The sequence below is a fragment of the Sarcophilus harrisii genome, chromosome 5, assembly GCF_902635505.1.
Source record: "Sarcophilus harrisii chromosome 5, mSarHar1.11, whole genome shotgun sequence".
NCBI lineage: Eukaryota > Metazoa > Chordata > Mammalia > Dasyuromorphia > Dasyuridae > Sarcophilus > Sarcophilus harrisii.
Window position 1 is genome coordinate 70,003,069 of NC_045430.1, and position 109,803 is coordinate 70,112,871.

The 109,803-nt window shown below is 35.9% G+C and overlaps 1 protein-coding gene across 3 annotated transcripts; it reads left to right on the forward strand.

Annotated features, from left to right (window-relative positions):
- The first annotated feature begins 31,310 nt into the window (after window positions 1-31,310).
- On the forward strand, window positions 31,311-104,467 carry CPM (carboxypeptidase M). 3 transcript variants are annotated; one of them, XM_031940723.1, is made up of 9 exons: window positions 31,311-31,379; window positions 31,771-31,950; window positions 65,959-66,056; window positions 77,606-77,778; window positions 86,641-86,825; window positions 88,099-88,269; window positions 90,740-90,892; window positions 98,537-98,685; window positions 101,338-104,467. In XM_031940723.1, exons 2-9 carry the CDS (start codon window positions 31,788-31,790, stop codon window positions 101,578-101,580), a joined length of 1,335 nt encoding a protein of 444 aa, XP_031796583.1. In that variant the 5' UTR covers window positions 31,311-31,379; window positions 31,771-31,787; the 3' UTR covers window positions 101,581-104,467. The 3 variants fall into 3 exon arrangements, with proteins under 3 accessions (XP_031796583.1, XP_031796581.1, XP_031796582.1); XM_031940721.1 differs by having other exon boundaries at window positions 31,325-31,420; XM_031940722.1 differs by having other exon boundaries at window positions 31,337-31,633.
- The last annotated feature ends 5,336 nt before the right edge of the window (window positions 104,468-109,803 follow it).

Consider the following 109,803-nt stretch of genomic DNA (forward strand, 5'->3'; position numbering starts at 1 on the left):
CTGAACAGAGAGAATAAGAAGATCTGGTAGAGATTCTTACCTCTGCAAAGTATTAGCAGTGTAACCATTGGAATTCACTTAATTTCCCTGAGCTTCTGGTTTTTTAACTATAAAATGAAAATAATATTTATATTACCTTCTGCCATAGGGTGATTGTGAGATTCAACCAAGACAATACATATAAAACATTTTATAATTGTAAAAACCTTTTGTAAATGTGAAGTAGTATAATTTAAAGAGTATGATTTCCCTTTTCCCTATACATGGGGAAGGCATATTTTCCCATCTCTTTTCTCCTTGTCTTCCAAAAGAAGTCATCAGATTTGAAATCCTATCAGATCTTAATTGATCTGAGACCCACTTCATGTAATTACATAGATGTGGAGCCAGAAGACCTGAGTTTGAATGACAACTTTGTAATTTGCCATGTCTTTTAGGGAAATCACTTAATCTCTTTTTGAGTTGAAAAATGGGTGAAATAATATTAATACCTAGCATTTATAGTCTGCTTTAAAGTTTGCAAAATGCTTTATAAATATCATCTCATTTGAGTCTCAAAAAAAAAATTAGTTCTGTAAAGTAGAAGCAGTTATAATCCCCATTTTGCAGATGAGGAGAGACTGAAAGGTTAAATGATTTGCCTGCAGCTTGCATCTATGGTGCAATTTGAATTGAAATCATCCTGATTCCAGGTCTAGAACTCTCTCCACTGAGCTACCTGGATGCCTACTCCACTTTACCCATTTTACATAATTCATAATTATACAAGAGCTTGTCCATGATCCTGCAGCATAATAAGCTAACTTGTGTAACCTCTCTCAGTCTCAGTTTGCTCATTTAGAAAATGAAGATAACAATAGCTCCTACCTTGTGGGCTTGTTGTAAGGATCAAATGAGGCAACATTAGTCAAATAATCTTGGGATGATGGAAGAGAATCAAATCAATACAATATTAAGCCTCTTTTGGGTGTATAGCTAATTTCTGGAGGAAATACAAAAGGTTAGATTAAATAATAGATAAAAAATCTGGAGTATATCTGGAGTGTATCCCTCCAGATACCTTTCCACACAAAGGTAGGCCCTCTATAGGAAAGATAGTGCTAGGAATCTGGAGGACTGTACAGGTTCCCTGTAGGGAATTCACTAGAGATTCTCTTGAGAGGAAAGAAAATGGTATCATCTTTTTATGGGTTACTTTGAGTCCTTTGCATTTTCTACATTTTGTATTTGGGAGGAAATAAAGTTTGTTCCATAACACAGACACACACACAAACACACACACACACACCAGTTTCTAACAGAATGAGATATTGAAAGAAGGATTCTGTCTTGGGGATAAAAGGATAATCCATATATGTGACGATTAAATGTCAGCCATGATGTCCAATCATAACTGCAAAGAACAGTTACTGTATAAGTCGTCAGATAAAGACAAAAATATATGGATTATTAAGTACAATTAATACTTTGTGAGAATTTTATTTAATTGTTTAGCTAAAAGGTCTCAATGTGAAGGATAAATGTTATAGGTGCATATTTATATATGTTATATACACACATACAATACTATATGTGATGTACATTTATACACATATATGTATACATATTCTATCCTGGGGGTGGGGAATCTTTTTTTTCTGCTAAGGGTCATTTGGATATTTATAACATCATTTGTGGGCCATACAAAATTATCAGTTTATAGATTTCAAGTAGTGGTACATGGTTGAACTTAGCTTTCAGCTCATCTGAATTTGAAGGCCTTAAATAACCTATGGGCCAGATATTCCCCATCCCTGCTCTATACAAATACATATGTGTGTATGTATATAAAAAACATGCACACAAATGCATGTATATCCAAACATTTGTGCATCTTTGTATAGATATATATACATAAACATGTATATTTGAGTCCTTGTAGCATCTGCATGTATAGGAAGTTTAATTGATTATGATAACAAAATAGGTTGTTAAATGGCAAATTTTTCTTGCCCTCTACTTCCTTTTGGTAGAGAATGGCACATATTGGCCATACCACTTTTAGAATATAAGTCCCTTGCACAACTCTACGTACTGTCCTCCCTACCCAGGGAAGGGTAAGTAGAAGTTGTGCTCACATTAAAAGAATCACATACTCCTCTTCTAAGAATTAGAGCAGTGAATACAGCCTATGGTGATTTGCCAAAAGTCAGAATTTGTAAAGGATAGAAACAGCATTTGAACTCAGGTCTTCTTATTTCAAACCTGCTGTAATTTCTACTATACCAGGGTTCAGAATATAGACTTGTCCATATAGACATAAAGAAAGTGGTTAGAAGAGAATAAGAAAAGAAAAAGCCATAAATGTTTGTCATCTGCAACAAAATATGTGATTATTAAAAACTAAAATTAAATATTGTAAATTAGGGTTATTATATAAAAGGGAATATACTAGACAACAAGCCAATAGGTAGAAACTAATAAGTTTGTTTGAGCTTAATTTAATTGAACTGAGCAAACATTTATTAGGCATTTACTGTTTACAAAGCATTGAACTAGATGATGGGGATAAAAAGATGACATGAAATGATCTTTGTCCAGAAAGATTATTCCATGATTTGTGTTCTTTGTTGTAGAAGCAATATCTATTCCAACCAGGATAACTGTTTTGTTGTTTGTTTTTTGTTTTTTCTTAAAAGTATTGAATTCACCTTTTAGACTTAATTAGTGCAGGGAATTAAGTTTCAAACCACTGATTTGACATCTTGGTTACCCAAGTACAAAAAGCTTAAGGACAAGGAAGTAAGAGTTTCTTCCTCAGGATTGATATATGTCTCTGACCGAATACAAGTGATCCATAACTAATGGACTGGGAAGCTCTACCCAAATGAATCATTGTCATATCCTTATTGAATGACTTTTCCATGTAATCATTACATAAATCTCCTTTTGTTAACTTCCATAGTTTACAGATTTCTTAGATGATTCAGATCTTAAACCTGGGCCATCAGAGTAGCTCGAGTCACTCTAAAACCTGGCCTAAAACACTCTCTGACCCAGCAATCTTACTATTTGAACTGTATCTCAGGGAGTTTTAGATATCAGAAAATGACCAAATGTAAAAAAAGTCTATATCAATGCTATTTGTGACACCCCCCCAAAAAAGCTAAAAATATTATATGTGTGTATGCGTATATATACATATATATTTATATATATTAAAAATTATATATATAAGTTTTATATGCATATAAACAATAGAGGCCTTTAGAATGCTATCTCAGTTAAAAACAAAAGGTAAAGGGCGTATATGTAAAAAAATATTTATAGAAACTCTTTTCTGGAGGCAAAGAATTATTAATCAAGAGGATACTCATCAATTGGGGAATGGCTGAATTAACTGTGGTATGTGATTGTGATGGAATAATATTGTACTATAAGAAATGATGAGCAGGATACTTTTAAAAGAACCTGGAAAGATTTCCACGAACTGATGCAAAATGAAATGTTCTTCTATGTATAAAATAACAACAGTATTATAAGATGATCAGCTGTGAAAGACATAACCATTCTCAGCAATACAATGATCTAAAACAGCTCTCAATGAGTTATATAAAAATTGTTATCCATACCTGAGAAAGAGCTGATGGTGTCAAAAAAAGACTGAAGGATACTTTTTAAAAATTTCCTTTATTCTTCTTGAGGGTTTGTTGTTGTTGTTAGGTTTTTTTTTTTTTTTTGGTCCGTTTTCTTTTGCAATATGACTATTAAGGAAATATTTTGCATCACTATACATGTATAATGTATATTGAATTGCTTGCATTCTCAATGAGGGATGAATTGGGAGAAAGGGAGAAAACCTGGAACTCAAGGTTTTAAAAATGAATGTTAAAAATTGTTTTTATATATAACTAGGGAAAAGTAAAATAATAAGAAAAAAAAATACAATGCTATCTCAGGTTTAAGACATTGTATAGGTCAGCATTCATTTAAAACCATAGCCCACAAGTCCTCACCAATATATTGTCTTTTTTTAGAACAACTTACATATATATGTATGTATATGTGTGTGTTCAATTACATAAGATGGTATCACAAATAAAAGAAAGATCCCTCTATATTTACAGGATTATATTGACTCATATCATAAATATTGGAGGGAATATATTCAGGTGTATACACTTTGAGGGAGGAACAAGACACAAACTCAAAAGAAGCAAGTAAAGTAAAGCAGACTGGACATAAGCCCAACAAAAATCTACTATGATGAGAGGGAAGATCAAGACACAAACTCAAAAGAAGCAAGTAAAGCATTAAAGAAAAATGCAAATTAGACATAAGCCCAACAAAAATTCCTGGAAGAACTAAAGAATGAAGGGGAGGGAAGGAAAGGGAAAGCCAAAAAAAATTTTTAATCAAATATTACTGGCAGAGAAGAATTAGGAAAAGAAATGAAAAGTGATACAAGAAAATTATGAAAAGGCAACTTGGTAAAAGACACATACTTACATATACAGAGAGAAAATACTAAAGAAAATAACACTTTACAAAACAGAATTGGCTAAATGGTAAAAAGATTTCCAGATTGCAATAGGTGAGTGGGTGCAAGGGAGTAAGGGATTTGCCTTTTCTCTCCTCTGGAACAAAAATGACAACTTTCAGAGAGGTTCACAGAGAGTATGACCTGTGCTTTCCTAGAGAAGGCTTAGAGAAGAGTTCCCAAGTACCATCTCTAAGTAAAAGGCAAATATTTTCTGAGCACAACAAAGACTAGTGATCATGACAATGGATATTTTCATCAGCCATGAGTATGACTTGAGTTTGAGGGGTCTCTAGTTCTAAAGTTCTCAAGAGTTCCTGAGTTTGAGAATCAGGGACAGTCAGACAGAAAAGATGTCCTTGAGAGGACAGTTCTTATTTGTAGGGAAAGGACTGTCCTAGCTTGGAAGGGATAAAGTAATATGATGGGGGCCAGGAGGCCTGCATCTGGCCAGTCCTTCCCATTACTGCCATAAATTGCCCACACCATGCAGACAGAAGGCAGGATTTGTTAAATACCTCCCAATTGTTTTTGCCATCTTGGGGTTGAAATATTTGAGTGTCTTAAGTTTCTCTATTTGTGCAGGATTCCAGCACTAGCCTTTAGTGTACACTGTGTACACTGAGATCAGTGCAGTTGTAAGAGCCTTGTAGGAGTACAAGACTTGTTATTCATATTTGGGGAAACTTAGACATGAGTCCCATCTAAGCTTTATTCATATTTTGGAGCAACAAGCTAAAGTCAGGCCATCAGGATCAAACCCAAGTCCAGGTAACCCCAGAGTATTTGCAGGAGTCATGAGTCACAAAAACAATTTAAAAAAAAAAAGACTAGGACATGACTATGGAATTATGTTAATAGAAGATAAATTCATCCCCAACCTACCAGTTTCCACCCATCTTGAAATATGACCCATCTGATAAAGCTTCAACTTCCCTATCCACTCAGGCTCAACTGAAGTAGAAAGCAGGAGCCTCGGGTTGGATGTGCTCTGACTGTACTCAGATAATCTGGTGACATTTATGAGCATTCCTTGTCTGAGCTTGACCTTCATAGCTGTCTAGTGATATGCAACAGAGAAAATGAAGAAAATTCAGTTGGGCTTGACATTTAAGAAAGCAGAAGCAAAAGCAAAACAAAACAAAACAAAAACAAAAACTATTTCCTTCCTTTCCTCCTGAGTTTCTCTTGGACTGTGGTCACTAAATACTTTAAATTTTTTTTTTAATTTTGCGCTTCACACACACACACACACACACACACACACACACACACACACACATTTCCATATACAAAAACCAGAAATGTAATTATAGATAAAATTACAAATCTCTATTAAATATAAACTTTATATATATATGTAGTGAATTCATGTTGCTATTTTCAAAGATTTCCTCCTTGTCTATATTTTCTTTTGAACTTCCTTCTGTTCCCTTCTGTACATTATCTTTTAAATACTCAGCTAGATAGATCAGTGTCAAAAAAAAAAAAAAATCTGAGTATAAAGCCTTCCTTGTACATTGTGTGTATGTGTCATTGCTCTGTTTCTCACTTTCCCTGGGATTATAATAGCCCCTAACCTCATGAAGTCATTGTGAGGAACAAATGAGATATCTTTAGTAAATGTCTTTACTTACATATCTTTAAGATAATATAGGGCAGCTAGATGTATGGTAGATCGATTCAGAAAGACTTCTCTTCATGAGTTTAAATCAGGTCTCAATCATACTAGCTATATGATCCTTTGTAAGTCATTTAACTCCATTTGACTCAGTTGCCTCATCTGTAAAATGAATTGAAGAAAGAAATGACAAACTATTCCATATATCAAGAAAATATCAAATGAGATCACAAAATGTCATACACAACTGAACAATAAGAAGATAATATAAAGTGTTTTGCAGAGTGTTTTATAAATGCCAGCTAAAATTATTTTCTTTGAAGGGGATGAAAGTCGGGAAGGGAGGACAACACTGGATCCATGCTCCTCTCCCCTACCCTCTCTCCCATTGAAAAAAAAAAAGATATACAAAATATTATACAGCATAAACATAGTAAAGTAAAATAAATATACTCATTCCCCATGTCTGAAAATGTATATTTCAGACCTTGAGTACATCACTTTCAAGAATCCATTCATTTTCTAACTGACACACTCAGAATGGACATCTAGACTGAGTTTAGGGAGCTCTCCTCTTCTTAATGATAGTTTGGGAATATATGTGAATCATCTTTTCTAGTAACTCACTACCACCCCCCTCCACTCCACCCATCTCAGGGTGCACCACACCTTATATAAGGAAACAGAGAAGAATGTTGCTTTCATCTGTTTTTCTACCTAGGCACTGAATGGTGAGAGAATAGGCTGTTAAAATATTTGTATGAGCTAGCAAACATTTGGGAGTTGTTCTTCAGGACATACTAAAGTTCTGAACACTAGCAATGGAAATCAAAACGATGAGATTGTTCACACCAAGAACATTCCAATCACATTACTGACCTACAGAAATTGTCTTAAATTGTTTGTTGTTTTTACTAATGTTCTTAAAACCAGAATATTATAGTTTTTGTGCTTTTATAAATTGGATGTCTTAAGCTGAGTGCAGTTTAGGGATCCTTTCTAATTCCAGGAAGGTACTGTTTTCTCAACACTGTGAACTGATCTGTGACAAATCTGCACTATACACTCTGCAAATGGCTAACAAATCAGTCTCCAACAAACTGAATATCTTAGTTTTGGTGCCAAAAATTTCTTCAGAAGAGTCATCATGATTTAAAAGTTTGTTGCTTTAAAAATTTTTTTTCTACATCATGTCAAGCAAAACTAAGCTGAAACACTAATGAATGTTCAATTTTCATGCTTTAGGTGTTCCTCCTTTTTAGATTTTATTTTTTACTTTGTTCTCTGCTATTTTTATCATACTGTGTCATTTAAATTTTCTACATGTTAACTTTTCATTTGTGCAATTAAAATGAAATTGCAATATTTTAAATAAATAAATAAATTTTTTTCTTGATGAGATGTGAGCAGCTATAAAAAGCTCATTTCCCATCTCAGCTTCTCTAAAATCCAATCTCTACTCTTTACTCACAGGGACAACACTAACTCATCATTTCTCCACAGAACCACTGGAATAGCCTCTCAATTGGCCAATTGGTCTAACCATCTCCCCTCTCCAATTCAATCTCCACACAGCAGTCAAGGTAATTTTCCTAAATCCATGTCATTCACTTGTTTCAGAATTTCCTTATTACTTCTAGATTAAAATGCAGACTACTTAGTCTGACATTTACTAATAACAGTTAACATTTATAGAGCTCCTACTAAGTGTCAGATATTATTACAGATATTATTTCTTTTGATCCTCACAACAATCCTTGGAGGCTATGATTATTCCCATTTATTGTTAAGGAAACTAAAAATACCTTAATTAGAGGTTAAGTGATTAGACTGGAGTCACACAGTCAGTATCTAAGGTCTGATGAACTCAGAGCTTCCTAATGTCAGATCCAGGATTCCATCCACATGCCATTTATTAACCAAATTGCTTTTACATAGTCTTATTTCGAAACTTTTCTTGTTGCTCTTATAATCCTAGCTATGAAATCCATTGGTATGGGTCTCTCTCCTCACTGATGATGAATGTCCTGCCCTTTATGAGTGACAAAACAGAATTGGCCAAAGTAGGATAGAGTAGAGCTTTTCCTAACTTCCTTCTAGTTACCATCCGAGTCCCTTCAAGGCATTCATCTATACCAATGAGAAGAATCTTTAAAATTGGATTTACACACACTATTGGATGGTTAGTTTGTTCCTATGCCTGACATTTCATTCTTTGTGCATTTACTCAAGTCTCCCATACTGTGAATACATCATTTCAGCTCTGTCTTTTGCAATCATGGTCTTCTTTAAAAGTTCAACTCAGCAATTTGGAACTATGTTCAAAAAGTTATCAAACTGTGCATACCCTTTGATTCAGCAGTCTTATTACTGGGCTTATACTCCAAAGAGATACTAAAGAAGGGAAAAGGACCTGTATGTGCCAAAATGTTTGTGGCAGCCCTGTTTGTAGTGGCCAGAAGCTGGAAAATGAATGGATGCCCATCAATTGGAGAATGGTTGAGTAAATTGTGGTATATGAATGTTATGGAATATTATTGTTCTGTAAGAAACGACCAACAGGATGAATACAGAGAGGCCTGGCGAGACTTACATGAACTGATGCTGAGTGAAATGAGCAGAACCAGGAGATCATTATATACCTCAACAACGATACTGTATGAGGATGTATTCTGATGGAAGTGGATTCCTTCCACAAAGAGAAGATCTAGCTCAGTTTCAATTGATCAAGGATGGACAGAAGCAGCTACACCCAAAGAAAGAACACTAGGAAATGAATGTAAACTGCTTGCATTTTTGTTCTTCTTCCCGGGTTATTTATACCTTCTAAATCCAATTCTCCCTGAGCAACAAGAGAACTGTTCAGTTCTGCACACATATATTGTATCTAAGATCTACTGTAACCTATTTAACATGTATAGGACTGCTTGCCATCTGGGGGAGGGGGTGAAGGGAAGGAGGGGAAAAATCGGAACAGAAGTGAGTGCAAGGAATAATGTTGTAAAAAATTACCCTGGCATGGGTTCTGTCAATAAAAAGTTATTAAAAAAAAAAGTTCAACTCAGATACAAGCTCTTCCTTATTTTTCCTCCTCTCCAATCCCAATTATCACCATTCTCTCCCTCTTCAAAGTACCCTGTATTTACTCATTTGAATAATGCTATATACACCCTAAAGAATGTCCAGAACAAGAATGGATATATTTTGTCACCATTATCTAGCATACTGGGAAGAGGGAGGATAGAAGGGGAAAAGGGTCATCCATCGATCTCCATTAGTGTGGGGAATGATTTTATTTTTATGGAGAGCTCCTAGAGTAGACACTCCTTCCATATGTGCAGATCGTAAGTCTGTAGCTTATGATTATCTGGGAGCATGGAGAGATTAAATGGCTTTCCCATAGTCAAAAAGCTAATAAGGTCCTGGTGAAAAATTCCTCTCAAACTCTATATAATGGGAATAAGTATATTAACTTCATTTTGTTTCAAGTTTCCATTTTGTGATTAAGTGGTTGTCATACAAGTTATTTTTTCTTTAATAAGTATTTACGTGGAGTTAGGTTATGATGCATGTATGTCACCCAAATCCAGTAAATAATTAAAAAGCACTTGCTAACAATATGTGGGCATCTCCCAAATCTGATAAACACTCATAAATTCACCAATACTTGTTAAATGAATTGGGAAGCTAAAGTTGTGATGGGTATTTTCCTTTCATTAAAAGCTTAAATAATTCATCAACAATCAGATGCTGCTTGTAAATATCATTAGCCAGAACCATAAAAACTCACCAAAAGCCTCTACTTCTGGGTTGTCATCAGAATTGACTCTTATGTTCTTGCCCTCAGAGATGTGTTAGATGGAGAGCAGAATAATCTATGGTGACTTTTCACCTTAGAGCCACAGCCTCCAACAAAGCAGAAAGGGAACCATATGATTTATGCTACCTTAAGGAATCTGGTTAGTAATTTGTTACTAGAGGGGCTAGTGTTTGTATTCTTGAATAGAAAATTACAGCTTTCAATTAATAAAGAATGAATTCACACATTGAGAATGTAAGTCTGATTTAATGTTTGCAATGCAGTAGGCAGCATATCTAACAGAAAATTAGTTTAGCCAGTGTACATATCTTGTTTATCTTTGTGTTTCCCTTGAAGTCTAACAGTGTACTACATAGTTGGCACTTAATAAGTATTTGTGGAATGAATGAATGTTATTATGATAATGAAACATGATAATTGTATAACTCCAAAATCATTTACATTTAACTTTGAAATACATTAGATTCACTCACCTTCCTTTGGGACCTTTGCTTTCTTTATTGTATTTTATTTAAGCTCATATTAAAAGTTATTTGTATTCTCTTTATCTTTGGTTAAGCTATGAAGTTTAAGTTTAAGATAAGGAGTAGGACTAAATATTGGTTGGATGTCTAACTATAAATAAATTAAAATCAGAAGGCATCATGAGTTCCTCCAGAATATCTTGGTCTAGTCTCCTGGCACTTTTAGGAACACATAATCAGAGAATCTGAGAACTTCAAAGGCCTTTAAAGGCCATTTGATCCAATTTATATCTGAATAAAAATTTCCTCCATAACATATGTGGCAAGGGATCATCTAGATCTTCAGTCACTCTGAACCCATTAACTCCCAAAGCAGCTTATTTTACTTTTGGATAGCTCTAATTATGAGAAAAATCTTCCTTTTATGCAGCCTAAATTTATTTGTTTTCAATTTCTACTCACTGCTCCAAGTTCTCCTGTCCTCTGAGTCTAAGAGAAATTCTTCCGGCACAGAACAGCTTTTCAAATACATGAAGATAGTTATTATACCTTCTTGTCTTCTCTTCTCCAAGACCCTTGTACCTGGAGGAAGGGATACATGTATTACTTGCCTCGGCCCGCGAGGCAGAGTGTGTGGACCCTGGAAGAGATAAGGGCAAGAAAGGGGGGACACGCAGAAGGAGACAAGACAAAACAATCTGATCAAGCCTCGTTTAATTAATGCAATAGTACAGGTATATATAGCAATAGGAAACTGTGCAAACACAGTACAGGGGGCCTAGACAAAGGATAGGTTTCCTGCCCAAGGATGAGCTGATCTGGTGTCTTTGGTAGTAGGAAGCTCCAGGATGTGATTAGGAGATGCCTATTCAAGGTTAGGGTAGTCTTTTGGAATGTGGCCTTATCACCTTATGGCCTGTAGATGAGTGCCGGCTCCCCACATATACTTGAAGCAAGTGGCACTAAATATATTTTCAAATCAAATTTTAAAACAAATTTCCATGGGGAAGTAGAGCAGAGACCTTGGGTATTCCATAAGAATTCGCCTAAAGAGTAATGTTACAGAAGAAAAGAAACTAAACATTTATTAGTTTACTATTTGTAGGTAATTGTTCTTTCTGTGTAGGTAGCTAAGCTTAACTCAATTGTTTTTGCTTTCTTGAAAAACTCAAGTCAGCCACTGCCCAAAATTTTGGTGGTCATGAGAAAAAGCCCCTCTCATACCATACTAGTTACAATTCTAAACACTAGGCCCTTCACCATTCTAGTTAACTGGACATTCACCAATCAACATTGGCTTCCCCCCTGTTTTCCAAACAAGACACTGTTTCTCAATTTCAGACCTATTCACTGGTTGTCCCCCATGCCTGGAATGCTCTCCCACCTTATTCTATTGCCTTCCTTCAAATCTCAGCTAAAATCCTACCATCTACAGGAAGCCTTTCCCAATCTACCTTAATTTTAGTGCCTCTCTGCATTATCTTCTATTTATCCTGCATGGTTTATTTCTACATAGTTGTTTGTATATTGTCTCTCAGTAGCCTGGGAGTTTCTTGGGAGTAGATTGTCTTTCAGCTTTCTGTGTATGCCCCATACTTAGCACAATGCCTGACACATAATAAGTACTTAATAAACATTTATTAACAAACTGACTCTGAATATTCTTTCTAAAATGTGACTCCCAGACTGAACTAAATACTCTAGAGGTTGCCTAAAGAGCATAGTAGATGCCATCTCCCTAATTCTAGACTTTTTGCCCTTCTAAAGCAATAGAAAGAAATGTTAGAGCATAAAACAGTGAATGAATGAAAATTATAATCTATCATTCAAAGTTTGACATCACTGTTCTATAAAATACTTCCTACTATCAGGAACCATATAATTCTAGCCATAATTATAGTCTAAGTTCCAGAGGAGTTCCCCAAAGAGATGGATACAACTTTCTCATAAATATTTACAAGTTTCAAATTGTTGAACATGAGGTCTATTAATCATGGTTTTCCCTTATGAATGAAACCCATCCACTTTCTACATCCCATTGAGAAAAATCTGTGATGCTAATGCAAAATGAAGAGCCAAGACAGCCAGAAATAAAAGTTTCCATTCCAGTCAGAAGAATGAATCACTTGTGCATTTATACATTAAAGAAAATATGGCTCTTTTCTTCCAGTTTTTCAAGACCTGCAGCTATTATTGGAACTACTCATTTCTGAATTTTCTAACTCAGACAGAGTCTTCTGTACTTTAAAGTTATTTTTTTAAAAAGAGTAATGGTGAACAAGATGTTCATTTCAGTGAACAAGAAATGTATCTATATTTTTCTCTAGAATTATCACTAGTTGCCATTCCAAATCTACAGAACAGTATTGGCTTCTAATTCTGTGATGTGAAAAATGTTCTTAAAATGGATTTTATGAATGGGAGAAATCACATTTTGGCTGGGAAAATAGTAATGATGAATGGTCAGGGAAAGAAATAGTAAAGCTCTATTTATCATTTTTTTGTTCCTGAAATTGGCTATAGATTCATCCTCAGAAAGTGGTGAAGGTAAGACTCTATCTTAGGATTCTTATGTAATACTGAAAAAACTTAACAATAAGAGTATGTGGTAGATGTTCCATAAATAATTTATTTTAATTGAACTCAGGCTAATTCTCAATCAGGCTCTACTGGTATCCAATAAACAGGATCCTATATATATACATATGGAGACTTATCCTAAGAAAAACTGTGAAGTAGCAAAAATTGTAAATTGGCAAACCCATGCACATGGTACCTCACACCCATTCCAGATCAGGACCCTACCCAAGGATGCTCTTTTTGTAATTATTCCCCAAGCTTCAAACTTTTTCTGTTTCTCTTTCTAGCACCTCCACCAAAATTTGCCTATCTTTGATATGTCTCCTCAATGCTCTGATTTCTATTTTCCAAGGTAACAAGTAAAAAATATTACAAGCTGGTATGCTGGACAGAGCATGATTTAACATCAAAAGCTCTAGGTAGAGATTTTCAAAATCAGGTTCACTGACTTTGTCCAAGGGGGCTATGGTCTGATCCCAATAGAAGGTCTACCTTCAATACATTCACATTTTTCCCTATTATTCTTTCACTATGGCACCTCCCTTCCTTCATAATCTCCTAACTTCATTTCAAGGCTCAGTGTCAGCCCCCAGGACAATTGTAATCTGACTGCTCCCATGCCCCAATAGTAGCAGTCCTACAGGTACCATTGGCAAATTGTTGCCTACCCTCCCCCAATACTCTCTCTCCTCCCCTTGCTCTTCAGATCACTTTGGTTGAAGAAGGTCTCTAAAGTAGGGACAAAGGTGAGCAGCCTTCAATTTTCCTAGGTAGAAAAGAATATATATTCCTTTCTCTCCTCTGATATTGTTACCTTCCTGCTGTATCATTATCTCAGTTCCTCATGCCTGAATTATTGCAATAGCCTGCTAAGGGAATATCTATCTGGCTTAAATCTCTTCTCCACTCCACTCCATCCTCAACTCAGCTGTCAAAATAATCTTCCTAAAGTGCAGGTCTAACTTGTCACCTTTGTATTCAAGAAACTTCAGTGGCTATCTGTCACCTTCAGGATCAAATGCTCTGTTTATTATTAAAATTCTTTTGGGATCTGCTTCCTCACATCACTATATCTTTCCAGTCTTCTTACACTTAATCTCATAAAATACAACATTGACCTCTTAGATGTTCCAAATAGAAAAAAATCTATTTGCCAAATTTGGACTTTTCACTGATTGTCCCCCAAGTCTAGAATTCTTTCTGTACTCATCTCCATCTCGTAACTGTCCTGGCTTCCTTCAAGTCCCAGCACAAATTGTATTTTCTGCAAGAAATCCCCCTTAATTCTACTGTATTCCTTCAGTTGATTATTTCACTTATTCTGTATATATCTTATTTGCATATAGCTGATTGGTATGTTATCTCCCCATCTTACTATGAGCTCCCTGAGAAAAGGGTTGCTTTTTGTTTTTTTCTTTATCTATAGCACTTAGCATAGTGCCTGGGATATAGCACTTAATGAATATTTATTGACCAATTGAATGAATGACTCTCACTAAACTATTTCATTAGTGTCAGGTCTCTCCTTTCTACAACTTATCTTCCAAAGAACTGCCAAAGTAATTTCCTCAACGTACCCAATATATAGCAATGGTCTCCTTTGACTCTAGGATCAAATATAATTTCATCTTTTCAAAAAATGTCTATTTTAATATATGTTTTATAATGTACATGAGTATTATTATGGTATATGGTACTAAATGATATGATTATTAGAACATAATATTACCATACTTAATGTTAGTTATAATTAAATAAATATGCTCATACAGAGAAGATATCCTCCAAATTTTTTGTTAATAAGATATAAGATCAAAATATTATGGAGACCACTGGATTAGGGTTACCACTCTAATGGTGATCTGACTATCCGTTTGCTGCTGTGAAATACCCTTAGTTTAGAAGGCCTTATCACCAAGTTGGCTATAGGAAAACAAATTATTTAGCTATAGAAATTCATAAAGACCACTCCCTAAGGTATATAGTGAATATATAATCAGTGTCAGCAGAGAAAACAACCACAGAAACAGTCACAAATCCTTGAAGTGTTAATGTGTATGAAAGTGTTCAATCTTCCTTCTAAAGTAAATACAACTTATAAACAGTGTCCTTATAGACATAATACCCAGAGGAGAGACTCTAAGGCTTGGCAGAGGAACATACTATGAAGGTTCATGAAGGAAATATTGTCATAATGAATACTTCAAAAAATGAATGAATTACTATCAATCAACATTTATTAAACCCTTATTAAGTACCAGAAACTGTGCTAAGTACTGAGGATACAGAAACTGTGTTAAGTAGTAGGGTTACAAAGAAAGATACAAAATAGTTCCTGCCCTGAAGGAGTTTACAATCTAATGGAGGAAACAACAGGCAGAGATATACAAATAAGGTATAGATGAACAAATAGGAAGTAGTCAACAGAGGAAGACACTAGAATCAAGAGGGATTGGGAAAGGCTTTCTGTAGAAGGTGGGATTTTAGCTAGGACTTGGAGGAAGCTAGGAGTTGGAGATGAGAAGGGAGAGCATCTAGATATGAAGAATAGCCAGTAAAAATGTCTAGAGCTGAGAGATGGGTACTGTCTTATACCAAGAACTACAAAGAAACTGGTGTGACTTGATCAAAAGGTACATGGGTTGGGGTATGCTGGGAATATGAGAAGCCTGGAAATGTAAAGGAAGGATCCAAATTATGAAAGACTTTGAATGTCAAACAGCTCTCAAATCCAATTATATATACAACTACCAATGTATAACTCAGAACTATAATTAAAGATCCTGGTGCCTATGGAATATTTGTCCCATATTAAAGAGAAGAGAATATTTGAAACAGGAGAATAAATAGCCCATTTCTCAGAGTATCTGTCCCCTATAATTATGGTAAAAAAAAAAATTAATGCCAGCGGTGGGGGATGATGAGCTCAAGAAAAGGGAAAACAGGCTATTCAGGATAGCAAGCAAACTAGACCTAATGGAGGGTCACAAAGAGTAAGGACAGTTGAATGAAGGATTGTTTGAAGAAGATAAATTCCTCAAATGTAAAGGTGGTACTGTAACCAAAGTTCCAGTCACCCCACTTTAAATATAACTAGAGGGAAAAGAGACTATCAAATAATTCATAGTGCTATATCACACACACACACACACACACACACACACACACACACACATATACACAGAGATTGAGAGAGAAAGAGAGAGAAAGCGAGAGAGAGAAAACCAGATGCATATAACCATTACAACACAATTTTTCCTAAGCTATACAGGATACAGAAAAGTCATGGAGAAAAATGCAATTTACAATGCTCATAAATGTAAAAATGATAGTGAAAATTCCTTAAACCAGCAGTCTTAATATTTTACAGGGCAACACACCAAAGCAGTACAAAAGGAAAACTAATAAAAAGATCTGGAAATAGTTTTACAGGTGAAGAAAACTGGGTTTGGGAGGAACTGTCAACTCCTATGAAATCACAATGAAGCTTCCATAAATGCATGAAATAGTGTCTAAGAATAATGAGTCTATAAGATGTCATATTGCACTTTTAGCAAGGCACTGTTTAAAAATGAGAAGGACCTTTGATTTCACTTGTCAATGGGCAGAAATTCTGTCTAGACATTTGTCTTACTACAAGACTTGTAAATATGGAAGAAGGTCTTTGGTTCAAATATTATTTGCTGCTCTTATCACAGACCAATGACTTAGCCAAATCTAACGTACCTTTCTCTGCCTTTGTCCTTCTTTACTTTTCTTAATATACAATAATTTTGATGATTCTTTCCTCCTGGATAATTTTTCCTCTATGGATTTTCACAGCTCTGCTGTCTTGGTTCCCCTACCTGTATGCTAGTTCTTTTTTTTTTTTTTTTTTTTTTTAATAGCCTTTTATTTACAGGATTTATACATGGGTAACTTTACAGCACCAACAATTGCCAAACCTCTTGTTCCAATTTTTCACCTCTTACCCCCCCCCCACCCCCTCCCCCAGATGGCAGGATGACCAGCAGATGTTAAATATATTAAAATATAACTTAGATACACAATAAGTATACATGACCAAAACATCATTTTGCTGTACAAAAAGAATCAGACTCTGAATTATTGTACAATTAGCTTGTGAAGGAAATCAAAAATGCATGTGTGCATAAATATAGGGATTGGGAATTTAATGTAATGGTTTTTAGTCATCTCCCAGAGTTATTTTTCTGGGCATATGTATGCTAGTTCTTTCTTAGTTTTCTTTGCTAGATTTCCATCCATATATGTACTAAATTAAGGTGTCCCTTAGTGCTTTGTCCTCAACTCTCTTCTCTTTATTCTTTACACTCCCTCACTTAGTGATCTAATCAGTTCCACTGAGTTCAATCATCATCTCTTTGCAGATATTTCCAGATCGATGCATCCCTATTCTTTCTCTTGAGGTGAAACCTATATGATCAATTGCTTGTTGGTTATTTCATACTGGATATCTTGCAGGCATCTTTATCTCAACATGTCTCCAAAAATATTCATTATCTTTCCCCTTAAACCCATCACTCTGCAATCCACCCATACTAGCCTACCAGTTGTTCTTCATATACCAGATGTTCCATGTTATTGGTAGTATCCTTATCCCCCAAATGTGGATGCTCTTCCTCTCTACTGCTACCTTGTATAATCCCTGGCTTCCATCAAGGGTCAGCTCAAATGTCATCTTCAGACAACTTTTCCCAGTGTCTCTCCCTCTGAGATTATCATCTAGCTACTCTATATGTACCTTATTTGCATCTTTTTATAGAGAGACTGTTGCAGACATAGGAGTAACATAGGAGATGTTACAAAAGAAAGGTGATGGGAGATATAATGATGAGTTCAAGAAACATCAAGTTCAGTTTGATTGGAACAAAGAGTGTATGGGGTAGTAAGAAATGTTTCAAAATGGACTAGAGCCAGTGAAGGACTTCAAAAAGATGGTGAGTCTATAGTAAATTCCAGAAATAACAAAGAGCCACTGAAGGCCTTTTGACAGATTTTTTTTTTTTGCCTGTAACTCTTGGTTGGTTAGTTTATTCATTCAAGAAACATTTAATGATTGACCAATTCTGTAGGGCACTGAGAGAGAGTCAACACTAAATATAAAAATTATATTGTAATTTGTCACTAGCTAAATGTTTTATGATTTCTTTGTGGGTAAAATGATGAAATGCAGAATGAGTAAATGCATACTTGGGTAGATTCAAAATGACCCAAACTATGTCAATTAATTATCAGCTTCATGGTTTCTTGAACATAAGTATTTATTGAATTTAATTGAAGAAACTGTGGGAGGAAAGGACAGAAAGGAAGAACTATAATGTAGTTAGAAGTTAAGTTTCATCAGATCCTTCCCCAATACTATAGATTTTTAAAAGTTGGAAAAAACCTAGAAGATGATATAGTCAACAATCAATAAACATTTATTAAGGACCTACTATGTGTACACTGTCCTAAGCACTGGAGATATAAGTAAGAAAAAGAGTCCTTGCCCTAGAGAGTTTACAATCTAAGGGAGGAAAAAAATTATACAAAAGGAAGCTGAAAAAGAGAGGAGGGGGTGGCTTCCAAAGGGTACCCTGCTCAAAGTGTACATGGAGTTAAAAACAACCAGAGCTGCTAATGGAAAATGAAGAATCTGACCATACATCAAAAAAAAAAAAAAAAAAAAAATCCCTAATAGGAGTTTCTGGCAAGTGGTCATCCAACCTCTATTTGCAAACTTCCAAGGAAGGGAAGTCTATTACCTCTTGATGTAATCCATTTTTTTTTTTTTTTTTTTGCTGAGACAATTGGGCTTAAGTGACTTGCCCAGGGTCACACAGCTAGGAAGTGTTACGTGTCTGAGACAAGATTTGAACTCAGGTCCTCCTGACTTCAGGATTGATAGAGATTCACTGCACCACCTAGCTACCCCTATCCATTCTACTTTTAATCAACTTTGGTTGTCAGGAAATTTTTCCCAACATCAAATCTAAATTGGCCATGTAATATGGTCTTTTATCATTCTCTAACTGTTGATATACTATTGCTTTCCAGATTACCGGTGTCCTTAAATCATACTGCCCAGAACTGAACATATTCTTCTCCCAATGCAGCCCACAACTGTATTAGCTTTTTTTCCATTCTCAGTATCTTAATATAAATCTTCCTTTATTTCAAGTTTAACAGTCCAGGGCATGATATTACACTCTATATTCTTTATATGTGAAATATTTTGTAGTATAATAATATTTCATTCCATCTATATACCACAGTATAAAAGCATTGCCTTGCAACAGTGAGGGCCCAGTTGAGGTTATAAATTTGTAATGGATCCAGTCAATATAATATCATGATTTTCTCTAGCTTCATTCAACAGCGCATGTGTAAGAAGAGCAAAGGTTATTACCAGATGGTAAGAATATCAAGACTGAAGCCTGGCAGGACAATATCTTTCATAGATAAAGGAGGGAAGGCAGAGGGAGGTAGAATGACAACAAGTTGTACTGAGATAAGGGAATTTCAGAGTTAGTGGAACTCTGAATATGGAAGTGGTGTCTTTGCAGGTGATGGCAAGATGAAGGGTATGACCATTTTCATGTATGGCTGAGGTGGGGTAGAGAAGTGGTTCATGGGAAAGATTAAGTATTTGAGGGCTTGATGCTATCAGTACAATATTGTATATAAACAGTAGATCCTAGAGGATCTTGTCACTTATACTAAATCCCTATTTCCCTAGGATAATAGTGAACATCTTTGGTAACAATAAATTTATCTCAATTTTTTATTCTTCTCTTTATATAAATAACCTGGGAGCCATAGATCATGCTAAAGGAGGGTTCTACCAGATCAAAGAGATTTTTTTGGTTTTTGTTTGTTTTTCTTTTTTGTAATTAGAGGAAGACTGAGGATTCCCCCTGGCTAAAATTTGGCAACAAACCAAAGTTTGCTGCCAAAAGATATGCATTATAGAGACAGAAATAAGTATAAGTCGGTAGAGTACACTGACCTAAAATCCTTAGTTTGCCTTTTGTTCTGGCTCAAATTCTTTTGAGAGCTAAACCAGAGATAATCTTGGCAGTTCTTTTACCCTAGATAGCTATCTCTAATAGGGGACTTTGATCTCCACTCTGACACAGGACTTGAAAAGGAAAGACCTAATCCTAGCCTGGGGTCACTCAGTCTGGCTTTGGTTAATTGGGTGTGGTAACTATGACTAAAAAATAAATTAATGAAAAAATATTTATTAAGCACTTACTATGTGTAAGCACTGTGGTAAGTACTTGGGATACAAATAGTTCACAGTCTCTGCTCTCAAGGAACTCTCATTCTAAAGGGGGAAATAACTCATAAAGGAGATTCAAATGGAAATTCTTAAGGTACAGAGGCAAAACACATGATAATACATCTTTAATGTCATTTTCACTAATTAAACTATAAACATTTCTGAAGTTAAACTATTTGACAAAGTCAAGGACGGTAATGTCATGAACTTTCTTTTCTGAATCTTCAGAAGCTTTGCTACTGGGGAGGCAAGAGTTACAGCACTAGAAAATTGTCAGGTCACATCCTACAGTGATTGTTTAAGTTGACATGGCTGCTGTGGGAGTTGGGATTGGAAGCAGGGTTGATATCTTGGAGGAAGCAGATAGAAGAATAATTATAAGGTTCCTGGACCTGCCATGCTGCCCTCATCACATTCTACCCTATTATCTTATTTTCCCTATCTATCACTCCCTGCAGACTAAAACTAAGATGGCTTCTGTGGCTCTAAAGAGCTGAGTCCAGAAGACAGTAGCAGGGAAGTAGTAGCAGATAGTAGCCTTGCTGATAACCAATACAACACTCAGTTAAGACCAGCAAAGCAATATACCCAATGGAAACACCCATCAGGAGAACAACACACTCAAAGAGCATCATAAATTGAATAGTGAACCAGTAAAGGCTTTCAGCATAGCAGTTATCATGTGACCAGTAAAGACTATCCACCTCAATAGGAAACTAGCACAGGAAAAAATATCAACTGTGGATTTTTTCGTTCTTTTGTTATCTTCTCTGTGTGGGTCAGACAGCATTTAATTAAAAAAAAAAAAAAAAAAAAAGCTGGAGAGATATCTAGAAGCAAAGTTTATTATAAGATCCTGCGAGAATCGGGCTTCCCACCCATGGAGCAGACAATCGAAGGGAGGAAGCACCGGAGGGGGCAGGATCAACACTTTTTACCCCTAGCGTAAATACCCCCTCCCACCACTGACCCTCATTCTTATTGGCTGAGGATCTTACATTCTAAACTCGGGAACTACCCAAGAAATTGAACTTGACCAATAAGTATATAGTTGCCCATATTTGACTTAAACAGAAAGACACTGATGTCATAGGAGGATAACAAGGGGATTTAAGTATGTCTTTAGGGGATAGCAGGGAGGGGACTTAAGTATGCCCTTGACTTGATGCCTAAAGTCCATATATATGTATGTATATATGTATATGTAACTATAGTCTAGCATTTATATATTAAATATAATTATATATCATTTAGCACTTATATAACACTTAGGGTTTACAAATGATTTGTCAACTTAGTTGATCTTTACAACAACTCCAAGAGATAGGTTCCATTGTTATCCCTATTTTATAGATGAGGAAAGTGAGACATAGAAAGCTTAAGCGTTTAAGTACCTTGTCCCATTACTTACTACACAGTTATTGTCATGCATGCAAATCCTTATCAGATAAAATTTCTAAAACTAGTGTAATGTGAAGATTTTTAATGATTACTGCTTCATTGACTACTCTCCCTTCAGATAAATATGAATAGATAGATGATATATGCACATACACATACACACACACACCATCTCTGTCTCTCTCTGTCTCTCTGTCTCTATTTCCTCTCTCTCTCTCTCTCTCTCTCTCTCTCTCTCTCTCTCTATATATATATATATATATATATACACATACATATTTTTATATATTCATATATATATATACAGAGAGATTATATAATTTTTTAATAATCTAATCCCCTCCAAAATCCAGGAAAGGAAGCCAGTCAATAAATCAGCAAGCAAAGCATCTCCTATGTGCCAGGCATTATGCTAAATCCTGAGGATACAAAAAAAAAAGCCAAAAAAAAAAAAGGCTTCCAAAAAGCTTACAGTCTAATGAGGAGATAACATGAAAAACAACTATATAAAAATAAGATATAAACAGGATAAATTAGAGATAATACAGGGAAGGCATTAGCATCGAGGAGAATCAAGAAAGGTTTCTTATAGAAGACAGGATTTTAGCTGAGACTTGAAGGAATCCAGGAAGTAAAGATGGGCAGGGGAAGCCTTCCAGGTATGGAGACAGTCAATGAAAAGATGGAGGGTCCAGTGATGGCAGTATTGTGTGACCAGCACAGCAAGAAGACCAGTGTTACTAGATCACAGAGTAAAAGTAGGTGAGTGATGATGAAAGAGGGTTAGTAAAGTATAAGACAGGAAAGGTAGAAGAGGTCCTGGCTATGAATTCAGAGGATTTTATATTTGATTTTAGAGATGATAGGAAGCTGCTGGAGTTTACTGAATAAAAAGGTGACATGGTCAGACTTGCAATTTTAGCAAAATTACTTTGAAATCTGAACAGAGAGTGGACAGGAATGGGGAGAAACTTGAAGCAGAGAAGCCTACTAGCAGACTACTTGAGGTAATTAGGACCTGCTTCCAGATAGTGGAAGTGTCGCTGGAGCAAAGTAAAGCATATACAAAGAGATATTATAAAAGTAAAATCAACAGGTCTTGGCAGTAGATTGGTTCTTCGGGGAGGGCATGGGAGAAAGAGAAAGAAATCAAGGACGATACCTAAGTTTCAAGGATCACTGGATCATGGTATCCTTAACAGCAGTAGGAAAATTTGGAAGGGAAGAAAGTTTGGGGGAAAAATGATGCATTCAATTTTGAACATGGTGAATTAAAGATACCTATGAGATATTCAGCTGGGGATACTTAGGAAAGTAATTCAGACTGGATAAGTAGACCTGAATGAGAATCATCAATATGGAGATAATAATTCAAAATATGCAAGCTAAAGAGATCACCAAATAGTATAGAGGGAAAAGAGAAGAAAGAGCCCTTGAAAACAGTCACTTTTAAGTGAGTGTGACCTGGAAGAAAATCCAGCAAAGGACCCTACAACTTTCTCAAGGTGTTTAGCCACAAAAGTGCAGAGATATGTGGTGTTGGAAGGAAAATTCTTCATTTGGACTTTTCACCTTGATTGAAGAGGCAAAACTCAGCATAAAGAAAAAAAAATTTATTATAGCTTTTTATTTACAAGTTATATGCATAGATAATTTTACAGCATTGACAACTGCCAAATCTTTTGTTCCAATTTTTCCCCTCCTTCCCCTCACTCCTCTCCCAGATGACAGGTTGACCAATACATGTTAAATATGTTAAAGTATAAATTAAATACAATATTAATATACATGTCCAAACAGTTATTTTGCTGCAGCACAAAGAAAATTATAAGAAATGTATTATAAATACATCAAGGTATGTTAATTGGTCACATGTTCTTACTTTAATGTAGCAAACTTTTAATTCTCTTTTTTTCTGAGTTATTCCTGATTAATCAGGGTGAAAAGCCCAAATGATGAAATTTCCTTTCAACAATATCATGTTAGCTAGTGGGAATGGACAGATCAACTGAAGTTTTTTTGAAGATAGAGGAGACAAGGGCATGTTTATAGACATCAGGGAAGCAGCCAGAAAACAAGGGAACCCAGTTAGCACAATTTCGTGATTTTTCTCTAGCTTCAAGCAGCATGTAAGAGTCATAGTCAGCTAATCAAAATGATCCTCCTAAAGCTTGGATCTGATGGTGCCATCCTGCCACTCAATAAACTCCAAACTCTCCTTATTATCTCTGGGATCAAATAAAAATCCTTCATTGGATAGGATCCAATACCATTTAACTGCTTAACATCAATTAGCTTTTCTAAAAGTATATTTACTTTCAAGAGATAGCAACAAAGTACATTTCCCCCAATACCACAATGACATAATCTCCCCAAGGCTCGTAAGGGGAGGGAGCAAAAGTGGGGAGCAAATAGACTCAAATTTAGCATACTTGTCCATTAGCGTTGGTCTCAACCAAATTGGTCCAAAAATAGAAATGCTGGGGGATATTTCTCAGCTTTTACTGAGCTGGGTTCCCAAAGTTATGACTTTTTCTTTGGGACATTGCTGTAGCTGACTATAAATCTGCAATCTAGAACATTAAATTCTACTTTCCTGACGTTTGGAATTTCACAGGATAAAAGACTCCCTTTCCTTTACTCAGCACACAAATGAACAAGCATAGAAGCAACGGACTCTGGTCCATTTCTTGGGACTATAAAACTGGATGCCTCCAAACTTTTCCCCATAGCATTTTCATTCACCAGGAAAGAAGGAATCTCACTGAAGGCAGGGTGCATGGTCAAAGTCAGCAGGCTAAGGCTAATTCAGGCCTTTTTGAAGACATTCTCCATTCCAGTTTTACAGACAGTTGAAAAAAGTTTTTCCCAATTATGGGTTTAGTTGATTAGAACCTTACACACTTAACACCATATACCAAGATAAGATCAAAATGGGTCCATGATTTAGACACAAAGAACAAGATTATAAATAAATTGGAGGAACATAGGATAGTTTATCTCTCAGACTTGTGGAGGAGGAAAAAATTTGTGACCAAAGATGAACTAGAGATCATTATTGATCACAAAATAGAAAGTTTTGGTTACATCAAATTAAAACGCTTCTGTACAAACAAAACTAATGCAAACAAGATTAGAAGGGAAGCAACAAACTGGAAAAACATCTTCACAGTTAAAGGTTCTGATAAAGGCCTCATTTCCAAAATATATAGAGAACTGACTCTAATTTATAAGAAACCAAGCCATTCTCCAATTGATAAATGGTCAAAGGATATGAACAGACAATTTTCAGATGATGAAATTGAAACTATTACCACTCATATGAATGAGTGTTCCAAATCATTATTAATCAGAGAAATGCAAATTAAGACAACTCTGAGATACCACTTACACACCTGTCAGATTGGCTAAGATGACAGGAAAAAATAATGATTGTTGGAGGGGATGCGGGAAAACTGGGACACTGATGCATTGTTGGTGGAGTTGTGAACGAATCCAAACATTCTGGAATTATGCCCAAAAAGTTATCAAACTGTGCATACCCTTTGACCCAGCAGTGTTTCTACTGGGCTTATACCCCAAGGAGATACTAAAGAAGGGAAAGGGACCTGTATGTGCCAAAATGTTTGTGGCAGCCCTGTTTGTAGTGGCTAAAAACTGGAAAATGAATGGATGCCCATCGATTGGAGAATGGCTGAATAAGTTGTGGTATATGAATGTTATGGAATATTATTGTTCTGTAAGAAACAATCAGCAGGATGAATACAGAGAGGCTTGGAGAGACTTACATGAACTGATGCTAAGTGAAATGAGTAGAATCAAGAGATCATCATGTCAACAACGATACTGTATGAAGATGTATTTTGATGGAAGTGGATTTCTTTGACAAAGAGACCTAATTCAGTTTCAATTGATCAATGATGGACAGAAGCAGCTACACCCAAAGAAAAAAACACTGGGAAATGAATGTAAACTGTTTGCATTTTTGTTTTTCTTCCCCTCCATCCCCCCCCCCCCGGGGTTATTTTTACCTTCTGAATCCAATTCTCCCTGTACAACAAGAAAACTGTTTGTTTCTGCACACATATATTGTATCTAGGCTATACTATGACATATTCAACATATATAGGACTGCTTGCCATCTAGGGAGGGGGGGGAGGGTGGGAGGGAAAAATCGGAACAGAAGTGAGTGCAAGGGATAATGTTGTAAAAAAAATTACCCTGGCATGGGTTCTGTCAATAAAAAGTTATTATAATAAAAACAAATAAACAACCAACAAAAAAACCCCCAAAATATCCATGGATGCTCCAAAGTGTCTGAGACATTTCCATTTCATATTATTGTGACTCTTTAGAAAGTAAACTTTATCATAGTATCTGGCATATAGTAAGTGCATACAAAATACTGATTAGTTGATTGATCACTGATAAAGAAAAAGGGATGGGGGGAAAATGAAGGGGGAGGGAGGAAGAAAGGGAGAGAGAAGATTATTCTGGGGCAACCCGCAAAGATTCCATCAAGAAAGGCCTGGGATGATTTATATGAACTGATGCTGAGGGAAACAAGCAGAACAAGGAATAAATTGTACACCATAACAGCAAGAATGTGTGATGATCAACTATGAAAGATTTGGTTCTTCTCAATGATTCAGTGATCTAAGGCAATCCCAAAAGACTTTGAACAAAAAATTCCATCTGCATCCAGAAAAAGAACTATGAAGATTGAATGTAAATCAACATATGCTAGGTTCACTTCTTTTTTCTCTCACATGATTTCTCCTTTTTGTTCTGATTTTTCTCTCCCAACATGATTCATAAAGCAATGTGCATTAAAAATAAATTAATTAAATAAATAAAGAACAATAACAAAAAACTCTATGTTTGAATTTGGGATTATAAAACTATGGTCACCTGGCCTATAAATCTAATGACTCTGCCACACACTAGCAAAACTCACCAGTATCACAGTACTTACACACAAGCATTGGCTGATGTGAATTTAATTCAGTTTACTCTTGAACCAGTATCTCAAAAATACTTGAAATTCAGCTTGTACTGTATTAATTCTTCACAATGATTTTCTTCTTTCCTAACTATTTCCCTGAAGGAAGAGGAATAGAGAGGAGAATAATCTGAAGAACTAAACCTATGGGATACTCTTTAATCTCAGGTCCATCTACCTTCAAAGTCCATTCACCTCCTCTCAGCTCTCCCACCCTTCATTCCTGATAGTCAGAGCTATGTTATCAGGCCAATTACACTTATAAACCTTAATATGATCAATAGGAAAAGCTACTCCAGCCATATGGTGAAACAGAAAAAAATGTCTGTATGTGACCAAAGAGATAGAAATAGCTTGCTTGAAATTTTAGAAACCAGGAGTTTCCATTGCTATCTTGATGGATGTCATACTTCCATCAAATAATGGGATATGTACATGGTCACCAAAATGATGGGGAAAAGGAATTTGGACTCAAAAAGCATATTAGGATTTTGGGGCAGTGTTATGAGGTTTCTCAAAAGAATTTGTAGGTTGAAACCATCACTAAATCAAGAGGAAACAACTTTGTTATTATGCTGCCAAAAGTGCACTAATTTCTAAAAGGAAAAGATTAAAATTCCCTAGTGGAACTCAAAATTAACCAGGAGGAAGATGCCATTAAGGGAGAAGATACCATAAGGCTGGCAGAAGTTATACTTGTTTTTGGAGAATATCAGATAAGATATGCCTGGGAAAAGGGGAAAAGTCCATTTGTTCTAATGAGGGGGAAAGAGAGAGACAGAGAGAAAAAGAGAGGGGGGGAGGGGGCAGAGAGAGAGAAGAGAGACAGAGAAAGAAAGGAGAGAGAAACAGAGACAGAAAGAGAGGAGGAGAGGAGAGAGACACACAGAGAGAGATAGAGAGAATAGAGACAGAGAAAGAGAAAAGAGAGACAGGGAGACAGAGAGAGAGAAAGAGAGAGAGAGAGAGAGAAAGAGAGAAAGAGAGAGGAGAGAGGGGGGCAGAGGCACAGAGAGAGAGCGGAGGAGAGGAGGGAGGAGAGAGACAGACACAGAAAGACAGAGAGAGAGAGGAAAGAGACAGGCAGACAAAGACAGAGAGAGAGGAGAGAGGAGGGGGGAGAGAGACACACAGAGCAATAGAGAGAAGAGAGACAGAGACACACAGAGCGAAGGGAAAGACAGGTAGATAGAGACAGACAGAGACAGAGAGAGAGAGAGGAGGAGAGGAGGGGGAAGAGAGAGAGAGGAGGAGAGGAGGGGGAAGAGAGAGATAGTGAAAGAGACAGAAAGAGAAAGACAGAGAGACAGAGAGAGAAGAGAGAGAGAGAGAGAGAGAGAGAGAGAGAGAGAGAGAGAGAGAGAGAGAGAGAAGTTTATTACAGCCAAAAGTGGAGCAGTTCTTGATGAATCTGCAAAGAATTGGGTGATTACACCAGTGGGCTAATCTAAAAAGAATTCATAGGGGATTGAGATACAGGTAGGTTCTTTTATAGGGAGTTAATATCATAACTTAGCCTTTTGATTAGATATGGTCTAGGAATTGAACAAGGAATTTAATCAAGGCCTACTTAGATTAACAAAAGCCTTAGTCAAAATCAAAAGATCCACTTAAAGATATAGTCACATCAATGCTTCCTTCTCCCCCCCACACCACCCCAATCCTTGGCTCAGGGGATAGTTTCCACATGGTTTATTCAGGTTCTCTCTGTCAATACCCACTTACCTACCAAGGATCCCATCACTCTTATGTATTGCCTGTGTGAGAAATGTATGGGAACACCAAAGAATAATCATGGGTTGAAGATTTTAGATTTGAACAGAAGCCCTCAGAACCTTGTCTCCATAAGAATGTAAGCACCTTGGGGGGTTAGGAACTGGCCATGTAATGAAAGGTGAAGATTCACACTATAATTTCTATAATACCCAATTAATGGAGAATTGGGGAGGGACTTGCTCTTCAGGATAGGAAAAAAATACTACTTTTGGGATTATTGTGTCTTACTAACCTAGGCACCCATTCTTACAAGAATGTAAAATAAATTTGTGTGGGACAGTAGTGAGCACAAAAACAATCAGAGACTCTCAAAGTAAGAAAAAGCAAAAAAGGAGGTTTATTACAAGCTTGTGAGAAAGAACATCCCATATGACAGGAGTGCAAAACATAAACTGCAAAACACAAGTTTAAATAAAACAGAAGCCCCTCCTTAACCTTTTCTTCCATTGTTTGGGAGAATCCAGGCTAAACCCGGAAATCTATTCCAGAAATAAAAGAATACAAGTCAATAATAATAAACTCAATTTAAATTTCCCTAGAGAAGTGTTATATAAGCAGATATCTTCAGAAGAGAGAATTCAAAGTCATCATCATCTTTAAAAGAAACACTTAGGGGCAGCTAGGTGGCATAAAGGATAGAACACCAGCCTTGAAGCCAGGAGGACCTGAGTTCAAATTTGACCTCTAACACTCAACTCTTCCCAACCGTTTGACCCTGGGCAAGCCACTTAATCCCAATTGCTTTAGGAAAAAAAAGTACATAAATGCTAATTAAGAGGTGATGGAAAACAAGAGGGGAATGTTCTTTGAACACTTGCAGCTTTTTAGCTATAGCTCAACTTCTTATTATAAAGTCTGAAGTAATAATTAGGACATATTTCCATAAGAGGGTCTTCACTCAGTTAATCCCACACAATTCCTCCTCTTTATTATCATTTGAAGACCTCTCGCACTATTCTTGATACATTTCCTCAGTCATTTTGTTCTAAATCTCTAATCCTTCTGAACCTGACATCCTTTTTCTCTACTGGGGTCCATCCTTGTTTAACTGGACTTCTGTCTCCAGGTTGCACAATCTTTCTTCCTGTGGAAATTCCAGTAATGTCCCTGACTAAAATTTCCCTATAAAACCTATTTGTGGGCCATGCTATGGTGTGGTCTCATTGCCTGATGATCTATGACTCTTAAATTTCAAGGGATAAGGACTCTCCAGGTACTTATAAGAAGGATGGAGAGTAACCTGCCTGCTGGGCAAGGAAGCCAGAATGAAACATGTCTGTTGCACTCTCATCTATTCAAGTCTCATCTCTTCTGCGTCCTTCTAACCACCTCCCCAACTCCAGTCCCTTCCCTTTGCCTCCACCTTACACTGATCCTCCCCTTAAATAAATGATTGGGATCTTATTAAAGCAATTGACACTAAATTGTGAGGGATCAAGTGGGCTGTCTACCCAAACCGGGAGAATCTCTAATTAGTGCACTCTGGTCCAGATATACAATTTTGGGCTTTCTGATCGGTCACTTTAGGTAGTATCTTTCCTCACTTCCAAACTACTCCAGGCCCAGGTGCAAAATGGGGGTGGAGTGTGGAACCAACATATTTTCGCAACCTCACACCCCAACCCTCCCTCTTCTTCGGTGTGTCATTGCACCCCACGGGGCTCAATAAAAGTGAAGAGTCTGTGTGTGGTGGGGGCGGGGGAGGGGGAGGTATGGATTGGCGCAATTCAAATTCAAATGGAGAATCCCGGAATGCTGAGAATGCATACCAGATCCGCATTTCAACTCCATACACTCTCCAGGTAATTCCCAAAGCTGCAAACGAACTGAATCAGCTTCTCCGATTCACCGTCTAAAGCTTCCTCAATGATTACTGTTCCTTTGGCGTTCGCTACCAACAAAAAAACTTTCCAAATAAATGTGCAAAGCATTTTGTGTATAGATTATAGAAAAAATTAAGGGGCGAAAAAACCCTCACGTTTTGCAGTTTTGGAAGATGAGTTCTTAGTTTGTTATTCCCTACACGCAAAATTTTATAATGCTGGACTGCGCAACAATATCCAACTGAGGAGGGCGAGGAGATGATGAGAGGAAGACTTTTGTTTCGGTTAGATTTTTAAAAAAATTTCCAAGAAACTTGAGAAACCTGAACAGGGATCTTGGATTGAACTAATTTGCTAGCATGGGTTTTGTCCTACAGAGGTGGTCAGCATGCTTCCTCTAGGAGACAAAAAGAGACAGATACAAAGAAATTCTAGGACGCATACAGCAATTGCGTCCGTCCACTTTTAAAGTAAGTCAGGAACATGCACTAATGTTTCTTGGAAATTGGAGCAGAGTTTTTCCTAGTGAGGAAGCTGGTTGAGTTCATGGAGCCCCCGGCCCAAATTCGGTGTCCCTCCCTCCCCCGGCTCCTGTCCCCCACCAGTCCCACAGTAACAAGAAGCAGAGAGGATGATCATAGTGGGGTTTGCGAGGACCACACATCCGTGCTGGCTTTTTTTTCCTGCAGCAAAAGCACGCACTTTTAGGAAACCCGCAGAAGTCACCTATCTCCCCGGTGCGTCCGGGACAGCAAGCGGAGGGGCTGGGGCCAAGCAGCTTGTGCATGACAGCACGGAGCCTTCGGCTGCCTTTTCCTCCTCCTCCCCCGGCTCCTGCAGAAACTTGCACAGGTGAGCCAGCCGGCGCCCACGAGCCCTAGGAAGCGAGAAAGGAGGGATTCTGGAGAGGTGTGTAGGGAGGAAAGGGGGGAGGAGTAGGGTCTGGCGGCGGAGCTCCTGACTGGACAATGGAGACGTCGCTCAGAGCCAGCGGGGCGGGGCCAGCCGGCCGACTAGCCCAGTCTCAGGGCTACAAGAGGTGTCCGGGAGCAGCTGCTGCTTACGGGGCGGCGAGCGCCTGAGCCAGGGTGAGGGCGCAGCTGCTGCAGCTGTCGGGGCACTGCGGGAGGTAGGAGAGGTCCGGGAGGACTAGGCTGCTGGGAGGGACAGTGTCTGCAAGCTCCCCTCGCTCACTCGCCAAGTGAAGCGGGCGGAGGATGTTCTTGAACTAAACTTGTAAGGAAGGTCGCGGCTACAAATGCTTATTGAACTGAATTGAATTTGGGTGGATGAGTCTGAACTGACCTCAATTGAACTGAATTGATCCCATCTGAATTGAACGGTACTGAACGGAACTGAATTGAATTGCTGAATGATGCTCCCGGCGTAACCCAGGATCTTTGCAAAGGGCTAGTAACTTTTTCCCTCTTCCCCAGTTTCTTCTAGACTGACTTTTTTTTTTTTTTAAATTCATTGTAGCAATTTCATCCTAAAACATGGATCTTCTCTTGTACCTGTGCCTGGGATTCTGGGTACCTGTGGTGGCCGCGTTGGACTTCAAATATCATCACCAAGATGCAATGGAAGCTTTTTTGAAGGAAGTTGCCCAAACCCACGATTCTATAACTTATTTACACAGTATTGGGAAATCAGTGTCAGGTAGGGATTCATCATTCTCATCCTTCTCTCTCGTTCTTTTAAACTCTCTCCATTCCAAACTCTGCCCATCCCTTGTCTCAAAAAAAAAAAAAAGGGGGGGGGGGGAATTGGTCTTGTTCAATACAAGAATGAATATGTAAATGAAAATATTGGTTTGTATTAAATTGTAATTGTTTCTTGTTACTTGTCTTGGGGAAAGATGTTGGTAGCTCAGTTATTGTCAGTATCTTTTACCGCTCCCATTCTAATCAGAATGTCGTGAGTTCTTTTGCTGAAGTTCTCGGAGTAGAATTTAAAATTTCTTTTCTGTTTCCGTTGGCTTATTTTAATAGAACCCTTGATGTCAACTTACGATGAAAAGGAACTCAGAGGTTTCAGTTCTTGTTTAAATTTAGAATATTAGATTAATTAATGTCAGCAATCTTCCTGTTTCAAGTATTGCTTAATTAGCCTCATGTCCTAAAAATTATTCAAGGAAGCTGGATGGGAAATTATAGCGATAATGTGCTCCACAAATTCTGTTTTTAAAATAGCCTATTTATAAAGGCAAGGGCCACATAATGATCTGTACCTTGCGTATATAGAGTTTGGGTAGTTTTGCTTTTTACTTTCTATTAGGATTACTGACTTAAAGGCGGAAGGGAATTTAAGCTATCTTTCCAATTCCCTCATTTTATAAATAAGAAAACCCAAACTTAATGAAGGTTAACTCACTTGCTTAAAATCCCATAGTGGAAAAGTCAAGTTCTCTAACTCCAAAATGGTGCTCTTTCCACAGAACTATTTTGAAACAGACTTACTAAGTTAATATCCTTAATTCTATGGGATCAATGTAAGGGAAATTTGATCATCACAAAGATTATTACCAAAGACTGACCAAGGTTTTGAAGTGAAAATCAACATTGAACTAGAGTTGGAAAGAATCCAGAGGCCATCTAGTAGTTCATCTTTTTTTTTTTTTTTTTTTTAAAGACAATCAGGGTTAAGTGACTTGCCCAGGGTCACACAGATAGATCTGAACTCTGGTCTCCCTTACCCCAAAGCCGTATTCTATCCAGTATGCCACCTAGTTACTGAGGCCCAAAGAGATTAAGGGATTGATTTGCCTTAATCATATGGATAATACATATCTGATGCAGGATTTGAATCCAGGTCTTTCAACTCCAGAGGGAGCATATATGTGACTATAATCGAGAACCCAAGATTGTTCTACTCCCAGTTTAAGAAATTTTCTATGACTACAAATCAGAAAATTGTATTAAGTAATAATAGGCTTTAACCCAACTGATGGTCTTAATTACCCTAAAAATAAAAGATAGCCATAGTTTAATGTTAAAACCAAATTTCTTATTAGAATTTTTTTTCATGGGTTCTTCACATAAACCTTAGATTTAGAATCAGAAAACCTGGGTTTAAATTCTGCTTTTTCTTATTGTGGCATCTGACTCCTTATACCATAGGAGGGGTTTTCTTGGCAGTTATATACTGGAGTGGTTTTCCGTTTCCTATTCCAGTTCATTTTACAAAGGCAAATTGGATTTAATGAACTTTCTCAGGGTCATAGCTAGTAAGCCAGAGACTGAATTTGAACTCGGATTCTCTTGACACCAGGACCTGCACTATATCAACTGCGCCATTTAGCTGCTGGGTTTGCTTCTATTACTTGCTTTCTGTGTGTTGGACTTCAGTTCTTCATCTGTAAAATGAGAGACTTGGAGTTAAGGTCGCTGCTAGCTTTAAACTCCAAATGCCTAAAATTTGGATTTGGATTTTTTGCATTTGAGATTCTTATAATTTTTATAATTTCTACAAACATTTAAAAAGATAAACTTGTTTATCCTGTTAAACATATTGCTTATTGTTAGCCGTTTGTTTCAGTAGCATTGTTATCAAATAATTTGTGTTGGGATTATTCTCTAGCATAGTATGAAATTGTAATAGTTGCATTCCTAAGAAACCATTTCTTGATTGTGATTAAACCTTTTCCCTCTCCCCCAACTCCAGAGCTTAAATAACCATAAAAATACTCCAAACTTGACAACAAAAGAGGAAGTTAGCAAGGATTAACCAGCGCTATTCGCCTCATCTACAAGTTGTTTTGTTTTTGAAGTAATGAAAAAATTTGGGGTTTTTGTTTTGTTTTCAATAGAAAAGTGCTGGTGTGAGTGTGAGATAAAAGCTGGGGATTCGTTTCCTTTAGTAAACTGGCACTTCTGATAACTGGCTTGACATCAAACCACATTCACAGTGAAAAGAGGCTCGGACACTTTTTTTGGCTTGTATATATCCTTGTGGTTGGTCACAGGACAAGGTTATCATGTAAAAGGGAAAAACAACTGACACTTTCAAATGTGGTTAAAGAAAGAAAATCCAGATCCTCAATCCTTTTCTCAAGTCATTTTGTTGTGGAAAAATAAATATTAGTAACGATAGCAATGATGATAGAATTGCCAAGTTGTCTCTGAGTATTCACATGAGTGTGTCCCTTCATGTTAATACTTTACACTAGGTTAAGTGTTTTTTATTGGCATTCTATGTAGGTTAAGAATGCATAGCAATGTACATTCAAGTGGATAGCAAATTGGGATACTATTATTATTTAATGCAATTATCTAATTTGTAATCAAAAGAAGTCTCCTAAACTGGGAGTAAAATAACCATGGATTCTCATCCAGTAGATTATGACATGTGCTTACTCTGTAGTTGAGGGATCTAAATACCTCAGATGTGTATTATGGACGTGATCTTGGGAAGTAACTCCCTTATTCTCCCTGAATCTCAGTTTCTTCATCCTTGGGGCAGCTAAGTGGCATAAGGGATAGAGGACATCCTTAGAGTCAGGAGGACATGAGTCACAAATATGTCCTCAGAGACTTGCTAACCTTGGACAAGTCACTTAACCCTGATTTCCTTCCTCCTCCTCCCCCCCAAATAAAGTAAAATTAGTGAACAGAATGGGTTCAAATCCTGCCTTTAACATGCTGGGCAAATCAATGAACTTATCAGTGGTCCCAGGCAATTTACTATAATAAGTAAATACTTTACTATACTAAAAATGATGCCATTTGACAGGAAGGTATGTATGGAGCTTCACTGGACTTGGAATCAGGAGACACAGAGTTCAAATCCCTCCACAGATACCTTGCTAGCTATGTAGATCATAAAGAAGTCAATTGATTCAGTTCCCTTAATTGGGAAAATAGGTATAATATCATGTTGCCTATCAAATAAAGTGGTTGTACTTTGTAATTTGAAGTTCTGTTAGCTTTTTACCTAAAAAAGAAAGTCGAGGCAAATCTATGAATAGAATCTCATTAAATGATGAGCCAGGAGTTGGGGAAAGGCACTAAATTCACAACATTTCATAGGTGTGTGTGTCTGTGTGTGTGTGTGATTAGATTTTGTGGGTTGCCTCCTCCCTCCCTGTTCCCCTTGATCTGAAACTCCACATAAAATTTGTTGGCTTTCCCTTAATACTAGAGACAAAGTCTGAACTTTTCCTTTTTTCTTTTATGGGGTTTTTACAGTACCTTTTTGTAAAATTTGGGTTATATATTTATTTGGTCATAGGCTCTATGTCATTAGCTGGCCTTCACATGTTATCTGTAGCTTCTGCAAAACTCCCCACAAAATTCCCATATTTAGTCACTTCATTTTGCACTATCAAAGCTACAATGAGAAAAGGATAACTGTTTATACATAGGTATATGTTATGTATACATATGTTATATATGTGTGTGTGGCATGTGTATGCATGTTATACATATGTATGAGTCATGTATAATTTATAGCTAAATATAGAACCACATTTGTATATTTTCTATTTTCTGTAGTGTATTGTACTTAAGAGCTACTATTTTAAAAATATTTGTTGAACGAAAAGCCACTCTGTTATGTCATTTACAATCTTATTTTCCTTATTTTCATTTTTAAAAAATTCAAGTATTAAGTCTGCAGTCTCAGATGTTTCCCCTCATAGCTTTTAAGTTCTAAAGTCAGAATCCCACATCCTAGAGTTCACTGAATGTCAAAGTTGGAAAGGATCTTCAAAGCTCCAGAATGGGAAGCTGACAACCAAGGGCACACAATAAAAATAACCTGCCTTTCCTTGTACTCAATTTAATAAATAAAAATGTTTAATGTGGCCACCCTAAACTTCTCTAAGTAGGGAAGGTGAGAAAACCATATCCCAGAAGCCAAGGAAAAGATTTTATTGGCTCTAGAGAATCAAAAATAGATGTTGTGGGGCAAGCATTAGTTTCCCAACTTTTTCCCATTCACTATTTGGATACATTATATGGTGTGTTTTTTTATTAAAGCTTTTTTTTAAATTTTCAAAACATATACATAGATAAGTTTTAACATTTACCCTTGCAAAATTCTGTGTTCCAAATTTTTCTCCCTCCTCACCTCCCTCTCCCCTAGACAGCAAGTAATCGAAGATATTTTAAATATATGCAATTCTTATATACACATTTCCACAATTATGCCGCACAAGAAAAATCAGATCAAAAAAGGAAAAAAATGAGAAAGAAAACAAAAAGCAAGCAAACAACAAGAAAGGTGAAAATACTATATTGTGATCTATACTCAATCCCCATAGTCCTCTCTCTGGGTGCATTTAATTATATATTAATTTGTATTATATCGACTTGTGTGCATATCCTTTTATTCCCTAGAATATAAGCTTCTTGAAGGCTGTGGACACTATTTTCTTTGTGCCCCCAGGACCTTATATTGTCCCTGGAAAGCTCTAAGGGAACACATTTTTCATTTTCAAGTTACAAACCTAGGACTATTTCTTGTATGTAAGATGCATGTGGCATATTTGTTGTATTAAATCAATAGAACAATTTATCAAATTAAATAATTCTTAAAATGAATATACCAACATAAAATCAATGTGGGAATTAGCATTTAAGTTATTGAAAGAACTTGCTCATGGCTTAGATAAGATATAAAAGAAATTTCTTCTTTCTAGTCCTTATCTCCCCTTAAATTCCTTTTTTAAAAAAATATGGCTTTTTATGATTAGCAGAATGATCTGGGGAGACTTACATAAACTGATGCTAAGTGAAATGAGCAGAACCAGGAGATCATTGTACATGGCAACAAGAAGATTATACATTGATCCATTTTATCCATCAATCATGATGGACATGGCTCTTTCCAACAATGAGATGATCACAATCTTGTGATGAAAAGAGCCATTGACACCCAGAGAGAGGACTATGGGAGACTGAGTGTGGACCACAACATAGTATTTTCACTCTTTCTGTTGTTGTTTGCTTGCATTTTGTTTTCATTCTCAGTATTTTTTTTTCTTGTGCAGCAAGATAACTGTATAGATATATTTTGGATTTAACATATATTTTAACATATTTAACATTACCTACCATCTAGGGAAGGGGGTGAAGAGGGAAGGAGGGGAAAATTTGGAACACAAGATTTTGCAAGGGTTAACCTTGAAAAGTTACCCATGCGTATATTTTGTAAGTAAAAAGCTTTAATAAAAATTTTTTAAAATAATTATAGAAAATATGTGTGTGTATATATATATATATATATATATCTTTTTATTTTTTCAAATACATGCAAAAATAGTTCAACATTCACTTTTGTAAAAACCTTGTGCTCCAAATTTTTCTCCCTCTAATCTCTCCCCTCTCTCCTAGGCAGCAAGCACTCTGAAATATTCTTTATTTGTACTGCTGCACAAGAAAAATCAGATTAAAAAGGAAAGAAAAAAACATGAGGAGAAAAAAAAACCAAGCAAACAAATAATAGCAATCACCTTACATTCTTGCTATCATTGAGTATATTCAAAGTAAGAAAGTTCTGTAAAATTATTTGAGATCCTTAGAAATCTCCCCAAAACCCAGATAAGGAAAAAATATAAAATTCTAGCCCTTAAAAATCTCAAAAGACTATTCTATGTATGCATACAGATCTTATATTGTCTAAGTGAACCATAATCTAGGGAAAATGTCCTTGGAAAGATATCCCTGTGCAACATTGACCTAAATCTTTTTTTTTCAAACATATCACACCCCTTACTACATCTTTACTTTTCATTTACCTTACATATCCCAGCTTGGGAGTAACCTGTACAATTATCTCTTTCATATCACAGGGGTTGTGGTGAGGTGCCCTGAGCATCTATAAAATTCATGTAAAAAATTTTGGGGCCTCCAAGAAAAGGAAACCTGAATTTTATCTTTATATACCATATATAATGTACCTTTCTGTAAAGTTAAATATTTGGTCATAACCATCATGTATAATCCAATGTACAATATATGTGTGAAGAATAATGCCAACAACATGACTGCTAATAATATTTACAGTGTTTTAAAGACATTTATTAAGTTCAGTGCCTGACACATAGTAGAAACTTAATAAACTTACTAAACTCATTTGATCTGTGAGGCAAGTTCTATAGCCGTTTTATCCCATTTAATAAATGGGGAAACTAAGGCTCCAGAGGTTAAGTGAACCTAGTTCTTTTTGACTCTTTAGTTAATTATACCATATTAGTTAGAATCTGGCTTTAGATGAATCTTTTAGCACTGGAATTTATGAGAAAATCGCTGATAATGTGGTGATGTGAAATTTTATATATTTAAACATTCCTCTCTAATCGTGTACTTCACATTCATGATAATCCCTTAATATTAGGTGTTTTATAACAATTCAAACTGTCTAAAAATCTTTGAGACAACTTAAATACTCTTGAATAAACCAACACCTCAAGATTTAAACTTTCTGAATTATTTCCTTTTCTCTGGAGCCCAAGGACTTCTATCAGACTTGTAAGTAGGCCTTTGTGATAGTACTGATGGGGCTCAGGTGTTTAAGCAAATTCACTACCACAAAATCTCCTACAAGAAGAAACTTTTAAAGAGATTCTGCAATTCCAAGAGAGTCAGTTATTTCCCCTCACCCCAAACTTTCTTGCTCAAACTAGGATCCTATACTTGACTCTGAAAAGGGAAGGGAACAAATATTTTATTAAATACCGTCCATGTGCCAGATATTGTGCTAAATGCTTTTTACAAATATTATCTCATTTGATCCTCAAAATAAACCTGGGAACTGGGTACTATTATTATCCCCATTTTATAATTAAAGAAACTAAGGCAAACAGGTTAAGTGATAACTTTTATTTCTTTTTAATAGTCTAATAATAATTTTTCCAAATACATTCAAAGATGGTTTTTAGCATTCACCTTTGCAAAATCTGGTGTTCCAAATTTTTTCCCCTCTCTCCTTCCCTCTCCTCCCCCAAATGGCAAGCAGTCTAATATAGATTAAAATATGTGCAGTTCTTCTAAATATATTTTCATATTCATTATGCTGTGCATGAAAAATCAAATTAAAAAAAAACTTGAAAGGAAAAAAAAAAAGCAAACAACAAAAATGGTGAAAAACTATGTTTTGATCCACATTCAGTCTCCATAGTTCTCTCTCTGAAATGCGGATGGCATATTCCATCACAAGTCTGTTGGAATTACATCACCAACAAAATCCAACAGCAAGAGATACAAAGAGAAATTCCATTCAGAATAACTGTCGACAGCATAAAATATTTGAGAATCTATCTACCAAAGGAAAGTCAGGAATTATATGAGCTAAATTACAAAAAACTTTCCACACAAATAAAGTCAGACTTAAACAATTGGAAAAATATCAAGTGCTCCTGGATAGGTCAAGCGAATATAATAAAGATGACAATACTCCCTAAACTAATCTATTTATTTAGTGCTATACCAATCAGACTTCCAAGAAAATATTTTAATGATCTAGAAAAAATAAGAACAAAATTCATATGGAATAATAAAAGGTCAAGAATCTCAAAAGAATTAATGAAAAAAAATCAAATGAAGGTGGCCTAGCTGTACCTGATCTAAAACTATATTATAAAGCAGCAGTCACCAAAACCATTTGGTATTGGCTAAGAAATAGATTAGTTGATCAGTGGAACAGGTTAGGTTCACAAGACAGAATAGTCAACTATAGCAATTTAGTGTTTGACAAACCCAAAGATCCTCACTTTTGGGATAAGAATTCATTATTTGACAAAAACTGCTGGGATAACTGGAAATTAGTATGGCAGAAATTAGGCATGGACCCACACTTAACACCATATACCAAGATAAGATCAAAATGGGTCCATGATTTAGACATAAAGAACGAGATTATAAACAAATTGGAGGAACATAGGATAGTTTATCTCTCAGACTTGTGGAAGAGGAAGAAATTTGTGACTAAAGATGAACTAGAGACCATTATTGATCACAAAATAGAAAATTTTGATTACATCAAATTAAAAAGCTTCTGTACAAACAAAACTAATGTAAACAAGATTAGAAGGGAAGCAACAAACTGGGAAAACATCTTCACAGTTAAAGGTTCTGATAAAGGCCTCATTTCCAAAATATATAGAGAACTGACTCTAATTTATAAGAAACCAAGCCATTCTCCAATTGATAAATGGTCAAAGGATATGAACAGACAATTTTCAGATGATGAAATTGAAACTATTACCACTCATATGAAAGTGTTCCAAATCATTATTAATCAGAGAAATGCAAATTAAGACAACTCTGAGATACCACTACACACCTGTCAGATTGGCTAAGATGACAGGAAAAAATAATGATGATTGTTGGAGGGGATGCGGGAAAACTGGGACACTGATACATTGTTGGTGGAGCTGTGAACGAATCCAACCATTCTGGAGAGCAATCTGGAATTATGCCCAAAAAGTTATCAAACTGTGCATACCCTTTGATCCAGCAGTGTTTCTACTGGGCCTATACCCCCAAGGAGATACTACAGAAGGGAAAGGGACCAATATGTGCCAAAATGTTTGTGGCAGCCCTGTTTGTAGTGGCTAGAAGCTGGAAACTGAGTGGATGTCCATCAATTGAGAATGGTTGGTAAATTGTGGTATATGAATGTTATGGAATATTATTGTTCTGTAAGAAATGACCAGCAAGATGAATACAGAGAAGCTTGGAGAGAATTACGTGAACTGATGCTAAGTGAAATGAGCAGAACCAAGAGATCATTATATACGTCAACAACAATACTGTATGAAGATGTAATCTGATGGAAGTGGATTTCTTTGACAAAGAGACCTAATTCAGTTTCAATTGATCAATGATGGACAGAAGCAGCTACACCCAAAAAAAAAAAACCACTGGGAAATGAATGTAAACTGTTTGCATTTTTGTTTTTCTTCCTGGGTTATTTTTACCTTCTGAATCCAATTCTCCCTGTGCAATAAGAAAACTGTTTGGATCTGCACACATACATTGTATCTAGGATATACTAGGACATATTCAACATATATAGGACTGCTTGCCATCTAGGGGAGGGGGTGGAGGGTGGGAGGGGAAAATCGGAACAGAAGTGAGTGCAAGGGATAATGTTGTAAAAAAAATTACCCCGGCATGGATTCTGTCAATAAAAAGTTACTATAATAATAATAATAATAATAATAATAATAATAATAAAGTCTATTGAAATTGCCACATTATTGAAAAGAGCCAAGTCCATAATAATTGACTGAGACATTCTTGCTGTTACTGTGCATGATGTTCTCTTGAATCTGTTCATGTAAGTCTTTTCAGGCTTTTCTGAAATCATCTGGATAGCTAACTTTTATGTAGCAGTTACTTTGTGCCAGGCATTGTGTTGAGGTATTATAAAATTATTATTCATTTGATGCTCGCAGCAATCCTGGGAAAGTACTATTTTTCTTGAGTAAGTTCTTCAGTGATGTCCAATTCTTTGTGACCTCATTTGGGTTTGGTTTGAGTTTTTTTTTTTTGTTTGTTTGTTTTTTTTTTTGTTTGTTTTTTTTGGCAAAGCTACTGGAATGATTTTCTGTTTCCTTTTCTAGCTCATTTACAGATGAGAAAACTGAGGCAAACAGTAAAGTCACTTTCCTAGTCACACAGCTAACGAGTGTCTGAGGCTTGATTTGAACTCAGATCTTCTTACTTCAGGCACAGTGCCCTAACTAGTAAGCCACCTGCTATCTCCAACAGGTTGCGCAAAAATCTTACCTAGGAAAGTACTTTTTCTTCATTCTTCACAATAATTAGTATATGGAGCTAGTTCCAAAATTCTCAATGTCAAGACTACCAAGGCAGGAGGGCAATGCAAGGGGCTCAGAGTTTTTATAGCTTTTATAGAATACTTATCTGTATCTTCTCTTTCCTCAAACTTCTGGAATCATAAACTATTAGAACTAAAAAGGAGACTTTGATTATCTGGTTCAAAGTCCTCACTTTATGGAAAATGGAAGACATTTAACAAATCCAGCCAACATCTAATGAGTACCTACTATATACTTAACTCTGAGAGGAAAAGCAAGCTAAGTAAAATGAGCTTTGCTTGAAACAAATAGGGTAATTAAAATGCATGCAAAGAGAACATATTTCTAACCTATTTTTCCTAACCATTTTTATTTTAAATAATAATTCATATTAACATAAAAATATAATATAATAATTATTAAATATATTAATATACTAAATAATGTTAATCAATTATTAATTAATATAATTAACATTTATAATTATTATGAATGTAAATAATATAAATAGGGAGATTAGAAAAGTTGCAAAGAGAACATATTTCTGACCTATTATTTAATATATGTATTTATATAATTCATTCATAATTAAAAGCAAGAAAAATAAAGTTTAAAAAAATGTTTCAATCTGCCTCTTAGGTCATCAATTCTCTCTCTGAAGTTGGGTAGCATTTTTTTCACGTGAGTTCTTTGGATTTTGTCTTGGATCACTGCATTTGATTAGCTAAGTCTTTTATAGTTGTTCATCAATACAGTATTGCTGTTTCTGTGACCAATGATCTATTCTTCTCACTTTACTCTTTATCAGGTTATATACGTCTTCCCAGGTTTTTTTCCAGTTCATTCCCACTAATTATTAGTATTTCCCAAGGGTCTGTCTTTGGACCTCTGTAGAGACTCAGTACGTCCATGAACAGTAGAAGTCTAATCCAGGTATTACCTGAGACCTACTCTACCTTAGGACAAACTATTCAAACCATATTGACTCACCATCTCCCTAAAACTTGTAAAGACATACTTGGTAAATTCAGGATAAATTTTTTATCTTGTTTACATTGTATTTGTTTTTTTGTTTTTATGTTTTTTTTATTGTAACTTTTTATTGACAGAACATATGCCTGGATAATTTTTTACAACATTATCCCTTGCACTCACTCACTTCTGTTCCAACTTTTCCCTTCCTTCCCTCCACTCCCTCTCCTAGATGGCAAACAGTCTTATTCATGTTAAATATGAACCAAACAGTTCACTTGTTGCCCAGGAAGAAAGAATTGGATTCAGAAGGTAAAAATAACCTGGGAAGAAAAACAAAAATGCAGTTTACACTCATTTCCCAGTGTTCTTTCTTTGGATGTAGCTGCTTCTGAAATCCATCATTGATCAACAGACACAATTCAGGATAATCTTGATAAGGAATGCATGCATGTGACAGGAACAAGGCATTTTAACTATACAATGAATCAAAGACATACTTGGTAAATTCAGAATAATCTTGATGGAGAATGCATGTGACAGGAATAAGGCATTTTAACTACAATGAATCAAAGACATATTTGGTAAATTCAGAATAATCTTGAAGGAGAATGCATGTGACAGGAACAAGGCATTTTAACTATATAATGAATCAAAGACATACTTGGTAAATTCAGAATAATCTTGAAGGAGAATGCATGTGACAGGAACAAGGCATTTTAACTATATAATGAATCAAAGACATACTTGGTAAATTCAGAATAATCTTGAAGGAGAATGCATGTGACAGGAACAAGGCATTTTAACTATATAATGAATCAAAGACATACTTGGTAAATTCAGAATAATCTTGAAGGAGAATGCATGTGACAGGAATAAGGCATTTTAACTATATAATGAATCAAAGACATACTTGGTAAATTCAGAATAATCTTGAAGGAGAATGCATGTGACAGGAACAAGGCATTTTAACTATATAATGAATCAAAGACATACTTGGTAAATTCAGAATAATCTTGAAGGAGAATGCATGTGACAGGAACAAGGCATTTTAACTATATAATGAATCAAAGACATACTTGGTAAATTCAGAATAATCTTGAAGGAGAATGCATGTGACAGGAATAAGGCATTTTAGCTATATAATGAATCAAAGACATACTTGGTAAATTCAGAATAATCTTGATGGAGAATGCATGTGACAGGAATAAGGCATTTTAACTATATAATGAATCAAAGACATACTTGATAAATTCAGAATAATCTTGAAGGAGAATGCATGTGACAGGAATAAGGCATTTTAACTATATAATGAATCAAAGACATACTTGGTAAATTCAGAATAATCTTGATGGAGAATGCATGTGACAGGAATAAGGCATTTTAACTATATAATGAATCAAAGACATACTTGGTAAATTCAGAATAATCTTGAAGGAGAATGCATGTGACAGGAACAAGGCATTTTAGCTATACAATGAATCAAAGACATACTTGAGGTAAATACATTAGTATGATAATTTCTGCTTTGTACTAATAAATATTACAATTATTTACAATTATGCTCATGAGCATCATAACTATGCTATTTATAATTCTGTGTTGATAAGCTTCTTGGTTAAGGAAATGTCCTGGAAAGAATTGTAAGGAAGGTAGCTAGTAATTTTGTAACACTAATCTAAAAGGTATATAAATTCTGGCCCTCAAATTAATAAATGAAGACTGCAAAGCCTATCTTCCACCTGGCCTTGGATACTCATTCACATTCTCAGTTATTTGCTGGAACTGGACTCCAACAGACCTTTTCTCTTCTTTCTCTGACTGGTTGATCAGATTCCCTGTGTTCAATTATAATTTCTATTTATTCAACTTTAACTTCTTTCCTAATCTGTCTCAATTCTCCAACTTATTAGACTTCTCAAACATGTCTCAAAAATAACATGTCCAAAAGAGAATATTACCTTTTCCCCAAAACCCTGCCTTCTGCCAAAATTTCCCAATGGCTGTTGAGCATACCGCCATCCTCCCAGTTATTTAGGCTTACAAACTCTTGATCATTCTCTACTCTCCCCTTATCTCCTACATTCAATCTATTGCCAAGTTCTGTCATTACTACCTTTCCAGTATATGCTCCTTTCTCTCCTCTCACTACATTGCATCCTAATAATGCAGGACTTCATCACCTTATACTTGTCATTTTAATAATCTTTTGGTTGGTTCTCTACCTTGTCTTACAGTGCCAGAGAAACTTAGGCAAGATAGAGGTTAGAGAGTTATAATAACTTAATTTATTGAAGAGTAAATCCTTTGACTGGATCGGACTCTCATCTCCAAGAATCCAGGCTCCAATGTGGGGTATAGAGATTCTTTATAGGGAGACAGAAACAATGACTTAATGGGGAGCTGATGGAGATGACATAATGGAAAGGCACCAGACATGGGAAGGTTATCTGATATTCTAATAGATTGGGATGGGGAGCAGCATCTGATATTCTAAAATATAGGCTCTTTTATCCTTATCAATCAGGAGGGAAGGGTGGTATGATAGACTGAGGTTTGGGGCAGAATGACTGAGGTAGGCAGTTCAAGGAGACTGTGGCATTACAGTCTCTCCTTACATTTAAAAAAAAATAATAACTTTATTTTCAAAACACATGCAAAGATATTCCCAACATCCACCCCTGCAAAATCCTGTTACAAATTTCTCTCCTTCCCTTCCCCCTAACCCCCCTCCCCTAAACAGCAAGCAATCCAATATAGGTTAAATTTGTGCAATTCTTTTACACACTCCCACATTTATCACCTTGCACAAGAAAAATCGGATCAAAAAGAAAAAAAAGAGTCAACAAAAAGCAAACAAAAACAAAAAAGGTAAAAATACTATGTTGTAATCCATATTCAGTATTCTTAATCTTCTCTCTGGGTGCAGATGACTCTCTCCATCACAAGTCTATTGGAATTGGCCCAAATCTCCTCACTGTTGAAAAGAGCCAGGTCCATCTGAAATGATTATCATGCAATCTTGTTGTTTCTGTGTATGTTTTCTTGGCTCTACTTCTCTTAGCATCAATGCAGGTAAGACCCTCCAAGCCTTTCTATTCTATAATCATCCTGCTGGTCATTTCTTATAGAACAATAATATTCCATAACATTCATATACCATAATTTATTCAACCATTCCCCAACTGATGGACATCCCTTGGTTTCCAGTTCCTTACAAAAAGGGCTGATAGAAACATTTTTGCACATGTGGGTCCTTTTCCCTTTTTTATATTCTTTGGGATACAGGGCTAACAGAGACACTGCTGGATCAAAGAATATGCACAGCTCCTTACATTTCATTCTCCATTCAGCTAATAATGATCTGAATAGTTGTGTGTGTGTGTGTGTGTGTGTGTGTGTGTGTGTGTGTGTAGCTCTCTCTGTCCCATCTAAAATTATTAACCCTCCCCCATCCTCCCGCTGCCAGGGCTTTCCTTTGAAATTAATTGTCTGTACATAATTTTGAGTCCAAAGCATGTTGTCTCCTCTTGTTAGAATTAGAATGGGACCTGATATCAAATTCTGCTTCAGACACTTATTGGCTATGTGACTCTTAATATTTGCCTCAGTTTCACCAGATCTGTAAAATGGGAATCATTTTACATCTACCTTGCAGGTTGGTTACTATGGGGAGGGAGAGGAATATAATATTATACATACACACACACACACACACACACATTTTTCCGCAGTTACATGTAAAACAATTTTACATTTGTTTTTAAATTTTTGAGTTCCAGATTCTTCTTCTTCCTCCCCACACACCCCCACTGAAAATTCCATGTGAGGTTATACAAAACACTTAAATAATATTGAATAAAACCCTTTGCAAATCTTAAACAGAAAAGAATTAGCTGTTATTATTAGTATTTAAACTTCAATTTCTTCATCTTTAAAACAGGCATAATTATACTTGTCCTGAAGAATCGATATGAAATTCAGTGTGTTAATTAATGTGAACTACCAAAGCAATAACAAGATCATTTTATTAATAAGGGAAATTGTGACCAGCTTAATATAGAAATAAACAACAACAACAAAAAAAAACTTGATTGTATTTTGGAGTTCTGAGTACCTTAGTTTTTATCAAGGGCTTGGATTCAAATGTCAGCTTTGCCCCTTAGTCTTTGTGATTTTAGTTGAATCATTTAATTCTTTCAGCTTCAGTTTCCTCCACAGTAGGAGGATGTTGGGTGAAATAATTCTAAGGTCCCTTCCAGCTTCTAAATCTTTGATCCTATATTTTGGTCACTGGGTCCTTATTTTCACATATCTACCTTCATCCATGATTATAAAACATTACTGACAATCATAATACTTTCACATAACACATTGTAGTTGCAAAATATTTTATATGCACCTCTATCCCCAACCCCCATTTAGAGAGACTAAAAGAACTGCTTAAGGAAGTATGGTCAAGAATTGCATAGTAAAAGGTGGTGTGGTGTGGTTTCAGTTTGTGTTAATGAAATAAAATAATTTGATTTTGGAGGGAGGAGAGATGAATTTTAAAAATCGATTTAAAAAAATCAGGCTGTGAATTATGATAATTTGTTTGTGGGATGTGGTGAGAACAATAGATTAACACTGGATAGAATGTGCTATCCACACATTTTTGTTTCTATGAATCTTTTCTGTGAACAATACATTATTTCTACTTCATTTGTCTGTTTCAGTGAATAAGTGGGCCTAAAACATTTCATTCAACTCTTTTGCAAAATTCTGAAAGTACATATACAGGAAATGAAGGCAGAGGAGTAACCCGTGTTATGAAGTCCAAGTGTTCTTTACTTTTCACTTGACCTTTGAAAGGTCATTTTAGAAGGACTATTATTGGACTTTCTGTTTGACCTCTTAAAGTTTTTCAAGTTGAAGAGTAGTCACTTGGAAAAAATGTGATGAGACACAAATTTATTTTATATCTTTTGTTTGACCTTGTTTCTATTAATTGAACAATGTCATCTGTTTTTTAATAAGTATCTTATTTGTATAGCATTTTCCCCTATCAAGAGAACTCGGACCTCTAAAGCAGGGTCTCTTAAACTGGTTTTTTTGATCTCAAAAATCTATTTTGTGCGTTTAAAAATTTTACTCTGAACACAGTCTGTAGGTTTCATATACAACTAACAGAGTCCATGACACAAAAAGATAAAAGAACCCCTCCTGTCTAAATTAAATATATCTTCCAGAGTGGTGGTGTTACAATTAGTTTTACTTCATTGTATCTAATCTAAAATAGAGTATGTTAATGTATATATTCATTCATTTTCTCTATAACCTAACAGTAGTAGTAATAGTAGTAGAAATAATATCACTAGTAGCACAGTACCAGAAACTAGTGCTACTACTAGTATTAATACTAGTACTAATGCTAATAATATAAACTAGCACTATTAATAGTAGGGTTTTTTCAAACTACTAATAGTAATAATACCACTAATAATGATAACCATTATTGCAGCTACTAGTAATAGTACTAATACTAGTGCTACTACAGTTATCCCACGTACATGGTGGGGATTAGGAGTGTAGTGCCCACTGAATTTGGAAAATTTGTGTAAAAATTTTTGGCCTTCTCTTCATACCAGAGAAAAAGTGTAATTTTTTTCTTTTTATGCAATGTTTTCAGTACCTTATTGTAAAATTTGAGTTAAGTATTTGGTCATAGGCTATATGTAAGTCAAAGTTAAATAAAAGTACTTTTTTTTTCTTGTCATCTTCAACTTCCAAAAAACTCCCCCAAAATTCCCACTTAATTTCTTATGCTGATATGTGGAAATCACAAATGTGAAAAGAATAACGGTATTATTATTACTACTATTAGTAATAGTTTGAAATAAAACTACTATTAAAATTAGTACTAATGCTAGTAGTAATGGCATCAATAGTTAGTAGCAATAGTTTCTAGTATTAGAAGCTATAGTATTATTACTAGTAATAGTGGTAGTAGTTGCTATTTAAGATTTTCAAAGCATTTCAAATATGTTATCTTATTTGATACTCAAAATAGTTCCATTAGATAGGTACTATTGTGTGTTCTCCATATTTTACAGAAGAGAAAACTGAGGCTGACAGAGATTAAGTACCTTGCCTAGGATTATTCCATTATGAAATGGTCACGGCAAGATCTGAAATCAGGTCTTCCTTGATTCCAAGTCTAAAGTTCTATCTACTATGTCATCTATAACCTAAGTTTGATCCTAGAAATCTTAGTGATTTTTAAAACTATGAATCCCTAAACTTAATTCTATGGCACACAAAATTCATAGAGCATAAAGTCTGTCTCTTCATTCTGTCGCTGTCTCTTTCCCTGTCTCTCTCTTTCCTTTGATCTTCATCCCTTTTCTTCTTGTACCATCTTGCCAAAAGTACATAAGGGATTAGAATGCCTGTTAATAAAGAATCCACATAGTACTCTGAAGTTAATTTTAAATCTAAAGTACCTGCTTCTAGACAGCTCTTACATACTTGTTGGCTTTAGGATTCTGGGTGCTTAGTGACTCATGTGTGAGCTTGACATTCACAGTAACCTTCTGAAAGTGTCTGAAAAAATCTACTTCACTGTATCACTGTTGTGAGGACAGTATGAATCTTGTGGTGATTACAAAGTAAGGAAAAACATTTCATAGAATGTGCTCATACAACTTTATGCTTCTGTCATTAATTTAAGTAATTGGCCTCCCAAAACTATGAATAAGAATTGAATAGCTATCTAATAGCTTTTCTCATTTCATACACCACTTTTAAAATTCTGATGATTTGTTCTCATCTTGATGAGTTTGTATTTTATTACTGTTTCTGTTTCTGTCAAATTTTCTTTGGGGGGGAAATGGCTGTATTAAAATAAAAAATAAGTGATAAGAGATTAACCAACTTTTTTTTTTTTTTTTTTTTTTTGGCCAAAAAATATAATTCTTCTAATCCATAAAAGATACAGAGATACAATTCCCATTCTTTTTCTCACTGGGTATATGACCTTGGAACAACTGGTTTTGGTTTCCTTATCTACAAAATGAAGGATGAGAGAAATGATTTGTCCTTTTCAGTTCTACCATGAACAATATTTCATTTTGAACTGTGAATTGTACTATTTGTGCTGGTCTTAGAGGCAAAATTTTGTAACTTCTTTCAACAACTTGTTTATTGCTACTTTCTTTTATTTATTTTTTAGATAATAGCATTTTATTTTCAAAATATATGTGCAAAGATGGTTTTCAACATTTACCCTTGCTAGTGCCAAACACACATGTTGAACGCTTGGCGTATGTGACAATCTACCAGGAGAAATCAAGTGGAAGAAAAATGCAATTTGTCCAGATGTTGGATATCCCAAAGAGCTAGTTCAGCAGTACATACATTTTGAATAAACACTGCACATGGACAGTGAACCCAGAATTAACTAGGCAAAATAGAATAGGTTCATTTGCATTTGGAAAATGTAATTTTTTTCAGTGATCCCAAGCTTCTCTCTGAAACAAAGTTTTTAACTCTAGCATTCTTTAATAAAGCTATATTGCTATGAATCGTGAAATACCATAGCCTCTAAAATATCAAAATTGAGGTCCCCACAAAGAACAGAAAAGATGAAATGTGTATCCAAAAAAACGCCAGAAAGGATATTCTCAATGGAGTCTGCCCATATTAGGAAATAAGTCAATCCTATAAAGATGATGGGTAGCACTAATGCTTCATTGGGCTTCTGCCTGATATCCAAAAACTACCTCGGAGGGTAGCTGCCTCTTTAGCCTATCAGATGAAATATGGATAGATAATGATTTGAACCACTGAAAGGAATGCCTGTTTAAATGAGATTCAGATTCCTTTAAAGATTTTCAATGACTTTTAAGAGAAATTTCCAGAGCAACTAGATGGCACAGTAGATAGAGCACTGTCTCTAAAGTCAGGGGAACCTCTGGAGTCAAATCTGACGTGAGATACTTACTAATTGTGTGAGCCTGGACAAGTCACTTAATCCCAATTGTCCCTAAAACCTGAATGAGAGAGAACTTTCACCATGTTTTTTTTTTTTCAAAAACAATATAATAATCTGGGATTATGAGAATTTGGAAAACATGCTGTCTACTTCCTCCATTTTTGTATTTTCATCCTGGGTAAATTTAGAAGCATCTACTTTTGACATTTCAAATCAAATCAGAGTTTCACTAACATTTAAAAGATAATTTCTATAGTCCCTTGATAGTTGTGTCTTTCTTACAACCATCTGTGAATCACTTTTTCCTATCTTAATTTCTGTGTGACATATCTTTGGGGTGATGCTTCTCAGAAAAAAACATAGTTGTTAATAATCAAGTTTTTTTAAATTAATAACTTGAAAAATGCAAAGCTATGAAACTAGACAAAGGTTGCTTAACAAATGCATATTTGATAAGGATTAAGAAACTTCTTAATGGACTGCCATCAATTTGGGAAGGGAACATTGGAAGACTCGCACAGTAACCAGATAAGTCCCCAGGGTTTAAATTATTATCTCTATGCAAATGACTTGGTGGTGACTGAAGCTTGGGAAAGAAACTAGGTATATAGATATATATCTCTTAAATTGTTGCCACTTTCACTTCATATTTATAAGGGATGTCATTTAGGTCATACTTATACAGTCTGTATAATACTTCTGTATTTTGCAATAAGAAGCTCATGATCTGAGGCATTGTCACCCCCAGGCTTATTTTAACTGACTACATGGAGTTTCTCCACCTTTGGCTGCAAAGCATATAATTAGTCAAATTTTGATGTTGACCATCTGGTGTAAAATGTAGAGTCACCTTTTGGGTTGTTGAAAAAGAATGTTAAGACTAGCAAGTTATCTTAACAACACTTTTAGTCTCAGACATACTTCATTTTTTGGTATTATTTCTAGAACAATCTGTAGTGCAGCATCTGTAGTTAGAGCATAGATTCATATTACTGTGATTTGTCTTTGATTCAAACATATTATTTGGTCATTTTTGAGATTATACCCCAGTACTTCTTTTCTCACCCTTTTATTGAATATGAGGGCTGCTCCATTTCTTCTCAGGGATTTTTGCCCTCTTTTTAGTGTATGTAATGGTCACCTGAATTAAATCCACTCATTCCCAACTATTTAAGTTCACTGACACCTAAGGTGTCACTGTTTAATCTTTCCATCTCCTGTTTGACCACATCCAGCTTACATAGGTACAATTTTTTTAAATGTTGATTTTCTAAAAGTATATCATCTTGCTTCTCCAGCTCTCTTAATTTTGAATCTTGGCAAATGCATTTTACATTCATTAAGTCATTGAAATATAAGGGAGCTCAAAACAGATCAGCCACATTCCCCAGATTAGAATGTTCATGCATTTCACCCTCTTTCCCCAAAAGAAGCTTGGTCCAAAAGAATGAATATGACTACTGCCAGCTCCCTCTCATCACTCTTGGTTCTTCCACTGTTGACTCCTTCCAGAATTGTGTCAAAATTATGTCAACTGTCTATTTTAAGAGACACTAGGAGGAGGTGATCTTTGATGGTTTGTTTAATTGTTTGTTCCCTTTTGGCATTTCCTTTTAAGGACCAACATATCCCTTCCTAGTCCCCCCTCCTCCAGAAGTGACTCTTTAAGGGTAACAAAGTGCTCTGCCAGGTTCACCACATACAAGGAGTGTTAATTCCACTGCTGAGTTGCCACTAGGTCATGCTTCCCCCCCATCTCCAGGCAGGTAGTTGGTTGCTCATATGATTTAGATAAATTCTAATGCTTCTGATGAGATGGGGGTCCATCTTATGTACCTGTCACTCCTAATGTTCTCTTGGCCTTAATCATCTGCCCTGTACTCTGTGCACTTTCCATATTCTGTTATCTGTTTTGGGGATAACCCAGGAGACCCTCACCTTTCTATTTGCTCTGCAGTTGAAATTGTCTTTTTATGTGTTTTCTCCTCCTCTTTGGGAGTATTAATCCTCTCAATTGGGGTAGGGAGGGATATCTTGGTACATTGCACTTAGCACATTTCTTGTCATATAAAAGGGATTTAAGAAATGTTTTTTTTTTTTATCCATTCATTTATTAAATTTCCATTATGTGCAAGGGATTGTGCTGCATGCTGGAGATTCAAAGATGACTTAATCTAAGAACTTCCTTCAGAGTTCATAATCTAGTAAGGGAAATAATCACCCTATAACTAGGCTAATGTGGAGACCTAGGATAATGTAACCTAAATTTGGCTGAAATTTCTAGTAGCTATAAAAAAGTTATTTGAAAAAAAATTATAGGACTCTGGCTTATCTCAAATGCAAATATGAACTTCAATGTACTTTTGCTATCTAATGATAAAAAGTACTGATTGCAAATGTCCCTTGATTTGGCAGAAATAGAAGAAAATTAACTTGGATTGTTTTAGGACTTCAACTGATCAAGTTCTTTTTTACTTTCCTACTCCCTCTCTCCAATTAGTCTGAAATTGTCCAGTTTTACTATAAACCAATTAATTCCCTTCATAGTTATATAAACTTTTTATATGTTAAAAAAAAGTAATGATTTTCAGGATATCTAGATGGCACAGTAGACAGAGCACAAGCTCTGGGGTCAGCAAAACCCAAGTTCAAAAACAGCCTCAGATACTTAACAATAGCTGTATATAATCCATTCATTTAACCCCATTACCTTATCTCCCCCCCCAAAAAAAAAAACCCCAACAAACTAATGATTTGAATTTTGTAGTGCTGACAGAATTGCAATGTGACTTTTTTTCTTAATATCAATGTGGTGTTTTTTGTTCAGTTACTTGTTTTTCAGTTATGTATGATTCTTCAGAAGCCTATTTGGGATTTTCTCAGCAGAGATATTGGAGTAGTTTGCTATTTCTGTCTTCATCTCATTTTATAGTTGAAGAAACTGAGGCAAACAGAGTCACATAGCTAATAAGTGTCTAAAGCCACATTTGAATTCTGAATTGAGTCTTCCTGACTCCAGGTCCAGTACTCAGTCTATTGTGCTACTTAGTTAACTTACATAAGGGATCTCAAAACAGATCAGCCACATTCCCCAGATTAAAATGTTCATATATTTCACTGATATCGTGTGTGGATAGAATATCAGACTTAGAATCAAAAAGTTCTGCCTCAGACATTTGCTATCTCTTTGACTCTGAACAATTTACTTAACCTTTCAGTTATCTGTAAAATGACAGGATTTCTGAATTCCCTAATAGCTCTAAATTTATGATTCTATCAACTGTTCACAAAAATGTAAAGCTGAGGGCTCTTAAAAATTTTTAAAAACGTTTTTATTTAAGTTTTGAGTTTTACATTCTATTCCTCTTCTTCATACTCTTTCTCTGAGAGAGTAAATAATCAGGTACAGGTTACATATATGTAATTTTGTATTGTCATTTTGTATAAGAAGACTTTGATAAAAGAGAAAATGAAAAATAACGGTTCTTTCTCTGGAATGTGGATTATATGTTTCGTCATTAGTTCTTTAGGGTTGTCTTAAATTGTTGCATTTCTGAGAACGACTAAATCATTTACAATTCTTTACTAACAGTTTTGCTGTAACTATGTATAATGTTCTCTTGATTATGCTCATTTTACTTTGTATCAGTTCATGTAAGTCTTTACTGGTTTTTCCTGAAATCTTCCTGCTTGTCATTTTTTATGGCACAATAATATTCCATTACAATCATAAACCACAACTTGTTTAGCCATTCCCCAATTGATGGACATACATTCAATTTCCAATTCTTGGCCACCACAATATTTTTGTATAGATAGGTATTTTTTTCAGGGAGGGCTCTTCTGCCTCTCATTCCCATTGTGGGTGGGGAAGAGGGAAGGACAGAGGGAGAGGGACCCTTAGAAGTTGGTATTTGAGCTGGGCCTAAAAGGAGAACAAAAATTTCAAAAAGTAGAAATAGGAGCAAAAGAAACTCTTCCAGACTTGGGAGAATGTGTAATAAAGAGGGACAGAGACTAGGTTTTAGACAGAGAGATGGGTGGTTGGATTTTACAGTAAGAGCCTCCTCTCTAAGGAACTTAGTTTAGGGATCCTGAAGTCCACAGGCAAAACTCGGCCATCAGGGATATCCTCTGTTTTAGTGGGAAAACTGCTGCTGCTACTGCTACTGCACAGCCCTGGGACACCAAAGCTGTGTCTGCGGTACTAAGAATATGATTATGGGCCAAACTCAGAGGTTGTATGTGTGCCAGATTGGGGGAAGAAGAAGGCAAAGAGAGCCGAGTCCGTATTTGGACTATAGAGGTAGTTGTTTTGAATTTCAGGGCTATTTTTGAATAAACAAACATTGAATTAATTACTGTGCATACTCCCATAAATCCTAGCTGCCAGGGGCTATTAAAAGCAGGCTGCTAACACTTTAGATTCAAGAAAGAGTACCAAAAAGAGGAATAACGGTGTGACTCTGGATTTATAACACCATAAATTAAGAACTAGAAAGGAACTGAAACTATCTAGGGGTCCTTTCTCTTTATTTTAGAGGTGTAGAAACAGCAGCCCAGAGGAAAAGTGACTTACCGGTCAGTAAGCTTCCCAATTCAGATTTGACTTCAGGTTTTCTGACTACAGAGTCTATGTTCTTTCCATCATAGTAATAGCTAACATTTAAATAGTCCTCTGAGGTGCTTGACATGTGCCATCTCATTTAATCCTCAGGAAGGACTCCATGAGGGATAGGTGTTATTACCATTTTCATTGTTCAATGATGTCCAACTCTCCATGTCAAATGAGAAAAGATATGAGTGATACATAAATGTCAGCAGTCATGATTATTCATGTTGTAAAAGGTTAGAGGGTAGAGCGATCCCTTTGGGCTGAGATAGTCAGACAGGAATGGGATAGCAACAGTTTCATACTCTTTTTTTAGAATTGGATTCACAAAAACCCGAGTTTGTTGTCCTCATTTTATCTGAGCCTAAGGTTTTTTATTCTTAAAAGGGAGGCCATTATTAAAACTACTTACCTTTGCAGGGTAGCATGAAGGTCAAATGAACTAATGTTAAACATAAATTTTGTGCTGATGCATAGTGAAATAAAAAATATGTATGGGGGGAGATTGTTGTTGTTTAGTCTTTTGGTGACCCCTTTGGGATTTTCTTGGCAAAAACAATGGTTTGCCATTTTCTTCAAATCATTTTACAGATGAGGAAATGGACGCAAGCAAAGTGAAGGGGCTTGTCCAGGTTCATATAGCTAGGAAGTGACTGAGCTTAGATTTGAACTCGGGTCTGTTCACCGTGCTTCCTGGCTACCCTGATGTTGGGAGTGGGGGGTGGGAGTGGAGGATGAATTGTGCTAAAAATATCATACCAACCAAATACTCTTTTTTTTTTTTTTTTTTTTAAACCATGGATTTATTGTCACCATTGGCATGAATTTGTTGGCAGGGATAAAGTTTTCTGCTGGGGATCTGAACTTTCCTTAGTCTCAAACAAATTGGCTTTACAGGAATTAAACTTTAGATGTTATCCTTTGATAATATACTTTAACCAACTATGGTAATAATACCACTTCAATTTATTAGTAGTAGGGCAGCACTTTATTCATGTCAGAGATGATTAGCCCTAGGACAGATAGGTAAAGTAGATTATTTCTCCTCTGTTTCCTCTTCCTTTCTGAATCATTTCCCCCTGCTTCAATCCCCGCCCTCCCTCCCCCCCAAGTCATTGCTATCCTAGTCCACATTAAGATGTAAGACTACTGTTACCCCTCCTAACTATATATAACTAATCTGAGTGTATGTGTGTATAATTATACATACTCATAATATGTGTGTATGTATATATATTTGATATTTCTTGATTATTTCTGACTCATGATGACCTGATTTGGAGTTTTCCTGGCAAATATCCTGGAAGTAGTTTTCGATTGCTTTCTCTAGTTCATTTAACTGATGAGGAAACTGAGGCAAACAGAGTGAAGGCCTAAGATCACACAGACTATTCAGTGCCAGATCTGGTGCTCACCTGGCTGCTACTCTATATGTGTAGTATCTCCCCTCTCTCTCCTCTTGGTTGGTACCCTTAAGGACGGGAGGCTACCTATTATCGCCATGAGGGTTCTAGGGCTAACCCTGAGGGTCACCGGGATTTTCTAATATTGTCCCTTAAAAATATCCTTCATTTTTCCTTTGTTCTTTTCATGAATTCCCAGCTACTTAATATCAAAGGCATGATTTGAACTCAAGTCCATTGTCTTATGCATACCATTCTGTGGCTGAGTCCCTTTGAGTAGACTGTAGTATTCTGCAACTTAATGCCATCATTATAGTGAAAGAACTTCCATCGGAGCAAACAGGAACATCTAGACCATCTTTTGGGAATCCCTCTTCAATTCTGACATGGACATTGTTGTTGTTCAGTTGTTTTCAATCATGTCCAACTCTTCCTGACCCCTTGGCAAAGCTATTGGAGTGATTTGCCTTTCATTCCCTAACTCATTTTACAGAAGAGAAAACTGAGGCAAATATGGTGAAGGGCCCAAGGTCACACAGCTAGTAAGTGTCTGAAAGCAGATTTGAGCTCAGGTGCTCCTAACTCTAGGCTGGTGCTCTGGTTCATTTAGTCGCCCTAAGTGCCTTTCCTCATCAATGATGATGTCCTTGAGATTAATAAGCAAATATCCCAAGAAGCTTCTTTGTAGTGGAAGTAAGTCTACCAAAACAAAAAGGCAAAGGGAAAAAAAAATCATTGTGACCCATCATTCACTGAATGTGCTCCTATACTCTTACTGACTCACCATCCCCTAATAAGCCCCAGCTGATTGCTTAGAAATTGGTATCATCCAGCTACATTTCATTTCAACTCATAAAATACTGGAAGGGCTGCCTTAATATTATTTGGTATTAAATTATTAAATATTAAATTATAATAAAAATATTTAGACTTTATTGTTATCTGAAGATTTATTATGTGTTTATGGCAGCCCTCTTTGTAGTGGCTAGAAACTGGAAACTGAGTGGATGCCCCATCAATTGGAGAATGGCTGAATAAATTATGGTATATGAATATTATGGAATATTATTGTTCTGTAAGAAATGACCAACAGGATGATTTCAGAAAGGCCTGGAGAGACTTACACAAACTGATGCTGAGTGAAATGAGCAGGACCAGGAGATCATTATATACTTCAACAACAATACCATATGATGACCAGTTCTGATGGACCTGGCCATCCTCAGCAACGAGATCAACCAAATCATTTCCAATGGAGCAGGAATGAACTGAACCAGCTATGCCCAGAGAAAGAACTCTGGGAGATGACTAAAAACCATTACATTGAATTCCCAATCCCTATATTTATGCCCACCTGCATTTTTGATTTCCTTCACAAGCTAATTGTACAAGATTTCTAAAGTCTAAATATTTTTTGTACAGCAAAATAACGTTTTGGTCATGTATACTTATTGTGTATCTAATTTATATTTTAATGTATTTAACATCTACTGGTCATCCTGCCATCTAGGGGAGGGGGTGGGGGGGGTAAGAGGTGAAAAATAGGAACAAGAGGTTTGGCAATTGTTAACGTTGTAAAGTTACCCATACATATAACCTGTAAATAAAAGGCTATTAAATTAAAAAAATATATTATGTAAATTATCAATTATTACATTCAAGAGGGAAAAAAAGTTACTGCCGAGGCTTGCCAAAAACATATTCACATGTTGATCTATAATAATTAACTAAACACATGACTTAAATCACACATTGAGACTCAAACTTGGGCCTCTTTACAGCTGTGTCATCTGTTATCTGATTGTCCATATTTTCACAGATAGACATTCATCACTGACCCCCTCATGCAGGCGGGCCTTAGGGAACTGTAAATGATTTGTAGGAGTGATGTCTGCTTGTCTCTGAGTTCTTTGAGAAAGAACGACTTGATGAGAATTTATTTTCTTCCTTTTACCTTGAGTTGTATCCAGGCAAGGACAAAAATGAATTTTGAATGGTTTTTGTTCAGTCAGTCAGTCACATCTTACTCTGCTTGTTTCCTTAGGGGTTTTCCTGGCAAAGATATTGGAGTAGTTTGTCATTTCCTTCTGCAGATTTTAGGCAGAGATAAAGTGACTTGCCTGGAGTCACATAATTAATAAGTGAGGCTAAATTTGAACTCCATTCCTTATTTTCAGCTTGTTTTCTCCTATCTCCCTGCTTTTACTCATTCCTTGCTTTCCCTCTTCTCCCTTCCATGCTTATAAGAGACTTGCTCTCCTACTTCTGTCTCCTGAGACCCTTCTCTTCAAGATTCATTCCTCAAAGCCTTGACCTCTATTTTCTACTTATCACATAGACCCTTAGTTATTTGTGAGTAATTTTCCCCTCCTTCCACCACTTCCCATTACCTACACACCCTTTGTCCCACTTCCTTGAGAACACAGTCCATGTCCTATGGTATATGTTTGCATATTGTGGATACCTATTAACTCTTATTTGAACATTGAAGAGTTGAGATATTTTTGAGCTCCAAACTCTGATCCATATTTGGGCAGCGTTATATTCACTATGTCGTCAGGGTTACTCTCTGCCTTGGATGGCAGAGAATATGAGACCATCTGACTAATCCAGTTATTTATTCCCCAACTTTTGATGGTTTAAAAGCAATTGTATCATTAATGAAGATAGACAGGAATTTCCTTCCCTAGCCTTACTTAAAATGGATACACCTAGAGCCTATTTCTAGTCCTAAGCTTTTACTCTTTTAAAGGCTGTAGCTGACACAGCCAATCTTATTTCTCAGACACCAGTGTTTGATCTAAAGAATGGTTTTGTAAGAGGTTTTAGTAAGGATTTTGCTCTTCTCTTTCCCTTGCCAGAATAAAGGCTAGACAACTAGGGTTTTGCCTCAGAGCATTGAATTTAGCCAAGTTTATATTCATGCAACAAGCTTTCAGATACCTTCAAGAATCTTAAAAAAAAAAAAAAAAAATCACCAAATTAGCAAGAATAATTAGTTATTATAAGTTACTGGTAGCTTCCTCTCCGTGATTGCCATACCCAAACTTAGATCTCGGGCATGTGGGACAAGTGACCCTTTCTTTCCTAATTTAAAACCAGAGACTATCAAAATAAAAAATGTGTGTGTGTGTGTGTGTGTGTGTGTGTGTGTGTGTGTATACACATAGAGAGAGAGAGAGAGAGTGCAAAAAAGGGATCTCATGAGAAAGGGCAACTCTCAACAGACAAGGTGTCAGAGGAATGCAAAGCACAAACTGCAAAACACAAGATTAAATAGATTTTAAAATGCAGAAGCCCTCACCCCATCCCACCCTTGATCTTTTCTCCCATTGTTTGGGAGAATCCAAGTTTACATGCTAAAGATGGAAATCTATTCCAGAAACAAAAGAATATAAATAAATAACAAACTCTTAAGGTAAATTTCCCTAGAGAACTGCCATACAAGCAGATATTTTTGGATGAGAAAATTCTGTTACCTGATTTCCCAAAGCTATTACTGTTTTTTTTTTTTTTAAAGAGATACTTAAATCCTAATTAAGGGGGGGGGGGGAAATTGAAGGGGAAATGTTCATCCAACACAATCAAACACCTGCAGCATTTTAGCTATAGCTCAACTTGTTATTTCAAAGTCTCAAGGCCACATTCCCATGAGAGGTCTTCACTCAGTTTATCCCATTCACAGACATCCCTCTCCCCAACTGAATTTCTCCCTAAAAGTTGATTTGAGGATACATTTTCTTTTAATTGACTCTGTTGTAGTTTGTGAAATTTTGTCCGAAAAAAATAATGACTCCTGTAATCTCTCCATGTCAACTACCTCTCTGGTGATTAATGTTGGTCACCAAATTCCATTGAGTATTTGTCATGCCTACTGTCTTTTAAGTCCCCATTGTTTTTATTCCCATTGTTTCTATTCTCATTCAAGCCCTCATTATCTTACCCCTTTCTTCCTCTTCTATTCAGATCCCTTCTGAATAAAATCCTACTACCATGATCATCATTGTCATGCTTCAATCCTGAAAATCCTTCAGTGGCTTCCCTCTGCCTTCAGGTTAAAAGCCAAATCCCTTACCTTGGCATTCAAGGCTCTATGCCCTCTGGCTTCAACCAATATTAAATCTCAGATACTGGTATCTGATTTCACATGTGCCTTTCCCCTCATCTAGAATGCTGTTTTCTTTTGTTGAGTTGTTTTTCACGCTTAACCAATTCTTGGTGACTCCATTTGAGGTTCTGGAAAAGATGTTGGAGTGATTTGCCATTTCCTTCAACTCATTTTTACAGATTTGGAAACTGAGGCAAATAAGGCTAACTGAGTTGTTCAGGTTCATACAACTTGAAAGTGTCTGAAGCCAGATTTGAACTCTTGAAAGTTGAGCATTTCTGACTTGGCACTCAATCCAACATGGCACCTAGATGCTCAACACTGTCTTCTCTCTTTTTGGCCTTTTACCAGGATCCTGTAAGGCTTCAATCATATCTCACCTCCATAATGAAATCTTTCCTGATTATCCTACTTGTTCTCAATTTGTTCTTCCTTTGAACTCCTAACACCTACTCTGGTGGTATAAACCCTTATCCTGTCTTGAATAGTACCTCTTAAAAGTAGCTAAATGGCCCAATGAAGAGCCAAAAATCAGGAAGAGTTGAGTTCAAATATGGTCTCAGATATACTTACTGTGTAACCATAGGCAAGTCACTTAATGTTTGCCTTAATTTCCTGAAGAAGGAAATGGCAAACCACTCTAGTATCTTTGCCAAGAAAATCCCATATGGAGTCTTGGAAGAGTCACAACTGAACTTCAGTAATTCTTAGTAATGTGTTGCATCAACACATTATTGCATAAGGCCAGAAGGCCATTTGTTCAATCATTAAACATTTCTTGTTAAGAACCTACCTTGGAATGCACTGGGCTAGGTACCAAACATATATAAAGATAAAATCCTAAATTTCTAAGCCAGAGGTAATAGCATTTTATATGGCATTTTACACAGATTTCATTTGAAACTTAACAGCAACCATGGGAGTGAGGCACTGTAATTACTACTAGAAGTAATAATAATAGCATTTATATATAATTTCCATATATCATATTATTTGGTCTTCACAATAACCTATCATATAGATGCTGTTATTATACCCATTTTACAGATGGGGATACAGGCTAAGAGAAATTATATAATTTGTTGACAGTCATCTAGCTAGTCAATGTCTACATCAGGATTTGAACTCAAGTATTCTAAGCTTTAAGTGTAGCTCTGTATCCACTATGGCACCCCAATCATCCCTGTTTTTGTAGATGAGGAATTTGAAGTTTAGTGATCACTGAGTTCATGAGCATCAGACTCCCAAGTCTCATACTCTTTCCATTAAAATAATAGGACTAATAGAATATATTCAGTCCATTATATTCTGCTATTACTGTTAGATTGCCTCACATATATAAATATTTGTTGACTACATGAATTAATATTCTCAGGGTTTCCAGGGTGCTTTTGTCATTCTCAACTGTCCCAATCAATATGCATTGTTTTGAATTTAGTCACTCACTGCTCATGGAAAAACCCCTGAGAGAGTAATTGGATCTGAACAGAACCGAGTTAATGAGAGAGAGTATTCAAAGTTTAGCTTATTTTGTAGAGAGAAGAGAGCAAAAGTCCTTGAGAACTTTTCGGCACACCTGTTATCAGCAAGACCTTTTGAGAGAAAGAAGTGCCTTCCAACATTGCTTTCTTTCATATTTGAAGTCCCCACCCTGCTAACCTGCTCTTGACCTTTGAAAATATGTTGAATGGGCCAAGAATGGCCTGGTTCTCAGAAGGACAGAGGAAAAGTGAGGGGGAGGGGCATCCTTAAAGTAGTTTCTCTTACCAAGAAGGGTTGCTTGTCGGGTTTATACACTTATCTCTTTTATTGGATTTTTTTCCCCCAGCCTTCGGCTTGCTGCCACTGGGGTTATGCAAAATAAAATTCTCATCTTGCAATTCATTTAGGGCCAGTGATGATAAAATTGGCGCCTGCTGTCTTGTCCCTGAAGTTCTATCGATTTCAATTTAGTTCAACAAATGTTTATTAATCCCTCGGCACTTTGGGGGTGGAGAATTTGGTGCAAAATATGAGAAAAATTCAACTGTCCTCTTAGATTATAGGGTCATGGGAGGTCATAGCCAGAAAATATCTTAACCATCATTTACCAACTCCCCTGACTTTTCACATGAGGAAAAGGGAGTTCTAAAAAAGTGAAAAGTTTTCAGTTAGTAACTACTCGGTTTTTAATGACCTCCGAGAAAGGAGATTATATGAAAGCAAATGTTAATGTTTAACATCTGCCACGGAAATAGTGAATATGCTGCCCTTTAACTACAGTATCCTCTGTTATGTTGTATGGATAAGGGAAGACAGTATTTTTGGTTAACTAAAGAGTTACATAACCCAACCCCATTCCCATGTCACTAACTAGAGCTACAAGTTATACAGTTTGTTTATATACATTATAATTTGAGCCTTATAACAAATATTTGAGCCAGCATTACAAGCATCGGCAATAAAATTCTTTTTTCTTTCTTTCTTTCTTTTTCTTTTTCTTTTTTTTTTTTTTTTTTTTTTTTTTTGACTAAGGCAATTGGGATTAAGTGACTTGTTCAGGATCACACAGCTAGCAAGTGTAACGCATCTGAGGTCACATTTGAACTTGGGTCCTCCTGAATTCAGGACTGGTGCTCTATCTACTGCGCCATCTAGCTGCCCCCGTGTTGTTATACTTTTAAAAATATTCTTTTAAAAGATGATATAACAGGTTCAGAAAAATTGTCATTTGCTCAGAGGTAGGATTCAAGTCCAGTTCTCTCTTCATGTCAAGTTTAACAATCTTTTCATTATACACAGGGCTCCTTTTAGGGAGAATTTTGGTCGCTGAGTCACTGAGATAGGCCTTGGGTAGCTATTCGTTCCCTCCAGTGACCAATATTTAATAAATAGATAAATTAATAAATAAGTAAATTATCTCCTGCAGGTAAAAGTTTTTCAGACTCTTTAAGTAATTTCCCATGGCAAACGAAAAACAAACTAGGGATCAAATGCTAAACAAGATTAATAACCATTCTCTAGTTCTTAAATGGCAATTTAAAGGTACATCCCACCCTGGAGTTCAGCAATTAGAAGCATGAGATCCCCAATTCTATACAAACTGACTCAGCAAGCTATCAGACTCTCCTCCCTGAGACTATAACATTCTATACAATTTAATAAGCATTTATTAAATTAAATTCCTACTTCCTTGAGCATAGGGCTAAGTGCTACTAACCACGAACAGAGCACGTAATTTCTCCATGGGCTACATTGCAGTCAGGAGTGCTTCCCAGTGAGACAGAATCAAATGGAAATGGCATCGGAAATTATTGAACAATACAAATAAAAATGCAATAAAACAGAAATACTAACATGTGGTTGTTCACAGGGATGCTTATGTATGAGACTTGGACTGCACAAAATGTGCTAGCCTGCATTAGGGTGGAAGAAGTTTCTTTACCCTGGAGTTGTCTGTCACTGAAATTCCAAATCTAGTTCTTAACCTCCAATTTAAAAAAAAATGACACTTTGGACTACCTGCCATCTAGGGGGAGGGGGTGGAAGGAAGGAAGGGAAAAGTTGGAACAGAAGTTTTTGCAAGGGTCAGTGTTGAAAAATTACCGATGCATATGTTTTCTCAATTAAAAAGCTATAATAAGAAGAAAAAATATTTTTTTCCAAAAAAAAAAAAAAATGACACTTTGGAATTAGGACATTAGAATATATTGGTAACTATTTCCTAATACTGATCCCAAATTGCTCAATGATGTTTGTTTTAGGGGAGAGGAGTAGTGTTTTATAATGGAAAGAACATTAACAAGGAGTCATTTTGTTGTCATTCAGTCATGTCCATTTTTTTCATGACCCTATTTGGGGTTTTCTTGGTAAAGATACTGGAGTGATTTTGCTGTTTCCTTCTCCAACCCATTTTAGAAATGAGAAAACTGAGGCAAACAAGGTTAAGTGACTTGCCCAAGGACACAAGCTAATTAGTGTCTCAGGCCCAGTGCTCTATTCACTGACACCATTTAGCTGCTGAATTCAAGTGTCACTATGTATCTGCATGACTTTGGACAAATCCTAACCTTTCTCAGCCTCCTTGGACTACCCACCTTCTAGGGCCGTGATGAGGATCAAATGAGATGCATGTCAGCTTCTGACTCTTTATAATTCTATAAAAACTATGTGGTCAAGATCAGGCAAAGATGGAGTCTTATAAACATTTGAATAGGATTTTGGATGGTTTACTTGGAGGAAAAAATCGTCTCCTGGAATCGATATTATTGATGTTGTCTTTTCACATTCTTTCTGTTGAGAATTTCTGACTAAAGTTGTTTATAGCCTCTCCAACAGCCATCTGTCTTCTACAACCAACCAATGGTTTTGAGAAAAGCATTTGACCTTTCTACAAACTATATAAAGGAATATTATTTGTATAATTTATGAGACCTGGCTTAAGACTATAAAATGTCTAAATATTTCTGAAAATTAACCATGAGTCCCCATAATTCTTACCTTTTTAAAACATTTATCCTGAAAAACTAAAAAATTGTGTTTAAAAATGAAAGGCTTTTGCTTTGGATATGTAGTGTAAACATTAAGGTGTTAGTTTTTAGTAGAATAGTAGAATAATAGTAGAATAGTAGAAAAAAATAGAATATATTCTAGTGAGACAGAGTTGTTTCCCCCTCTATTTCCTGTTCCTAGTGCTACATTTTCATTATATATATATATATATATATATATCATTATATATATTCAATATATATCTCATTATATTTTCATTTTATATATATATATATAAAACAAACATCACTGTTTCTTTAAAGATCACTTAATCTTAATTTCTTTTTTTCCCCTATAAAGGCAGAAATCTATGGGTTCTTGTTGTGGGAAGATCTCCAAAGGAACACAAGATTGGGATTCCAGAGTTTAAGTACATCGGTAACATGCATGGTGATGAGGTATGTATGAGATCTCAATTTCCATTACACCTCTAAGAGAATCATTTTGTGTGCATTGCTATAACTGGCTTATATTTGGGATTGCTAAGGTCCTAAATCACAAAGAAGTCAAATCTCAAAGAAGAAGCAGGGAGAGTGAACATTCTGATATGTCATCACTGGCCAACTACTCTTTACCTCAGGGCTTGCATTTTTAATTCATTTCCCTAATCTACTGATCATTATGGAGATGCTGATATAGTCCTGGCTCAACATGGCCCCTTCCATGGTCTTCCTCTACAACCATGATCTTCCTCTACATTGAACACTCAAATTATATTCTTTGAGATCCTTCAATACATATTTGTATTGAATCCAAGATTCTGTTAGCTCTTATCACCAGAGTATTTCTTCTCCTTCCTTAATGAGTTTAGTTTCTGGTTCTGAGGCTCTCTTTTCTGACTTCTCTCATATTAGGGAACTTCAACATACATATTAATATATTCTCAATCTCCCTAACTATTCAACTTAACTCACTTCCCATGACCTATCCTTCTACCCCACTCATATAAATATGTTATACCTCTGATCTTGCTATCACCCACAAGAAGTCTACTTCCACATTCATCAACTCTGATGTGATCATAATCTTTTATTCATCTTTTAGCTATTCTTCATACATTACCATAATTTCAATGCTCTTACCGATTAGCTTTTTCCAGGACATCACCCCTCCACTTAGCAGTGTCCAGCACACACAGTAGGTGCTTTATAAGTGTTTATTGGTTGATTTCCATTCCAATTATACTTTAATCCCTTCCTCTTCTATAGCACTTGATAAACCAATTCAACTTTACAGTATCCTTTTCTTTCAAATTCCTTGTACTCTTATCTTGTCATTGATCTTGCCCAAAAAGCCTTTCCCAGTTCCTTTTAATGTTAGTGCCTTGCCTCAAAGATTACTTTTTATATATCCAATATATATCTTGTGTGTGTGTGTATATATATATATGTAGTTCTGTTTTGTAAGTTATAAGTTCTCATGAGCAGGGATTAATTTTGCTTTTCTTTGTTTTCTTAGCACATGTTATAGTGCTCAAAAATGCTTATTGACTAGTAGAAAGAGACAGAACAGTTGCCTGTATGTCTTCCATTATTCTGAAGGGTTAGGTCAAAGTCATTCCTCAAGCAACCTAAAATCTACTGATGCAACTTTTAATACTTTTGGGAGGAAAGGATTCATGGTTTCCATACACCAAGCCCTAGGAATCTGCCCAGTGGTTCATGGGAATTTTCCAAATCTGCCAAATGGAGTTATATTATAATTATCTTATGTTTGAAATCAAGAGTCTTAGGAGCAAAATAGTCAAATGGATGCCTTCAGGAAGCAAAATTCTCTAACCCAACAGGGAATATTTTCTATGTCCTTTAAATAAAAGATGCTTAATGCTTCCATGGGCTTATAGTCCAAAGTATCTGCCATCTTTTCTGGTTGGCAATAGGATCTATTACAAAACAGTCATCATTTCATCATTCTTTATCTTTCCCAACTGAATCTTTTGCAATGGATTGAAGGTGCCTCCCTATAGTTCCTTTGCAATATTTTAAGTATGTGGCAGCTTGCATGTTTTCTGTTTATCAGACTGAAGTGGGTGGATTTATATTGCTAACATCAGTCATCCACAGGCAGGGAAAAGGTAGTTCCCACTAACAAATATAAACAGGAAAAAACTATTCTCCAACATAATACCCTACAAAATATACTGATTGTCAAGAAATGTTAAGTTGCAGACATATTCCAACACCTGACTTTGCAGTAGAGTTGAGTTGCTTTGATATTGTTTCCCGTTTTGGGCTTAATTCTTCCTTTCCCCTCCCCCCTAAAAAAGCCAAGGCTCTATTATATAAACAGACCCATCTCTCATGACATAACCTACCTCTCTTTCTTAAGCATGCAGCTCAACATGGTTCTCTTTTTTGGTTCAGATACCTATTTCTCCAACTATAGCAGGATAGATTCCCTATTAAGGAAAGCTGGAAGTTGCAATCCACAGTGGAAATTTTGCCAAATTTGCCACACTGTTCCTTATGAGCAGACATCATTGGTCTGGGTAAGAGAATAGCATTTTAGTCAAAATGACTATCTTTTTGCTGTCCATTAAAACAATTTATTATATAAGGTTTTTTTTAAGTAAATAATATGAAAGGGTGATCCATGATATCATATGTAATCCCCTTTTATGTTTGATGTATATGTGTGTGTTCTTTAATTGGTATTTAAGTTCAAAATAAAAATATATACTTAAAGAAAAAAATTACCATCTCTAACCTCCTCCCCTCCAAAAAAAAAAAAAAGATTGTTTCAGCAAAGCTGTTGGAATGATCATAAACATCACAGATTGCAAACAAACTTTCCTTTTTACTATCTAACCTTGGGTAACATGGACCTCCTGAATCTCTGTTAAAGAGAAGACATATGTTTTTCCACTTAACCCAGAATTCCCACTGGTTCAGAGGTATCAGCCTGCTACTGAGAAGTTAACCCTCTGAACTCAAAATTTGAAAGCAAAAAAAGTTAGATTATCTTTTCCTTTCCCTCCCCCTGCTCTCACACAAACATCTTCCACCTTTCAGCAGCTTGTGACTATTCTCTGATGTTTTTTATGCCACTTTAGATCAGCACTTCTAAGGAAATCCTGTCTGAGTCTGAGGAACTCCCCAGTTTATCTTTAGGTGGGATTTTGAAACCAGACAACAAACATTTGCTTGTCTTTCCTAGTTAGTAGCAGTCTATTAGAATAAACAGAACTTGTGTAAAAATCCTATGTACCTTATTCTGGAGGTTTCCAGGAGCTGTGTACCAGTAATAGGAGCCAAGGAAGAATATAACATTCTCTCAAACAGGGCCAGCAGTATTGGAAGGCAAAGCAGCATACACATTATTGGAGATGCCTTCTTTTGGACATTGAAGTATTCTCCGTAATCCCCAGTAAAATCCTGCCATCTTTCCTTAATTCACTGCCCAAGCTGTCACTAGTTGCCCCAGGTAAAATCTTACATCTTGTCTAATCACTTAGAACAGGCGTTCCATAATTGGGATCTGTGGCTAGATTTTGAGAAAGCCCATGATTTGTTTGGAGAGAAAAAAAAAAATACATCTTTATTTTTACTAATCTTCAACTGAAATTTAGCATTTCCTTCCCTTACCAAGGTAAACAATGAAGCACAGTTGTATTAGGTTTCGCCACACTGCCAAAAAGAATCCATGATCCCAAATAAAGGTGAAGTATGCTGACTTAGAGCCTGAAGGTCCATATAAACAGAAGAGTCAGCATTGGGATCCCTATGCTCTGGCTGCAATTCATTGTTCTTTGACTAGAACATAGTTTGGGGCTGGGATTTCAGCTTCGGAGCATATAAAAATGAAATTCTTTTAAAAGTCCTAACACAATTTTCATTGTTGTCCCACATATTCTGAACATGCCATAGGTATTTATTTACATTATATCTGTTGATGGTGCCCCTGGAGTCTCATGAATAGTCTTTGGTTATGTCTATAATTTTTATAGCAATTTACTTGATTTACTTGAGGCAACAGCTAATGCGGTGGATACAGTTCTTGGCCATGAGTTGGGAAGACTTCATTTAAAATTCCTCTCTCAGATACCCCTGTTCTAAACTCAAGTCCTTTGACTACATATCACACAATATTGCAAAAAAATAGAAATAAACTCATGTGTATATATATTTTTTACTTTTTCTCAACACAGTGAGAGAACAAATTTGAAGCTAGAAGCTCTGGCCACTTCCTCTTTGTTGTGTGATGGTTCTCTCACTCTTTTTTTTTTTTTTTTTTCAATAGTATTTTATTATTCTAAGTACATGTAAAGATCATTTTCAGCATTCATTTTTGTAAGATTTTATATTCTAAATTTTTTCTGTCTCCCTTATTTCTCTCCTCAAGACAGCAAGCAAATATGTTATACATGTATAATTCTTTTACAGATATTTCCATATTTGTCATGTGCAAGGAAATCGGATCAAAAGGGAAAAAAACTATGCTTTGATCTACATTCAATCTCCATAGCTCTCTCTCTATATCGGTGGCATTTTCCATTCCTAGCCTATTGGAATTGTCTTGAGTCACTGCATTGCCAAGAAAAGCTATGTCTATCTTGCTGTTGCTGTCTATGATATTCTCCTGGTTCTGCTCACTTTACTCGGTATTATCAGTTTATGTAAGTTTTTCCAAGATTTTCTGAAATCATTTTTTATAGAACATTAATATTTCATTACCTTCACACACCATAACTTATTCAACCATTCCCCAGTTGAGGGACGTCCACTCAGTTTCCAATTCCTTCCCACTACAAAAAAAAGCTGCTACAAACATTTTTGCACATGTGGTTCTTTCTCTTCTCTTATGATCTTTTTGGAGTACAGGCCCAATAGACTCACTCCTTTTAAAAATTAGTGTTTCTCTATCAAGGCACTGATCAATGGGGTTACAAAATGTGTGCATCTCAGGTGACAGTATTTTATAAATGGGTTCACTCACTATTTTGCTACCTATGTGGGGCAGATACCACAATCTACAAACAGGAGGCAGTAAAAAGTTGGAGGGAAGAAAAGATTGGGCTAATAATTTATAAGCTACTTCTTAACAGCATTTTGCTAATTAGCTACTATTTCTATCTATTATTGCTGCGGTCCTATCTATTATTGGGGGGGAGAAGTCTTTTCTTTTTTTTTTTTTTTTTTTTTTTTTGGTCTGTGTCGGAGGAACTGAGATGGCCAGAACTGGCCATCATTCTAAAATGGTTGTTGCCTTTAAAAGGGAAATTGGTGCTGTGGTTTCCCCCCTACCTTCTCATTCAAATGACTTACTGTTTAAGTCTGATAAGGGTTGAATACTCTCTGATCTCCAGATAATAGCTTATTGGTGCTATTCTTAAAATAGTTGCTAGTGGACATTTTTGGTGAACTGAGGTTAATCACAGTATAGAAAATTAACAAACCCTAAGAGACAACCCTTTGCCTAATTAGAGTGGCCATTATCAGTAGGACCTCTCTTCTCTTCTTTCTACAATCTCCTCTTATGTCTGGCATGGAATCTATTGATATTGGTAGTTAAGGGTGAGAGAGTTTATTTATAAAAGCACTGTCACCTGAGAAGGTAGCCTCTTATGAAATCAAGGAGGACAAATAATTTCTAAGATGAAACTTATACTTCCTTTTTCAAACATTGTCAACAAAGTGTGAACAGGGTTTTTTCCCAGTTAATTTGGGCCTTGGTTTGCATATGAACATCCTCTACCAAAGAAAGAAAATGTCTTTGACGGTCAGACAAGGAATCATTATTATGTTTTGCCATCAGGGATGCCTTTCTCTTCTTTTTTTTTTTTTTTTTTTTTTTAAATTTTATTTTATTATTTTTTTTATACATTCTCTAATTTTTTTTTTATTTAATAGCCTTTTATTTACAGGATATATGCATGGGTAACTTTACAGCATTAACAATTGCCAAACCTCTTGTTCCAATTTTTCACCTCTTACCCCCCCCCCCCCTCCCCTAGATGGCAGGATGACCAGTAGATGTTAAATATATTAAAATATAAATTAGATACACAATAAGTATACATGACCAAAACGTTATTTTGCTGTACAAAAAGAATCAGACTCTGAAATATTGTACAATTAGCTTGTGAAGGAAATCAAAAATGCAGGTGGGCATAAATATAGGGATTGGGAATTCAATGTAATGGTTTTTAGTCATCTCCCAGAGTTCTTTTTCTGGGCATAGCTGGTTCAGTTCATTACTGCTCCATTGGAAATGATTTGGTTGATCTCGTTGCTGAGGATGGCCTGGTCCATCAGAACTGGTCATCATATAGTATTGTTGTTGAAGTATATAATGATCTCCTGGTCCTGCTCATTTCACTCAGCATCAGTTCGTGTAAGTCTCTCCAGGCCTTTCTGAAATCATCCTGTTGGTCATTTCTTACAGAACAGTAATATTCCATAATATTCATATACCACAATTTATTCAGCCATTCTCCAACTGATGGACATCCATTCAGTTTCCAGTTTCTAGCCACTACAAAAAGGGCTGCCACAAACATTCGTGCACATACAGGTCCCTTTCCCTTCTTTATAATCTCTTTGGGATATAATCCCAGTAGTAACACTGCTGAATCAAAGGGTATGCACAGTTTGATAACTTTTTGAGCATAGTTCCAAACTACTCTCCAAAATGGTTGGATTCGTTCACAACTCCACCAACAATGCATCAATGTCCCAGTTTTCCCGCAAGGGATGCCTTTCTCTTCAATGATTTCTCCAGACCATCTTTCCTAATATGAGGAATCTATCCTCTGTCCTGAAATCAGATATTCTTGTGAGCTCACAAGTCTGAAAATCGCCCCACCTCAACCCCATCTCTTCTTAAAATAGGCCTTTCTCTCGGTTCTTTTCTTCTTCCTTTTCTACTCTGTTGAGGGAAAGGAAAATAAATTTTGAAAATAAAGTTGTGGAGAAGGGGAGTAGGCTATAAATGGGAATTATAAAATGGCAGGTCCCTCACTACCACCACAACCACCTAATGACATTCCAAATAAGAAGGCAGGTTTCTCCATTTTACAAGTAATGTTTCCCTTTTAATGACTCCAAACCTGTCTCTATAATTTCCACCCATTGAACCAAGCTAGTTCTGTCATTGGATAGCAAATAAAAATCCCTCTTCTGTGTGATATTCAGATATTTGAACATGGGTATCGTGACTTTTCCCACTCCCATTTCTGAGAGTCAAACGTTCTTTATGTTATGAATTCTAGCTCTGTCATCATATTGATCAATCCAGTAAATGTTCATTAATAAGAATTTTTAAAGCACCTCTTAGACATCAAAGGGGACTTTGCTGGCCAAGAGGACTGGTCCTGGAGTCAGCAAGATTTAAGTTCAAATCTGACCTCAAACACTTACTGTATGACCATGAGCAAGTCACTTATCCTTGTTTGCCTTGGTTTCCTCATCTATAAAATGAGCTGAAGAAGGAAATGGCAAACCACTCCAGTATCTTTATCAAGAAAACTTCAAATGAGCTTACCAAGAGTCAGACATGACTGAATAGCAGCAAGAAAGATGTTAAGTGTTGTGCTGTATGCTCTATACATTAATAACATTGTTTTTTGCCATTGATTCTATAGAAGAAAATAACATGTCCATGTATGTAAATTTAAAGAAACTTACATACAAATAAAATGATTAGGAAATCAGACCTTATATAGGCAAGAACACTCAAGTTGACCTTTGAAAAGGAGCTGGGTATTCTAAGAAGCAATGATGATGAAAGTCATGGAGATAGAAAATGGGATGTCATCCTAAAGCATCTTTTGGTGATAGCTTCTCGTCTTTTCCCTAGGAATTATTTCAAAACAATCTTCCTTTCTCATTATTTAATGAACATTCAGGTTAGCCAGAATGACTATCGGGGACAGATATGGACTGACTAGGAGCCCTTCTTCCTTTTTCCCATTCTCAAATCTTTCAAAGTTTGGCAGCAAAATGGCAAACTCCTCATGATTTTTACATAGTGTTGGTTGGTTTCTAGACAGTCCATTGGGATTTATCCTCTGAAAGAGACATTTAGAAGAACCACACAGGATGAGAAAGGTGTGGCTGGGTCACAATACTCACTGGCAGAGAAAATACTTACAGGGTGGAGATCATAGAGCAATTGAGGGCTTGGAATATTTCCAGGTGAAGTATATGGAAAAGGGATTCATATTCTAACTTCTCTACATACTCTCTCCAAATACCAAAAATATTAAGTTAAATGTAGAAAAACGTAGTCAAAATATACTGACTTTTAGATAAATAATTTCTTGGGAAAATGTCCCTGTTTATGTTCATTCTTCTAGATTTTATAAGATCCTACAGGGCAATTAGACAGTCTATCTTTATTCTGGGCAAAGTGCCCAATTTACGCAAACTGTCCATTCATTTCTTAAAATTACTTTTTGTGCTTGTGTTCTTTTTGTGTTAATCACCTCCAGGCTATGGTTACCAAATATCCTGAACCTTTGGGATTAGCAGGACCTTTTCTTATTTTATTTTAAGTATTTTTTGTAGAGTTTGAGCCAGCTTATACTTGCTAATAATAATTCTTTTTAGAATATGCACATCCAGTGCTTATACAGTTGTTACTTTGAAAACTCCAGTGAGGAATATCCTACTGCCTCTTGAAGCTATTTATTCAAGTCAAGTTAACAAGTATTTATTAAGTTCCACTGAAAATACAAAAAGAGACAAAAGACAGATTCTACCCTCAAGGTGTTGTTCACAGTTTAATGGAGTAGATATTCCAACAACTATGGACAAGCAAGATAATAGAGAATGTAAATTTGAATCAACAGAATAAAGATGCTATACTTAAGGGGGGAAATCAAAAAATGCATCCTTTAGAACCGGTGTGGGGAACTTTTTTTCTGTCAAGGGTCATTTGGATATTTATATTATCATTCGCTAGCTATACAAAATCATCAATTTATACAACTCAAGCAGTGGGAGGTAGTTATACCTGGCTTTCAGTTCATCATCTCCCAAAGTTGATTATGCAGCTGACTTCAGAAGCCTTATATATCCTATCCCTTTTTTAGAACATAGGTTTTTAAATAGAACTTTACAGAAACCAAATGGAAGAAATGAGGAACAAGAGTATTCCAGGCAGGGCAGACAGCTGGGAGTCGAGAGATGAAGTATATGAGGAAAAGAGACCAGAGTCTTCATTTCATTATACCTGGAGGAGTTCCATTTTTTGATAGCATTAATTGTTAACAGTATTTTTCCTGACTTCTTCCCATTCTTCCTAATTCTGCCTCCCTAGTCAAGCAGTACCAGACTAGTAAATACATTTAACAACCTAAATTTAAGCAGACCCTTTCTTTTGAAGACAGTTACCTATCACGTTCCCTTTTCTACTTTTTCTTCCCTTTGGGGGGGGCTAAAGACCAACTGAGCTTTATATGGCATGACCTTAAGGGCCTTCAACATCCTGATGTTTCCCTCTGGACCCCCTCCAGCTTATCCACAACCTTCCTGATATCTGGTGCCCAGTTCTGTTCAATATCTTCAAAAATCTTATGAGGTAATAGGTTTAGCTTTTCCCCTTTGACAACCTAATTGCCCTAAGTTAAAAGAACAATATCAGGGCCTGTTTCCTTTAATTTTTTCATTTTCAGGAAGCCTTTTCCGTGGAATAAATAGTACACATCATCTTTTCACTTACACTCCATGGCACTGCTGTAAATCAAAGCTCATTTGTGTAGTACCCGAGAACTGACAGATTGGTTCTTCCATTTCATTTCATTCCAAGCATTTCGAAAATCTGAGTACTTCTTTCATACATGCTACAAGTATCTTGTTTATTTTTAGTGCGTTTTTAAAAATTTTTTCATTTTAGGAAATTCATGAGACCTTAGAGTTAGAGCTGAAAAGGACTTAAAAGGCCACCTAATTTAAACACATTTTACAGATGAGAAAACTGAGGTTCAAAGGGTATAAAATAATTTTCCCAGGATCACAAAGATGGTCATTTTCAGATATAGGACTTGAATTGGAGACCTCCAACTTCAGCCCCTCTATTCTTTCCAGTCCAACCCTATGCCTCTTTTCTTTGTTTGTGTTTTTTTTTTCTTGAGGCAATTGGGGGTAACTTGCCCAGGGTCACACAGCCAGGAAGTGTTAAATGTCTGAGGCCAGATTTGAACTCAGGTCCTCCTAACTTCAGGGTTGGTGTTCTGTCCACTGCATCAACTAGCTGCACCTCTCTTCTTTATAGAACATGTTTGTTTGTTTTTTCTCTTCCTTGTGTCTGAATTGAGCTAAAACTAATTGTATATAGGTTACTTAATAATACAGTATATTTATTTTATATTTTGCAGTTATATATACATTTACATTCATGAAAGGCAAATTCCCTGTGGGCAGGGATTTTTTTCTCTGTGTTTATATCCCTAGTACCTCACAGGGTACCTGACACAGAGTAGGTACTTAATAGATGCTTGTTGATTAATTCATTCTAAGAATTTCGAAAATGAATTGCTAACAACTGTATCTAGCGGCTTTTGTCAGCCATTCAATAACCTGCAGCTGTATTATTACTATATTTTTCACTTCAGTGGAAGTTAATTATGGATATTTTGAGAAGTTAAAATATAATAAATGAGGTTAGACATTTAATGACGTTTTTTATGAATTTTTAGCCTTCTTGATTTTGGACCCTAAAACTTATGATTTGAGCTTAATTTTAAAAATAAATTTGTTCTCTTTTTTTGTATTACAATCATTTTTCAATATTCCCTCACCATATAGAACTTTCCCTTGTATCAAAAAAAACCAAACAAAACTTCCCATGGGTGGAAGCCTATGGTTTTTTACTAAGGCTGGGGAGAGAGGAAGGGAGAAAAAATCTTTTGTCTAGATTGCCTAAGACTAGAAGCAAAATTGATAAAGGCCCAACCCCTCATTAGAATAGGTTTACCTCTCAGAATATTTATTCTTCTCATTAATTGTTAAGCAGTCAGAGTTGATTGTCTCCCTCAGGAACAACTGTTCTTCCAATGGCATGAAAGCAGTGAGTAGATTCCATAAAAAGTCTTTGGCATTTGAAAGGGCCATTGACTCTTTTTATTAATTATCTACCAGCACAATTAATAAAATGACTAAATATCCAGAAACTATGTCTCTGGAACTTTTATATGTCACAGAACTTTGACAGGAGCCTCAATATAGGATCCTCAATATGTTCTTGACACTGACTTCCTTGCTCATATAAAACATTCCATCTTCCATCTCCAGGCATTTTCTCCATATCTGAAATGCTTCCTCATCTTTGACTCTTGGCTTCCTGGGCTTCCTTCCCATTCCCAGTTTAAATCTCACCTACTATAAGGAGCCTTTCCTAGTCTTTCTTCATTCTAGTGCCTTTCTTCTCTTGTTTATACCCTATTTATCTTGTATATTGCTTGTTTATCCATAGTAGTGTGCATGTTTTCTCCCCTCTCAAAAAAAGTGTGTGTATGTATGAGCTCCTCAAAAGCAGGGACTATTTTTTTCCTTTTTTTTTTTTTTTTTTTTTTTTTTTTTTTTTTTTTTTTTTTTGTATTTCCAGCACTTAGCATAGTGCCTAGAACAGTGGTTCTCAAAGTATGGTCTAGAGAATCCTGGGGATCTCTGAAACCCTTTTAGGTCTACAAATTCAAAAATAGTTTTTATTTCCAATATGGTAAATGTCTATAAATATAATCCAGATAAACAAAAACGCTTTGGAGAGATCCTCAATAATTTTTAATAGGATAAAGATATTGAAAACAAAAGTTTGAGAACCACTGGCCTAGAACATAGTAAGCACTTAATAAATACTTATGAGTGGCACACTTGCAAATTCTTGGCAGTAATTGGTCCATTTGGTCTTGTGTTTTATGAAGGAGAAAATCCATGTCCCTGGGTGATACTTAATTTCTTGGAATTTAGGGAATGGTTTCATTCAACTCAATTTTTCTTCTTTGTAGACTGTAGGACGGGAGTTACTCCTCCATCTGATAGACCACTTGGTTAAGAATGATGGAAAGGACCCTGAAATCACCCGCCTGATTAATAACACTCGGATACACATTATGCCTACTATGAATCCAGATGGGTTTGAATCTGTTGAAGAACCTGACTGTTATTTCTCAAATGGCAGGTAAAGATTGGCTGGAGTCTCTGTGTATATCAGAAATTCTATCCCTGGGGTCTATACACCTGTTGGAGGAGGGAGAGGAAATTTGTTAACTTGGAAGGGGGGAGAAAATCTTCTTTTCATTCAACCTCCACTAAAATTTCATATTTCTTTGTTTTTTGAATTTTTCCTAAAACCATTATTCTAAGAAGTCCACAGGTTTCCTGAGATTGCCAAAAGAATAAATGATGCAGTTTAAAAAAAAAAAAAAAAACAAACTTGCTTTCTCCCTCCTAGATTTTGTGTGTGTGTGTGTGTGTGTGTGTGTAATGTCAGAGAGAGAGACAGAGACAAAAAGAAAGAAATAGAGCTTGTATATATATGTGCATGTGTGTAGAGCAGAGGGAGAGACTCAGAGAGATTAATTGGGGTTCTTTCACTGACTTCTTGAGTACATGTTGTAGGGGTTTATTGGAAACAAGTGGCCAAAAAACCCAAAAACATACCCTTTAAAGAGAGAAATCATTTAAGGAGTTGGTCAAATTATTTTTATTTACTTCAGTCAAGATATATACTCCTATTTGCTTAAGCCATTCAGTTGACTTTAATGTGAAGGGAAAAAGATCACACTAAGAATTTCATTTTTTTCAAATAGAAATCTCCTAAATTCCCTGAACTCTGTAATAGGGAATATCCTCAGATTATCATTACATTCAGAATGCCCAAAACATTGTTAGTACCATCACTATGACAGAAATCAAAATAGTGGACCATAGATCCTTATGTAGGTTTCCTACCTCTGATTAACTTTTGCCTGGACTCAACCCACACTGCACCCCTGGGCCATTCTGTTGTGATCGAGAATGATAATTATGTCACTTTCATTCACTTTTAAGAGGAATTTGACCAATTAGCATTTTTTTTATACTCTTTATCTTAAATTTGAATGTGTCAACTGGTCTCAACCGAACTTCTTAAGATGGAGATGTCTACAGCCAAACAGAGCAGGCTAGAGACCAGAGAGTTAGGAATCAAACAGAAGTTTAATTTTAAAGTAAGGGAAATCGCTTGCTGGGGTTCCACCCCTAGAGGGAATACACGCTTTATTTTTTTTTTTAATTTAATAGCCTTTTATTTACAGGATATATACATGGGTAACTTTACAGGATTAACAATTGCCAAACCTCTTGTTCCAATTTTTCACCTCTTACCCCCCCCACCCCCTCCCCTAGATGGCAGGATGACCAGTAGATGTTAAATATATTAAAATATAACTTAGATACACAATAAGTATACATGACCAAAACATTATTTTGCTGTACAAAAAGAATCAGACTCTGAATTATTGTGCAATTAGCTTGTGAAGGAAATCAAAAATGCATGTGTGCATAAATATAGGGATTGGGAATTCAATGTAATGGTTTTTAGTCATCTCCCAGAGTTATTTTTCTGGGCATAACTAGTTCAGTTCATTACTGCTCCATTAGAAATGATTTGGTTGATCTCGTTGCTGAGGATGGCCTGATCCATCAGAACTGGTCATCATCTAGTATTGTTGTTGAAGTATATAATGATCTCCTGGTCCTGCTCATTTCACTCAGCATCAGTTCGTGTAAGTCTCTCCAGGCCTTTCTGAAATCATCCTGTTGGTCAAGGGAATACACGCTTTAGTGTAGCTGAACCTTGATTTATATATTTATGACTAGCCAGAGTCAAACAGTGTAATGTAGCAACAGTAGTTGAGGTTATCTAGTAACAAAAAAATTTGTTTGTATCAAGGCTTCATGTCTGGACCTGTTGATGCTTCCTCAAGCTCAGGAGCCATCAGTTAGCTCAGGGCACAGTTTGCTTTCTGGGTCTTACCTCTAGAAAACAGGATATTTCCTAATATCTTGACATTTCCCCCTTTCCGGGGGAGGGGGTCTGAAAGTACCCTTCTGGACAATAAAGAATAGACAGGTGTGAACCAAGATTCCATAAGAAACCAGAATAAGATATTGAGTTGAATAGGTCTTGTCTAGTCATTGTTCAAATGCAAGCAAAAAAGTGGGGGGACAGTAAAAATATAGTGGAAGAAAACTTGAATTAGGCTTTGGTGGTGGGGCATATAACAAAATGAAAGAGTAAAAAACTAGAACGATGTACACGGCCCTTGATCTGAATCTTGGGACAGCTGTCTCATCTGGATGTCAAACTCTGAGGTCCCTGGAAAGTTCTGCCATCCTCTCAGGAGTAGGGGCTTTCTTCAAATAATCCAGGAGCAGACACCCACAAAGTTGACAGCTGTGGGAGTAGTCAGAAGGGCCTCAGACAATTGTGAGAAAACTCCTTTTATCAGTCTTTGGATCTGAGTTTCTTATCAGCATAACTTGGGTCCTTGGTTAAGGATCTCTAAAAAGCATATGGAAATAGTCCATTTTCCTAGCCATGCAACACTAGATTCAAATAGTGCAATAAAGTTTTCCCACAATTCTCATAACTGCATAATTATATTGTGTCTTGTACAAATCAAACTCCTTAAAGGGATCACAATGGACTGTTTAAGAAAGGTTAACCTCAACTACTGTTGCTACATTACACTGTTTGACTCTGGCTAGTCATAAATATATAAATCAAGGTTCAGCTACACTAAAGCGTGTATTCCCACTAGGGGTGGAACCCCAGCACATAGGACCCTCCTTGCTTGCAAGCAATTTCCCTTATTTTAAAATTAAATTTCTGTTTGATTCCTAACTCTCCTGTCTCTAGCCTGCTCTGTTTGGTTGTAGACATCTCCATCTTAAGAAGTTCGGTTGAGACCAGTTGACACATTCAAATTTAGGATAAAGAATAAAAATCTCCAACCAAAGAAAAATTAAACATAAACCATACAAAACAATACAATAATTATCACCAATGTTAATTAACATCAAGTTTCCTTGTATCCTAGTAACCCATTCTCAATATCTATTTAATCAGCACATTTTGAGTCCCAGATGTCTCATATAATATCTAATCCCTGGATATCTTTTCTTAGACAATAGATTTTATTTTCTAAAGGGAATTCTGTTTCTCTGGTTTCAAAACTAGAGATTTCTAGATAATTCTGACTTAATATAATTTAGTAAATTTGGTTCTTCAATCTTGAAAGTTCAGAGAATTTCAATTTATATGTTCCATTTGCTATTTCTATCCTTACCTAAACTCTGTACCTGATCTTTTAAAAATTCATGAGGGCCCAACTGTAAAATGAACTCTTTTGCCTTTTAAAATTATCAGAATTTATACTTTAATAATGGAAAAATAATTTTACTTTCTTTACCATTATTCACACAATTTATGTGTAAAACCTTAATTCAGTTTTGAGAACTTGATAGTAAAACATAAATTTGGAAGCCAACTATATAATCCTGTTGCTTTCTCAAATTTTGTTAGTCCATTTATTTAGGAAACATTTTTATATCTTTGTCTTATTATCTCACCTAATAATTCCCACCTTAGAAGGATATCATCTTTATACTACAATTTGACCACAAATGCAGATTAAAATTTTAAGATGCACATACTTGAATTCCTATTATAGTAATTCAGAGATGTTCCAATAGCAATTTATTATTTAATAGATTTGATATTGCACTTATAAAACTTCGTTTTTATAGATAATTGCTATAAAAGGAAAAAGGGGAACATAGTTAAAACAATGTCATACTTTAACGAGGAAAACTCCCTTAGCTCTGTTTGACTCCAGATATGAGTCATATCTAACAGCCAATGATGTAGTCACATATGTTAAAAGAAGGTTCAGAATTAATCAGGTGAGAATTTTCCTTTTTAGAAAGGAAGTAGCAAAATGAATGGGAAAATATAATTAGGATGGTTTTATCTTGGACCATGCCAAAGTTGTCCTCAAAACTTGACATTCACCTTTTATAGTTTTCCACACTGTCGCCCACTTTTAAGAGGAACTTGACCAATTAGTATTTTTAAAATTTCTGAACTTGAATGCAAAAAAGAAAAACATTTCTATAGAGTAGAATAGAAAGAGTATAAACCATGAATATCTAAAATATATATAGCTTATCCCCAAAAGTGAAATCACTATGTAACTTTCAAAGTTATCATGCTTATCTTTTTCTTTTTTAACTCTCTTCTTTTTTATTGTTGTTCTAACAATACTTTCATTAGCTACCTATTCCCCCTAAATTTCCCACCTCCCATAATGAAAATATAGTCCTTGGAACAAATAAACATAGCCAAATTAATCATCCACACATTTGCCAGGTACAAAAAAAAATTATTTCTTATTCATATCAAGAGTTCTCCCATGTCACCTCAAATCAACCAAATCCCTGGCATGTCTAGGGCATTATCAATAAGCCTGACTCTTGGGGGCAGAGCAACTGACTTGTTTGTTGAACATCAGCATAACTCTGAAAAAGAGGGTGGTGGGTGGGGAATCATTAGATTTGGCATTAGGAATTTGGTTTTAAAGAGTTAAAGACAATGCTAGTTCCTGAACAGCCACAAGCAAATCAGCTTTTCTGGTCCTACTCTGTTAGAGAGGACTTGATAGGGCAGCTAAATTGCACAATAGATAGAGCACTAGACCTGGAGTCAGGAGGACCTGAGAGCAAATCCATCCTCAGATACTTAACATTTATTAGCTGTGTGATTCTGGGCAGTTCACCTAACTCCAACTGCTTTGCAAAAAATAAATAAATAACACACACATATACATTCAAGGTTTCTTTCAGATCTAAATCTATGAATGTAAATTGTTGAGTGTTGGTACATCCTGCATTGGCTTTGCTGTAGGGGAGCAGTGTTTTCTGCCTAGCATTGCTTTATTTAACCAATGACTCAAAAAAAAATGGAAAGGAGAATTCATAGGATGCTGGATGTTCTAAAGATGGAAGGCATGACAGAAACCATTTAGCCCAATATCTTCATTTTATAGGTAAGGAAACAAAATCCTAAAGAATGTTCCCAAATGGGACATCCAGGGTTTAATGGGTCCTGTAACTCCTAAGATCAGTATTTTTTCCCCACACACAGTACTTATCACAAAGGCAGGGTAAGAGGAAAGCAAGAAAAAAGGGACAAAGACAAGGACAGACTATGAAAAATTGGGAACTAAGAGTTTGCTGTGGAGGGAAAAATAAAGATCATTAAAGGGAGAAATGGAGATTGAATTTGAAAATCAAACTTTTTTTGCTTATGAATTAATATTTTTCTAATTCATACTGGGAGCAAAAAACAGGGACACAAATTCAGAATTATCTTTTTGTTGACTATGTCATTACATGTTTTTCATGCATGGATGCTGTCAACCCAATATTCAAGACTTAAAAACTATAAAACTTTTTCATTGACTGTCTCCCCATATGTGTAATATTCTCCATCCTCATTCTGTTTCCCGGGTTTCTTAGTTTAAATCCCAGTTAAAAACCCATCTTCTACTAAAATCTCCCCCTTAATGCTACTACTGCCTTCCTTCTAATGAAAATATCTTTATCCTATGTATATTTGGTTTTTTCAACAGGAAAACAAGTAGGGAAAAGAAAAAGTGGGAGTACAAAAGAGAAATTATGGTTGGGGAAGGAATAATCATAAGTTCAAAAAAAACTTTACTTTGAAGGCAATGGTTGCAAGAGAAGCCTAAGATCTGGGCTTAGTTTAAAAAAAAAAAAAAAAAAAAAAAAGGACAAATTCAGCTAGGGTTAGAAATAATAGACCACTTAGGTTATAGATTTCTAGTTTAGATCAGTATACTTCTCTTTCTGACTACAACAAAATAAAAATTATAATCAATAAAGGACATTTTAGGAAAGAGTTGACTTAATGGAAACTAAATAGTTTAATCTGTAAGAAGTTGTGGATCAAAGACTAAATCATAGAAACAGTAGATAATTTCAATAAAGAGAAGGAAAACAATGAGACAGCATACCAGCACTTTTGGAATGCAGCCAAAGCAGTTGTTAAAGGAAAATCTATCTCTTTAAACCCTTTCATCAACAAAAAAGAGAACAGATCAGTGTATTCATGCAAGTAAAGAACCAGAAAATCAACAAATTTACAAAAAACAAACATAATAGACATTATGAAATCAAAGATGTTAAAAATCAAAAAGACTTGCTTGATAAGTATAACTGGGATAAGTATAGACATTATGAAATCAAAGATGTTAAAAATCAAAAAGACATACTTGATAAAGTATAACTTTAATAACAATAAAACTAAAATGGATAATTTATTAGTTAATCTGGTTAAATAAGGACACAAGGAAAATAAAATTAATAATATCAGAAATGAAAAAGGAAAACACAATAAATGAAGAAATAAAGAAAATCATTAGGAATACTGTGCTCAATTACATGTGAACAAAAACAACAAAATAGATGAATATTTTAAAATATAAATTATCCACATTGCCAGAACAAGAAATCAAAATTTTAAATCATTTTTAAAAAGGAAATTGAGTAAATCATAAATCAACTCCCAAAGGAAAAAAAAAATTCAGATCAGGTCATTTTATAGGTGAATTCTTTCAAACACTCAAAGAATAATTCTTTGCTGTAATTGGGAAAATTTGAATTTTGTAAAAATTTTGGTTCCAAGAATTGGGAAAGGTGGCATCATTAATTGAGACTGATGTTGTCTGATACCGAAAATAGGCCAAAAAAAAAAAAAAAGGCAGAAAAAAAAACCCTGAAAATTAATATCACTAATAAAAATTTATGGAAATATTGAATTAAATATTTGCATACTATAATAACATTAAAAATCATATACTATAACTACATTGTATTAGTACTAGGAATTGAGAATTGGTTCAATATTAGGATAATTATGAACATAAGATCATATTATATACCTTTTCTTAATGTGGTAAAGTGTCTGGGGCAACTGGATATCACTCAAGAGTACCATGTCTTGAATCCGGATTCATCTTTCTGAATTCAGATCTGACCTCAGACAACTTACTAACTGTGTGACCCTTATGCATCTGTTTGTCTCAGTTTCCTTATCTGTAAAATGAGTTCTAGAAGGAAATGGCAAACCACTGCAGTATCATTGCTAAGGAAATGTTAAATGGGATCATGGAGAATTGGTTATGACTGAAATGACTCAACAATAACAAAAAACTCCAATAATGTCCAAACTAAGAGCTAGGATGATCTGACATCTTTGTTCTAGGAGCACTGAGAAATTCAGTAGTTTGTTCAGTGTCGCAAATCTGTTGATTGCTCTCTACCTTACCATCCATGAATATATTTAAATTATTTTTAAAATAATCTTAGCATCCATTTTTTAAAAAAATTTTAAGTACTCAATTCTTTTTCCAGCCCTCCTCTCACTCATTAAGAAGTCAAGGAATGTGATTTCAATTTAGTAAGGCAAAACATAATAAATTAAGATTATATGAGATTGCTTGAATGCTATAAACAGCTGAGATAACCTTTCTTAATGGGACAAGTGCTTATCATTGATCTCAAATAAGGCAGAAAATGATGAGTTGATTCATGCTTACCTAAACATGTTTGTCTTGAGTCGTAAAGAAGATACAGAGCCAGGGTCAAGTTGAAGAGGTATTCCATATTGATGGCATAGTCCTTTCAGTGGATCTATTTGTGGGTAACTTTCTGCAGCTTCTATCAAGCCCTGGAATACTGCAGAGTCCCCTTGATAATGTTGGTAACCACTCAGAAGAGTTTGGTCATACAGGAAATGTCAGATGGATGAAGAATACCTGTTAGCCAATTTATGACATGTAGTTAGATGAACAGTTTATAGAACTTGATCATTAGTGTATCTCTCAGTGCAAATGAACAAGAGGAGGAAAATAATAAGTTTGATTGCCTTTGGGAAATGGGAAAGCTCCTTTAATGACTTCCTAGCTTCTCCCAGAAACAGACTTTTCTTTTTATTACCATAATGACTTCAGTGTCATTGTATGACTGTTGGTCATTAATAGTCTCTAAAAAAATTAAAATGGTTTTCACACAAAAGGCAATAGACAGGTCTATGATATATGTGAACATAATGTGACAGCAAATATTGAACTATGAAGAATTAGATTCAAAGATGCCCTCAAAGAAGTGTTAGAATGGAAGAAATGGACTAATCTGAGGGTGAGGGTGAGGGATCATCAGACAATTGTGGTCCCTTTCTATTATTCATGATTTTTTCAAGAGAAATCTAGAAAGGAAATAAGGCATTAGGAATAGGAGGGGTGAGGAGAGAAATGGGGGGGACCAAGAAGGACTTTTTACAAAAAGGGAGATTTGAACTGAAACTTGAAGGAAGTCAGGAAAACCAAGAGAGAGATGAGGAGAGAGAGAATCCCAAGTGTGGGACACAGCCAGTGATTTAGGAGATGGAAGTCTCCTATGGAAATGTATGGAAAATGGCAAAATGAATGTCACTGGATCCTAGAAAATGTGAGAGGGGGTAAAATGTAAGACCTGAAAGGTAGAAAAGGACTTGGTGAAGGGTCTTAAAAAGCCAATATGAAGGTTTATATAAAACCTGGCAATAATGGGGAACTCTTGCAGTTTACTGAGTAAAGGAAGAGCAGGGTGGAGTGACAATAAGATTGTGCTTTGGGAAAGTCACTGACAGCAAAATGAAGGGTGGTTTAGAATTGGGGGGGAGACTTGAAGTTAGGACACCAACCAGCTGGTTATTGTGTATCAGTATTTTAAGTCATTGGTCTCACACTCATTATTTCCTCTAATTATCTCTATGGGAAGTGAGGCTTAATGCCCTTGACCCAGTTTACAGTCACTGTCACAGCTAGGACCTGCAATTCATAGGCTAGACCCCTTTACAATGTTACTCCACATATAATTTTTTTAAAAAAATATATAGAAATGTATTCCAAAACTGTTGTATTTTCTTTTCAAGGTTCAATAAAAATAAATATGATCTGAACCGGAATTTCCCAGATGGTTTTGAAAATAATTCTGTGCCAATACAGGCTGAAACTCAAGCAATAAAGAACTGGCTGAAATCTGAGACATTCGTCCTTTCAGCTAATTTACATGGTGGAGCCTTAGTGGCCAGTTACCCATTTGATAATGGTGTCCCAGGTAAGAAAGTCCATTCTTTCCCCTGTTCTTTCTACAGAGTATAACCAGGTATTCACAGAAGCTATGGAAGGGGAAATTATCTCCACTCATTCTTCCAAATTTGGAGGGGAAAAAAAAAACCTCATATTTCAGAATAAACTAAAGAATGGATGTGAATTTATAGCCCATGAAAAGGCAAAGTTGAAAGAAAAAAAGCAAAAGCAATATGTTGCCTAAGATAAAGATTAATGAAAACATTTGGGGGTAGATTCAGCCAATTGACAGATGGATTGCTAAGTAGTACTCAACAGTTTCATCTTGGCCCCTTGAATTTTCAGTAAACTCTTTGGAAGATACTTCTTCATAATACATTATATAGATCTTCTTGCAATTGACAGAAGATAGACTCACTGCATGAGGGGCAGCTGTGAAAACCCAAAGGAGGGGAAAGGAAGGAGCAGGACACTTTGGCCACCATAATACCTTCTCCCTTCTTCCAAATGGCAGGGGAAGGGAAAGGGAAGATGGTTTCTCATCACCAAAATTTCCACCTCCCTGGTATACACCCTGGCCCCATATATAGATGCTCTGCTTCTCTTTGGAGTGTTTCCAGAAAAACATTGGAAACCCTTTTGTAAGCTCCATAACCCTAATGACCTAAACAAAGGATTTCTAAGACCCATCAGGACTGATTGCAGCCCCTTGAAGAAATGTTATTCAATGCTCCAATTGACTAGTTTGTGCAAGGAGAAATAAAGATCCAGGTCGCAATGCCATAAAACTTAAAACAGGAAATTTGAATTTGAAGATACTGGTCCCTTGCTGTTTTAAAACAAACAAACAAACAACAAAAACTCGACTTCTTTGAATGCAGAAAAACTCTCCTGGCTTTGGATTAGGCCCAGAGTCCAAAGTTCTGGCTTTGATTGGGTGGCAAAGTAGTTAAACCCCAACACAACTGTCCACTTGCTCAAAATTTTCTGATAACAAAAAGCCGTTCCGTTCCCTGGAGTGAGTTATAGGCAGACAGTGTTCTCCATGCTTTAGGATTTTCATTTAACTCTTGCCTTTTCTCTGCCCAGGAAATGCTTGGTGAATTTAGTCCTGCTCCTAGTCTGATCATAGGTTTATCTTGTCTTGTGTTGCTTTGCCTGAAGATAGCACACCCATTAATGTCACTCTGTACATGGGATGATTGCATTGCCGCCGCAAGGATTTGTCAAGGCTATGTTGTAGCCTTCCTCGGCTTAAGTTGGAATTTATTGCTATGTATGTGTCTATCTTGCATTTACAGAAACCGGGACAAAACAGGGCCATAGCATAGCCCCAGATAATGATGTATTCGAATATCTTGCATATACCTACTCTTCAAAGAATCCTGAAATGAGTGCAGGAACCTCCTGCAAAAATGGTGTAGGTTTCCGCAATGGTATCACAAATGGGTATACATGGTACCCACTCAAAGGTTAGTTTTTCTCTGTTCTTTTCTTATCTCTTTAATCCAAAGATGATATATTCTTTTCTCCAAGCCGCTATGCAGAGACACATCCTTCCCCTCTTCCCCCAGGTCTTTCAGACTAATGAAAATCCTCTGCTTACAGAGTATAGATGGTTTTGTGCTTGACCTAGAAAATAAAATGTTTCCCCTCATCAGGGACCCAGGCAGAAATGTGAAAATGGAACATCTTTTGGGCACAGTATCTCAGGACTCTATGGAAAAAAGTCCCTTCCTCTAGAAGTCTGATTGTGCAAATAACAGCCTGGATGTTAATTCTTTCAAATTCAAGGTGCTGATGGTTCAAAATATAGCCCTTCCTAGCCATTTTTTCATAACTCCCTCCCCATTCATTTGGTCATCTGTGGAAAGATGGAGAACAGACAGCAACAGTTGGTACTTTTTATAGCAGGATGGCTCTGGGCCAGCTACGTGAAAGAATACAAAACAAGCAGACATATGATTGATTACCCAGCCAGATCAATACATGTCTTGAGCATATCTTTCTATGAGTTTCACCTCCTTTGCTCCCTCTATTTCCAGGATTCTGTCACCTCTCTCCCCACTATTGATATAAACTTTTCTCCTTACACCTAGAAGAAAAATCTTCTCTGGCCCAAAGGCAAGCTTACAGTCTGTCTCTTGTGTATAAGAACAAACCCATATTGCGTGGGATTGGTTGGAAACACAGACACACAACAGTTATTCTGGGATTCATTCCCATGTGTGTCTCTCGATGGGCTGTATCTTTCACACTGATGAATGGGGAGTTTGGCAGGAAGTGTGTTGTGTTCAAATGTTTGAAAAGCTAACATGTGGGAAGGAGGAATTACATTTGTCCTGCTTAGCCACAAAAGGAGTACTAGGGAAGCAGATTTTAGTTCAATAAAGGTTTTCTATGCAACAGGACCATGTGTAAATCAGAGCAGGAACCCTTCTCAAACAAACCTTGTTAGGAAGATTGTTATAAATGGCATTCATTCTTCAGGTAGAGTTTAGATTAGTCCAAAGGAGGCTCTTAATCCTTTCATTATAAACTTATTTGACAGTCTGTTTTTAAATACATAAAATACATTCGATTACAAAGGAAAACAATTATATTGAAATGAGGTTATCATTTTGTTCCCCATCCAGAATTTATGAACCTTCTGGTTTCTACCTACAGAAAACTTTAGAGGATCCATGAGTCCCACATTAAAACTCCCTTGAACTAGAAGATATCTGACATTCAGAGTTTCTAACTCTTTTAGGATTCTAAGTTTAAATCAGATAAAATGTTGTACTTTGAATTTACAGTCCTTTTAAAAATATATACAGGAATGAGAGGCAAAAGATTGCCATTGTCTGGAGCAATAGCATCTCAGTATGCATGGGTACCAGCAGAACTTGCGTCTTGCTTTTTTCGCAGAACTCTGGTGCTGATTTATCCTGAAATGTCTCAGAAGAGATATCTTCTCTCCCCCCCCCCCAAAAAGTTGTTTTAAAATCATGTGCAATGTTTGTCATTTAATTAATTTTATTTCCAGTGCATTTCAGGTAGACCTCTTTTAAAAGGACCTAACAATGAATCACTTTTAAGGCAGGAATCCTTTTGTAATGGAAATTATGTAAAATGGAGTCAATTGTGAACACATTTCAGTAGAGTGGTCTAAGAACCATAGTAGAGTATTTCCTGTGCCCTTAGTTATTATGTTGTCACGTCTTGTCACTGTACTCTAGTTGATGAGGTCTATGGGAGTGTTCAGGGAACATTTGTAACTCTCTCATGTCTACTTCTCAACCTGTGGCCCCAAGAAGCTATAGTATGTGCAGTGGCCGCCCCCCAAGTTAAACCATGAGGGTAACCAACAGGTCTCAAACCCATCAGTGAGCTAGGGATAGACATAAAGTCATCCCAAGCATGTGAAGACTTCCTCCATTGGAATGGGCAGATGTGAACAATTTATTCTAACAGCTACGAAGGCAAATGACGCAGGTGCTATGGAGCATTTGGTCAGACATCAAAGATACCAAAGTTACATATTGCATCCCAGGCCAAGCCATTGCCACTTGTCTTGACTTTTGTCCTCCAACTACACTTCAATGACTCAAGAAGAGAGATGAGGTTTTATGCAATTTTGCTTCAGTTAATCCCAACTGACTAGCAAGTCAAGACATCATATGTGTGGTATTATCGGTCCTTTTTGAAAACAAAAGATGAACAATAACAACATTAATTAGTAAGCACTTTGGAGACAATCCAGTGCAACCCCCCTCCCAGAGATAGGAATCTGAAACCCAGAGAGTTCAAGGGACTTGCTAGGAATTCAATACAAAAACCAGAATTCAGCGCATGTTCTCTGCCATCAATATGGCAGGAAAAGAAGACTGCCTTTTCTTTTCCTTTAACACAGGCCTCTGCAGTTGCCTAATTCACCCATGTCTGTCTATTTTTGTTTAGGTGGGATGCAAGATTACAACTACATCTGGGCCCAGTGTTTTGAAATTACATTGGAGGTATCATGCTGTAAATATCCACCTGAAGAAACTCTCCTAGACTTCTGGAATAGTAACAAACACTCACTAATCGAATACATAAAGCAGGTTCATCTAGGTCTGTAAGATTTTCTTTATTTTATTATTACTATTATTATAGCTTTTTATTGACAAAACATATGCATGGGTAATTTTTCAACATTGACCCTTGCAAACACTTCTTTTCCAGCTTTTCCCCTCCTCCCTACCTCGTCCCCTAAATGACAGGCAGTCCCATACATGTTAAACATCTTAAAGTATATGTTAAATACATATGTATATGTATTTAATTTATATGTGTATATATGCATGCATATTTATACAGTTATCTTGTTGCACAAGAAAAATCGGGATTTAGAAAGAAGGTAAAAATAACCTGAGAAGAAAATGCAAGGAAAGAACAACAGAGAGAATGCAAATGCTATGTTGCAGTCCACACTCATTTCCCAGTGTTCTGGGTGTAGCTGGTTCTGTTCATTACTGATCAATTGGAATTGATTTGGATCCTCTCATTGCCAAAGATATCCATCACGTCCATCAGAATTGATCCTCATATAGTATTATTGTTGATGTGTATAATGATCTTCTGGTTCTGCTCATTTCACTTAGCATCAGTTCAACTTCTCTAAGCCTCTCTGTATTCATCCTGCTGGTCATTTCTTATTGTCTGTAAGATTTTCAAATGAATTCCTTACTAATACCAAGTATAATTTCTAGCAAAACCTGTAAGGTTTTGTGAATTTGTGTTTGTGATTGTGAACTTATCAAATGGTATTTTGGGGGTATATCAGTTTTTCCTAATAGACATTAACTAGAAATGAAGATTTTTTTTTTTGTTCAGAAGGGGTCCTACCATATTTGGGAAGTACTATGTCAGCCAGTTGGGGTAAAAGAAAAGACAAAAATTATTGTCCAACAATTCCAAGTTCAAATAATCAAGCCATTTGGAAACTGATCCCAAAACAAGAACACCTATGTTAGGTGTTAAGTGTTAATGAAAGAGATGACTTTCATTTGGCAACAAATATTTATTAAAAGTCTCTGGTGTGTAAGACTCTAGTAGACATTGGAATAACAAAGATAAAGAGGTGATACTGTTCCTGTCTTCCTGAACTTCCATCCAGCTATAAGTTAATGGCAACCCATTATTATCCATTACAGAAAAAAAAAATAGTAAGAGTTCACTTGCATATATAATACTTTATAATTATATACTAGTATATATACTCTCTTATTTGACCTTTATATGGACAGTTGTCCATATGTCACTTTAATTTCCCTAATACAAATCTTTGCCCCATTTCATAGTTGGGAAAGCTGATGCCAAGAGTTCAAATCCCTTGCTTAAGGTTATAGATGGTGAGTGACAAAACCATGTCTTTGAGAACCAAAACAATCCAAGGGGGTAACCAGACACCTCCCTGGTGACATTTTGTTCATATTTTTTTCCAAGGTAGGAAGGGACCAGCAGTGGTTCCAACACCCCTGTCCCCCTGCAAATCCTGACAAATGCATCCAAGTTGGTATCACCGGGTTTTACCCAGCCTGTTTCCGGAAAGTCCTTTGCCAGTATTTCCCACAGCTGCTGGTCAAATACAATGAACAAAAGAGCAATATATTAACTGGGATCATCTACAGTTCAGAGTTCCAGCTGTCACTCAGTCATTACTTGTATGGGGTTTGTAAAGCTCTTTAGTTTTGTCAAATGTTGATGTCATCTGCTTCTATTTAAAATGTCCTCCCAGAAGAAAGATCAGAAATTGGCAAATGTTTTTCTGTTGTAGTGTCAAGTAAAGGGGAGGGTTGTTTTTGATTTTGTTTTTGCCAAGCTCTTGCCTTAGCCTCAGTAACACCCATTCTTTTTGTGTGTCATCCCTTTTTTTGGAGAAGGCATCACTCTTGGCTTATTTATTATATTGTTTTTTCAATAAATATGTTATATGTATAAATACATATACATATATGAAAATATTTATGAAATGTAATATGATTATATAAGTTCTATGGTTTTTCTCCATCATCTGAAGCCTTTTTCCTTTACTAATTTCTGAGCTTTAATTGATCTCTGGTCCCTAGGGCTGAGTCTCCAGACTTTAATTCCTGGGGTCTGTTTGACTCCCTGGATTTGGACATGTGTATATGCCCAAATTCCTAATTACCTGACCCTTCTTCTGTCATTGCAATCACAACTGTATGCCTACTCTGGGTATCCATTCCCCTTCATCTTTTACTATTGTCTCCCACATGAATTATGTCACACAAGTGTATTGTCTAGTATATGTTTAGAAGCGGGGTAAGGACATACAGTAAATGGTATAATAAGAAATAAAATAAGAAATGTATATAAAAGAAAAAAAATTACCTAATTCCTAAGCTAATTGACTTCTAGACTTGCTTTTTAAACTGAGTCATAAAATATAAGTACATTTAGTAGGATATAAGTATCATCAAAAGGGTTTCACTATGAAACATATGTAATCTTTCTTCCCTCAATCAACCACTCTATCATGACTCTAAAATTCATATCCAAAGTCACTTCATCCTGAAATTCTTTTCATCCTATGAATTTCCTCATTAAAACTTTTCTCCCTATTTTTTCCCCTTCATGCCTAGCACACCCTTGTTACAAACAAAAATAGGTCAACAAAACAAATTTACCATGTTAGCCATGTCCAAAAACTGTATGTCTTCATTTTGCACCCTCTTTGTAAGGAAGTGGGTTATGGAAAAGGCAAATGATCTCTCTGGGCTTAAACCTCAAATAAATCCTTTGTCTTTTCTCTAATTCATGGGTTTACTCTCAGCCAAGCAGTAATAGATAGAGAAGCCAAAAGATGAGTTTCAATCCCAGCTCTTTTACTTGTTTCCATTTGAGTCTTTAGACAGATCACTTTATTTCACTGGGCCTCAGTTTACTCACCTGTAAAACTGGAATATTCACCTCTCACATATAATAGATTGTTGTAATTATAAAATGATATAATATTTGCGAAGTGCTTTCTCCAACTTTAAATACTAGCTATTGATGGCTATCAATATAGCCAATGACATGGCTCCAGCCTCCTATGCTTTTTCCGTGATGTTTGAGTTTTTTTCCTATAGCTAAATTTCTTTTACTTTGTTTTCATTCATGTGGTGCATCCATATTGGAGCCCTTCATGGATTAGGGGTAAAGAAAGCTAGGTATTAGTATCATATTACACCAAATCTAGTCTCTATCTTTATCTCTGTCTCTCTTTTTCTTCCCTCCCTTTCTTCCTCTCTTCCTACCCTTTCTCTCTTTCTCCCCACCCCCCCTCTCAATAACAAACATAAGCATTCAAATAAAAGGAGTTTTTTAGGAGGAGAAAGGAAGGAGGTTGCAAATTGAACATCAACCAACTGGTCATACTCATGGGTTATAGAAGAAAGATGTAATTTATACACACAGAATGTGATTGGTACAAAATCCAACCTATGGAGTCATTTTTTGCTTGCAAGAGGAACTAGCTGACTACACTATGCTGACCATTCTAGGATTTTGATGAATGAGAAAACACTAACATAGAAAAGAGATCCTTTCAATCAAGTAAATCAATAAATGAGGATCATGTCAAGTAGAAAGATATGATCACTACAGCATTTTCCCCTTTTATCTTTCAATAAGAACAAGGGAAGCATTTTTTTTTTTTTGCTCAGGTTTCATGATTTCCTTTTATATAGAATGAAGCCTGCTTTTGAAAAAAAAAATCATAGTTTGTGTCTTATCATTCAAGAATCCTGAAATGGAGTCTTTGCAGACTAACTGTAATATTTTTATGGTATCCTACAGTCGGGTTGGAGGAGAAGGAACATATTTCTCCCAGATTCTTGTTGGAGAAGGTTTCCAGTTGCTGGCTTATTGCTTAAAAAAAAAAAAAAAAAAAATTTGACAAATGAATAAAATGACCGCATGGATTGGTGCAGCAATTCTGCCCTCTTGTGGTTTTAGACTAACACTTCCCACTGTAACTGCAACCTATGTCAGGACTTTTTTCTGGTGCTTTGATTTCAGAGTCTTTCTTACAATGCCTTTTTCTTCTTTTCTTCTTTTTCCTTTTTTAACATTTATAAAATTTTGATTAACTTTTTTTTCCCTCCCATCTCCCAAAGATAGAAAGCAATCTGATTTAGATTATAAATATCATATTAAACATATTTCCACATTAGTCATCATATGAAAGAATCAGAGCAAAAGGGGAAAACCAAGAGAAGGAAAAAAAAAAAAAAAAGAAAAAATAGTATGTTTCATTCTACATTCAAGATTCCACAGTTCTTTCTCTGCATGTGGATAGCATTTTTCATCAGGAGTCTTTTGGAATTGTTTTAGATCACTGTATTATTGAGAAAGGAGAGCGTGGTTTTGCTGATGTCCCACAGAGCTTAGGTTGAGTTAGAACTGGTACTAGAACCAGGTTCTGCCTTCTTTGAAAGTTCTCATAGGATTTAGAGTTAAAAGGAGTCTTAGAATGTATCTAGCCTAATCCCTCATTTTTAGATTCTTTGCTCCCTACAGGCTCTTAAACTTCAATTAGGGTAGGAAATCCCTTCATCTATTAGGAAATGTCATTTCTGGGCCCAGAAGAAGATTATAGGTGATAAGGTCATGGATTTAAAGCCTAAAGGGATTTCAGATAATTTATGGAGCTATTTAGCAGTCTTCAGTCATTTCTAAGATGTCTTAAATTTTTTGTAATAATAACTTGCCATTTTTCAAAATACACGTAAAGATAGTTTTCAACATTCATCCTTGCAAAACTTTGTGTAACAAATTTTTCTTCCCTCCCCACAATCCCCCTCCCCTAGACAGCAAGCAACCTAATATAGGTTAAATGTGTAATTCTTGTAAACATATTTCCACATTTATTGTTCTGCATAAGAAAAATCACATCAAAAAGAAAAAAGTGAGAAAGAAAAAAAAACAATCAAGCAAATAATATCCAAAAAAGTGAAAATACTATATTGTGATTCACATTCTATCCCCATGGTCCTAGATGCAGATGGCACTCCATCACAAGTCTATTAGAACTGGCCTCAATCACCTCATTGTTGAAAAGAGCCAAGTCTCTCACAGTTGATACCATATAATCTTTTTGCCATGTATAATGATCTCCTGGTTCTGTTCATTTCACTTAACATCAGTCCATGTAAGTCTCCAGGCCTTTCTCAAATCATCCTGTTGGTCATTTTTTACAGAACAATAATATTCCATAATATTCATATATCATAATTTATTCAGCCGTTCTCCAACTGATGGCATCTACTCGGTTTCCAGTTCCTTGCCACTATAAAGAGGGCTGCCATAAACATTTTTGCACATGTGGGTTCCTTTCCCCTCTTTTGTGATATCTTTGGGATGCAGGCCTGGAGAGACACTGCTGGACAAAAGGGTATGTAGAGTTTAATAGCCCTTTGGGCATAGTTCCAAATTGCTCTCCAGAATGGTTGGATAAGTTCACAACCCCACCAACAATGTATTGGTATCCCAATCCCCTCCAACATTTATTATCTTTTCTGGTCATCTTAGCCAAACTGTAAAGTGTGAAGTGGTGTCTCAGAGTTGAAAGAAATCTTAAATTCAAACCATACTGAGCCCTTAGATTTCCCATTCAAAACAAAACAAACAAAATAAAACAAAACAAAAAACTGACAATCAAGTTGTGGTCCAAAGCTACTAGTAATCTAAAAAATTGGAGTATAAAAACCTGGGAGAAGTTTAGTTCACCAGTAGATACAATCTTTAAAAAGGACTTTTTCCATCCCTAACTGCTTTATTAGAAGAGAATTGGGCAAAAAAAATAAAAAATAAAAGGTTGTCTGTCAGCAACATTGTATTAAAAACTGGGCAAGTACAAAGAGATGCTTATAATAAATAATAAATAAATAAATGCTTATTTAGTCCCTGCAGGGAGAGGCCCGATGAGCCAGGGAGCTCTTCCCTTGTCAGGGGTTAAATAGCAAAAGACCCAAGCCTTTTCATTGGATAGACTAAAAGGAAGTAACCATCCTTGACCAATGGTCACCAATTTTGTCACTTTCTGTAGCTGATCTAGGGTCTTAACCTTTTAGAGACCTCTAGGCTCAGAGACCATGTGACTTCTTGCAACCTGAGACCCAAGGCCTGATATCAGTTCCAGCTCTAGGAATAAGGATCATGTGACTTAGGCCTAAGGTCTGATTTACTCTATCTCAATAGACTTTGAGAAATCTCCATCCGGTCCCATTCAAAGACCCTTTCTAGCTCTGTGACCTAAGAAAGTTACTTAGCCTCTCTCTCTCTGTTTCTTCATCTGTAAGATTGGATGATTAAAAAAAAAAATACTTTTAGTTTTTATGAGGATAAAATAAGATTTTATAAGATAGTTTTGCAGACCTTAAAGTGCTACACAAAATGCTAGTTATGATGCTGATGGTGATAGCTAACACCTCATTCCCCAACTTTCTTTACCTTCCATATTTTCGTGTGCTATTAATAAGAGGAAAAGGACCCATATATGCAAATGCATTTATAGCAGCTTTTTGTAATAGCAAAGTATTAGGAATTGAAGGGATGCCCATCAGCTGGGGAATGGCTGAGCAATTTATGATCTCAATGTGATGAAATAGTATTCTGTTATAAAAAAAGAAGGGAGATGGTTTCAGAAAAACCTAGAAAGACTTAGATGAACTGATGCTAAGTGATATGAGCAGAACCAGAACAGTTTACATAGTATCAACTCTGAAAGACTTAAGAATTCTGATGAACAAAATAACAAACTACAATTCCAAAGGACTTATTAAGAAACATGCAATCAGATTATATACATGTATACCTTGTATCAAGTTCTTTGCCTTGTCAGTGGGAGGAGGATGGAGAGGAGCAGGAGGAAGAAAAAGGAAAGCTATGGATTGTAAAGTGGTATCTTCCCGGGGTTTTTAGTCTGACAATAAGATTCAAGAGAGCAAGGTGGAAGTATGGCTATCGTGCCATCACTTTGGATAGGAAAGTGTTGTCATCTCATCAGCAACTACTGCTCCAACTTTGTAACATATATAATGGTACTCAGTCCACAGCTTTTGAACTGCCTAAGGTGATCTTCATTCCTATCTTCTGCCTCCTACTTTGAATTTTGGATTGGTATCCTAATGACATCCAGCCTTTTTGTTGAAGTTGGCAAAAAAGGGTTTATTCTGATACTGAGAATTCTCAGTGGACTGAATTCCTGATTGGAATTAGCAGCAAAGCATTGAGAGACAGAACAGCCTTTATCCTGGCTTCTATGCTTAAGGCTAAGGAGTATAAGTAGATTCTATGATCTGAGGCTGGGGGGGAAGGGGAAGTCATCTCCCGATGAATTAAGGGTGGAGGGTGGTGACCTAAGGAGTAATCTCTTATGACCTCCATCTTCAACTCTCATGGTGTTTGGTTTTCTCTCCCTGGGCATAACTTAACTATTGGATTGTTTCACTCTCCCCATAAAATTCTCCCCTCTTACCTTTAACCACCTACAGATACCAGGACCAATTGGATCTTAGCAAGTCCTGAGTCAAAGACATTTCCTTAGTTTCCTATTCAAAGTTAAAATTGCTGGGATTTTTCTTCTACAAATCTAAACTGCTTCTAATAAGAGTTGGCTTGATATTTTAAATGAAAAAAAAAATCTCATAGATTATAAAAATTTAGAGATTTACATTCTATATCTTTTTTTTTCTTTTTTCTTTGCAGGTGTTAAAGGTCAAGTTTTTGATGTGAACAATAATCCAATACCTAATGCAATAGTAGAGTCTAGTGGCAGGAGCCATATATGCCCCTACAGAACCAACAAATTTGGAGAATATTATCTTCTTCTTCTGCCTGGATCCTATACAATAAATGTAAGCATTTAATGCGATGTGATTCAAACTCACTTTGGAAAGACAGTTTTTCCCCAAACAGATTTCACTGATCTTAACATCAGAGACACTACCATCATCAATTCATTTTCCCCAAAGTAATGAGATAGTCCATTCTGTATACATTAGATTTCACTGTAATGCTTCCTTTTGGCTAGAACCTATACATCCCAGTGGAGTAAATCTAATAAATATAAGGAATTGTTTTCTGTGATACCAGAGGCAACTTTAAATGTATAAACTTTCTTTGAGTATAAAGATATGCCAGTACCTCAAGGCATTCTGTATAACTTGTACCAAATTATTTGCCCATTTAATAAACATTGAGCTTGCTGCTTTGGATTTTTCATTTTAGGTTCTTTGAATATTAAAATCTATGCAAACATTTTAACTATTAAATGCGAGTCCTCATTGTAAATCAAAAATTTATCATGTAGCCTAGTATATAAGGAGGCACTCATACATATCAGGTATTGAATTATTTATGCCCCACTAACCAATGTTTCTTAAAAACAAATTGCATATTGTTACCACAGCCCTTATAAAATGTTTGGCCAGTAAAACCTTGAAGGTCAGAAATAGAATTTTATTAGATGTGAATTTCTAGCAAGATATATGGAATGTTGTATTCCATTTTGAGTACTATATTTTTAAAAAGGACATTGATAAAGTAAATTACCCTTTAAATCAAAATAAGATGGTGAAAGGCAGGCTTCAAATTCATATCATTTTAAGAATCAGTTGGAAGGCCTCAAGATGTTTACCTCCTGGAAGGAAAAACAGGGGAGGGAGGAAAGAACCACAAGTAACTATCTTCAGGTATTTGAAGGATTGCCAACCTGGAAAAGAATTACTTAGCCCTGAGAGCAGAATTAGGAGCCAGGGATACAAGATATAGATATAGAGTTGATATGAAGGAAAATGATGTAAGCTGTACAAGAATTGAAAGATGCTGCTTCCAAAGGTAGCCTGAACTACTTGGGACTGTTGTAAGGCATTCTTGGTCAGATACAAGTTATACTAAAGGATGTTCAAGATCTCTTCCTGCTGACATACTGGGATTCCTCCCCTCCACGTTCCATTTACCACACATTATAAACATACAATATTTTGGGTTATGAGAATGTAATTGCAGACTTTTTTCTGATCCATTTTTTCCTCTTAAGAAATACTAGTAGTAGTATTTTTACCATTTTTTTGTTGTTATTTGTTTGCTTTTTATTTTCTCTCTTTTGGATCTGATTTCTTGTGCAGCATAATAATTGTGGAAATGTGTATAAAAGAATTGCACATGTTTAACATACATTGCATTACTTGCAATCTACAGGAGGGATGGGAGGGAAGGGAGGGAGAAATTTGGAACACAAGGTTTTGCAAGGGTGAATTTTGAAAACTATTTGCATCTATTTTGAAAATAAAAGGCTATAATTTTTTTTAAAAAAAAGAGAAAAAAATGTTAGTGTTACCTCCCTCCTTGCTTTGCAAAGGTGGGGGACTGACTATAAGTATGAAATTATGTACATTGTCAGAACCAAATGTTCTGTGGGTTAGCTGTTAGTTTTGCTAAACTGCTTTTCTTTTTTTTCCCTTTGTGACAAGGGATGATTTGCTCGATAAGGGAGGGATAAATTTTAAAATGATCAATGCAAAGATCCTAACAAAGACACCAACAGGGATCTTATCTATTACAGAATCAATGTACCTGTACAAGCGTAGTGGTTCCCCCCACCTCTCTCCCTCTTCACCATTGTCCTGACTGAATGAGCTGTCAATTAGCCAAGAGTTCGGATTATCTCCCCACCTTTTTGACCAATCATTGGCTGAATGAGCTATCAATCTGCAATAGAACGGCCAAGGATCATTTCAATTGGTTATCACTTAATTCTGGCTCATATAAGGTGATCACTGGTTCAGCCAGCTAGTGACAGGGTTTCTTTCCCCTCTGCCAATTCAACATGGGCCACCCTCTGTATGCAGGAGTATGTATGCTGAATCTAAAGGTTGCTGATGAATAGCTCCCTTGTGAAGCTGGGGGAAGGAATAATTCTGGAGTGCCCTCCCACACACCAGGATAGGTTACAGTCCTGCTTGTCACAGTCCACAGTGTCTGAAATCAAACATTGATCCCAATTTCTCAATATGGACATAGAGACCTGTTTAAAGTTCTTTTGGAAGGCATTCAAGCCCCAAGCTTAGATTAATTCTGCAAAGAGAATAAATTGCTAGGAAGCTAACTCTATGCTTATTTTGTTTACAAATATTTTGACATTTCCTGGGAGGAAGCCAGAAACACTTATTCTCTTTGGTGCAAATTTGGAACCCACTTTTTTGCCTTTACTGAGGGTTCAGGTCACCCCCCCAGAAGAAGACCAGGGTAGAATTATAATTAGTCTCTTGTTTTCTACTTTTCAGTCACATGTCTGGAAATTGTTCCATTTTATACTTCATTGTCAGCCTTAAGTCCTATTCAGGGTCCCTGGAAAGCTCAGGAAGGATTCTGGGGAGGTGTCCAGCAAATTTTTTCAGGAATTATACCAAGATGCTGTTTTCATCTTCACACAGGACATGCTAACAATGTAGGACATCTGAATGGGGTCAAATGATGTTTTGTTTTGTTTGTTTTTTGCTTTTCAGGCTACAGTTCCTGGATATACATCAGTCCTAAAGCAAGTGACCATACCAGAAAACATCAAGAACTTCAGTGCGCTTAGAGTGGACTTTCATTTCCCTTTCCAAGTGACTAATACTTCAAGCACTCGGATTTCATGTTCTGAGGTTCCTCTTTACATGTATTTTAAGAGCCATTCTGGTAGACTGAAGTCACATTATATGTCCTTAATTTTATTGACTTTTGTATCTATCTTTCACATTAAATAAACCATGAGAACTGCACTCTCTCCCCACCCCCATCCCACCCCCATATCAAGAATTACATCCCTTCAAGCCAGGCCACCTCAGTCTTGCTCACTCTCTATCTTGTCAACTGCCTGGTCTCCTTGGATTTTCCCCTCAGGTGGGAATATTTATTTCCCACCGAGCTGGATATTCCTGAATCATTCAAACTAGGTGGAATAGCCCAGTTCAGCCTCAGTAATAGTTGTAGGATATCCATAAAACCATGCCAAAATCATGCCCAGAATGATGCTGCTGAGAAATTACAAAATGGAGGTCAGTTAAGGTAGATCAGAGAACGGGTGAGTCTTTGCTGGACTTTCACCAACAGAACCCGCTCACTCCATCATTGCTGCAGGAGTTTGAGGGAGAGTAGAATCACCTTCTGGTCTATCAAACTTGCCTTCGGTCTTGACCATCTGTCATCTGGACCATCAAAGTATATTTTCACCTTGTCACTTGGGAGCTCTGGCCTCTGAATGACCTTTCATTTTTCAGCCTTTAGAATAGGACTTCTTAACTTGGAGTCTACAAACACCTGAGAAGTCCATAGATTGATTTCAAGGCCATAAACTCGAGATGGGGTCACATTTTTTCTAAATGAAATTCTAAATTTCTGAATTTCTAAATGAAATCTAAATTTCTAAATGAAATATAGCCTTTACTTCAATTGTTATTTTTGAAACTTATATTATTCTGAGGAGGGGCATGTATGTCTCACCTAACTGCAAAAATGGTCCAAAGCACATTGGACCATCTTTAGAACAATCAGCTTTAGCACCTCAAACCATCAAAAGCTTAACTCTGCTACTCTTCATCTCTATTAGCATAAATTCTTTGAGTAGTGTACTTGGGAAGGAAAATCTTTAATTTGGGAAGATTAATGGGTACTCGTAAGAGTTCTGAGATTATTAGTGGAGCTGAATTAAGCTCCAAAACTACTTTGGAGAGAGTATACCTGTCTATCAGAAATAAAGAGATGAAGTAGAAAGCATATAGTGCTAGCTGCTTCCACTACTTTTTCCTCAATTAGTACTGCTGCTAGACTTGGGAAACCTAAGAATTAATAAGTACAAAGTAGTTCCTCTAAGGAGAAAAATGGAACCTACTTTATACAATAAATGGAAATTTTCAAATGAATTCATAAGAATGAGATCAAAATAAATCAGTTAACATTTAAGGTTGCTTGTAAGGCCTTTGCTAAGGAATAGAGGCTGGTGGTAAAGCATACAAAGGGTTTTTTGGGGGGTTTTTTGGTAGGTTTTAGAGAAATGAACGCTAGCATTATTGGTCAAAATTCATTTGGGCTGGCTAGACCACAGTAAAATATGGTAACATGCTTTGACAAGATGACCAATCACTAATCAGGATAAGGCTAGACATTATCTCAGTAAAGTCAAAACAGTGGATCTTTTTTTTTTAAGTCTTCTCTCCTTTCTTCTTCAGCTTTAATGCTTCCAGCAGATTTTTCTTCTGTCCTCCCAGTTTAGACTTACTTCTCCTATTTGGCATGTTAAAATTATAAAGGTCAGAAACTCTGACAGAAGATGAGAGGTCATATGGAGGATGTAAGAGATTAAAAACTGTCTGGAAATTAATGTCATTGCTGCTTCTATGAGAAATATGGTGGATTCACCAATGACTTGGCAAAGGGCTACAGGAGCAAATGGAGCCATGGGAGTAGGATTTCAGGAGTACAATTCTAGGGGACCCTACTCAGAAGCTGTGTAGGATCCTGGATCTTCTTATGGAGACATGTCCTGGAGCAGTGCTGTCTCCATTCACTAGCAACCCGGTTGTAGAGTATTCATATTTAAGTCAGTAAATAAATCCAGAAACAATGGTTTTACTGAGCCAAATATTATTGCTATTGTTATTGTTATTATTGGTGCTTTTTAAATAGTATGTTACTATAAGTACCATTACAATTAATATGATTGTGAAGGATAGTCATATAAGTGAAATCTCTCTTCTCATATTTTAAGCAATAATCAAAATACAATAAAATATGAATACCAAAAAAGTATTCTGAATATAGGTTTATATAAATAACACGTGGGTGTTGGCCATAATTAATGTTGTTTTTCATTGCACACCAGTATCTCTTCAAGGAAATCTTAATTTCAGAGGTCTGGTCCATGTATGGCCCAACATGGGAAAACTTGGTCATTTTCCTTAGTCATGTAATTTTCTACTTTAATGGAATTTGACCTATATAAGAAATGAGAAAAATACCATCCATTTCTGGTGAGCCAAACAACCTCTGAAAAATTCACCACAAGAGGTGAATTGATTTCTTTAATTTTTCTTGTCATATTGAAAAGTGTTTGCAAGGTATATAGACCATGTTGAGTCTGTCTGATTGTGCCTTAAAACTAGTGGGTGCATAAAGTATAGAAAAACAAAAAGGGGGACCACATGGAAAGGAACCAAATGATCTAATCTCCTAAGAGAAGGAATATATAATTGTACATCACTATATTCTGAAAACAAATTAGTCATTATGGTTCACTGAAGATTCAAGTTTTTTCCCCCAGCTTTCCCTACTGCTATTAGCACTTTATTTAAGGGTACTATGCCATAGTTAATCAGCATGGGGGGGGGGGGACACCTCTCCATTTTCCTCCTATTTGTTTAAACCAATAGGATGGAAATACATATAGCAAAAATGTCTTGAAGCCTTATATCTGTATTTATAATATACTGTGTCAATGTACACAGTTTATGAAGTATTCTTACATGCTCTGGCTGAATTAACTAAATGTTTTGATATGTTGTCTTTACATGTATCTTGAAAGCACATTGCATAAAAAAGATTGTTTGGTGATTAAATTGTTCATGTAATTATATAAAATATTACTAAATTTTTTCACTTGAATATTTTTAAATTTCTGGTCATCTTAACTATCCACAATATAGCTATGAACAGGATTGGGGATCAGGGGAGGACCACAGCTATAAGAAACGGAACTTTCATGAAGCCAATCTTTTATGTAAGGTGAATTAAGGTCTCTCTTTCAAGCTCATCGATTTAAACATGTATAAAAAATACAGGAAGGTAGATGTAGTATGTTGAACTGGAGTCAGGAAGACTCATCTTCCTGAGTTCAAATCTGGCCTCAAACACCAGTTTGCTCATCTGCAAAATGAGCTGGAGGAGAAAATGGCAAACTACTCCAGGAGCTTTGCCAAGAAAACCTCAGATAGGGTCACAAAGAGTCCTGATAATACTGAACTATAAAAGAAGACAACAGTTGAGAAAATCATCCTATCCTCTAGAAGTAAAACTGACATAAAAGGGAAAAAGAACTAGGGAAAAAAAAAAAAACAGAAATATGCACTGGGAAAGATGATGGATTTGGAATGAGAGGCCTTTGGACCAAATTCCAACTCTATTTTAACTTTAGGCAAGCGACTTAAGTATTCTAAGCTTTAGTTTCCTTAAGAATAAATGAAAGCATTGGACTAAGTGTTCTCAAAGGCATTTTCCAGTTCTAAATCTATATTCCTATGAAGTAAAAAAGCCAATGACTTGGAAATATTTACCTTATTCCTTGAGGGTACCATTGTTTTATATATAACCCAAGATAATGAGCTACTCTGCCCAAAATTGGAAAGAACAGGTTAGACCAAACTTAGGAAATTAATACAGTCCTTTTAATGGTTCTAAGAGGATAGATAACCTGACAAAATATGCAATCTTTATAATAGTGGTATTTTCTTGGGGGTGCTTTGTGGAGATAAATCTGGGAATATTACAATGTAAAATGAAAAAAAATGCAGGCAGCCCAAAATGCATGAAGATAAAAATAGTCAGTGAAAATAGGTAATAGTATATGCATTGATGGACCAAGATTTCATTAAGTGGGAATGATTAGAGGTGGGCAAAGAAAAGGAAGCCTGTTATGCAATGAGAGCAAGGGAACAGCCCATGTGCTATATTGGTATTGTACAATCTGGAAAAAACCATAGAGGAATCGAGCCTTTAGCATGTTGAGTTGGATCCTTTATAGGGGAAAAAAGACAAGAATCACCTAAGATGAGCAAGCTTGAGTAGGTTGCACATTGTATTAATAGTATGAGAATTCGCACCTATGAAACCCGGATCCAATAAAATATTAGTGACAGAAGCAGAGAATCACTTTGATTTCACCCATAATTCAGTTATGCTAAGTCAATATCATTGTTTTTAAGTAAAAATAAAAACATGGTCTAATAAATCAGAACACAAGCAGAAACAATGTATACTTGGACCCAGAAAATATCCCTATATATAATAGAGGTCCTGGATTCAACTAATGGTAACAAAGACAAGGAGGTCCACAGTATAGTAAGAAAAAGAATTTTTAAGTTTAAGTAGTACAGTGTATATAGAGCACTGGGCTTGGAGTAATATTCTAATCCTGAATTAAAATCTGGCCTCAGGTTTTAGAAACGGTCTTTGTGACCCTGAGATAGTTACTTAACTCTTTGCCTCAGTTTCCTCATCTGTAAAATGAGCTGGAGAAAAAAATGAAAGAAAATCCCAAATGAGGTCATGAAGAATCAGACACAGCTAAATGATTAAACAACTAAAGCTTATACTTGAAACAGTCACAGGAAGCCCCATTAAAGATCCTACTAATTCATTCCATGGCAAGAAATCTTTCCAACATATCAGGCTCAAATGAATTCAAGGCTTCAATAAGTGTAATTAAAATATTTTATGTGCCCTAGGTTCATAACCTAGAAAGTCACATAGTTCTCTAGATAACTACAGATAAGAAAGTCCATATTTTTATTTCCACGTGGCTAAGCAAGCGACTCTCCTTGCTTTTCCTTATGCATTTTAGCATATGCAAATTGTTTTGTAAATCTTATAAAAGATATTTATTCTAAAATGTAAAGATAGGTGGGCTAAATGACAAAAGGAACATTTTCAGAATTGATTGAATGGCTAAACCCAAAGTATAATTAATGAATTGTATCAAACTGAGAGGTTGTTTAGCACAGTTGTCCTAAGAGCTATCTTGAGCTATCTTTGATTTTATACTGTTCAACAAACGGTCACCTGAAGGAAGGCATTGCTTGGATGATACTGTGCTTATCAAAGTGTGAAGATATTAAAGAAGACAGTATAAAGCTTCAAGGAATAGCTAATATTTTTGATGATCATTCAAGATCCCAAAAGATCGCAATAAGTTTAGAATATAAGATGGTGAAAATTTAGTTGGAATAAATTTAAGTTCCTATACATTAGTTCATGGAGTTAGAACATACTAGAGGTATCACATAGTTATGTCAGGTAGATAATGGTTTGTGGAAAATAATCCAGGAGTTTTGGGAACTATAAATCCAGTCACCCAAGTTTACAAATTCAGAATCATACTCACTTCCACTCTTGCTAGCTAATATCTACGTCCTGTCAATTCTACCTCTGCCTCTCAAATGCTTCTACTTTCTTTCATAAAACAACCACCTTAGTTTAGGCCCCCAACACTTCTTGGTTATTGCCATAGTCTCTTAGTTTTCTTGTTTCAATCTCTTCTATCTCCGACCCATCATCCCCAGAGCTGTCAGGCATTTTCCAATAGCATAGGCTTGACCAAGTTGTCATCCTGTTCTATTCATAAGATCAACTATTACTTCTTTATCTCATCCATTTTAAAATATGTTTTATATAAACCTTATATACACATCACTAATGTAAGTAGAAGCTGGATATGTTAGGGGTGTTTTAGATGAAGCTCCTGATTTGGTTAGGATTTAGACTAAAGAGATTCCTTCTGACTCCAAGATCTTAATATTAGATAATGACTTTTCAACATATTCTACTTTTATTTGCTGAGAAGAACAGAAAAAAGCTTTTGCAAAAAGAAAAACAAATGTCAGGTAAGCAATTTGGTGGCTGAAAAAGACAAAGAATTTGTCTAACAAAAACTGCTGAAAAAATGTGTAAGGAGACAAAGTTGGTTGTCAAAGGGAATAGAAAATGGATTTTTGGCATTAATAGGTCTTAGTTCTATTTGTAGATCTTACTACTTAGAATCTACTTAGATCTCCTTATAGATCTTATGTTCCTTTTGTATGTGAATAGTTTGGTAGCTAAAGGAGCAGGAAAACAAATTTATTTACTAAGAACTTAATAAAATCAAAGAAAGGTTTGAGAGACACAGAATATAAAGCAGATCAGTTTGAGGACTGGTCACAAGGCATTTGTGGTCTCTCCTCATTCAGATGTACTTAGTTTTAAGGCTTGAAAGGTTTAAAAAAGAAAATGATAAATGTTTAAAGACTGAAAGATGATGGAATAAGAACTATTCATTTTACAACTAACAGAAGAAGTATTTGTGAGTGGTTTTTGTTATTTGTTGTTGAACTGGAGGGAAAGATAAGTTAGCAGGAGGCTCCGAGTTGGCCCACTGAAAGGAGTGAAGAATGAGCAAAGAAAAGAAACCAGTAGCAATCTTCTGACTGGAAGGCAGTTTCCTAATTCAAGTATGAATGAACCTGAAGCTCCTTAGAAGAGAGATTTAAAACCAAGTCCCCTTTTCCATTGCACACTACTTTGAACTCAAAATTTTATAAAACTGAATATTAAAAGTTGCTTTTACATGAAATTGGAAAAAGAGTATAATACAAACCTCTTAATTAAAGTTCAGGAAACAAACTAAACAGAAAAGGCAAGTTTCAAATACAAGGCTCAAGAGAAGCATAAAAAAAATGAGTGCCAGGCAGACTTGAGAAAAATTTGGAAAGGCTTACATTAATTGTTGCAAAATTAAGTGAGCAGAACCAATACACAATACCAGCAACATTGTGCAATGATCAACTATGATTAGACTTAACTCTTCTCAGGAATAAAATGACCCAAGGCAACATCCAGAGGAAGAATTTTGGAGTCTGAATGCAGATTAAAGCCTACTATTTTCACTTTTTTGGTGTGTTTTACTTTTTTTGCAAACTATTTCTTCTTTCACAGCATGACTAATGTGGAAAGTTTTTATGTGACTGCACATATACAATTTTTTTTTTTTGTGAATGATAATTTTTTTTTTATTTAATAGCCTTTTATTTACAGGTTATATGTATGGGTAACTTTACAGCATTGACAATTGCCAAACCTATTATTCCAATTTTTCACCTCTTACCCCCCACCCCCTCCCCCAGATGGCAGGATGAGCAGTAGATGTTAAATAAATTAAAATATAAATTAGATACACAATAAGTATACATGACCAAACTGTTGTTTTGCTGTACAAAAAGAATCAGATTCTGAAATATCTTTCTCTGGGCATAGCTGGTTCAGTTCATTACTGCTCCATTGGAAATGATTTGGTTGATCTTGTTGCTGAGGATGGCCAAGTCTATCAGAACTGGTCCTCATATAGTATTGTTGTTGAAGTATATAATGATCTCCTGGTCCTGCTCATTTCACTCAGCATCAGTTCGTGTAAGTCTCTCCAGGTCTTTCTGAAATCATCCTGTTGGTCATTTCTTACCGAACAATAATATTCCATAATATTCATATACCACAATTTATTCAGCCATTCTCCAACTGATGGACATCCATTCAGTTTCCAGTTTCTAGCCACTACAAAAAGGGCTGCCACAAACATTCGTGCACATACAGGTCCTTTCCCTTCTTTAGTATCTCTTTGGGATATAAGCCCAGTAGTAACACTGCTGGATCAAAGGGTAAGCACAGTTTGATAACTTTTTGAGCATAGTTCCAAACTACTTTCCAGAATGGTTGGATTGGTTCACAGCTCCACCAACAATGCATCAATGTCCCAGTTTTCCCGCATCCCCTCCAACAATCATCATTATTTTTTCCTGTCATCTTAGCCAATCTGACAGGTGTGTAGTGGTATCTTAGAGTTGTCTTCATTTGCATTTCTCTGATTAATAATGACTTGGAGCATCTTTTCATATGACTAGAAATAGTTTCAATTTCTTCATCTGAGAATTGTCTGTTCATATCCTTTGACCATTTTTCAATTGGAGAATGCACATATATAATAGGGAAGAAAGGGAAAAATTTGGAACTCAAAAAATTTTATTAAAAAGAAATATTAAGAATTGTTTTTACATGAATGGAAAAATAAAATATTATTTAAATACACACACACACAAATGTTATTCTAGGTACAATACAAATTGATTATGAACCACATCCAGATATTCACCATCCAGAATATACTGGAGATACATTCAGTTACTGGGTAG

What these genes read in the sequence shown, in the direction of transcription:
- CPM (XM_031940723.1), top strand. Translation starts at nt 31,788, where the DNA reads ATGGATCTTCTCTTGTACCTGTGCCTGGGATTCTGGGTACCTGTGGTG. An exon ending in TATTGGGAAATCAGTGTCAG is followed by an intron (nt 31,951 to 65,958) that starts GTAGGGATTCAT and finishes TCCCCTATAAAG; the next exon opens with GCAGAAATCTATGGGTTCTT. An exon ending in CATAAAGCAGGTTCATCTAG is followed by an intron (nt 90,893 to 98,536) that starts GTCTGTAAGATT and finishes TTTTCTTTGCAG; the next exon opens with GTGTTAAAGGTCAAGTTTTT.